This window comes from Tasmannia lanceolata, unplaced genomic scaffold (assembly GCF_043159265.1).
Source record: "Tasmannia lanceolata isolate RefF3 unplaced genomic scaffold, GAP_Taslan_0.1 ptg000016l, whole genome shotgun sequence".
NCBI lineage: Eukaryota > Viridiplantae > Streptophyta > Magnoliopsida > Canellales > Winteraceae > Tasmannia > Tasmannia lanceolata.
The window spans coordinates 5,574,902-5,708,513 of NW_027518693.1; the positions used below are offsets into that span (position 1 = coordinate 5,574,902).

The 133,612-nt window shown below is 38.6% G+C and overlaps 8 protein-coding genes, 1 long non-coding RNA gene and 2 pseudogenes across 24 annotated transcripts; 3 read left to right on the plus strand and 8 right to left on the minus strand.

Annotated features, from left to right (window-relative positions):
* Positions 1 to 2,605: 2,605 nt before the first annotated feature.
* On the minus strand, positions 2,606 to 3,998 carry LOC143848911 (cyclic dof factor 2-like; annotated as a pseudogene).
* Positions 3,999 to 17,355: 13,357 nt separating this feature from the next.
* LOC143848912 (cyclic dof factor 2-like) lies at positions 17,356 to 29,176 on the minus strand (annotated as a pseudogene).
* A 6,808-nt stretch (positions 29,177 to 35,984) lies between these two features.
* Positions 35,985 to 40,589, minus strand: LOC143847854 (cyclic dof factor 1-like). The gene is made up of 2 exons (XM_077356644.1): positions 40,242 to 40,589; positions 35,985 to 37,714 (listed from the first exon to the last, which is right to left on the minus strand). Exons 1-2 carry the CDS (start codon positions 40,383 to 40,385, stop codon positions 36,407 to 36,409), a joined length of 1,452 nt encoding a protein of 483 aa, XP_077212759.1. The 5' UTR covers positions 40,386 to 40,589; the 3' UTR covers positions 35,985 to 36,406.
* A 13,786-nt stretch (positions 40,590 to 54,375) lies between these two features.
* Positions 54,376 to 62,804, plus strand: LOC143848857 (Ribosomal protein L34e superfamily protein). Of its 3 annotated transcripts, none has more exons than XM_077357914.1 (3): positions 54,376 to 54,605; positions 55,096 to 55,879; positions 62,790 to 62,804. In XM_077357914.1, the coding sequence occupies exon 2, from the start codon at positions 55,168 to 55,170 to the stop codon at positions 55,864 to 55,866; it is 699 nt and encodes a 232-aa protein (XP_077214029.1). In that variant the 5' UTR covers positions 54,376 to 54,605; positions 55,096 to 55,167; the 3' UTR covers positions 55,867 to 55,879; positions 62,790 to 62,804. The 3 variants fall into 3 exon arrangements, with proteins under 3 accessions (XP_077214029.1, XP_077214028.1, XP_077214027.1); XM_077357913.1 differs by lacking the exon at positions 62,790 to 62,804 and adding an exon at positions 56,010 to 56,067; XM_077357912.1 differs by lacking the exon at positions 62,790 to 62,804 and having other exon boundaries at positions 54,377 to 54,605; positions 55,096 to 56,067.
* Positions 62,805 to 67,711: 4,907 nt separating this feature from the next.
* LOC143847999 (myb family transcription factor PHL8-like) lies at positions 67,712 to 69,905 on the plus strand. Of its 2 annotated transcripts, XM_077356766.1 has the most exons (7): positions 67,712 to 68,034; positions 68,128 to 68,287; positions 68,401 to 68,477; positions 68,566 to 68,623; positions 68,707 to 68,800; positions 68,877 to 68,943; positions 69,041 to 69,905. In XM_077356766.1, exons 2-7 carry the CDS (start codon positions 68,134 to 68,136, stop codon positions 69,707 to 69,709), a joined length of 1,119 nt encoding a protein of 372 aa, XP_077212881.1. In that variant the 5' UTR covers positions 67,712 to 68,034; positions 68,128 to 68,133; the 3' UTR covers positions 69,710 to 69,905. The 2 variants fall into 2 exon arrangements, with proteins under 2 accessions (XP_077212881.1, XP_077212880.1); XM_077356765.1 differs by lacking the exon at positions 67,712 to 68,034 and having other exon boundaries at positions 68,041 to 68,287.
* Positions 69,906 to 70,042: 137 nt separating this feature from the next.
* Positions 70,043 to 91,539, minus strand: LOC143848000 (defective in cullin neddylation protein AAR3-like). 12 transcript variants are annotated; one of them, XR_013235265.1, is made up of 8 exons: positions 91,372 to 91,538; positions 90,929 to 91,010; positions 90,555 to 90,612; positions 90,307 to 90,382; positions 90,108 to 90,190; positions 83,316 to 83,475; positions 70,768 to 70,951; positions 70,048 to 70,519 (listed from the first exon to the last, which is right to left on the minus strand). XR_013235265.1 is itself a non-coding variant. In XM_077356772.1 (7 exons), the coding sequence occupies exons 1-7, from the start codon at positions 91,427 to 91,429 to the stop codon at positions 70,899 to 70,901; spliced, it is 588 nt and encodes a 195-aa protein (XP_077212887.1). In that variant the 5' UTR covers positions 91,430 to 91,538; the 3' UTR covers positions 70,043 to 70,898. The 12 variants fall into 12 exon arrangements, 7 of the variants coding, with proteins under 7 accessions (XP_077212887.1, XP_077212888.1, XP_077212885.1 ...); XR_013235264.1 differs by having other exon boundaries at positions 83,298 to 83,475; XR_013235266.1 differs by lacking the exons at positions 70,048 to 70,519; positions 70,768 to 70,951; positions 83,316 to 83,475 and adding exons at positions 85,667 to 85,804; positions 85,918 to 86,075; positions 86,173 to 86,202.
* LOC143848987 (RING/U-box superfamily protein) lies at positions 75,704 to 76,615 on the minus strand. The gene has a single exon (XM_077358030.1). The coding sequence runs from the start codon at positions 76,501 to 76,503 to the stop codon at positions 75,910 to 75,912; it is 594 nt and encodes a 197-aa protein (XP_077214145.1). The 5' UTR covers positions 76,504 to 76,615; the 3' UTR covers positions 75,704 to 75,909.
* A 2,369-nt stretch (positions 91,540 to 93,908) lies between the features above and the next one.
* Positions 93,909 to 97,743, plus strand: LOC143849170 (uncharacterized). Of its 2 annotated transcripts, none has more exons than XR_013235583.1 (3): positions 93,909 to 94,214; positions 94,743 to 97,030; positions 97,606 to 97,743. It is a non-coding gene; the product is annotated as an uncharacterized LOC143849170 (long non-coding RNA). The 2 variants fall into 2 exon arrangements; XR_013235582.1 differs by having other exon boundaries at positions 93,911 to 94,174.
* A 518-nt stretch (positions 97,744 to 98,261) lies between these two features.
* On the minus strand, positions 98,262 to 114,127 carry SS2 (starch synthase 2). The gene is made up of 8 exons (XM_077358220.1): positions 113,487 to 114,127; positions 109,791 to 110,328; positions 109,599 to 109,663; positions 109,245 to 109,322; positions 109,034 to 109,144; positions 108,232 to 108,276; positions 103,658 to 103,831; positions 98,262 to 99,524 (listed from the first exon to the last, which is right to left on the minus strand). The coding sequence occupies exons 1-8, from the start codon at positions 113,835 to 113,837 to the stop codon at positions 98,568 to 98,570; spliced, it is 2,319 nt and encodes a 772-aa protein (XP_077214335.1). The 5' UTR covers positions 113,838 to 114,127; the 3' UTR covers positions 98,262 to 98,567.
* Positions 114,128 to 116,895: 2,768 nt separating this feature from the next.
* LOC143849052 (uncharacterized) lies at positions 116,896 to 119,429 on the minus strand. The gene is made up of 4 exons (XM_077358102.1): positions 118,790 to 119,429; positions 118,299 to 118,685; positions 117,736 to 117,956; positions 116,896 to 117,282 (listed from the first exon to the last, which is right to left on the minus strand). Exons 1-4 carry the CDS (start codon positions 119,364 to 119,366, stop codon positions 117,031 to 117,033), a joined length of 1,437 nt encoding a protein of 478 aa, XP_077214217.1. The 5' UTR covers positions 119,367 to 119,429; the 3' UTR covers positions 116,896 to 117,030.
* Positions 119,430 to 121,471: 2,042 nt separating this feature from the next.
* On the minus strand, positions 121,472 to 125,099 carry LOC143848502 (GDSL-like Lipase/Acylhydrolase superfamily protein). Its single transcript, XM_077357458.1, has 5 exons — positions 124,578 to 125,099; positions 123,882 to 124,012; positions 123,510 to 123,749; positions 122,542 to 122,791; positions 121,472 to 121,895 (listed from the first exon to the last, which is right to left on the minus strand). Exons 1-5 carry the CDS (start codon positions 124,816 to 124,818, stop codon positions 121,642 to 121,644), a joined length of 1,116 nt encoding a protein of 371 aa, XP_077213573.1. The 5' UTR covers positions 124,819 to 125,099; the 3' UTR covers positions 121,472 to 121,641.
* Between the last annotated feature and the right edge of the window lie 8,513 nt (positions 125,100 to 133,612).

Here is a 133,612-nt window from a genome sequence, read left to right on the forward strand (position 1 = left end):
GGTTGGATTGGGTTCAGATCTCACCGTCGGATCATCTTGGAGTTAGATTGCGTAAGTTGGCCAGATGAGGAGACTAGATAAATTAGGCGAGTGGATTAGAAGAGGCAAACAAGAAAGATTAGGAAAGTAGATTTATTTAGGTAGATCTTATTAGGATTCCTTCCCTTCCATAATTATCTTGATTTCCCTTCTATGCTTATCATGTAAGTGCTTTATATAAGCACCATTTGATTACTGTAATTGCATTCAAGATTAGTGAAATTCTCTAAATTTGACATAAAAAGAGTTACAGGGTGGCCCGAGGAAGAAAAGACGGCATATATATCACATCCCTTTTTATAATGGTAGTTGCATAGTTTTTGGTTGTCTGAGCTTAGATATTACAGGGAGGGGACAAGGGTGACACAACAACAAACATGCAATGATTAACCAAGAGACATCGCTGAGAGTCTACAGGGATTTCAATCATTCAATGGTATATTGGCAGCCAAACAAGGAGTTTTGCGGATGTGGAACCCATATTCCAAGCAAAACCCATAAACTATACTGGCTTTCGTGCAACCGAACACAAGAGTCCGAGGATTTGTGTACAGACTGTGACACTCTTTTTAAATATAAATGGGTACACATGACCATGTAAATAGAATGCCCAATATCCATAGAACTGAGGCCGATGCATGGCAGAAAATGCCCAATCTACTATCCAAAATTATAACCCGCAATGAAAGCTTATTCAAGATCATTAGGATGAAAATCATTGGCATGTTGAATCCGACAGCTAGGATTGTCTCTGTCCAACAACATTAGAGGGCGAGTACGGTAAGGTTGCTCCTGGTGGTGGTCACGGATTCGAATCACTTAAACAGCCTCTCTACAAAGCAGGGGTAAGGATAAGGCTGCGTACATCTAGCCCTCCCAAGACCCGCAATGGCGGGAGCCTCGGGCCGTGCTTTTTTTTTTTTAAATATTTAATTCCATCAATTCAGATTCAAATTCTCATCGCACTTCATTGAGTAATGAAAAGATTTTAACTAAAATGACTGCTACGTGGCAAGATTCCATTCGACCAAACCTAAAATTCTCCCATGAAAAAACCTCCTACCAACAAATTCCTTTATTGGGCACTTGAAAATCCTAGCTAACCAAATCCCTTTTCATTGGCCACATGACAACTAGCTTCTATCTTCAATAGATAACCCCTAGTCCTAAAGATTAGTATTGGGAAACACTCGAGGAGATTCGTTTTTTGGGCCTGGCACTTGTGGCCATTCTTTTGAGTTGGAGGTACATGTGAATTTTTAATAATGTTATTCAATCATTTACAGTTCAATACACTACAATAATCAGTTTTGGGCCCACAATTTGTCCTAGGAATCCAAAAGAAATAAAGACTTGAGATTGGGTTCGGTTGGATTAGCACGTGAACGGCAGGTCTCAGTTGAGTAGTAATAAAAGTTGTTGTTGGGAGAAGTATAGGTTTGGTTGAGTGGAGACATACCATGTGCCACAGTCATTGTACCGAAAATATTCCACTATTTAATGAACTGACATGAAGATTTGAAACTGAAATTTTACACAGTGAGCACTGGACTAGACATAAAAATTTGAATCTGACATAAACGTGACTCTATATTTTTTCTCTGCTGTATGTTTCCCAAATATGATATACTCTGCTTTTTTGGGATAGCTATCCTTGGATTCCTGAATCCTTGTGCTGAACCAGCCATGGGTTTTTTCAGTGTGAGATAGAGGAAGATAGAAGATGGATTGGGAGTTTGAGAGGTGCGAGTGTGATTTGGGAAGGAATGGTATGTTTAGGAGAGGTGGTAATAAACTAATAAAGGAAAAGAAGGGATATTAAAATCTTAGATGTGATATGAGATTAAGATATTCAGGTATATAGATCGGACAAAATGCCTGTTGTCTTCTTATGATAGGAAGAAAAATAAATAAATGATGTGTAGAAGCAACTTGGCATCTCCAAGCAAAAATATCTGGAGTTAGGTCCACCTAATTTAACCAGATGAACTGAGGCCACCAGTTTTTAATATAATGAATATAAACAGTAAATTTCGCTTTCAAAAGATCAAGCAGTAAATTTCTGCTGAATTTTGTTGATATTATTGGTCAGATTTCAGTATCTTGTACCCACCAAGTCATGTTGGAAACTTATTTTTCTGTTTCCACCATACAACACATGGTCTACTTGCTATGTTTCAGCACGATAATATAGATGAAGACAAAGAAGTAGGTAGTGAATTTCATTTCCGAAAAAGAAAAAGAAAAAGAAAAAAAGTAGGAGGGAGGTAAATTTTCCTTCTGGTGGTTCTGTTTTTGCTTTGTTATTATGAAAGAGGAGATATTTTCATGATGTTAATCTTTAAATACTCAGCTGTCCACTTGTTTGCCTGCCACATGAAAAAGAAAGATGCTTGGACTTTTGTTAAAGACTTAATTCTCATCCACACAAACGAGATGGCCCCACAAAAAGATCTTTTTTCTTTTGTCTGCCAAAATTTCCAATCTTTTTTTGGCTCTTTTATTATCTCATTCATAATATCAAGGAATGACTACTAAACCCTTGGCCTCATCCAGACCTATATAAAGGAAATCTTTGGTTATTTTCTAGGTATCCAAAGAATGGCGCTCTTCATTCATCTCACCAGGTATTTTGATCTTCATTCAGTTTTCAGTGTGCATAGGGACACTGGATATTAAGAATTTCATGAGGTAAGTGACCAATTTAAGATCTTGTTGCATCACTGCATCATCCTTCTACTTAGCTTTTTTTTTTTGATAGGTCCTTCTACTTAGCTATGATCATATTGAAAATCTGGTAAGTAGTTTATAAGGAAGGAGAAGGTAGATTGAAACCCATCGCTGAGTATTTTCAGTATCAGAGAAACATGTGATAGAATTCATGAGTTAGATTATAATTTTTAAGTAGATAAAAAATAGACCCTTTTCTGCAGACTCACCAAACCATTAGAACTATGTCATATAGATACATAGGTATACACAAACTCACCAAACCATTAGAACTAAGAAAATAGAGGATATGTTCATATTTCTATAGGGCAACTTAGACCATTGGCCATTTGAGCTACTCCGAAATTAGCTCTTCCACACCGAAACCAAGAGAAAATCCTCAAAAGTTTTTTCTCACAATCGAAAATTTCCATGCCAATACCTTCAGTTCAGCCTTTTGCATCTATAAAGCTTGGCGTGGTGTTGTGGTAATATTCATTAGTGCAACCTCATTCCATGAGCTGAAGTTTCCAAAATTTACAACAAAATTTTGCCAGCTTGCTGATCCACTATGAGCTCTGATGGAAGTTCAGTGACCTTGAAAGTTCCACACGGTGGGCGTGCAAGATCTGGGAGGTTTCAGCTGTATGATTCCTGTCGTAGATCTTTGATTGGAAGGCCTAGAAAACCTACTTGTTATTGATTGAACCCGCCTTGTCAATTCTTAGTCCCCAGCATTGCCCATATAGAGCTACTCGCAGCGTCACCGAGGTTTTCAATCTGCAACCACTTAGGAATCCACAGTCATCTTTCTGAGTTGTTTTGTTTGTGTTTCTTTCTTTCTATGAATCACCTTGTTTAAGCCTGTTTCCTTCTCTTGAATGCTTGCCTAAGGTTGGAGAGTTAGAACCAGGGGATCCAGTGTTTCAAAAAGAAGATGCGGATGATATCCAAGGAATACTCCAAGCGCATCGGAAGCTACAACCTCAATAACCTGGTGCAGGATAAAATGATATGGCAAAGCTCAAAGGATAGAAAGCATGTGGCTGTGCTAGCTGAAGGCTCTGTTGGGTTGAATTCCTTGTACAACTTGATGGAGTCCCCGGAAAACAAGGAACCTGAGGAGGTAAGACTTGACAGTTCTGCATTGCTGGCTTTTGCAAGTTTGCCAGATTACCTTCTTCGGTCGAATTCGAAGCCAATACAGAAGACCCACTTGAGTGCTCATCGCTGTTTTCTTCTTTGCCGGATTATGATCTTCGGTCGAATTCGAAGCCAAGATAGAACACTCAATTGAGTGCTCATCCCCATTTTCTCCTTTCCGGATTAGCTTCTTCTGTCAAGTTCAAACCCAAGACAGGAGACCCACTTGAGTGCTCACCTCCATTTTCTCTGCTACATGAAACTAGATTCTCTGTTCTTCAGCTCTATAAAATCCATTCCTCTGGCACTTATGTATTGTTTTCTCGAAAAGATTCAACACAGATGCAGTCGACTCACAGCGTGGTGCATCTGTGCCGAAACTGAGAATGGTGCCATTGGGTTTCATGTGTATTGATTCGTGCTGGCAGTTCTTACAGAAATGCCGAGGTTGGTTGATATTGTAATTGTTGTAGTAACAGAACTTTGTGTCGAGGCTGTTACTGCGAGGACATGGCAGTATCTTTTCTGGCTTCTTTAGTGTCTTCTCTTTTGAGCTAATTGTGTCATTCTGTTTTTCTTCTTGCTTCAAAGTTTCTATAGCTGCTGTTTCTTTGTCTACAGAAGGTGTTTTCGGGTTCTCATTGATGATTTAACCTTCTCTGTTAACTCTTTCTGAAATTTGGATGGACAGCTTATCTTTCGCTTCATCATAATATTGGCTTGATGGATCGTGGAAGTTACATTCGTTATTCGATAAGAAACACCAATCAAATTATTTGCCTACTTTTTGAAAATGATGACTGTTATACAGATTGAGAATACTGGTGCACGGCGAAGGGAAAAGAATCTCTCATTACCCCCGATTTGGAAAGCTGGCTAGTTCGATCATTAGCACTCCTGGGAATGTGAAAAAAGAAATGTGCCTATCACTTTGCATAGCACTATTCTCATCCAGAAATTTGGCTAATCTCCATGGGCCATAATTATTACATTTAGCCCATGAAATCACATCAGATGAATCACCTTCCACCTAAAGGTTACCATCCAAGCGGTCGCAATAATATAAATACAAATGCCTATATGGAGAGCACGATCCTCGGTCTCAGTTGAATTCGTTAAACCAATCAGGCCCAAAAAGAATGAATGATGTGGTCAATGTAATTCATAAAAACTCCTCCAATACCCGCCAAGGTTGCTGAGAGGAAAAATCGAGAGAGAGAGAGAGAGAGAGAGAAGAAGGAGATGTCCATTTAGATGTCTACTTCACTTGCAAATTATTTTCCTATGAACATAACCTAGAGTTTGAGGGAATTGGAGGAAGGAGATGTCCATTTAGATGTCTACTTCACTTGCAAATTATTTTCCTATGAACATAACCTAGAGTTTGAGGGAATTGGAAGAAGGAGATGTCCATTTAGATGTCTGCTTCACTTGCAAATTATTTTCCTATGAACATAACCTATAGTCATTTGCAAATTTTCATTAAGTTTTTTACAGCCTTCACCCCAGATGTGATCAGTTTAGCTGGATTATCACAATAAAAAATGGTAACTGGAGTAGAAAAAAGTTTATGAAGCAATTTGTGCACAATTCTCCCAACAGGTTCATATTAAATAAGATCAAAGAAAATTTAATTTATGCATAATGTCTACTATCAACAACAGAAATGACCTGAGTTAATGATTATAACGAAGGAGGATGAAAACTCTCTACTATGGAAAGGTAATAAGTAGTAATCTTCATCAGTTTTAGAAATCACAACAAGAACATTGCATGACCGAAACATGGTTCAGAAATAATGAATGGAGAAATGTCCTGCTTTCGTGGTCATATAGCAATAAAAGTGGAAATCCCAAGAAGGAAAAGGTAATCCATGATAATTTTATGCATAATTGTTCTACAATTATTATTACATGGGAACCATTCAGCCCTGAAAACTTCTTATGCAATCGAAGCACTGACGTGTAGGAGAAAAAATTTCGTTTAATTCCTACTAGCAAAAAATCCCGTGCGATGCACGGGCAGACGTACAGACAACATCATAGGTTGATCTAAACTGTTCATGCGATGGAACACAACATAAATAGGTTGTGCCCGTAAAATAATTTCCATAGGCTGATCCTAGCCCTCAAATCTTTAGAGGTTTCCATAATTGGTGTTCCCGTCATTACTTTTACGGTGTCCTGCATTCGTAATATCAAACTTTCTGTAATTTGACCCACACATAGTGAATAAGGAAAATTAGTTTTTTCGTCATCGTTAGGGGTGCAACTTGGGTCTCAACCCAACCCAACCCGATTTCCAATCCGACTGGGTTCAACCCGACCCAACCCGATTTACAATTTCCTCAACCCGACCCAACCCGATTTCCAATTCGGGTTGGGTTGGGTTGGGTCAGGTTGACCCGATTTGATATGGTTGTTTTGGATTTTAAGAACCAATACTGAGTCACCAATAATCAGTTTTTAACTCACAACCAGTTCTCAAAATCCAAACCAAACAGGGTCTAACAATTAACAAAGGAAAATGTTATCCGCACTACTATATTTTGATGATCACACTCCTCACTTTATTAAAGTACAGTATGGCCCGTACCATAAGATTATCCAAACCGTCCATTGTGGACTGTTGAGATTATTTCAATGTTGAAAAAGAAAAACAAATATATAGAACTTCTTCAGATGGAACCCAAATTCGGGTTTCGGGTCAGGTCGGGTTGCCAGACAGCCCAACCCGACTCGACTCGATTTTCAATTCGGGTTGATTTTTCCCAACCCAACCCAACCCGATTTGCGAAAAAGCTTAACCCGACCCAACCCAAATTAGGGTTGAACCTGACCTGTGTGGGAACATCCAAGTAACAACGATGGTTTCAAATTATATATAGTGCTAATGTTCTCACTACAATATTTTATAATGGCACCACTCACCGTATTTTGATGATCTCACTCTTCACTTTATTAAAATGTACAGTATGGCCCGTACCATAGGATGATCCAAACCGTCCATTAGATGGGCCACTGCTTACATAGGTTGTGCCCCAAAAATAATTTTCATAGGTTAATCCGAACCCTCCAATCTATAGAGGGTTATAGGTTGATCCAAACCGTCCATGTGATGGAACACAACATCAATCGGTTGTGCCCGTAAAATTATTTCCATCGGTTGATCCTAGCCCTCCAATCGATAGAGGTTTCCATAATTGTTGTTACTCTTCAGGTGCCCGGAATTCGTCAATATTTTGCAAGTGTCCTGCATGCGTAATATAAAGTAGTTCTTTCGTCATTACCATATGTCTTTACCTCTTCTTGATAGTTTTTTCCATAATTGTCATAAACAGATACCCTGTGTCAGTACTTTTCGTATGTAGATTACAATTTTACCCTCAAATAATTTCTCATAGAGATAGATGCTAGATATCAGCAAAGGGGTTAATGGTAAAAGAGTAATGATGACGTGTAAATCCCATATAAAAAGAAAAGAAATTTCTTTTTCCTCCTGCTATATTGTAGTAGACTAGTAGAAAACCCCATGCGATGCACGAGGACACAAAAAAAATTAAATGATAAATAAAAAGAATAAAAGCAAACTCATAAGAAAAAAAAAGAGCTAAAAAAGAACACATAATCTTAGTTTTAAATTAACCTATATTGCATAACCATATAAGCAAAAAAGAGACAGAAAGAAATAGTAGTAAAAGGGGCAAAGAGAATCATCTCCTTCATTAACCGGGAAGGAAAAAAATAATCCAGGGCACAATGTCTGGAAAATGGAAAGGAATTGTCATATAAAACTATATCTTACTGACATTTAAATGCAAAAAAATAGTCGGAGCTACCATTTTAGAAAATTTAAAAAAATCGTCGAGACGACTGCTTCAACGGATATGTAAGCAGTTATATAATAAATCATTTGTGAGTGAAGATATGGGCAAGACGCTATAGCGTACTCATCGTGCTAAACAGTCCAATGGATGGGACATTTTTCACTTCTCAAATGCATGATAGCCTACAACTCCTAGGAACCTTGGATGGGAAAAAACAAACCAAAATTGCAAAACCCATGACCCACTTTTCCAAATTATAAACATTGAATATACAAACAAACTGTAAAGCTTGTTGAAAAGATCAAGTTTACAGTTTTTTTTCTTTAAATACACATGGTAGAATAATCTGGTTTTAGTATGTGACTTCAGAAATTGTAAGAACATATCCACCAAAACTCAAAACCGAGTATAGATATATAAAAAAATAAAAAAAATTAAATCCAAGTGATTGACTTCAGCACTCTTAATGCAGGGATACAGAATTTCCATAAACACCAAAACAACCTTGTGTGAATTTAAATAACAGGTTTACCATCATCATTAACTCTTAATTTAGTCCTTCTGGATGTGCATGCATTGACTTACGAAGAAGGATACCAAAGTTCTCTATGGAGTTAGATATGAATTCAATGAATTGAAATTAACGACCATTTATTTCCAAATAACAAAGCAATGCCACTATGAAAAATTAGAAAATCATTGGCTAATGAATCTACATCTAATCATTAGAAGAAATTCAAATATATTATGGAAATGAAACTTAGAAGGGGATATTAGGCTCAGGGATATACTTGTCCCTTAATCATTGCAAGGGCGGGCAATCAGGTGGTGCGGACGGGAAAATGAGAGATCGGATGGGAAAGATTGAAGAGGGTTAGAGCAGAAAACCCTAGGAAAATATCTTGAAATAGAGGGCGGAATGGGAGAGTGACGTAGAGACGTGGGGAGAGGCACGTGGAAGACAGAGAGAGGGTGATGATGCGTCCAAGAGAGAGCCCTGAGGGGACGTCTAATAGAAATAAGGTCAATTGACGATTTTACCCTCGTATAATTTCACATAGATATAGATGTTAGAATAGCAGCAAAGGGGTTGATGGTAAAAGGGTAATGCTGACATGTAATTCTCTCTAGCTATATAGTAGTAGATAACAATCAAATGTGGTGATCAAACAAGAAAGGTCATTATTCCGGTCAAAAGGGATTAAAATAAGAAAGTGAGTCAGAAATTACATGTGAGCATTTACAGATAGTTACTCAACAGAAAATAGTTCAATTCCACATCAGTTGAATGAATATTTATAATGAGAAGAGCATTGAGAGCTGACAGCCTCCATGCTTCCTTCAGATGTTTAAAGATGACTAGGAGTTATTTTCAAAGGAGTAAACTCTCTCCCAGGCCTTTCGGACGACGAACTCAATGACTGCACCGGAGAGATGGGTAAGCTGAAATGCCTCATAAAAACTGCCAGCCCCTTGCATGGCATTAACTTCATGCTTGCACTAATGGATTTCTTCCCACTTTGGAAATATAAGTTATTGGCTAAACAGAAGAGAAGGCATCATCCTATATGATTCCCTGCTTAGGTTAGGGACTCAAAGCTGTTAGAGATTTTGCAAAATGATGGTGAGAAAATTAAAATAATTTTTTAAGTTTTATCAAAATTAGAAAAATAATTTTTAGACAGGGCAGGTCGACCGGGGTATCCTCGGCGACCGCGGATTGGTACTTGAAAGTATGAACAATTTTCAGAAAGGTGTGGGTGGGCGACCGCAGTTCTTTGGATCGTAAAAGAATAAAATGGACAGAAGCATGCTGGCGGGCGACCGCGACTGTTCGAAAAACTATCCGTTGGGAAGAAATGGACATGGCTTTTCACTACCGTTTTTCATCATTTCTTCATGTCTTTTGCTTCTCAACAGTCATGGATGTTTTTCAAACACAAGGGACACCTTGTGGACGATCCAAAACACTTAAATCACAAAAGGTTGTGATCGAATGGTCATTATTCAAACCAATCCAAGGGATGTTTTGAAGGGATGTTTCCCTTAAAGAACAGACATCTAATGCTCTATAAAAAGAGCAGAAATCTGTCTTTTTCAAATATAGAAAATCAGTTATTGTTGTACTTCTCTCTCTCTCTCTCTCTAAGCAATCTCCTACCCTCTTGTTTTCTAGATATTTTTGTTCATAAAACAGTGCACTATAAATTGTTTTTTCTGCAAAAATAGTTTTAGTGTTTTTTCTTTAAGGCTTGAAGTTCTTGAAAGGCGTTTTGGGTTTGATTCCACTTGTGCAAAGTGTCATCAAACATTTGTAGGACATTCTTGCAAAGCTTCATTGTATCTTGGAGGCAATTCGCGGATTCCCTTTGCACAGAACTGGTGGGGACGAAATTTATCTTAAGGAAAGCGATTACGCGCCTTGAAGCAACTCTACTAATTTCTATATTTTAGGAAATCTCACCAACAATCTTAAGACAAATTTCTTCTGTTGTTTCTAAGTAATTCAATGGCATTGTTTTCTGTTCGTCAAATGACTCAAGACTTCATCAAACTTGAGCGCTTTGACAAAGGGAACTTCAAGTGGTGGCAGTAGAAGTTGCACTTCATTCTCACTTCACTCAAGGTGGTTCGTGTTCTCACGACTCCAAGGCTGACGGCGGTTGAAAATGAGCAAGGCTGAAATGGGAGCAAGACGACTATATTTGCAAATGGCACATTTTCAACGCTATGTTGGATTCACTTTTTGACATATACCAAAGCATGGGATCGGCAAGTGAGATTTGGACTGCACTTGAAGCAAAGTACATGGCGGAAGATGCAAGTAGCAAAAAGTTTACTATAAGTCGGTTCTTGAATTTTCGTATGGTAGATGATAGTCCTGTAATTGATCAGTTGCATGAAATTCAACATATAGTAAGTCAAATACATTTACAAGGTATTCTTCTTGATGATTCTTTAATTGTTCCTTCGATAATTGACAAACTTCCACCAACTTGGAAAGACTTTAGTAAGTCTCAAGCATAAGAAAGAGGAAATGCCTCAGGATTGAGGATTTGGCTTAATGCCTCAGGATTGAGGAAGAATCATGGATAAGAGATAACAAAGAAGAGCATGAACCTCTATCCTCTAAAATTCATTTGGTGGAAAATGTCAAAGAATCGAACCAACAAGGGAAAGGCAATCGGAAGAGAAACAAGAATCCTGAAAAGAAGTTCAATAAGAACAACAAAAGGAAAGAGGCTTGTTTTAATTGTGGCAAACCAGGCCATTACAAGAGTGAGTGTTGACTTCTTAAGGATAAGAAGTCGGGTGCACCAATGGACAAAGAAAAGTTTGTGGCCATGATTTCAGAGGCAAATGTCCTTGATGATGGCAATGATTGGTGGATTGATTTGGGCGCGACGAGGCATGTCTGCAAAGACAAGAATCTATTTTCATCCTATGAATTGGTTGAAGATGGAAGTGTGCTCTACATGAGCAATTCGTTGACAGCAGAAATCAAAGGAAGAGGAAAGGTGGAATTAGAATTCACATCTGAAAAATGTCTCACTCTAACCGATGTCTATCATGTACCAGAAGTTAGAAATAATTTAGTGTCTGGTGTATTTGAATATGACAAATTTATTCTTGGAAAGGGATACATGTATGAGGGAATGTTCAAAATGAATATCAATAAAGTGAATGTGTTTGCTTATGTTGTTGATTCTTCTTTATATTTATGGCATAGTCGCTTAGGACACGTTAATACTAAAAAAATGGATAATATGGTTAAATTAGAATTAATTCCTAAGAATCAACATGATTTGGTAGACAAATGCAAAATATGCATGCAAACTAAAATCATTACAAGGTCATTTCCTAAAGTACATAGGAATAATAACTTGTTAGACCTTGTTCATAGTGACGTATGTGATATACATAGTGTCCCCACTAGAGGAGGCAAAAAGTACTTTGTCACGTTTATTGATGACTATTCAAAGTACTGTTATGTATATAGGGGGATCGATTCCTTGAAAGATGGGATCAGTAAATGGAAAACTACTGATATTTCATCTTTGTGAGATCGTCAATATTGTACCGAAGGTGTATTTAGAGACCATTTATTTCTTTTCTTTTTCAATTTATCAATTCCTATTATCCTTTTAGGTTCCACAGTCTGTCTTTCCATATCATGGAGTTCCATCCTTGTAGAAAAGTTTAAAGTTTATAAAACTGAAGTAGAAAACCAATGTGGATCAAAGATTAAGTGCCTTAGATCTAATAGGGGTGGTGAATACTATTTTTCTGATTTTTGTGAATCGGAAGGTATTATTCATGAGACTACTCCACAACAAATGGAGTGGCAGAAATAAAAAATAGGACCTTAACTGAAATGGTTAATCCTATGCTTGTAAATTCTGGTTTAAACAAAAGTTTTTAGGGAGAAGCCTTACTTACGGCTTGTCACATTTTGAATAGAGTCCAAGTAAGAAGTCTAGTGTAACCTCTTATGAGTTTTGGAAGAAAATAAAACCAAACTTAAGTTATCTTAAAGTTTGAGGTTGTAGGGCTATAATTAAAGTCCCTAAGCCTAAATTAAGAAAGTTAGGAGAGAAGGGTATTGAATGTATTTTTAGGATATGCCATTCATAGTAAGGCCTATAGGTTTCTAGTAATAGAATCCAATGACTTTCTTGAAGTAAATACTATAGTTGAGTCAAGAGACGCTACTTTCTATGAAAATAGATTTACTTCTATTCCAAAAGAAGAAGTGGGTCAAAATCATGGAACCCCATCTAGAACTTCAAAGAAAAGTAAGTGAAACTAGTGAAATACGAAGAAGTAAAAGACATCGAAAAGAAAAGAGTTTTGTTTCTGACTTTATTACCTATCTAGTAGAAGGAATAAGAGAAAAACTCAAAACTTCGATCATATTAAACTTGAACATAGAAAGTGATCATAAAACCTATGAAGAAGCCATAAAGTCACAAGCTGATGCCTTTTGGAAAGAAGCAATTAATGACGAAATGGATTCAATCATGGAAAATAAAACTTGGATTTTGGTCGACCTACCACCTGGGTCAAAACCAATAGGTTGTAAGTAGATCTTCAAGAAGAAAAAGAGAGTAGATGGAGCAATAGAGAAGTTTAAGGCAAGATTAATTGTCAAAGGGTTTACACAAAAACCTGGTACTGACTACTTTGACACTTATGCACCGGTTGCTAGGATTACAACCATTAGAGTCTTGATAGCTCTTGCTTCCATATACAAACTTCATATTTACCAAATGGATGTTAAAACTGCATTCTTGAATGGTGAATTAGAAGAAGAAGTATACAACCTAAAGGTTTCATATTATCAGGACAAGAGCATAAGGTTTGTAAACTAATCAAATATTTGTATGGCCTAAAACAATCTCCTAAGCAATGGCATGAAAGGTTTGATAAAGTTTTAGTGTCAAATGACTATAGAATACACGAGTCAGATAAATGTATTTATAGTAAGTTTGAAGGTAATATAGGTGTCATAATATGTCTATATGTAGATGACATGTTAATATTTAATACAGATATAGAGTATATTCAAAGTACTAAATCATTTTTGTCTAAAAACTTTGATATGAAAGACATGGGTGAAGCAGATGTAATCTTGGAAATAAGAATAATAAGGAATGACAATGGTTTGATTCTAACCCAATCTCATTACATAGAAAAGGTACTCAAAAGGTTTAATCATTTTGAGGGTTCACTTGTTTCAACACCTATTGATCCTAGGGGAAGGCTGTATCCTAATAATGGAAGGATCATTTCTCAACTAGAGTATGCTAGTGCTATTAGCAGTCTCATGTATGCTATGACATGTATTAGACCAGACATAGCATTTGCAGTAGGTAAACTTAGTAGGTTTACCAGTAGTCATGGTTTTGCAAATTGGAATGCAATATATAGAGTATTTAAATACTTGAAGAGGACTATAGATTATGGTTTATGTTATAGTGGGTATCCAACAATGATAGAAGGATACACTGATGCTAGTTGGATAACTGAGCGGATAGATCACACATCAACCAGTGGGTGGATTTTCACTCTTGGTAGGGGCGCTATCTCCTGGGCCTCTAAAAAGCAAACATGCATTACAACTTCTACTATGGAAGCAGAGTTTATAGCATTGGTTGCATGTTGTAAGGAGGCTGAATGGCCTAGGAATTCATTATTGGAGATTCCTTTATGGCCTAAACCAATTCCATTGATTTATGTTCATTGAGATAGTCAGGCCACACTACCAAGGGCATATAATCACTTTTATAATGGTAAGTCCAGACATATAGGACTTAGACATAGTACTATAAGAGAGTTACTAACCAACGGGATTGTAACTATTGATTATGTGAGATCGAACCAAAATTTGGCTGATCCTCTGACTAAAGCTCTTGCAAGAGATCTTGTGTGTAAAACATCAGTACGGATGGGGTTAAAGCCATTAACTAACAGTCATCAATGATGGAACCTTGACTCAACACTTGAATAAACATCAAGTCTTGAGTTCAATGAGTTCAAGTACATCGTATGGAGTGACTGCAAGCACTATAATATTCATTATATTCATCCCAAGGTAAAGTGCTTCGTACTTGTAATGTTTAAAAGGGTAAGAATGACCAAATGAGCTCTTAATAGGCTTACAACAGGGTGTTAGAGTGCTTTAGTTACAGGGACACTCTTAATAACTCTACCTATGTGAGTGTGGGAGTGGTGCCGCTTCCTATGAGACTTGGCTAGTCTCTTGAGCGCTCATGAAACCAAGATATAGACACAGGGCCAATACATGTGTCGGCTCTTAGAAACTGCCTATAGAGACAAAATCTTTTGTGTGTAGATGTGTTCGGTTAGTCAAATAGAATAGCTAGTTCAAAGATATGTCTACTATGCAATTCTGGCTAACTTTGATGTATTTACACTAAGTGAAGGTTCAAATCGAGAGATATCTTCGTTTATGCATAAGGTTTCCAAGCCTGATGAGAAATTTATTTTTATTTTGAAAATGGTGGGGGATTGTTAGAGATTTTGCAAAATGATGTTGAGAAAATTAAAAGAATTTTTTAAGTTTTATCTACATTAGAAAGATAATTTTCAGACGGGGCCGGTCGACCGGGGTATCCCAGGCGACCGCGGATTGGTACCTGGAAGTATGAACAATTTCCAGAAATGTGTGGGCGGGAGACCATGGGAAGCCGGTCGACCGCGGTTCTTTGGATCGTAAAAAAATAAAATGGGCAGAAGCATGCCGGCGGGCGACCGCGGTAGCCCGGTCGACCACAACTGTTCGAAAAATTATCCGTTGGGAAGAAATGGAAATGGTTTTTCACTACCGTTTTTCATCATTTCTTCATGTCTTTTGCTTCTCAACAGTCATTGATGTTTTTCAAACACAAGGGACACCTTGTAGATGATCTAAAACACTTAAATCACAAAAGGTGTTGATCGAATGGTCATTATTCAAACCAATCCAAGGGATGTTTTGAAGGAATGTTGAAGGGATGTTTCCCTTAATGAATAGACATCTAATGCTCTATAAAACAAGCAGAAATCTGTCTTTTCAAATATAGAAATTCAGTTATTGCTGTACTTTTTTTTCTGTCTCTCTCTCTCTCTAAGCAATCTCCAATCATCTTGTTTTCTAGATATTTTGTTCAAAAGACAATGCACTATAAACTGTTTTTTTGCAGAAACAGTTTTAGTATTTTTTCTTTAAGGCTTGAAGTTCTTGAAAGGCGTTTTGGGTTTGATTCCACTTATGCAAAGTGTCATCAAACATTTGTCGAACATTCTTACAAAGCGTCATTGTATCTTGGAGGCAATTCGCGGATCCCCTTTGCACACAACTGTGGGGGTGAAATTTGTCTTAAGGAAAGGGACTACACACGCCTTGAAGCAACTCTATTAATTTCTATATTTTAGGGAATTTCACCAACAATAGCTTGGGTAGTATTGGAGGGCCATATACTAATAATGTATTGAGGGGTTAAGTTCTTAAGAACAATATGAGCCTGTTCCTTTTATGATGGTGCAGTAGGACGATTGAAGGAAGGACTGATACTTCTCTCTATTACCAAATATGATCTGGTTATGGCCAAAATCCACCGCCGATAACACCAGTCAATCTTCTACCGGCGGACACACGGAAAAATCCAAGATCTTGCACAAACAAGATGGAGAATATACAAACCAACAAACCACACCACAAAAGGAAAACAAAACAGGCAACCACAAGAAAACTCCTTGATGACTTGCTCTCTAGTTCTTAATTCCAGATCAATGGGTTTCACTTAAGTAGTTCTTGGAACATAGGACAAAAGTGTAGGTGGCGGTTTACAATAAACTATTACAATAAACTATCTCATATGGAGTTTTCTTTGTTGATGTGTGAAGGCTGAGGTTGAAGCAATATTCGAGCAAGGAATCTAGAGCACCCATTCCTCTGGCCTATGACTAGTAAAACACCTGAGATGCATCTCAAAAGTCCTTTCCATCTGTTTTTAATTTGTTATTAGGAAAAATGGTATAGGGGAACACCAAAATACAAGAATTGTCAACGGGGGGACACAATTTTGAAAAATTGTTAAAGAGGGCTGATAACCCCTTTTGAGAATTTGATAACCCCATTTTAGAGACTTGGTAACCCTATTTCGTCCCTCTCTAACAATTTTTCGAAAGTGTGTCCCCCGTCGGCAATTCTCGTATTTTGATGCCCCTATTGGCAATTTTTCCTTGTTATTAAAGAGAAGGAGATATTTTCATGATGTTATCTTTCTTTATATCATCAGCTCTCCACTTGCTTCCCTGACATGGCCTCTGAAAAAGAAAGATGCTTGGACTTTTGTGACAGACAAATTCATTCTCATCCACACAAAAGAGATGGCGGTACAAAGAATATCTTTTGCCAAAATTTCCAATCTTTTTTTGGCTCTTTGTATTATTTCAATCATAATATCAAGGAATGAGTACAAAACCCTTGGCCTCATCCAGACCTATATAGAGGAAATCTTTGGTTATTTTCTAGGCATGCGCATGCAAAGAAGGGTGCTCTTCCTTCATCTTACCAGATATTCTGTCCTTCTTTCAGTTTTCAGTGTGCATAGGGACACTGGAACTTAAGAATTTCATGAAGTAAGTGACACCAACTTAATCTCTTGTTGCATCACTGCATCATCCTTGTAGTTAGCTATGATCATATTGAAAATTTGACAAGTAGTTTATCAGGATGGAGAAAGTAGACCGAAACCCATCACTCAGTATTTTCAGTTTCAGAGAAACATGTGATATAATTCGTGAGGTAGATTATCATTTTTAAGCATTTTTAAGGAGATATAAAGACGGACTTTTTCTGCAAGCTCACCAAACCATTAGAACCATGTCATATAGATATAAAAAGAGATTCTTTTCTGCAAACTCACCAAGCCATTAGAACTATGTAATATAGATACATAGGTATACACAAACTCACCAGACCACTTGAACTAAGAAAATAGAGGACATGTTCATATTTCTATAGGGAAGCTTAAACCATTGGCCATCTGGGCTATTCTGAAATAAGTTCTTCTATAAAGAAACCAGGAGAAAATCCGCAAAAAAATTTCCAACAATCGGTTTCCGTTCCAATTCCTTCAATTCAACCTTTTGCATCATTAAAGCTTAGTGTGGTGCTGTGCCAAAGTTCAGTGGTGCAACCTCATTCCATGAGCTGAACTTTTAAAAATTTACAAGAACAAATTTTCGCCAGCTTACTGATCCACTATGAGCTCTCATGGAAGTTCAGTGACCACAAAAGTGCCACATGGTGTGCGTGCAACATCTGGAAGGTTTCAGCTCTATGATTGGAAGGCCTTGAAAAGCTACCTGTTATTGATTAAATCTGCCTTGTCAATATAGACCTCCCCGCAGCTTCACCAGGATCATCAATCCACGACGCCTTAGGAATCCACAGTCATCTTTCTGAATTGTTTTGTTTGTGTTTCTTTCTTTCAATAGATCACCTTTTTTAAGCCTGTTTCCTTCTCCTGAATGCTTGCCTAAGGATGGAGAATTAGAACCAGAGCCGGGGAGATCCGGTGTTTCGAAAATAAGATGCTGGTGATATCCAAGGAACAGTCCACGTGCCGGGGATGCTACAACCTCAATAAGCTGGTGCAGGATAAAATGACATGGGAAATCTTGAAGGACATAAAGCAGGTGGCTGTGTTAGCTGAGGGCTCCGTTGAGTTGAGTTTGATGGACAACTCGATGGAGTCCCTGGTACGCATGGAATCTGAGAAGAGAAGACTTGACAGTTCCGCCTTCTTGGCTCTTGCAAGTTTGCCAGATTACCTTCTTCAGTCGAATTCGAAGCCAATACAGAAGACCCTCTAGAGTGCTCATCGTTGTTTTCACCTTTGCCGGATTATGATCTTCGGTTGAATTCGAAGCCAAGATAGAAGAGTCAATTGAGTGCTCAACACCTTTTTCTCCTTCTCCGGATTACCTTCTTCTCTCAAATTAGAAGCCAAGACAAGAGACCCACTTGAGTGCTCACCTCCATTTTCTCCACTACTCTCCGCTACATGACACTGGAATTCTTTGTTCTTCTGTTTTATGGAACCCATTCCACTGGCATTTATGCACTGTTTTCACGAAAAATTCAACACAGATGCAATCGACTCACCGCGTGGTGCATCTGAGCTAAAACTGAGAACGGTGCCATTGGGTTTCAACGGATCATGATGAAGTGGTTCATGTGTATTGACTCAGGCTGGCCGTTCTTACAGAAATGCCGAGGTTGGTTGACATTGTAATTGTTGTAGTAACAGAACTTTGTGTCGAGGCTGTTACTACGAGGACATGGCAGTATCTTTTCTGGCTTCTTTAGTGTCTTCTCTTTTGAGCTAATTGTGTCATTCTGTTCTTCTTCTGCCTTCAAAGCTTCCACAACTGCTGTTTATTGTGTACAGAAGGTGTTTTCGGGTTCTCATTTATCATTGATGATTTAGCTTGCTCAGTTAACTCTTTCTGAAATTTGGATGGATTGTCGTGGAAATTAAATTTGTCATTCAATAAGAAACAGCAATCAAATTATTTGCCTACTTTTTGAAAAAGATGACAATATAGATAGAGAATACAGGTGCACGTCAAAGGGAAAAGAATCACTCATTACCCCTGATTTGAAAACCGATTAGTTAGATTGTTAGCACTCATGGGAGTGTGAGAAAAGAAATGTGCCAATCACTTTGCATAGCACTAATCTCATCCAGAAATTTGGCTAATCTCCCTGGGCTATCATTAATACATTTAGCCAACGAAATAATTACCTTCCATCTCAAGGTTACCATCCACGTGGTGGCAAGCATTGGAAACTATGGTTCTACATGTTGTGCCAAAGACCATGAGACTCGAGCCGTCTTAACATCTGTTTCTTTTGTTATTACTTGATTTTAATCGTTTTATTTCGTGATCAATAAATTACACATGCCCATATGGAGGGCACGAACCTCGGTCTCAGTTGAACTAGTTAAACCAATCGGGCCCAAAAAGAATGATGTCGTCAATGTTATTCTTAAAAACTCCTCCGATACCTGCGAGGTTGCCAAGAGAGGAACCATGGACATTGGGTTTTGAGGGAGTTGGAGGAAGGAGATGTCCATTTAGCTGTATGCTTCTCCAGCAAACTATTTTCCTATGAACACAAGCTATAGTCATTTGCAGTTTTTCATTAAGTTTTTGACATTCTTCACACCAGAAGTGATCAGTTACCTGGATTATTATAATAAAAAATAGTAATTGGAGTATAAAAAGGTATATGAACTAATTTGTGCATAATTATCGATAAAGGTTCATATTAAATAAGATGAAAGAGAATTTAATTTATGCATAACTTCTACTTATCAACAACAGAAATGAACTGAGTTTATGATCATAACAAAGGAGGATGAAAACTCTCTACTATGGGAATGTAATAAACAGTAATCTTCATCTGTTTTAGAGATCACCACAAGAACGTTCCATGACCGAAACATGGTTCAGAAATAATGAAAGAAATGTTCAGCTTTCATGGTCATATAGCAATAAAAGATGAAATCCCAAGTAGCAAAAGGTAATCAATGATAATTTTATTCATAATTATTCTACGTTTATTATTACAAGGGAAACATTGAGCCACTGAAAAGTTCATATGCAATCGAAGTAGTAGGGTGTAGGGGAAAAACTTCCGTTTGATTCCTGTAACAATCAAATGTAGTGATCAAATAAGAAAGGTCATTATTGGAGTCAAAAGGGATTAAAATAAGAAAGTCGATCAAAAATCGCATGTGAGCATTTACAGATAGTTACTGAACATAAAATATACTAATGTATTGTTTGAACTCAACCTTCCTCGTATCTGATTCCCTGGTTGGATAAGGGCTTCAAAGCTTGGGTAGCATTAGAGGGCCATATACTAATGTATTGAGGGGTTAAGTTCTTAATTAAGAACAATCTGAATCTGTTCCTTTTCTGATGGCCTATCGATCATTTGGGGTAACTTCTTCCTCCATTTATTAACAAAAGCGGAGAATGACTCTCCTCCACACTGGCGGTTGTCCCTAGACCTCGCAGGGTAATATCCATTCCGGTGCCATAGGAAAATTTATTGACAGACTGTTCTCGAAGGTCCTTCAATTCCATATCTATATGTGAAATTTGTCCAATGTAAGCAATCACCTTCGAGTAGCCCTAGTGAGATACATTTGGAATAATTGAGTATTCTGCTCACTGCTAAGCCCTGGGGTGGAGAAATTCTACGACTAACTTGAGGTGCATGGTAGGGCACTCAGTACCATCAAACTTTTCAAATTCTGCCATCTTGAAACTTTTTGGGGGCTTGTTCTTGGGAAACAAAGATAGGTTATTGATGGTTAGACCTTTGTATCACTTTCTTTTATCTTTCACATATCTTCTTCTAATTTCTCAGTCTTTTTTAAGAGGAGCTTGTCCCTATATGATTCATTTTCACTGATATCTAAAAAAAAGAAGTTGAATGGTCGGAGTTCTTACATCTTGGTATTAGTAGACAAGTTATGAGAGGAGGCAGGACAAAACTTGTCACTCCACTATTTCTTCATTTGCTATTGGTTTTTTTTGTTTTTTTACAATTGTTCTACCTTCTCAACATGGCGGCCAACATTTCCTGTAACTTGTTGGTTGGTTGGGGAGCAGGATCCTAGGACTCGACCATTCTATGGGTACTAGAGATAACAGGGCCGGGGACTCATCTAAGGTGTGATGTCATAACAATTGGGACAATTTTCTTGTGTTGGAGTAGATTCTTCTTTGGCGCCATGTGTTGAGAAAATCGATAAATAAAATCCGATCCGATCGCGCCCAAAGAAGGAAAGTAGTAGAAATATACAAACCACAAGATGCACACTAAGTTTTCTTACAATGGATTAGGCCGAAACCCACAAACCACAGCCCTTCCCGATGTCTCTTAACCAAGACGTACACACACAGAAACAGAGAGAGAGAGAGAGAGAGAGAGAGAGAGAGAGAGAGAACAAACCCCTCTCAATTTCTCACCACATGAGAAACTCTCTCTCTCTCTCTCTCTCTCTCTCTCTCTCTCTCTCTCTCTCACCTCTCACCACCCCTTGGTCAGGGGTTTTTCTCCTTTTATAGATCGGGTGTCTCTTCCTCAAGTTGGCAAACGGGCCGGCACGGCCCACGAACCCTGTTCCAATTTAGAAAATGCATTTTTTTTTAGGAAAACCCGAAAATACCTCCCAAAAATTGTTTCAAACGGCTACTTTGTGGGGTATTTTCGTCCAAAACATATATTTTCATAAAATCCTGAAAATACCCACGCAACAACTCTTTTTTGGGGGATATTTTGGGATTTTCATTGTTTAAATCTTTTAGATTCCCTAAATACCCTCCCCAACAACTCTTTTTTGTGGATATTTAAGTCATTTAATGTCTTTTACCAAAGTAACCCCCCCAACAACTCTTTTTTGGGGGTATTTTGAGATTTTCATTGTTTAAATCTTTTACATTCCCTAAATACCCTCCCCAACAACTCTTTTTTTGGATATTTAAGTCATTTCATGTCTTTTACCAAATTAACCCTCCAACAATTTTTTTTTAGGAAATTTTGGGATTTTCATTGTTTAAATCTTTTACATTCCCTAAATACAATCCCCAACAACTCTTTTTGTGGATATTTAAGTCATTTCATGTCTTTTACCAAATTAACCCCCAAACAACTCTTTTTTATGGATATTTAAGTCATTTCATGTCTTTTACCAAAGTACCCCCAACAACTATTTATTGGGGGTATTTTGGGAAGTCAAAAAATAACCCACCCAATCCTATAAATACAACTTTCCACCCCCTTCATTTCTCACCAAAGCTCACTCTCTCTCTATTATCTAAACTCTCCAATTAACTTCTCTCTCTCCCTAATCAAGTTATCTCTCTCCCTAATAAGTTCACCCTCTCTCTATTCCAATCAACTTCTCCCTCGCTCTCTACTTAGTAGCACTAAGTACTCATCAAGAGGGCGACGATTGGCGATCAACAAGAGGGTGAGATTTTGCTCAAATAGGTTGAGGTTGGTACCCATTTAAATATTTAATTATAATTCTCCTTTCATTAATTTTTTTTTAAACCTCTCTTAATGGCTGATTCGGAAGAAGTTTTCTACCCCGACATTGGCCATGACAACAACCAAGTCATGGGCAATGATTAGTTAATGGAAGCTTGTTTTGGAGGTCAGTGGAGTGAAGACAAGGTTGGAATTGGAGTCGAAAATGAACCCAGCCTTAGTGCTAGTGGGAGCCAAGCTCATTCTCGCTCTAAAGTTAAAAGGGTTAGAACTTCAAATGTTTGATCTACCTTCACTCATGAAGAGATAACAAGTCCAGATGGGAAAGTAGAAGTTAGGGTAATTTGTAAACATTGTAAAAGGGATCTTAGTTGTAATGTTTTGGGTGGAACGGGCCACTTAAAAAGGCATGCTGACGCTTGTGGTAAAAAGCATGGCCCGTTAGACCCTAAGCAAACCCAACTAAGTCGCACGTCTAGTTCAATAGGAATATTTTCCTACTCTCATGATAATAATAGAAGAGAAATAGCCACATACGTTATACACTCTGAACAACCATTTGTTTTTGGAGAAGATAAACATTTTTGAAAAATATGCTAAACAAGCTTTAAATCCTGCTTTTAAAAGGGTACCTAGAAACACTTTAAAATCAGACAGTTGTAAAAAATTTAATGAAGTAAACAACAATTGATTTCATATTTTGAAGGATTTAATGAAAAAATTGCACTTACTTCCGATATTTGGAGTACCAAAAAGGGTTATTCATATATTTGTGTAACCGCACACTATATCAACTCTAATTGGCTTTTAGAAAAAATAATTATTAGCTTTAGTCTTATTGATTACCCACATACTGAAAATGTTATATCAACACATATTTTAAATGCTGCTCGTGAATATAATATTACAAAAAAAAAATTTCTATAACTCTAGATAATGCTAGTAATAATATTTCCCCAGTAGAATTATTAAAAACTGAATTGAAACCTATTTAAAGTGAAAAACTTTTTCATATTAGATGTGCATGCCATATTTTAAATTTGGCTGTGCAAGATGGTTTAGCTCTTATTGACCCACAAATAAAAAAATATTAAAACTTATATTACATTTATCAATTCTTCAATGTTTAGAAGACAAGAATTTGCAAAATTATGCAACACCTATGGGAAAGAATTTTCTAAATTCAAATTAGATGTTAGACATAGGTGGAATTCAACTTATTTAATGTTGAAACATTGCCTCCCATATAAAAATTTAATTCAATCATTTGGTAATGAAAATATACCTCAACCTCTCTGTTACACTGTAGGTCTCCCAGATTGGAACACTTGTGAGGGTTTCATGAGTTTTCTTGAAGTTTTTTATACTGCAACTAATGCTTTTTCTGATGTTTACAAACCAACCTCAAACATAATTATGAGTAACTTATATAACATCACGCTTACTTTAAAAAAAAAAAACTGAAAGACATGAAAAAATAATTGAAATCATGGAGGCTAAATTTAAAAAATAGTTTAATGAAATTCCACTTTTATATTCCTTCAATACAGTAATGAACCCTAGGTTTAAGTTACAAGGTTCAGAAGTCTTGTTAGAAGAGTGCAATAACAACCTCGGTAATGATCCTGAAGATTCAGGGAATAGTATAAATGAAATTAAATTATTATTAAGGTCTATGTATCATATATATGAGGTGGAATATGGACAAAGAAGACCCAGTTCTTCTACGAGCTAGAGACCTAAAAATAATCTAATTTTTACTTTAATAAGCCTAAAAAGAGCAAAACCTAGTAGTGTTGGTGAAACATCTTGCAATGAGTTATCATTGTATTTGGAAAATGAACATTATATCAATCCCGAAGAAGGGGAAATTTTTGAAATTTTACCGTGGTGGAAAGCAAATGAGAAAACATATCCAGTGCTATCCATCATGGCACGTGATATACTACCCCCCTCCCCCGGCATCTACAGTAGCATCGGAGTCCGCATTTAGTACATGTAACAGGATTTTAGAAGACAAAAGAACCAAAATGTCATAAAAAACATTGGAGGTATGTGTATGCTTGAAGGACTGGCTTGATGCAGATGCTAGAATACAAGGATTGGAAGGCTCAAGCTCATCATCTGAAGACTTTTAATTTAGAAGTTGTTGTAATTTCAAAGTTGTATTTATTTTTTCTCTTTTCTTTCCTTTAAAGGGTTAGAGGCAAGGTTCTATGTCCTCCTCAGCTCCTCTTTTCTTATTATAATATTTGATATTAATAAAATTTAAAGGTGTCGCCCGGGTTCCTGGATAAATATTCCGGGCACAATTGATCTTTGTTTCTAAATTACTATTGTAAAGTAATTGTAAATAAAATTGACAAAAGGAGACCAAGAAAATTATTCACAAAATATGAAAAAAAAAAGAATTTTTTTCTTAAAACAGAACATTTCTCGGAACTCTGTGGGAATTCACGGAATTCCGAGAACACTTCTCAGAACTCCGTGGGATACCCACGGAGTTCCGATAAATGTTCTGTTTCAAAAAAAAATTTCTCGGAACTCCGTGGGAAGAGAAATGTTCTGTTTCAAAAAAATAATTCTCGGAACTCCATTGATACCCATGGAGTTCCGAGAAAAAATTTAATTCAAAAAAAAAAAAAACACGGGCCGGCACGGCACGTCATGGCACAGCGGGGGCCGCGGGCCATGCCATGCCTAGCCTCTAGGATTTCGGCCCGGCACGGCCCGTGAACCCTTCCATGCAGTGCCGTGCCCGGCCTATCCGGACCTCATTTTGTCGGGCCGTGCCGGGCCGTTTGCCACCTTGATCTCTTCCTACGCTCTTAATCTAACTAGGATAGAAATAGGGACATGTCATGCGCAAGGGTAACATATCACGTATTGGGCCAATTAACCAGTATATAAATGTTTTTCTAGGGAGTTTTCTCCTTCCCCTTCCCTACTTTGAGTACGAAAAATATAAGGAAGAAAGAAAAAGAAACATCAGAAGAAAATAACCGTTCAAGGGAAACCAGCACCTCCAAATTAGACTAAGCTAACAAATTGATAGCGCATGAAAACTGTTGTCCTTATCTTTATTGTTCCCAGTTTATACAAAAGATTCAAAACTGAAATAAGGTAAAAACTAGTAAAGGGATAATACCAACTACCAAATATCTAGTGGGAAGACGTGGACTTCTACTAGGACTCACTACACAACTCAAGACTCCAATTTATTGAAAACTGGACTGGTGACATGGCATACTTTTCCATGTAGAAAGGCTGAGCATGTAACATTCCTTCTCCCAAGAAAAGACCCTTGTCCTCATGGGTTACATCTGAAAATCTCAACCGTAGATCTCCTAAACTCTCCTAATTTGCATCAGCCGGTGATAAGCCTTGCCAATGCACCGAAATTTCTTCTTTATTCTTCCTTGTGCGTCGATCCAGGATAGCTTGAGGCATGGAAACAATCGAGTTCTCCTTCATCAATTGAAAACATAATTGGGCGTCCCTCTTCAAATTGAATGATGCCAACATTATTCTGTCTTCCTCCAGAATTTCGTCAAATTAAAAAAATTGTTCGGCCCCGCAAATACAACTTGTAGGGTCTTCCAATCTATTAAAACGAGGGAAATCCAGCTTCACCACTCTAGGAAGGTAAGATCTGGTTGGGATGTCTCAGAGCCATCCCTACATTACCACTTGCTCAAACATTCCAAGTTTAGTTGTAGGAACTATCTTCTTGCTCATGGAGCTGGCCATTGGGCATTTGATCAAAGCGAGCACATAGCTGCAAACATCTTCTACATCTCCCTAGCTATTCAAAAGATTCAAAACTCCGTTTGGTTGCCAGTAAAATTTGGTCCCATCCCATGTTTGGTTGCCTTTTAGCACTAGAATTTTTTTAATCCGACTCTTGTAATGATTCCTTGTGTGGTGAATTTTTTTAATCCCACTATTGTAATGATTGCCTTTTCATCCCATCCCACAAAATAATCCCAGGAACCAAAAATAAGTTTGAGAAGAATTTTTTTTCTTCCCAACAGTTCAAGCAACCAAACAAAGTTTTTTTTTTCCACCATAGTCCGATCAACCAACAGTTCAAGCAACCAAACATAGCATGGGATTTTTATTTTACCTGGATACTTCAATGGTGTTTTTTTTCCCACCAATCTCTCAGGAAGTTTTTGTTCCACAAGAGTCCCAGGAACCAAAAAAATACCGGCAACCAAACGGAGCAGGACTTGTGACATGACATACTTTGCCATGCAGAAATGTTGAGCACGTAAAATGACACCTAACCAACCCCCTCTTTCTCTCCCCTAGTCAAACTTAGAAAGAAAAGGCATAAGGAAGTCTCCTATTTGCATAGGAAGCAAGACACCTGGGGTTAAGCCAAAGATTATGTTCTTCAATCCTGAGGTCAGAGGTTCGATCACAACTTACCTATAGGGCTGTAAACGTATTGAATTCGAAGCGGATATGGCTATATCCGAATCCGAATTCGATTCCATTATACACTATCAGAATTCGAATTCGACGGATATTTAATTTTTTCTTTCAAATTCGATTCCGAAGGATATTGTTCAAATTCGGATATTATCCGAATCCGTTTATAAGGTAAATTGGAATTCACATCCGAATGTCCAAACTCAAATCTGAATCCGTTTATCGGATGAATTCGAAATTCGAATTCACATCCGAATGTCCGAATTCATATCCGAATCCGTTTATCCGGAGAAGAGTCGCCAATGATCCTCAGATTTGTAGGGGTTGTAGATAATGCCAAATTCCAACAAAGATCACAAGAAGGAGGTGATCGGAGAGTAGATCTCGGTGCCGAAGAGAACACTGATAAAGGAAATGGCCCAGCTTCTGGTCCAAGGTGCTTAGATCTATGCTTAGGATAGACAGATCTAAGGCCAAATATCCTAGATCTGGAGGATTGGGGTCGATTTCAAGGGTTCAGAGATTAGAGAATAGGGCTTCAGAGGAACAAAAATGGAGGATTGGGGTTTAGATTTAGTGCTGGGGAGAAGGTAGAAGGAGATAAAGGTATAAGCTAAGGTAGCAATCGAGGTTGGGTTTGCAGGGGATCTTGGGTTTTAATGGGTGGAAATGGGGTTTAAGAAGAGGGTTTTGGTGATAGTAGTGGCTGTAAAGGAGGCAAGGCCAGAGGCATGGCCGGATTCCAGCGGAGATTTTGCCGGAGAAGATGATCTTGCCGAAGCTTGGAGGCTCGATCCCTTCTCTCCCTCCCTCTCTTTTGTCTGCAAAAGAAAAAAAAATCCCTCCCACGAACTCTGCTTAGAGTTTTATACCCAGGGCTCTTTACCACAACTAATCTCAGCCCTTCATTTGTTACATTTCCTCTCTTTTTATTTATCTTGATTATCCTCTACCACTGATAGTCATAAAATTAACGAGAATACCCTCTTTCATCCAAATTTCGTACAAGTCACATGGATAGTCATAAAATTAATGCGAAATTTCACCCAAATTTCTTACAAGTCACATGGATTGTAATTTTTTAGTTGGAGAATGTGAAAACCAACCCATAGTTTTAAAGAAACCATGTGGTTTTAGTCAAAACAAAGTTGTCAGAAGCTGCGAAAAGGAGTGCGTATGTGTACTGCAGGGGGGTGCGAATTTATCATTGCCCTTCTTAAATTGACTAAAAAACAATTGAGCATGGGAGCATGGGCCACAGGGAATAGATACATACAAACAAAAGAACCTATTGAATCTAGCAAAAGCCCTATATTGAGCATGGGTGTAGACACCCCATTTTGACCGGACCATTTTCGCCAAAATCGAATAAATTCTCGAAATCAAATAAAATCCCAATCCCGAAGTTGAGTCGAGGTCCCGAACCGAATCCCGAAATTCCTGAAGAGATGTGCCTGTACCAGTTGGGTAACCACCAAGGCCTCCTCTATTTGCCCTTCGTTTTCACCAGGGACCACCCTGTTGTGTGTAAGGATTGGTAATAAGTATACTAGGAGGGGTTGTCCATGGAAGAAAGAGAGGGCAAATATATGTTTCTCTTTATAAAAAAGGGGGTGGGATAGCCGAGCATGGGTGCCCATTAAAGCGAATAAAAAAGGGGGTAATGGGGATGTTGATAAAAGTGTAAAATCCTCCTCTAAGGAGGGCATTTTTGGAAGCTTGCATTTCTTTCTCTACAAGCCACAAACATAGGCCATTAGATTAAAGAGATGAGGTGTAGGGCTTGGATCAGCTAGGCACTCTAGGTGTTAGGGTTTCTAGGATAGAATTAGGGCAAGAGGGATAAGGAATCAAGGGTGGGGATGATCCAATTCATCAAAAAGGGGAATGGATGGTTGAGATTAGAAGAGGATTTCAACCCTAGCTATAAAAAAAAATCTTGTGGGTAGAGAGAGGAGGCTAATTTTCCAAAAAAAAAAAAAGGGCAGCAACAGAGAGAGGGAGAGGAAGAAAGGGATTGGCAGCCACCTCATTTTCTCCTCCTTCTACCACCACCCTCCAACCTCCGGCCACCACCATCTCCCCAAACCCAAACCCAAAACCTGCAAACCGCCACCACCCTCCAACCTCCGGCCACCACCGCACCTCCACCATCTCCCCAAACCCAAACCCAAAACCTGCAAACCGCCACCACCCTCCAACCTCCGGCCACCACCGCACCTCCACCATCTCCCCAAACCCAAACCCAAAACCTGCAAACCGCCACCAACCTCCAACCTCCGGCCACCACCGTACCTCCACCATCTCCCCAAACCCAAAACCTGCAAACCGCCACCACCCTCCAACCTTCTCCACCACCACCAACACCAACAGCAACCACCACCCTCAACCTTCTCTACCAACACCAACAGCAACCACCATCTCCTCCACCCCATCTCCCACTTCTTCTTCTTCATTTATTTTTAAAAGAAAAAAAAAAGCAGAACAACAAAGAGAAAATCCAGAGAGGGAGGGAAGAAGAAAGAAAGGGAGCTCGGTCTCGGATTCCATCGCCGCCGGCCGGAATCCGGAGCTAATCTCCACAGCAACCACCCAATCATCACCACCACCACCGGTTCCTACCACCCAACTCTTCCACCACCAAACCCTTTTCCCTCAGCCACCGCACTCCAACCTCCTTCACCACCGCGCCACCACCAGCCACCACCCTCAACCTCCAACCCGAAACCCAAAACCCATTTCCACCCTAACACCACCCTTCGAAAATCCCCTTCCATCCTCCACCTTCACCACCCTCAACCCCCAAAACCGAAACTCCTTTGTCTGTACCTCCAAAAATTGAAACCCATCTCTTCTTCCACTGTCAGCTACCTCTGCAAATCTCCACCATTAACACCATCACACCATCATAACCACCACCATCAGCCATCTCATCTACCCTTTTTCTCATCTTCTATCTTAATCTCCCCCATCAAACCCATCTCGATTTCCCCTCTCCATTCTCACCGGCCATCTCCACTTCCACGAACGTAGGTTTTCATTTTTTTTCTATCCCCAAACCCATAACCCTCAAACCCCTATTTCGTCCAAACCCTGGGTCACCATCATCCCTTTAAACCCATCATCTCCATCTTATTCCCATCAGCCACCATCGATCTCTACTCCCTGCGAACCCATCTCCTGTTCGTTCGTCTGCAAAAATAGAAGAAAAAGAAGAAGAAAAGAAAGCCCTCTTCATTTGCAACCCAAACCCACCTCATCCTCGCTTGAGAATCCAAACCGACCCCTCTTCTCTTCTCCCTCTCACCATATACTAACCCCAATTTGCAGATCCTACCGTCAGATACCTCCATCTATTTTGGTCTCATGCCCAAATTGGGTTTATGAGGTGGGGTTTGAAGGGAGATTAAGGTAGGTTTTATATTTGAAGGCCTTGGTGGCTTGATCTCAAGGAGTGAAGAAGAATTTCTAGAGAGCGCTATTTAGGAAGAAGAGAAGGCGAGTCCGCAGCTCCGGCTATTCGGAATCTTGTAAAACGAAGAAGATACAAGGACGATTCTAGCGCGAAATTCTCGTTCGACATCAAAGGTAATTTGTTCAGCTTTTTCTTTGGTTGCTTCATTTCTTACCTTATTAAATCTCCTTTCCGTTGGACCTTAATGTCTCTATCCTTCTCTTTCGAATTCTATTTTGACTCATGATTTCGATTTCGCGGACAAAAGGTTTTCTAGGCCCAATGCTTCTAATCCGCTAAGATTGTATAAAATCAATCAGCCCATTTCCTGAAGCAGATTGCAAAAATCTTTTGGGATAGGTAATGACGTTCGGGCAGATCCCTATGTGCATTACCATGTTATGGATGTTTATAATGTCACGCCTATCCAGTACATAAAGATGAGTTTGCCCTTCAGGTTTCTTTTCGTTCATATAAATCTTAGAGCCAAAATGCGCTTTTATTCAGGTTCTGTATTAATCCTCGGTTTTTGCATCGGTTTTCGGAATACCATAGACCTGGAAAACTTTTCCCCAGGTCCTGGCAATGACGGAATTTTTCTTGAGCCAACCCCTCGCCCTTCCCATCATTTTCCCTATCTTAGGGTCTTCACAGGGTTTGAGGGGTTTTCCTTTATTTTTCGGAACTACTCTCCTCATGTTCTTAGGGATCCCACTCGGGCTTCGGGATTCTTTCGGCTATAGGGCCATTTCCTAGGGTTTCTTCTCCATTCGGAGTCATTCTCCTCCTGTTCCCCGGGATCCTTTTCAAGCTTTAGGATTCCATCGATTTCAGGAACACTTCGTCGGGTTTAGGCGACGACGGACGGCAACCTCCTGAGCCAAAACCCCCTTTCGATCAAAAGGGATAAAAAACTCATAAAAATCAAATAACAAAAATACAAAAACAACAAAAAAGTATCAGAAAACAACAAAAGCGTTTTTCGAAAAGCTGTTTCGAACTACGTTGGCTTGATCCCTTTTCACAGGGTACGTAGGCAGCTTGGGATCGTCATCCCAAGTTCAGTCAAACTTTTCAATAAAATCATTTAAATCCCTCAAAAAAATCATTTCAGCATCTAAAAATATCTTTCAAGCTTTTTCTTAAAAATACAAAAAACCAAAATCGGCAAGGATGGTGATTGCCAGGTCACTCGGAGCCTTCTTTTCCTTTCATTTCCGATTTTGATCGTGGTTTGCCTGTGTTATCGGTTTTCCGACGTTTCATCGGGTTTTGGGACGGGCGATGACGTAGCGTGGCCCCTTCACAGGGACTGTCCTCGCTGAGCCCAACGATAGGCTATGACGATCGTGAGACTTATCCGATCTTTAGCGGATCAGGATCGCTGAGCTTGATTCATTAGAGTCGCTCCCTGAGCCTATCGTACGTTCCCTTTTATTTTCCCTGGCATTTTGGGGCCTGCGCGTACCGTCTATTTTCTATTTTCTGATTCCTTTATTTCGTCGCATCTTTTAGCTTATCGTGTGTTTGTCTTTGATTCCTTGTGTGTTTACTTTCAGCTTGCTTATTCCTTGTGCGTTTAGTTTCACATGCTTAGCTGTAGATGTTTACTGCTTTTCTGCTTACCATATCTGATATTGCTTGCTTAGCTGTAGCTGTGCATGCGGATGTTACTGCTTTCCTAGATGTGATGAGTTAGGACTAGATGCGATGAGTTAGAATTTCGATGTTTATCTTCTTTTGCCCATCCCCGGGTCATGCATGCTTAGATAGACGTTTTCTCGGGGATACTCGTTCCCATTTCACATGATTTTAGCCCAAAACTCTTCAAAATTAATTAAAAATGGCATAAGAGACCAGGTGCTGGCACTTGGGCGAATTGGGGGCGCTTAATACCTTCCCCATTCGTCATCAGGCACGGACTTTTGTATCTCTGGTTATCCGTTGCAACAGAGCATTTCATGGGATCCAGGGCCTACTTCCCTGGATGGCGACTCTTCTTTGTTATAGGTACATCTGGGTTCCGGGCCGGTCCTGGAATCGAGAGGTATCTCACTTATATCGCCACCCATGCTGTGAGTGGCACCATTTCAAGAGTTCCTTGGTAGAGCTCTCCTTCACATTGTGGAGATCTTAGAGGATCGACGGGGGACCTCGTGTCCCTCGCCACATTCGTCCTCGGGATCGGGGTCCACAATGGGCCCGGCTATTTTCACATGCAAATGCCAGCTACGAAATGGCTTTCCATGAAATTGGTTAGCAAATCCCTTTAATTAAGGATTTGCTAAGCAATTTCCCCAAACACAATTTCACGGCCGACTTTTGCATGTAAGTTCAGCCACAGAGGCTTTTTTACAAATTTTGTCTTATTCATTTAATTCAGCTGACTTGGCTGTTTTCTCATGCAAAAGTCAGACACAAATTTTTTTCTATAGGATGATCCTAGCCCTCTGATCTATAGGATCATCCTGTGGAAATGATTTTTGGAGAACAGCCTATTTAATATTTACGTTGTGTCCCAACACACGGACGGTTTGGATCATCCTATGTTGTGGTCCGTATAGTACTTATAGAAAAGTAGGGGACTATAAAGGCTTACACCATATAACACTAGCTGGAGAAACACCATCTTCCACTATTTTACGGGAAGGGCTCACTTTATTATGGAAATCTCCATATATCAAAGGGCTCACTCTATTACGTAATTCTTAAGGACTATTTACCAATTATTTTGCAAACTAGGGAGTTATATTATATATATATATATATATATATATATATATATATATATATATATATATATGAGGAAACTGTTGGTGCACTTAAGCTCACTAAGCTTATGGTGCGCTTAAGCGCGCAATCACATGTGGGCCCACTTTGTTAGGATGATCCAAAGCATTCATTTGAAAGGCCCTTACATAGATGGGGGGTGTACCAAAAATCAGCTCCATAGAATCATCCTAACCCATCCATTTGTGGAGGTCAAAATGGACAGACATCGTTTGTCCACAAATCTGCCCAGTTTTGTCCTCCACAAATGGAGGGGTTAGGATGATCCTATGGAGCTAATTTTTGGTACACCCCCTATCTACGATAGGACCTTGCAAATGAATGGTTTGGATCACCACAGAAAATGTGGGACCCATGTGATTGGGGCGCTTAAGCTCACCAAAAGTTTGGTGAGCTTAAGCGCCCCAATCACATGGGTCCCACATTTTCTGTGGTGATCCAAACCATTCATTTGCAAGGCCCTATCATAGATAGGGTGTGTACCAAAAATCAGCTCTATAGGATCATCCTAACCCCTCCATTTGTGGAGGACAAAAATGGGCAGATTTGTGGACAAATAATGTCTGTCCATTTTGACCTCCACAAATGGATGGGTTAGGATGATCCTATGGAGCTGATTTTTGGTACACACCCCATCTATGTAAGGGCCTTTCAAATGAATGCTTTGGATCATCCTAACAAAGTAGGCCCCAATGTGTTTGGGATTATGGTGAGCTTAAGCTCACCAACACTTTCCTCATATATATATATATATATATATATATATATATATATATATATATATATATATATATATATATATATATATATATATATATATATATATCGATGGCAAAAATGCAAATCTAATTATATTTGAGGTGTTTCTCCCTAAAAAATGTAAATCTTATCTGATGATATTATTAATAATAAATATTAATAAAAATAAAATGATTCTGGATACGGATTCGGATATACGGATCTAGATCCGGATATTCGGGATAAACGGATATACTTCTCGGATTCGGATGTTAAACGGATCGGATGTACCATTTACCAGATTCGTATCCGCTAAGAGCCGGATATCTCATAAACAGATTCGGATGCGGGCGGTAATCGGATTTTCGAATATCCATTTATAAGCCTACTTACCTATTATAAAAACAAGGAAACAAGACACATATCCCTAACACTATGGTGTTTCAGATTTCTATCCTAGGAATAAGAAAAGGCACGGGGAAAAACATAGGATCGAATAGACTTTTTTTTTTTTTTTTTGATGGGTAAGCTGGGGTTAGTCAAGACCCCCACCAGATATACTAAAAGAAAAGAGAGATACAACAGGGAAAACCAAAAACAGCCTCAAAACTCACAAACGAGAGGGGAACAAGCTCTAGAACAGCAGAGCTAAACACCAAAAATATGATAAGACTTGGAAGAGGGAAAAACATAGGATCGAATAGACTTGGAAGAGGGATGCCCTTGCATTTCATGGGTCTGTGGGACCTAGATATGATAAGCTTTGATTGGTAGATAACCTTAGATCTGCTAGAGGAGAGGGATTGATCTCAATCAGAATCAATGATCTGAAACCACTACAATAGCAAGGAGGATTTGTATGGCTGCAAGCTGTAATGTTAATTATCTGATGGAAAATAAGAAGTTATCTGCAGATTAGATCCAACGGCTTTTATTGTAAGAACCCTGTCTAGCACAAGTTCCGTCTCTTTTGCTAAATGTCAATTTCTAGTGTCTGACTAAAGACTGAACATGGGACTATTCGAACTACCCACATAACTAACCATAAACAATCAGAAAGATCGGGGCCACACAACAAGCGTACCCAAAATCATCAGGCCCCAAGAAAATCATAGACACGCTGAATGCCATGGCTACGATTGTCTGTCCCAAATCTTTCACAGTAACCTGAAAAGATCAAAATTGCTGTCCAAACTCCAAACCCTTGTAGTTGTAGAGACCAAGACAGACTAGAATCCAGGTATACAGATGGGGAAAAGCCCTTTTGTCTCCTTACAAAAGGAAGAAGAGGCAAGAAAATATGTGGAAGAGCTTCTTTGCAAGTCACATTCGATGGGTCCTATAAACAACTAAAGCTTATACGAATCATGTGGTCTACCATCCTTTCATTGCAAAAATATCTGCTTTTAGGACCACCCCATTTAAAGAGATGAACTGATGCCACTAGTTTTTAATGAAATGAATATCTGCTTTAAATTTCTCTTGAAAAAGAGAATTGTGAAAAGTGAGTTCTATAATCTCTAGTAAAAAGATGATCTCCTTGAGCAAATTTAGCAGTACTAGTGACCCATGTCATTCCACCAAGCTCATTTCTTTGTTCAATTGGGTCTTTAGATTTCTGAATGCTGTGTCAATCAGATAATTTTGAATAAAAAGATCGTGATTTTTCTTAAAAGGATGAATTTATTGGGAAGATTTCACTTCATTGGAGCCACCTAAGTCATATTGGAAATATATTTTCTTGATTCCACCATACTGCAAATGGTCTACTTGTTGAATTCAACAGCACAAGAAGACGAAAAAGAAGGTAGGGAATCAGGGAATATTACAGGGCAGTAAATTTTCCTTCTAGTGGGTCTGTTCTTGCTTTGTTATTTTGGAATAGAAAAGGATACCTTTTCATAATGTAATCTTCATCCACAACTTTCAACCTGTTTCCCTCAGTGGTCTTGCTTTTGGTCCCTGAACAAGAAAGATGTTTGGCCCTCTGAAAAAAAAAAAAAAAAAAAATTCAAGCTTATCTACACAAAAGAGATGGCCCTACAAAAAGAACATTTTTTCTTTTGTTTGCCATATATTACTTTTTTTTTGCCTATGTCTTCATTGTATTATTTCAAGGAATGAATTCTAAAACCTTGGCCTCATCCAGACCTATATAACTGAAATCTTAGGATATTTTCTAAGCAACAGGAGATACTAAAACAAAACCTTTTCTGCAATTAAAATGAGAGACCAAAGATCATAAGAAGAGCAAACACAGATGAGGAAAAAAGAAATAAGAACTCGAGTCGGACTCGTAAGTATATTTCAGTACATGTGAGAATCCTCTTTCTTTCTGTTCTTCTCTCTCTATCTCACTATCTCATATAGATACAGACACATGCACAAACTCAACAAAGCATAAGAAGTAAGAAAATAGAGGACATGTTCATATCACTACAGGGGAGCTTAAACCATTGTCCATTTGAGCTATTCAGAAATTAGCTCTTCTACGGCGAAACCTAGAAATTCCTCAGAAGTCGTTTCTCACAATCGGGCAGCCATGCCAATTCCTACAATGCAGCCTTTGGCATCTATAAAGCTTGGTGTGACCTTGTACCATAGCTCAGTGGTGCCAACTCATCTCCAAGAGCTGAAGCTCCCAAAATTTACAAGAAAAGATTTTCACCTGCTTGGTGATTCACTATGAGCTCTCATGGAAGTTGAGTGACCGCGAAAGTGCCGCAGGGTTGGCGTGCAAGACCTGGGAGGTTTCATCTGTATGATTACCGTCATTGACTTTTGATTGGAAGGCCTTGAAAAGCCCTCCGCCATTGACTGTATCCACCTTGTCATTCTTAATCCCCAGCGTTGCCCATATAGAGCTCCTCGCAGCTTCACCAGGGTCATCAATCCGCAACGTTTTAGGAACCCATAGACATCTTTCTGAGTTGCTTTGTTTGGGTGTGTCTTCTTTCTCAGAATCACCTTCTTTAAGCCCATCTCCTTCTCTTGAATGTTTGCCTAAGGTCGGAGAATTAGAACCAGAGCCGGGGGAGCTATTGTTTGGAGAAGAAGATGGGGGTGATAGCCAAGGGATAGTCCAAGCGCCTGGTATTGGACAGCCCCAATAAGGTGGTGCAGGGTAAAATGATATGGGGAAGGTGGGAGGACAGAAAGCAGGTGGTGGTGCTAGCTGAGGGCCCCAATGAGCTGAATTCCATGGATAAGTCCATGGAGCCCCAGGAAAAGATGGCATCTGAGGAGGGAACACTTGACAGTTCCGCATTGTTGGATCTTGCAAGTTGACCGGATTACCTTCTTCGATCGAATTTGAACCCATAACAGAAGACCCACTTGAGTGCTCATCACCATTCTCTCCTCCACATGACACTGGAATTCTCAGTTCTTCTGGTCTATGAAACCCATTCCTCTGGAAATTCTGCATTGTTTTCTCATTAAGATTCAACACAGATGCCATCGACTCACAGAGTGGTGCATCTGAGCCGAAACTGAGAACGGTACCATTGGGTTTCAACGGAGAACGCTGAATTGGTTCATGTGTATCTGATCTGGTTGTTTGAAGTGCTTCGGACACTGTTACGTGCCGGTAATGTGAGGCAGAATTCTTGTTCTTTCGACGCCCGGCTCCTACCGGCACATTCCTCATTGTCCCTCCAGCTGTCCAGTATCTCTGGCAATTCTTACAGAAATGGCGTGGTTGGTTGACATTGTAATTGTTGTAGTAACAGAACTTTGTGTCGAGGCTGTTACAACGTGGACATGGCAGTATCTTGTCTGGCTTCTTTAATGTCTTTTCTTTTGAGCTAATTGTGTCATTCTGTTCTTCTTCTGGCTTCAAAGCTTCCACAGCTGCTGTTTCTTCCTCTACAGACGGTGTTTTCCGGTTCTCATTCATCATTGGTGATTTAACCTGCTCAGTCGACTCTTCTGAAATTCGGGTGGGCTGGTCTTTTTCTTTTGTTTCATCATAATATTGGCTTGATGGATCCTGAAAATTAAATCCGTTATTCAATAATAAAAATAAATCAAATTATTTGCCTACCTTCTGGAAAAAAAAACTGATATATAGATAGAGAATAAGATTAAAGGTGCACATCAATGAGAAAAGATCACCCTGAATACAAAGAATCCCTTGTGACTCCCGAATGGGCAAACAGATTAGTTAGTTTGTTGACACTCCTGGGAATATGATCAGAAGAAATGTGCCTATCATTTTTTGCATAGCACTAATCTCATATAGAAATTTGGCTACTCTCCATAGGCCATCACTGTTACCTAATCTCATAAAGAAATTTGGCTAACCTCCATAGCCCATCACTTTTACCTTTGGCCCACAAAATGGCATTAGATGAATCACTTTACACCTCAAGGTTACCATTCATTTGATCTCAAAAAATACTCATACCCATATGGAGAACACAAACCTAGCTCCCAGTTGAACCTGTTAAACCATCAGGCCTGAAAAAGCATGGATGATGTCACCATTGCAATTTCTAAAGACTCCCTCCAATGCCCACTTTGCCAGGGTTGCCTAAGAGATCAACCATCAACATTGAGTTTTGAGGGAATTGGGGGAAGGATATCTCCATTTAGCTGTCACCTTCACTTTGCAAATTATTTGCCTATGAACAAAACCTATAGTCATTTGCAATTTCACATTAAGGTATAAGGTTACCAGATTCATCACGATACTAAGGCCCTGTTCGTTTGAGATTGTGGAAACCGATTGTCACCCCCCAATCCGATTTATTGGACCCAAAATTAATTTAATTTTGGGTCCAATAATAGGATTTGGGAGTGGCAATCGGTTGTCATATTCCCAAACGAACAGGGCATAAATCGTAATTGGATTATAATTTGTGCATAATTTCAACTTTTCAAAAAACAGAAATGATCTGAAATCATGATGATATCAAGGGAGGATGAAAACTCTCTTATGGAAAGGTAATACACAGTAATCTTGATCAGCTTTAGAGATCACAACAAGAACATTGCAGGACCAAAACGTGGTTCAGAAATAATGAATGGAGAGGAAAGATTGCAATTTCTACATAAGGATCCAATATAGTTCTACTTTCCATAGCTAGAAATATTCTGCTTTCATGGCCATATGGCAATAAAAAAGAAGAGCCCTAGGAAAAAGGTGTAGGAAACATTCAGCCACTAAAAAAAATCTTATGCAAAGGTGTAGGAAATAACAAATTTTATTTAACACTTGTAATAATCAGATGTAGTGATCAAATGAGAAAGATCATTATTCAAGTCAAAAGGGATTAAAACAAGAAAGTCGGTTAGAAATCACATATGAACAGTAAATAAAAAATAAAAAAAATAAAAAATCTTCAGTTTCATGTTCAGTCAGTTGAATGAATATTAATCATGACAAGGACATTGAAAAAAAAACCAGCCATTCAAAGAAAAAGAAAAGAGAAGGAATGGAAAATACCCCATAAAATAAAAGCAAGTCAAGATAAGAGAAAAGAAGAATAGATAAATTTTCAAAAATGATAATAATGAAAAAAAAAATCAGGATCTGAAACAATACAGTACAGAAGAATCTCTAGCAGCATATAATTAGAAACCTTGCAGATTTTGGCAAAAGATCATTCGATTTTATACTGTCTGATATTCATCAATTCCTGAGATTGTAAGATTGAAACTATAATTTTGCAGTAAAACTCACTGGAGAAGTTCTCCAGTGACAGTTATTCTTCACTTCTCCTTTGAGAAGGTACTTGAAAACCTTTTTATTGGTGAGAAAGCAAAGCATGAAATCAGAGTTCACTGTAACAACATAGCTAGCGAAGAACAGTAAGAAAACTAAACAAATTACAACAAGAACTGATAATAGTTCAGTTTTAAAGCAAAATAGAACTGTAAATTTTCAAGGAAACTCACCAAAAACTGAAAAATATAAAATTCTCGCTTATAATTCTGAAGAAACAAAAACATCCAAAGTACTGTAGAAAAAAGAGAAACAAATCCAATTTTGTGAAAAAACAAAACATTTACATTATGTCAATAAAAAAACCCTCCTTGAAGTCTTTGGATCTATCCAAAAACATCCACAGTTTTCCAAACAAAAATTTTTCAATCTGAACTCTTCAAAACAGTAAAGTTAATTACCGATCAGAACTGAAAATTATAGCTTTCAAAATGTAAATTTATCCATAATTCAGCATCAAACCCTCAAAAGAAATCCTCTGAAGTCCCTAAAAAACCCTAGAGCTCAAACCGAACTCTTACAAATCAAATTGACATAAAAAACAAAAACAAAATCCACTTTTTCGATTTCAAGCAACATCAAACCAAAGGAACTGCACCGAAACCCTAGATAAACTCACAAACCCTAATAATTCTTCCAGCAAGAACAGAAACCCTAACAGATCGCTGAAGTTCAAAAGGAGTCACAACAATTCAGTAAAAAAAAAGGTCATAAATCCTCCAAAGAGAAAATCAGATCAGCTAAGAAAGACTAAAACAGGCAAAAACCCTAAAAGAAATATCTCTATTACCTTCTCTTCTTCTTCTCCTTCATTTTTATCCGAGCAGAGTCCGATATCTTCTTCCGTATCGTCGGATACAGTCATCTCATCGTTTGACGGTAACGGAATCGTCTTTCCAAACAGCTTAATAGCGGGATCTCTGGCTTCTAACATTTTTTTTTCCCCCGAAACGATACGTTGTTGTATCCGACTCCCGATACGTGAAAGCTGAAAAAAGAGTGTCAGAGCTCTGTGTCGTTTCGTTTGGTTTCTCTCTCGCCGTGTCGTCGCTCCCCGCGTCGGCTCGTTCGGTTTCTTCGGGTTTTCCGCCGCGGGGGGTTTAACGAGCTCCAGATGCCACGTCAGCACGGAGGCAATTCTCAGCCACAAGTTTTTGTGGCCCTCGCTCTCTTGATTACAATGAAAGAAAGTGGAATGGGGCCTGTCCTAGTCAGCAACCAATAACTCGGATTGGTTTTCAAATAATCGCCACGTACCCCTCTGCCAAATTGGATAGGCGATGATCTCGTCCGTTGATCCGGTCGTGCATCATCATTCCAGACTTCCAGTACATTTCCCACCTGTCGAATCTTGACTGGATGATCCTACCACCTCTTTAATGAACTCGCCACTAAAATTTTGAAGGGTGGTTGAGTACGGCTTACGCCATCGGATGATCCAAACCGTCCATCACTTCCACAGGATGATCCCAACCCTCCCATCTATAGATATTTCCATAGGATATGATCTCAACCCTCCCATCTATAGATATTTCCACAGGATGATCCCAACCCTCCCATCTATAGACATTTCCATAGGATATGATTTCAACCCTCCCATCTATAGATATTTCCATAGGATGATCCCAACCCTCCCATCTATAGATATTTTCATAGGATATGATCCAACCCTCCCATCTATAGATATTTCCATAGGATGATCCCAACCCTCCCATCTAGGATCATCCTATGAAAATGATTTTTGGGGCATAACCTATTTACAATGTGGCCAATAAAATGGACGGTTTGGATCATCCTATGGTGTGTGCCGTACAGTATTTTCACAAGCATTCTAAAATTCAGGATTGGTAGGCTACTCCAAAGACATGTTTTTTGGGCCCCGTTCTGTGTCGTGTTAGAGTAGATCAGAGTAGGTCATATCGTGACTGTTGATTGTAAGGGGAAATCTGGAGTGTTGGATTGGGATGTGGTAGATTAGGCAATTTGAATAGAAATCATAAATAATAAATGGGAAATGATGTTTACGCCCCTTTCCACACAAGGGACACCCATTTGCCAGTGTACTTTGCAATCAAAGCCACTGGATTTTTTTGACATAAAGTAGTACATCATCTCTGGTGATCAAAAGGGGCGCTTCCCATAATAAATGTAGGAGCTTAGTTACTAATCTATCCAGATTATCTAATCTAACACACCTCAATCAAACGATCGAGATTTCTTTACATGCCAACGGTCGAGATCTGATCGTAATCGATCCAATATTTTGATCTGGACTGGAATTGGATGATCCTCAGCCCCTGATCTCCATCAAGTGTTGTTTAGGGTTCGGCCAAGGAAGATCAAGTGGATGGCGTGATATGATGTTCTTTGAGATCAACGGCCACGATTGCAAATATATGTGACCAAAAGTCCCACTCTTACGCCAATTTGTTCTCTTTTCCCCACCAAAAGATTAATTGTTTGACTTATGGATCCCTTTTGAATCTGTTTTTACGAAAAATGCTCAAAAAGAAAGAAAAGTCACTTTTATGCTGCACTCATTGGACGTTACTTTTGTCTCCATCTGTGACCCGACCATTCATCCGATGGGCATCCAAAATATCCGGTAAAGGGACTTGAATAATTTTGAATTCTGTACTACTTCATCTTGTGCGTGGGATGTCTCATGTCTGCATGTCTGCATGTCTGGTAGAGACCACGTCGGTTGCCTCGTGATGTTCTATAAGATCAACGGTTTGGATCACAATGTCGTCTTTTTGTCTTTTTTTTTTTTTGTATTTTTATTAATTTTGTTTTTTTCCTCTCACCAACTTGAACCCAATTGCTTCCAATCGGGTGAGGTTAGGATTGAGATATTTAAAGGCGGGTTAGGTAGTTGGGTTAGGGTTGATCTTGTAGAACAAGAACGACTATGCACTACAGTTAAGGTCAGAGATCAATGGTAACCGACAACTTCTTAGTCTCATGCGGGTGCATCCGTGTGCAATCTAGACCGTTGATCTTGTAGAACATCATGAGGAGATTCCACATATCCAATGGGTACTAAATGACTCTTAGATGGGATCAGGATCATCCGATAAAGGTGTTCTCTAAACACTTCCTAAACAGTAGTTAATAAGTGAGTGTTGGGAATAAGATTAAGACCCACTCTACTTTTAGCATTTTGATTTCAATAAGTACAAGGATTACTGTTGGGCCCGATACTAGTTCACCAAACAAGTCGACCCCACTTCTTCTTTTTTAGTTTTATTTCTTTTGTTTGCTTCCTCTTTTTTTTGTGGAGGAGGAGGATGTGAAGGGCCCCACCTTAAAAGCAATTAGATATTTGTTTCCTTTTTAATCACTCATTTCAGAGGAGAAAATCGACATAAATTGTAGGGCTAGGATCATTTTATAGGAAAGTTTTCTTGAACATGTAGACGGTTTCGATCAATCCCCACATATGCCGCTCACATGTGGCAACATATAAGTGGCTTTTCAAACCGATTGATTCGAATTATTTTTTTTAAATCGCGCGTAGTTGGACCCGATTTTTTTGGCCAACCGTACCCTCGCCACGCAGAAATCCAAAACCAGACAAAATTCATCAGCCCTGTAAAAGTCCACGTCAGACTGAATACCTGGCAGTGGGGCCCACTGTCATTTCCTTTCAAAAAGTAAACTGAAAAGGTTACGTGGATACATCCTAGTCGTTCATCTTGTCTGACTATCTGAAGCAATCTCCACCCCACACGCGTCAGAAATTCCTGCCACGGCACCTTCAAAAGAATCTTCTCTTTGTGGCTGTCCTTTGCCCTCAATCCACGTGGCGCACCCACTTGCATTAATATCTCCCTTCGTTGACACGTGGATTCTTACTATAGGAAAAGGAAGGCTGGCCAAGATGCATACTATCTGAACACGTGACAGAGAGTAGGACAAAAACAAGTGTACGAATTCATAAATTATCTCCAATTAAGAATGATATAATTAGGTGTTGGCGAAGTGATAATTTTTCCTCCTTTTCTTCCTTGGGACCGCCCCCTCTAGTGTATTTATGATTACTTCTTTACACTATAAGGGGCGGTCCCAATTAATTAAAAAGGGACCCACAACTAGACAGATGACTATTTTGCCTATCTAGTAGGTCACCACTAAAAATCTTTACAGCTTTTTTCTTAGCCGTCCATTTCCAAGCAAATGTGGATAAGAGTTACTAGATCTTTGTTAAGCTTTTGCTATGTGGTTAGTTAACAAGTGGCCCACTAATAATCAAACTCATGTACAGCATATGGAATTAAGAAGTATTAGAGTCAGGTTCTATCACATGGTTAGGATCATAAAAACTCGAAAACTCAAACTAGATTTGAAAGTTTTCGAGTTGAATCAACTCGAACTTGTGACTCTGACTCGGTAAAAATTGAGGACATTTCCACTGTTTGTTCCCATGTTAATGGCAAGTCAACTATAGTTTTGAGTTGACTCAATGAGTTTTAGTATTGTTAGGCCTCTCTCTCTCTCTCTCTCTCCTCGTCTTCTGGCCAAATCAAGGAAGTTCGTTTTGCTCTCTCTCTACACACACACACACACACACACATATATATATATATATATATATATATATATATATATATATATATATAATTATATACACACACACACACGGAAAAGTATTGCTACTCGGTTTTGTAGCTAAGCTTATCTACTCAGTCGGGTTAAATACAGTGGGGGCCCACATTGTTTGAGTGATCCAAACCATTCATTTGAAAGTCCCTTACCTAGATAGGGTGTCATCAAAAAATCAGACCCATAGGATAATCCTAACCCATCCAACAGTGGAGGGAAAAATGGGCAGATTTGTGGACAAAATGTGTCTGTCCATTTTTTACCATTTTTCGCTCCACTGCTGGATGGGTTAGGATCATCCTATGGGTCTGATTTTTTGTGGACACCCTATCTAGGTAAGGGAATTTCAAATGAATGGTTTGGATCACCAAACAATGTGGGCCCCCATCGTATTTAACCCTACCGAGTAGATAAGCTTAGCTACAAGACCGAGTACCAACACTTTTCTGATATATATATATATACACACACACTGGTTTTGATATTTCATCTAATCTTACAGAGGTTTTTGCCCTAAAAAAAGCTTAAATCCAAGAAGAGAGGAAAACAAAGAGGAAAGTAGTTCTCTTCTAGATATATTATATCATGTTTTCTGCTTATCCACACATGTCATCAACTATTGCATCATGAGCAATTTCTTCCCTATAAATTTGTTACATTTGAAAGGAAACTTGAATAGTTGAAGCTTTCTTATTATGTTCTTCATCTGTTCCAACTTTACTCAATCTAATACAAGGTGAAGAATCCAACAAATGCACCATACATTTAGAGAGTTGAGGATAGCCACATATAACCATGACCTTTTCATTGCTTGATTCCTCAACATCACTTTCAGAGGTACAAGGGTCTCCTCCTCTCTAGGATGGGCAGTCTAATTTGCACAAAATCTGTTAGAGCTCATGGAAAAAAAATATATACAGCGTCTCTGATGAGCAACTTCAAATGATTATTGAGAACAAGCTGAGTCAACCCAAGGCCTAAGGTGGATTTGGTATTCACAACTTCTCGAAGTTGAATAAGACCCACTTGTCCATGGATGTCCCTTCAAGCCTTACAGGTAGGGCTGCAACTCGAGCCGGGTTTTACCCGACCCGCATCGACCCGACCCGAAAATAGCCTGGGTTGGTTTCATGTTTCATGGGTTTCGGGTCGAGCCGGGTTGAGCATTCAAAAGCCCGCATGAATCTCGGGTCGAGCCGGGTTTGAAGGGGCCCAACCCGACCCGAGTTACATAAGTTATAGTATGTACATTTTTTTCTATTGTTAGTTAAAAGTTAAAAGTGAAAACCCACGCACCCACTGTTATTGTATGTGAGTGTAATTTCTACTTCTATGAGTTGAGTTGATTCAAGTGTTTGATTCAGCATTGTTTGATTGTAATTACAACATTGTTTGATTACAGCATTGTTTGATTCAAGTGTAATGTGAGTGTAATTTCTGCTTCTATGAGTTGAGTTGCCTTGCCAAACAAGAATTTTCCTTAAAAAATTGCGTCAACATGAAAAAACCTGACCCGACCCGAGATTTATCATGGGTAGGGCCGGGTTTGGGAATCGTGGGTTTTCCAAAAAAAAACCCGACCCGACCCGACCGGAGATATTTCTCGGGTAAGGTTGGGTTCTCCAAAACCCGACCCGAGTTGGAGCCCTACTTACAGGTTACAGATTCTTAAATGTGTTGGTTTTTCTCACAGCGAGGTTAAATATGAACAGTAGGATATTTAACGTTATAGAAAATTGGGAAAATGATAGGTAGGAGATGATACTGATAATCTGAGAGTTGATACAAGAAAAATAACTAAAAATACAACAAAGAAAATGGGACAGATTTGATATTTCCTTCCGACAAGAAAATCAGGGATTGGAAGGGGGTTTTCTCATGTGAAGGCTATCTGATTGTTAGGTACTTGACCAATATGCTAAAAGCTCTAGAGCGGATGGAACACGTTAGGCTATGCCCTTTAAACATGTCCCTTACCAGCTTCCCACCTAGACCATATCTAGGGGCCCCCACTTAGGACTGTAACATTCCACTACACATCGGCATTCGCCGTCCTCGGCGGCCCACAGAAGTCCTACTTTGTGATTTGACAGCTTTCACTTTGGTATTTTTTTGGTAGCCCTTTCCACCGGTCGCCCTTTCCATTACTTGAACATGTGACATAGTAGCTAGACTTGAACACCTGACGTGGTGGCTACTTTGATACCAAATTTGACGTACATAACCAATACGCCAAAAGCTCCAGAGCTAATTGGGACGTGTTTGTCTAGGCCTTTTAAACCTATCCAATACCATGTTGGGTCCTACCAAGTCCCATACCTAGGCAGGCTCCCACAGCCCCATTCAGTACCGTAACACTGATCTATGGTTTTTCTGTGTCTCAATTGAGAAGGGGCTTTTTCATGAAGATTTGGAGGAAAGAGGAAGCAAGAGACATGTTTAGAGATTTTGTGGAAACAAAGAGGAGATTCCATGGAGATGAGGTCTTTGGAAAAAAAGGAAATGGGAGAATGATGTAGATAGGTCAAACAGAGTGAATGAAAATATGATTTAGAGACGGGAGATGATGATGGTAGGAAAGAAAAAGGCTTGTTTCATGGAGGTAAAAGGGAATTGAAGAATGTCTGCAAAAACATTGCAAAAGAAAAAAAAAAAGAGGGGGTTAAAGAATATCTGGGGGTGAAACCGTGAAAGAATATCTGGGTTTTTTAGTGGTGGAATGGGGATTGAAGATCTGCTAAAGAACTGCAAAAAAATAAAAATAAAAATGATGCACTATATGTTGCAGCACAATGCAGTATACATGTGGTAGATGATGATGGGACTGAATAAGGTTGAATATGATCAAATGGATGACTCTGATACCATGATAGAACAGATGGAGGAGAAGAAAATGAGGAGAGAAGATAAATCATGTGAAGACCAACACCCTACCCACCCCCCAAAGGTTTATGAGGGCTTCTTTCATTGATGTGTAATATATATATAATTCACAGACTTTACATGGTTAGCCGCTATATTACGATATCAAGGGGATCTTACACTCTTCAAGAAGAGGAATTTGCGGTATGCCTATAAGATTTTATGCATTTTCTAACAGTAAACAAACAAATGCGATTAATAAAGTAATCTAACACCTCTGAGAGAGAGTACCTTATTTTTCCAATATTCCTAATCTAAGCAAATCATTGATTCTCTTCCAATATTAAGTTGGATGCTTCAATAGGAGTGTGTGTGTGTGTGTGTGTGTGTTGGCATTTTCACATCTCACAAATGCCTCCTCTTCACTTTCATTCCAAACAATAACCTTTAATGACTGATAAATTGGCTATGTGAATGAGGAATGTCAACATTTTCACATCTCAAGCTTGATTTGATGTCATTTCCTTCTCCACTCTCTGTTTTGCTTTCAATTCTTTCTTATTCCCCATTTGAAGTTCTAAAACTATAAAAATAAACAGGTTTTCTTAACAGTGTACTCAGTACTGGAAAAAACAAAGGCATTCCATTCTCATCTTTGAAAACTCATTCAACACATTCATCATTCCAATGTCTAAAATTTCTGAGTCCTCGTATCCCAGTACTACATTGACTTAAAAATTGGGTAGCAAGCCTATTGCTGAAAATCATTCCCATGTCATACTCCATTTTCCTGGTGGGTTTTTCTTTTTCATTCCCATTTGACTTAAAATTGGGTAGCAAGTCTATTGCAACAAATCATTCCCATACCACTTCACTTCCATGGTGGCTTCTTCTTTTTCATTCCCAATTGACTCTGGATTTGGTCAATAATCTATCCTCCAAGGCAACTTTCTGATATCACTCCCACCCAACTACTCAAATATCTCCCTGGTAGAAAATTCGACAAAACTAACATAGATTTTTTTTTAAGTACACTTATTAATCTAGTCATTAGTTATCTTCAATCAAGTCACAAGAGTGTTTTGGTCACTAAAAAAGAGAAGGGTGACACAATTTCTGTGTGATTCACATTATGAAGAAGACTTGAAGTTGGGTAGATCTCCACTTGCTTGAAAGATGGTGTGGGTGCATTTCTTTTTCCACCTTTACTTTGGTGTAATGTTATCTGTGCTCAACACCACATGCCACCAAAGAGAGTCTAGAATAAGAATGCACCAAAGGAGCCCTACCCTGAGTGACAGACAACACTAATGAAAGCTCCAATAACTTGAGTTCAACAGACATGGAAATGAACATGTTTCATCTACTAGCGATTCTATTGGTTTTTTCTCACCACATTTCCTTGAATGCTGTCCCTTTGTCACGTAAATCTCCATTAACCCAACTGTTATCATATAAGTAAATACTAATGTTCTCCTCATTTCTTCTTAAACTTGGGAGTATTGTGGTTACTGAATCACAAACTCTTTTGCTAGAACTTCAAAACCTTCTGGTTTCAGGCCCAGCAGGTATTTTACAAACTTTATGAAAATCATTTCAATGGAAATTTCTTCTAATTGTTTGGACATGCAGTAGGCAAACGCACTAGTTTTGATACATCTTCACTTGTAAAATTGATGTAAAAAAATGAGAGGGAGAGAGAGAGAGTGGCCTGTATTGCGATGGCCGTAGTCCAAAATGACACTGATCGAAAGATCCTATCCATGTGATGGACAGTCGTTTTGCTCGAATGTGGGACTCTCTCATTTTTGTTTTCTACTTGTTTGAAGAGTATCGATCAAATGATCAGAATTGTCTGATCAGTATGATTCACGGCTCGATCATTGAATCGTGGATCAATATGGGCCTACTATGGATGATTACGCAATTGATGACCAGCCTCACACTTACAATGGTTTCCTGTAACTATTTGGGCTTTCCAATTGTTTTGGCATCTAAAAATTCATTCTTTTGATACGTACACATTCCCAGAGGTGTCCTTTTTATGTAAAATTTTATCATGTTTTTCATCTCTACCAATAGGAGAGGGCACTGAACTGACTAGTGATTCCCTCTTTCCTTTTTTTTCCTTTTTTTTTACTGTTAAGAGAACACCAACTCCAAGTGAAGCAGTAAGAAAACTCTTCTTTGCGGTAGGGATAGTTTTTATTTCTTGAATCAGAAGTTCTTCGTAAAGTTCGATAAATAAAAAGTCTTCCTTACTGATCCAACTTTAGGGAGCTGACCCCTTCTTTCAATATTGGAAATCCTTTTTCTTTAGAATTATGCCCTGTTCATTTTGGACTTTGGGAATTGATTTTAGGCCAAAATTGATTATTGGACTCAAAATTAAATCCAATTTTGAGTTCAGTACTCAGTTTTAGACTCAAAATCAATTCTCAAAACCCAAAAGGAACAGGGTCTTATTTCATTGGTTGTTGAAAGCAGAAAGTGAAAGAACTTCCACTATTTTGAGCTTCTTCATCTAATATATTTTTTTCTCTCTCCCTACTACGTTCTCAAGCTATTGATACTCCTGATTGCATTAAGTTGGTCAACCAACTAAGAATACTAAGTCATCTTCTTTTTAAGTTAGAATTAGAGTCCTACTAAGAATACTTTCATTTCTTTAGTTTATTAGTTTCCTTTTGGAAGAGTTATATTCTATCTATTGTTAGGATTGTCCGGTGTTTGTTTTTGGGTCTAACAGCAAGTCTATGGAAACAAGGCTTCTTGCCTTTCTTATAGTTCCTATTCTCCATGTGATAGGAATTCTCTCCTATATACTAAACATGAATGTACACGAATGGTTTTATGCTTGTTTATTGAAATCAAGAAAAAATTTCTTCTTTCTTCTTTGAGAGGAAGTTGTTTATCCTGTTCTTCATGGATTCGAAGTAGAGCTCTTCGTGGATCCGACGAGCACCCTTAATGGATTCGAAAGTTTTTCCGATCAGAGGTCGACGACGATCAACCCCCGACTCGTTCTTCGCACTTCCGGCTACGCCAAAGGTACACAGGGGTTACCGAGATCTTCCTTGAGAGATTTTATCCATCCTCGAGGGTACCGGGGTTACTACGCCCCGGCTCTGATACCACTTGCAGGGACCTAGGAAGAACTTACCTTTAAAAGCTAGCCATTAAGAAGAGGGTGCCCAAATCCTTATAAGCCCACCCACATCATTCACTTTTAGGATGTGGGATCTTTGCTTTTGCGTGGAACCCCATCATCTCCAATGAGTTTTGGACAGCTGTGAGGGGACTTACCTAAGGGTTTCTGTCATGGCCTCGATTCTCCACAACAATGATTAATTTGTCTTATCACAACAGAGTGAAAAGGTTGGCCTCCCTTACAAACTACTGCTCGAGGAGGCATAGTGGGAACACAAGAAACTTGTTCACAGTAACTATCTAGTGTGGTATGGAAACAAGGTAAATGTGATGAAGCAAATGAAAGATGGTGGAAGCACACTGAGGGCTAGCTTGATCTATAAACAGAGTGGTCAAGCAAAGGCGAGTCATCCATTTGGCAACCAGCATTATGTGCAAAGGATGATGAACCCCTGACGATTCAGTATTGAACGTGTAATGGAGTTGATGGCCTGCTTTTATCTCCCTTATTTTACATTGTAAAATGGTGATTTACAACAAAATATGAATTACATTCCCTGCAAACTTGGTAGGGAGAAAAACACCATAAGGCTACAAAATTTCCTTAAAAAGTAAGAAAATATTAGAAAAATACAGGAACAATGGGTGTGCAGATCGTTTTTGGGGGTGAAAATGGAATAAGTTAGAAATGTAAGATGCCTAGATCAATTTTTAAGGTGACTGGATCAATGTTTAGCTGTGAATGTTGAATAGGAGGGGGATTCAAGGTGGCGAAATCAATTTCTGGGATTGTAAATCCAAGTTGTACCAAACAATGAGGGGTTTATTATGTACGTAGGATGGTGAATAAGTTAAGATCTTATTATGAATATTATGCTAGTTTTTAGAGTTAGTAGGAGTGTTTATGATAAGGGTTATGGATAAGTGTCAGTGGAGTTATAGGTCTTACGTGCCAAAAAAGAATTTATAGGTCTTAGGTCCTAGAGTTTTATAGGATCGGGTCTCTTCATTGCCAAGTGGTTTTATTTGGTATGCATCACTTGTAATCATCCATTTTTTTAAATCAATGAAGAATTTCAAGCCCAAAACTGTATCTCGGCACACAAAAGGGGACTGACCCTTCCCTTAAAGCGGGTCGAGAGGCTGATCTCCCCCCTAAGAAGATCAATCACGTTGCGAATTGATTTGAGTTTATAATATTTGGCATCAGAGCAACATGATCCAGCCTTGTGTAGAAGCAAGTCGGAAGAACAAATGGATCATTGGGAGGAAACTATGAGAGATCAAGAGGCATCTAGCTTTTATGAATGCTAAGTTCAACAATATGGTATTGTTGTTTGGCATGAGTAAGAAAAACATCTGTCTGAATAAGCCAGGTGAAGAGTTCAATGAGAGTACTGTTAAGAAGGCATGCACAATGAAATAGAAAAGACAAAACAGAAAAATGAGAGAAAAGTGGAAGAGAGATAAAACAAATAGAAGAAAAGAAAAGAAAAAAAAAAACAGAAAAGGAAGGCATAAATGATTTTAAGCATTGTCAATACCGACAATTTCATCGTCAGAAAATCTGTCATTCCTCTCAAATTGTTCAATGCCATTGTGAAGATCTGCACCCACAACCATCTGTGCATCAATATCTAAATGATTCCGAAAGAAGAAAAAAAACACAACGAAAGAGCTTTGATGAATGACACGATAAGATTAGTTTGAAAACATATCAGCCTCAACCCTTAATGACGACATATGGAATGCTGACTAACTCCAAGATGAAGAGAAGAAGAAAGAGAGTGAGAAAGTAAAAGAAAAGAAGAAGAGAAGAATTTTGGAAAGTCTTGTACAAAAAGATCTTAAGTTGAAGTCAAGAGGATTTTGGGATCACTATATGGGCATATGAATTGGGGTGTCAATTGCGACATTGAGAAAGATCTTAACTACGAAAAAGTCTAATGGAACTCCTTAACAACTGGCCATTGAGCTACAGGCCCAATGGCCATTTAACAACCATAAATAAAAAAAAGAAAAGAAAAAAAAAGCACTGTCCTTACTGAGATTGAACCTTCTACCTCTAAGTTTGAGATACAAAGCCTCGAAGATTGAGCTACAGGCCCAACCCCTCTGATTGAACAGACGTACTTGTTGACTAGTCGAATGCCAAATCAGAATTTCATTGCCTTTTCTCACCAACCCTGTCAAGCCTCTATAAAAAGAGTACTAACTTCCTTTGTTAAGAGGGAGACACTGGAAAGTGATGACCCCTTTAAAGAATAGTGTAAAATGAACAGTTCAAAAACGTTATACATTTACTCCATACAAAATGTGATCACTGGAACACTAAAAAACAACTACCTAAGTAGTTTACCCTGCATATTAGAACACCGAAAATTAATTAAAAGGCAGACCAATACAGGGTAAAGAAATTATTTCAAAATTGTTTACCCCCTCCTGTCTAACCCAACTAGAAGAGACCCGGAAAATCAAGTGGACAAATGAGTCTTTTTCTAAGAGGTAGACATTGGGTACCACTCACCTTTAGTCAACAGAAACCCTTTGACAAGTTAATCAAGATTCAATCAAGTTCTTAATCTTGAAATGCCAAATCAACATAAAAGTGAAGAAATTAGAGTTTTGGTCATGATTTCTCTCGGTGCCTCATCTTGAACGTTGGTCTTACTTTCTATAATGTTCTTATTGCACGTCATTAGTTGAAGGAATATTTTACTGGTAGACTTCTTGGGTATCTTTGGAAGATATGAAACAATTTCAAAGACCTTCAAAGCTCTTGTTGAAAAGAGAACAAAACCATGAGGAAAACGCTACACTTCCTCTAGTAATTTCAAATCTTCAACTAACTCATAGACCAATACAACCAAAAAGCACTTAACTGAACCTGTTATTTAAAAACGATTGCCGACGAATCACCATCTTCATGTGAGATGAATAGAATTTCTCCCTCTAAGAAAAAGACTTTTTGTAAAATATCACATGTAATTTGGCTTATTTATAAAAAACCTCCTCATGTTCTAAAATTTGTTTAACACCACCTAAAATTTGGACTCGTTGTGCAACTCACCACTGAAAGTCAGATTGCCCATTTTCCGTACAGGTGGGTTCATGGACTCAAGACAGTCCATGAAGGAAACAGTTTTTCTTAAGCCTCTATTTCTTTCAACGTAAAATGGGGCATAAAGCAAAATTTATATGGGTGTCAATGGACTCAGACAGCCTAATGGACCATCTGAATCCGAACTTTAACGGACATGACCTAGATACATTGATCTATGGACACATTCTAGATGCATTGATCTATGGACACATTTCGGATTGGTATCATAGGATCCAAAATTATTACCAATCGGATCTCGGCAACTAATAAAAACCCGTAGGGTACCCAGGAATTTTTTATATCTTTATGTATCATTCTGGGCGATGATTTTTTCGCCCTCCTGTAGGATAATGCGCCCCAGTTTTAATGTGATTTGACGGCAAAAAGCGTAAAAGTCTGCCCACAATTCAGGTTAAAAGGGGGTGCATTATCCTAAGTGGTGCGAAAAAATCATCTCCCATCATTTCAGGGGTATTTAAGTAAAAATAAGTTACATGAATTATTTTTTTTGAACAATTCCTATTTTTAGTATTTTGTCATTCATCTCTCTCAAGCATTGAGTCATCCTCATATCTTCTCTAACCATTGAATCTAAGTTCCTAACCTACTAACCTACTACGTTGACTCGCCCTGCCCTTGCTCTTGCCCTTGCCCTCTTTCTAAGAATTTTAATTGAGTAGTGTAAATAGGCCTACTAAGTCACTACTTACAAAGAACACTCCGAGTACTGATAAGGTATTCGAATGTATGGTGACTAAGATATAAGTGGATCCAATCAGAAGTGGAACTGTTGTCATTTCTAAAAAATTTGCTCATTTCTAGTGAAAAAGATGGGTGTAAAATTTGTTTTACACCCATTTTAGCCATAACCAAAAAAAAAATTACCTTTTTTATGCTTAACACTAATATCTACGCTTGGTGCAATTTATAGATGCATGAACTTTTTCTTGTTTCCTTCATAATTCAGCCACATTGAAATTCCTCAATCAGAATAAGTCTACATTCTCTAATTTTAGCGTGTCTCAGAATTCCTCTCCCCGGGTTAAGCCACATGTGTAAAACAAATTTTACATGCTTGTGTCTCCGATTCAACTCGCTAGAGTAAATTTTCTATCCGGACGAGTCGAGACCGAGTTGCGATATAGCCTTTTTACCTCGGCCACATTCACTGGTAAAAATGAAGTCTTTTGTCTACACGACCTTCCATTGTCCATTTTAGATAAAAAAAAAGCAGATTCTATGTTCTCAGCACTCACCCAATCTCTTGTCCTTTTACGAAGACTTTTCTCTAATTTTCTTTAGCCGGCTGAAAAATCCTCAACACTTCTACCTTAATAATCTCTAATTACAATAAGAATTTGAGTAGAGATTATTGGATTTCAACTCGACGAAGACCCCACAAAGATCTCAATTCCATAATTATCAGACCCTCAGGTTCATTCAAGCATCTCTTCCATGTCTTTTCCTTTTTGGGTTTGATTTGTTTTTGGTTTTGGTTTGTGGGTTTTTATATAAGATGGGTTTTAAGTTCTTGGTGATTTTGTAAGTGATTTGCTTCATATTTTGATTTTGTTAGGAGCAAATGATACTTTCCCCCTAACAGATTTCTTAATTTGATCCTATTTCGACTTAAAGGTCTCAGTTTTTTTTTATCAAAATCAGATCTTTAAGTGCAAGCAGATTCTTTCCCCAGGTATCTTTGATTGGTTTTTGGTTTTTGATTGGTGGGTTTTTTTGCAGTGATCGAATTTTAGGCTGTATTTTCTCCAATTGAGAGATTATCATTGATTTGCTATGTAAATGTATCAGTATCAGTTATTTTGTTTCTGCTCGAAAAAATTGAGAAAAGGGGTAATAAGTTTGATCAAATTAGACCTTCAGGCGCAGTCATTAACTAACTCTCCCTATACTTTCCCTTTGATAGGATTGATCGGTTTTCGGGTTCTTGATTGGTTGTATTTGTCAGAGCTCAATTTAATTTCTGCATTTTCTACAAATGGTCGAATACCGAAGCTTAATTTCATCTTGCAAGTCTGTCGATCATCGCACAAACATGGCAAATTCTGTTGCTTCAACTGATCAATCTGCTCACCCAAAGCAGACCCATCAATTACACAGGAACAAAAGACAACCTACTGTTTCGAATCCTTCGAAGAGTCCGCCTTGTGATAATTCTCGATCAGCTGCCGTTGATGTTGTTATCTTGATCGCAGTTCTTGGTGCTTGTGGGTTTTTGATATTCCCTTATGCTCAACTGTTTTGCCATGGAGTTGCCAAAATTGGTGGTATTAGTTTTTATGCGGTGAAATATGAGGTGGGTCGAGCTCCTATCGTCTATGCATTTATAGGACTTAGCTGTTTATTTACAGCAATAGCTGTTTGGGGAATTCTTCACTGTACGGATCGGAAATGCAGTAACCCGAATTGTCTTGGCCTTCGTAAGGCGGCGGAATTTGATATCCAGCTTGAGACTGAGGAGTGTTTGAAGAATTTGGGTTCTTCAGTGACAAAAGGGGATACAGGGAGAGGTTTTTTTGAATTGGCTGAAGGACATCATAGAGAATTAGAAGCTGAGCTTAAGAAAATGGCACCTCCTAATGGGAGAGCTGTTCTTGTGTTTCAGGCGAGGTGTGGATGTCCTGTTGGTAGAATGGAAGTTTGGGGGGCGAAGAAGCTTCGGAAGATAAAGAAGTAGGGGAAAATGATGGGTACCATGGGATGAATGTCAGTTATTAATAATTCTTAGTTAGATTCAATTCATTTCGAATACTGATACTTGTTTATTATCTATATCATGTTCAAATAAGTGAATGACAATGTGCTTGTATCTGTTGTCAGGGAAAGGAATACAAACATCTAATATCTATTGTGGGGATGACCCTGCAGCTTGAGTTTCTATTGTGGTCTCTGATATCCACATGAAAATTGGGTTTATTTTAATCATTTGAAAAATGGATTGAAAAAGTACTTCTTGATTAATTTGTAACTTGAAAAAAGATAAATGTGAGAGATATCTGCGTATAAAAACAACTTTATCCCTGATACATGCACTTACCTTGTTTGATCATTTTATTTAGATGTTTATTTTATTCCACCATAAGGTGTCTCTCCCATCAAGGTCCTATTCAAATCCTCAAAATGAAGCCTAATTAATTATGAATTGCATTGAGGGTTGTGTAGGTAAGTTTAAACATATGTCAGTTATGACTCACGTTATTTTGATATGTTACCGGGAAGCATTTACTTGTTTCTTGCTACCACCATGTCATTCAGTCATTGTGAAGCACTATTGCTTCTCTTGGCATTCTTGTCTGCTCTCAGTACCATATTTAAAAGATTTTTGCAGGATAGATAGTACAACTGGTGAACTTATTTTAGCTGATGGTGTGCTTATCCAAATTTTTTAAGTTGGAAGATTTTACGTGTCAATGCATGACTAACTGTTCCTTTTTTTGATTAACTTACTTGTATTTTGTTTCTTGGTTATATGATCTTCACATTTGATTGTTCTGTTATTTTCAAGGATATCATGACAGGAAGACATCACTTGATGAAGAAAACTAATGGGGTTGCTTCCTAGTAGCCTCACACTTTCATAGCTAACTTCCTTTGTTACTTCACGCTAGCTGTAGGCCTGTAGCAATCGGTAGGCTTATGTAAGTTTTTCTAAAGAAGTTATAGAGCTCCATATTTTTCATATGATCTTATGACATTGATGTTTATGTGAGAGGTCATGTGCACATTCTTTCTATTATTCGCCCTTGGACTAGCATTTTTTCTTTAATAAACACTGGAATCTAGGAAATTTATATGATTTCGGTATCCTCATGAAAAAAATAAAGCCATGTGATATATCAATGTTTGTTGTGACGAATTCAATTTTCCCAATTTAGTGGCTGAAACTGGTAACACAGATGATGGCATGAACTGTTAGGACTTTGATTGCTGAAGGAAAGCACCACCATATAACTCCTCAGGCATATCTTTCCTTATAGAGTTCTCTGAACCGACTGCGAAAGAGACCTTATGCATGCACACTCCATTCTGTTTCCAGCTACCATTGAGATCTTAGGAAAACTAGTCACCATGTCCCCAACCAGATGATATACTTTGCCACACTCTGTATCCATCATCTTCTCCGCCTTCCTATCATTTCCCTTCAGCGCCTTCTCCGGGCCCTGTCGAACAAGGATTTCCTCTCTCTCTCTCTCTCTCTCTCTCTCTCTCTCTCTCTCTCTCTCTCTCTCTCTCTCTCACACACACACACACACACACACACACACACACACACCCCTTCCACAACACCCTTTACGTTTTTCACTCCTTTTATAAGCCGAGGCCTATCTCTCCTAGTTATATTAGGGAACGAATGTAAAAGAAAACCCACTTGAATTGGGAAACAAGGCAACTTCCAAAGAAAACCCACTTGAATTGGCAGACTGACCTACATAGGAAAACTTGTAGGCCAACCTGCCTTGGCCAATCAGAGACCATATGGCCATCCTGAGTGACAGGATCTTCACTTTTTTCCATATTTATATAATAAGATCTGTTTGATTTTTATTTTATTTTTAATTATAAGATCTGTTTGATTTTTTATTTTATTTTTGAATTATAAGATCTGTTTGATTTTTATTTTTTTTTGAATTATAAGATCGGTTTGATATTATCATATAAACTGTTGAGATTCCACACACAAGCAAAAAGATCCCACATCGGAAATGTAAAGGGATGTGGATGGGTTAGGGGTGCAACTCGGGTCGGGTTGGGACCAACCCGAACCCGACCCGAACAACCATTTACTCAACAACCCGAACCCGACCTGACCCGAGGAACCCCTTTTTCCAACCCGAACCCGTCCCGACCCGACCCGAGATGTTAAGCTTAGAAAATAAAAAAATTATTAAAAATGTCGGGGTTCACTCAGGTCGGGTTGCCCAAGCCCTCAACCTGAACTCAATACAAGTTGAGAAATCTTAACCCAACCCCGAATTCGACCCGACTCGAATTCAACCCATCCCAGCTTTTTTTCGGGTTGAACGCGACCCGAGTTGCACCCCTAGATGGGGTTATAAGGGAATGAGAACCTCTCTTTAATGGCTAGCTAGCCTAGCTTTTAAGGATGAGTTCTACCCGGATCCCAACAAATGGTATCAGAGCTCAGGGCGTCGTAACCCTGGTTTACCTCCGAGGGCGGAAATGTCCCTTGGGGAAGATCTCGAAACCCCGGTGTAGTATCTCGTGGTTCCCACGTTGCCGCCGCATGGAGGGGCGAGATTGTTCAGATTGCTTCTGCGTGGAGGGGGAGATTATTGGGGATCCAAGCATAAGCAAAAAGATCCCACATCAGAAATGTAAAGGGATGTGGATGGGATTATAAGGGAATGGGCACCCTCCCTCTAATGGCTAGCTTTTAGGGGTGAGTTCTACCCGGTTAAATTCCCTACATAAACTGTAAAGTTGTGTACTTATGTTTGGTTTCCAAGGTTGATGGGCTGACACCTCAGCTATGTTGAAGTTACATAGGTAAATAGTTAATATGTGTGGATAATGACCGAAATTCTTCCATTTAATGTGGATGGAATTACCTCTCGTTTGAGAAAACTTGTATTGTTGTTCATGCTGTGCTGTACGCTGAGGGTGTGTATTGTAATTGTTTCAGTGAAGTACTTGTTTATGAATAGAGATGTAACCTCTTGTGTTATTTCACGAGTAATGATTTTTTTCAGTTCTTGTTGAGTTAATACTGTGTCATAATCATTTGAATTATTCATAGCCTTCTACGGAATTTGCATCTCTCCACAACTTGCCATTACAACTGTCAAGCTCCTATAGGTATCTGTGCCACTGCAGAAATGGTTGTTAGCCCTTTTCCATTTTCCCACTCCATGTTGATATTTTGTTTATTTTCCATTGGGTTCTGCATAATATATATATATATATATATATATATATATATGAGGAAAGTGTTGGTGAGCTTAAGCTCACCAAACTTATGGTGAGCTTAAGCGCCCCAATCACATGGGTATATATATATAGATTAAATTTCTGTGGATGATCCTAGTTGTCACTATTCTCCTGACTATACAAGAATTATCCATAAACTATAATTTCTTATGTAGTAGACCTATTCTTCTCTGTTTGTCTGTAACATTTTAGGCTGGTTTTCTTATCGGAAACTCCTCAGGGCTGATTCTTTAAGGGATGGGAGGTTTTCTATTGTGTCTTCAGAATTCTGTCTTTGTAAATGTTCGCTGAAGCAATTGTTATGAAACTGTCAGAATGGTACCAGTGACTAGTGAAGATAAAAGAATTTGGGCTGTTGGCCAAGCAGCCTGTGCTATTTGGCACTTTTCTATTTTTATAATTGATCTCTTATAGCTATTTCTTTCCTATCATGCATGAGTTTCGCATTTGAAGGTAGCGTTTAGTGATTATCTGTTGTTTGTTTCTTATGCACAAGAACAAAGGAGGTTACACGTGAAAAGAAATTTATCACAGGGAGATGGAGATTTTAAAAAGTTGGTTTTAGTGAAGTTCTCGGGTTCTAATATGTATGTTTACCATTATGTATGTTTATATCTACTTTTCTATTTAGTTGTGTGTAGCCTGATCTAGATTTTGTTGGTACCATAGAGGGGTTGAACATGGGAGCTAGGATTGTAGTACTTGAGATTACCTTTGTGAGGTCTGTGGGGTCTGAGAATCCTTATTATTTGTGGTGTAATAGGCTTTGTTGGTTTATTGTATGAGCTTAAATTGGTCATTTGTATGTTGTTAGTGTGGAGTTATTCTCTTATCCTGGTGGTTCTGCCAAAACCAAAAAGTTAGTCTCCTTGTGTCAGTAAAGAGTATGTTCTAATGAATTTTTGTTCTGTATTAGGTTTCTTCTTTAGCTAATCAACTGGGGTTGTTGGAATTAATCTAAAAAGAGAAAATTAGGTTTCTAATGAATTTTTGTTCTGTATTAGGTTTCTTCTTTAGCTAATCAACTGGGGTTGTTGGAATTAATCTAAAAAGAGAAAATTCTGTATCCTTAAAACCTGAGAGCAGAAACACCATTCCTAGGAGAGAGATTGAGGGAAAAAGCATCGAATCCTAGGATCATAATACTTCATCACAAGTATTCATTTTGTTTTATCTTCATTTTTCTTCTTATTCATGTTGCTGTGCAGACAAATGTGTCACAAGTATTCATTTTGTTTTATCTTCATTTTTCTTCTTATTCATGTTACTGTGCAAACAAATGTGAGTGCTGTTTGAAGTAGCATTCCGATCTGATTGATAACCCATGAATGCACCTGTGTTTTCAAGAGTGCTACCTTTCCATATCTCCACTAATGCGTGTAGTACAATTCACTTTCATGGCACTAATATTTACTTGTTGAAACAGTTGAGGCAATGGTCAAGCATGTAATACCTTCAAGCAGAACAAATAAACAAATAAAATTATGTGACTTGCTCCATGATGACGGGGTAACTAGATGCTGCTTGTGCATTTTTCTATCTTAGAATCAAACTAATAATACTATTGTCGATGGAATGTAACTACTTAACCCGACATGAGCGCTATGTAACATACACACAAGGTTTCAGGTTTTGGTTTCAATATGGGGTTCGATCATGTTGAAAATAAAACATGGTGGGTTCATATAAAAAATCGATGAAAATCCTTTAGAATTATGGAAATGTATAGATGAAACTTTAGGAAGTGCTAGAGTAAGTACTAATACATGTTCAAAAATCATCACATCAGCATGAGAAAAGCATTCATAATTGTTTAAAAACATCGAAAACTAGTGGCATTCACACATGTTTGTAATTCAGTAATATCACAATTTTTATGTAATTTATATAAATATTTATACATAATACATACTCTACATTTCACATGCAATTCATACAAATATAATTATACAATACATACCAATGTATTATACTGCTAATACACTCACAATTTTGGTTTTGTAATGCGTTTTGATGGGATAGAAACGAAAGCATTGTGGTCATTTCGTTTCGGTTTCGGTGAAATTTTAAAACTATGCAGACACGTGTAATACTAAACAGATACGAGCAGCAATCATAGTCCTCAATTTGAAGATCCTTTATGCTCTAATGATGTTTAATGTGTGGATAAGAGCCCATAAACGAACTTGTTTAGCAATTAAAGGTCCCTGAATAGCTCATGACAAGAGTACACTCGGGGCCAGTTGAGTAGCTCGATGGTTTATTTTGGGTTTTCGTTGTTGTACATACCCTGTGGGACGCCTCGACCCTGTTGTATGTAATGTAGTGTCTGTTTTTTTTTTTTTCTTAAATAAAATTTAGGGTACTATTCAAAAAAAGATCCCAATAAGGCTATCACTGATTTGAAAGTACTTGTATGGAGTAATTCTGCAGCTTGATTATGTGAGCAGCTCCGGAGAAATTACTAATATCGAGGTCAATGTCTAGTCTTAGCAAGGCTGTACTTATGAATGATTTGAAGCCTGAACTGAATTGCCAGGCAACTCATCTCAATCCCAAGCCTAGTCTTGGCTTCTGATCTTCCTGACCATGAGTCACCAACCGAGGCTTTCATTTTAAATTGAGATTAGTGCTATGATTAACGACAGGTTTCGTTCTTTTGTACCTGTCCTTTGGAGTGCTAATGATATGGCGTATCGGTTGCCCAAGTCCGGGATTTTGAGGGACTCAATTTACTGTGGGTCCTCTCTCGCCAATGATCCACTGAATCTGTAATTTTTCTTGTGTTTTGAATAAGTTATCTTTTCTAAAAACGAGCAGGTTTAGAGGCATTCTTGTATCTAACATATTGATTTCCTTAGCCATTTCCATTCCAAAGGAAAAATGAGGAGAGTAATTTCTTCTGAACACCATTGGCAAGACTTTTAATCGAGGTTGTGACTTCGACTCTCCCGATCACTCGGGTCTTGCCCACTTAAGAAGTAGCCCAATCTTGCTGGGTTCTAGTCTTCCGAATAAACTAACATATACCCGACTCAGTGAAGTCAACTCGATATGACTCACGTCCGATTTTTTTTAACTTTCAACAATAGACCCACATGCCAAACAGGTTCTGTATGCACTATAGTAAAATGATCCGCTAGAACTCCTAATTTGACTAGTGATCAGCCAAATCATTGGTGCTTTTAGGAATGGGAGAAAAGGAGCAAACACCAGACGAACACATCTTTTATTTCATCCGTAAGATTAGTTCGACTCCACGGACTGTCACTAATCCCTTTTGCCCACAACTCTGTTGTTCCATGTAGAGAGTCTCTTGGGCTGAGCTCCACATGAACACATGTTCCATATAGAAATCCCAGCATTTCAAGAAGTGGGACCATACAATCTCAGTCGTGTATCGATTTAAACGACAAGACGCCACCTCATATTGGTTTGTAGCTATATGCCATCGATGAACTTGCAATTATACGTTCGAAGTTCTGAACTTTTGTTTGGGATAATGACTAGTCTTTTTCTTTCTCTTTTCCTGATTCCTGAGAACATATGCGTTTCTTCTTTCCATGCTTTTGGAATTGGAAGATAGATTTTGATGGCTACTTTGAAGAAGAATTTTTGATGGGTATCTTTGCTGATGACTTTTTGATTCAGTGGACCTTCTCTTCCTACCCTACATACCAGGGGGGATAGTTCAGCATCATCCTCGAATCTCCTTTACTTGTTTTGGAATATATTAAAGCAACAAAGTAGTTGGAAGTACAGCAGCTTGTTAAAGGAAAAGGTACTTACATTATTCTCACCTTCTGTGACTTCAAGTTTTTTGGGTACATATGGTTGTCCTTTTGCATATAAAAAATGATTCAAATTCCTGTAATACTGATTGGAAAGTTGACCTACCATTCAAATTCCTCCTGAAGAGGACAAGAACTTGATAACCATTGGCTGAGAAGACTTGATCTTGACAGAATTTGCATATCCTACATACTGAATTCCCAGCTTAAAAATGAACATTCTCTTAGTATAATGCTGACATTCTTCACTATAAGGATCAAGGTAATTATAGTTATTCATGAACCCTTGAATTATTCCATTCAAATCAAATGGCAGAGACAGTAAGGTGTAGCTTTAGCCACAGGTGTTTGGGCATAACTGTCTAATCTGTTAACAGTAATCAAACTTTGCTTCTAATATTAGTTATTTGAAATGAATTTTATCTTTACTATAAAGAGATCATCTTCTTTGGTAAAACCAGGGCTTTTTTTTTTTCTTTTTCTTTTTAAACTTTTTAAGGGATGGGATGGGATGGGAGAACTTTGATGATCAATCATTAAATTCTGATTCGGGGCTATAAAATTCATGAACGCAACCCAAGAAATACAATCAACCGATCTTCTCATCTTTTGGGATTTGTTCCACCTTTGGAATATATTTCTTAAGCTTTTTTGGTGAATTTTAAAACTTTATATAAAGAGTAAGCCACATTTGTGGGACCATGCTAGCAGAAACTGCAATAAAAGGCAATGGGGCATTTTCTCATTCCTTTAATTTCAAGAAAACAAGGGAAGCAGCAGTGATGGGAATAAATACAAAAGAAACAAACATTAAGTGCAAAATATTTTAGGGAAATGATTTCAGCGCTCCAATGTTTTGATAAATAATGCGCTCCACATGTTTATCGTGTAGTATTTAAACGGCTTTAAGAACATTTTGAGAACCGTAATATTCTTCTGACAGCCCTTTAAATATTACACGACAAAAGTTAGACCGCATGTTTATCAAAACATTGGAGTGCAGAAATCATTTCCCATATTTTAATATATGGGAAATGATATTTATTTCCACCCTCTTTTCCAGCATTTCCAGCCACATTTGTTTGTCTTTTCCTAAAAGTGGCTGCAGTTCTACCTCAAATTGTTTTTTTTTTTTTTTTTGAAAATTAACGTTTTTTGTTTTTCTTTTTATAAAAAATCCATTTTCTGGAAAGACAAACAAAAGGGTCTTAAAATATCATCTCTTACAAAATAGTCAGGCCTTATCCAATATTCCAATCACATCACACACAAAAGAAATAACGAACAACACAAAGATAACAATACTGTTTTATCTCAATATGAGCAAGAACAAAATATTACAATGGTTTTCCTGCCTCTTATTTTTAAACAACAGAATAAAGAGAAACAACACTCAACTTGTAATAAAACTACACCTATAAGTCAAATCTCTTAAAATACATGATTCTTCTTCATCTGCCTAAGTTTCTAACTTGATACTCTTACCATTTTGTTCAAAAATTGATGGGCTTAATCCTATTCGATCACATGCATAAGTATTTGTATTTTACATGTGGAGTTGATGAGAAATCTCACCATGAGTGAGAATAAAAGATTATAATGATTTTCCATAAATCTAAAACCAGATCAAATACACACCTTTACCGTATCTCTCTGAACCCTCTTATTCCCATACACACCTTTACCGTAATCTCTCTGAACCCTCTTATTCCCTATCCGGCTATTCCCACAAGAGATCATCTGTCTCACGACCACACCCCTTAATAAGGTATACAACACCTTATTTATTAAGGTTTTCTAAATCTAACCCTCTCCTAGTTTAATTAGATGACAAAACAGACACTGTGATTTTTAGCAATCATCCTACCTCCTCTCACTCCTAATTCTATTGGGTGTGTTCGGTTGCACAAAAGCCAGGAGAGTTTAGGGGTTTCGCTTTGCATTTGGGTGCAAAGTCAGCAAAATCTCTTGTTTGGTGGCCAATATAGCATCGAAATCCTTGGAGATAACTGGGCAAGTTTCATAGGTAATTATTGCATGTCTGGTGACGTGGCACCTATGTCCCCTTCTTGTACCTTCCAAGTTAAATTTCTCAAAAAAATGGAATTTGGCTTGGAGAATGATGCCTTATCTTTCTCTCTTCCCTCTGGCTCTCTCTTCTCTTTCTATATTGGTAATGACTAAGGGTGTCAGTTTTGGCTCGGGCTCAGAAGCTCTCTCGAGTTCGGCTAGGTAAGGGCTCGGCTCGAGGTCGACTTGAATCCTTAGCGAGCCGAGCCAAGCCCGGCTCGTTAAGGCTTGATTTAATATATATATATATATATATATATATATATATATATATATATATAGAGAGAGAGAGAGAGAGAGAGAGGGCTATCCAAGGAGTGCAAGGGGAAGGCAAAATATATCACTTCTTTTTTGAAACCCCTTTTGTTGCTTGGACCACCCCATGTGGTGTAAAAATAGTAGTTGAATTACACTAGATAGGGCTGTCTAGAAAAGATGAGGGGGTGTGAATATAGGATTTTGGTGTCCATTAACAAGCTCATAAGGCTCCCGAGCCGCTCGCGAGCCTGGCCAAGCCAAGCCAAGCCAAGCCCAGCCCGAGCCCGAGCCCATGTAACGAGCTTAACGAGCCGAACTGGGCCAAGCTCGGCTCGGCTCATTTACACCCCTAGTAATGGCATCCCCTCCCACTACTCTACAAGATTGGCAACCAAACACTATTTATCACTATTCTACCAGGTAAATTCTAGGCGAATCAAATGTTTGTCTCCTCCCTATTGACTACTTATACCACTAATCTACAGGTAGGGGTGCGACTCTGGTTGGGTTCAACATGGAAAAATCACGAGTCGGGTTGTGTTTGAGTCGGGTCAGGTTCAGGTTGACCCAATCCACATGAAAACCCAACATTTAAAAAAAAAACACTTTTTTTACCATTTTTCTGTTTTGTTTCTTATAACATAAAAACCTAAAAGGGGAAAGATATCACCACCATAACTGGGTAGACCTGACCCGACCCAAATTGGGAAATTGGGTCTGATTCAGGTTGAGATATTAATTTTTTGGGTTGGTTTTGGTTAGTCTTTACCGGGTTGAGAGTCAAGTCGGGTCGGATCGACGGTTTAGAGTTTCGGGTTGGATTCAATCCGACCCAGCCCGACCTGACTTGCACCCCACACCCCTATCTATAAGGTAACTAACTACCTGCAGCCAAACAGATTGTACAAGGAAAAACCCAAGCAAGATGCAGATTCCATATTATATCCCTATGACCATGTTTGTTTGTTTTTTTTTTTTTAGGGTAAGCTGGGGTTTAACGGGGACTTTAATACTACTATGAAATATCCATATGACCATGTTTTGATAAATAGACGAGTCACTTTGTTTTAAGCTTCTCTGATTGGCTGCTAAGAGCATTTTGGGAAATGTATGATAGCCTTTGACATCTGGTTAAATAAAATGTCAAAAACAATGTGAGTTGGTCGAACTACCCAAAAATGGTTGTGCTAAAGCGTTTCTTTATAATAACCAATCCAAGTGACATGAAGATTAGGTCAGGATAATGTAAGCTTTATCTGCTGATTCTGCTCTATGTTCTGAGACCTTGGGTGGTTGGGTGTGTATATGTAATACCATTCTTGGACCATGCTATGCATGGTGTAAAAGAATGGGTCCCACCCTATCAATACATGAGGTGTAAAATGGTGGGCCTAACCTTTCATGGGCTTGGTGGAGTCGTGGGTCCCACCCGATAAAAGTTTGATATAAAATGTGGGCCCCAGCCGACGCAAGGGTAGTAGTTGAGTTGGTGAGATCCACCCAATCAAAACATTGAGAAAAAAATGTGGGCCCCACCCGAATCAAAGGCTTGGGTTGAGTATCAAAACATGGTGTAAAATGGTGCACCCCACCCTACACATGGATTTGGGTGGAGATGTTTGGCCCGCTCTTGGGTGTAAAATGGTGGAAGCCACCGTACGCATGGGTTTGGGTAAATATGGTGGGCCCTACAGCCCTACCCATGCTATATGCATGTGTAAAATGACGGGCATCAGGTTATCAAAAGATTCAAAACATGTGCTGTAAAATGATGGGGGCCACCCATGCCATGAGGTGTAAAAAATCCAACATAGAAAAAATTGCAGTAAAATTTTTCACGGAAAAAAAAAAAAGTTTTTTAATAAAAATTTTGCATGAAAACAAAAAGAATGACAATAGAAAGGGGGTGAAAATATCATCTCCCTATATTTAATCTGAAATGCTTCTCTCTTTTTTGGCTAAATATAAGAAAGGCTTAGTTCCAATATAAATTAGTTTTCTAAAGTTTTAAGTTCATCCATTAACATTAATCTTTTCAAGAATGAGAACATTAGCAGATATGGGTTGGTTATTTAATCTATTTGGATATTTTCTAAACATAGTTTTTCCTTGGCTCAGTTTCAGACAGATCTCAAACGTTTAGGTCCAATAAAAATCTGTCGTTTCTCTTAATTTCCAAGGAACTGGTAACCCCTTAATCTTTCCCACTAAGTGTTCTTGGGCTTACAAAGAGAATTAGTTTTTAGTCTCTGTTTTAATGAAAAATACTGGATTCTTTGGTTCCCCACCATGAGAAAACCAAAGAGAATATGCCAATAATGGAATCTTCTTTATACTGAAATTTTCTTTAGGACATATTTTTCTTTCTTCAGGCACTTGAGGAGAAAACCAAAAAAGCACCCCTCCATTAATTTCATTCAAAACCCCAAAGTTGCACCCATTATTCATCATGGTGGGGGCCATCCTAATGAAGCAGAGAATCAAGCAAAGAGGAGTGTGTAGTGGGAGAACAGCCAGAAAACAATCCTTACACCTTTCTCTTTTCTCTACTTTTGAGACTGAATTGAACAGTGCTACTTTCTCTGTTCCCAGCATCAAAGAATCTCTCCATTAAGTCATACAAGAAAATAAAAGACGATATGGAGTGGGAGATGTAGAAAGGAACAACCACAGCTCATCCATATATCAACACAACCTACTTATGTTTTCAGATAGTAAGGAACAAAGAACAAGCCAAAATATATAGATAAGTGCTACTTCCACACATTGAACCAAAGGTGAGAATAAAAAACCCATGATTCTTTTCCAGGTTTGAGGAGTTTCTGGATTGATTTTGCAAGCTTTTACACCTAACTGAAATGAGTCTGCAGAGAATAATGCAGGATCAAGTTGAAGACATGTTTTCTTTGGTACAAAGACAAAGGGGGATGGGATTGGTTCTGTCAGCAGAAGCTAAGCCCAGGCTCAAATGGACTCCTGAGCTTCACCAGCGCTTTGTTGATGCAGTGTCTCAGCTCGGAGGCGCAGAGAGTAAGCTTGGAGACTTGGTTTTCAAGTTCTAATGGAAGCTCTCTGTAACTCTTTCTAATCTTTCATGGATATTCGATTTGGATTGTTACTGTTTATTATGTTTTGAATAACAGAGGCAACACCAAAAGCTGTTATGAGTTTGATGGGAGTCTCTGGACTTACTTTGTATCACTTAAAGAGCCATTTGCAGGTATGTTCTGTTCAAGAATCTGGTTATCTATGTTAGCCCAAACATCCAGAAAGTAGTAAGTTCACATATATTTGTGTTTCTATTGCAGAAATACAGGCTTGGTAAGAATCAACAGTCCAAAACCTGTACTGACAACAAAGACGAAGGTGAGATTTGGTTTAGAGTAGAAAGTAAATAGTTATGATTGCTTTGATCTTTCCCTCAATTTGGTTTTGATGGGTTTCTATAGAAGAGTGTATAGTAACCAACTACAGACACGATCAGACAAAAGGTGCCCACTTCAATGGTGAGAATACGGGAGAAGCCCTTACACAGGCTAACAAGTAAGACACCAATCTTAGGGCCTTTTTCTGGTCTTTAGAAAAATTGTGTTACTGATTTAGGTTTTGTTTTCAAAAGCTTGCAGATTGATAAAGCTCTGCTGATACAAATGGAGGTTCAAAAGAAGCTACATGAACAGATTGAGGTGAGATCAAACGACCTCAATACATACGAAACATTTGATTGTGGCAGCTATGATCGATTTCGTAATTGCGGATTCTCTTGTTTTGCACTTAATTTAGGTGCAGAGACACTTGCAGCTTCGAATCGAAGCACAAGGGAAGTATTTACAGTCAGTGTTAAAGAAAGCGCAGGAAACTCTCGCAGGCTACAATTCTTCAAATGTGGAATTGGAAGCTACAAAAGTAGAACTCTCAGAATTGGTGTCAATGGTAGATGTCAAATATCCGAGCTCCTCGTTTTCTGAATTAACAGAATTGCCAAACATAAGCTTAGAAAAACAAGGGAAGAGATTGACAGGCGGTAACTCAGTTCCTCATCAAACCCAGCTCACAGATTGCTCCACAGACAGCTGCCTCACGTCTTCTGAAAAATCCGAACGAAAGGGCGAGATACTACAAACTTTACAGATGAACAACGCCAATCATGAAAGTGGAGACACCAATGAGCCTAACAGAACTCCTATGTTTCTATCAATGGATATCAGTCCAAATAACAGTGGCCTAAGCATAACCTCCATGAACAATCAAATCATGGGTGGGAAAATAAGTTGCAGGACCATGTTTAATGGCACAACTGTTGAGCAACCAGCTAATAAGAGACCACTCCAACAAAACTCTGATAATCTGTTGAAAAAATTCAGGCCATTAAAGGAGCTTGATCTGAATAACCAGTATCAATGCGAGATTGATTCGGGTCGGCGAGAACTGGACTTAAATTGTTGGAATTGAGGTAAATCAGTACTCTGCCAATCCCCTGTGTGCCTGCAATCTTCTTCACAGCACATATCTGTCTGAAGGTCATGGGCTTTATATATCATAAGACTACCAGTTATCAGAGATTGTTGTTTATATTGTAATATGGACCCATAGTGATTTGAAAGTTTATCAATATATCAATAGAGATGCTAATACTTTTATAGTTAAAGAGGAGCAGGTTTTGTAATTTTTTACTAGATTTAACCCAAACACGCTCTGATTTCTTAGTAATATTGCCAAGTTGACAATTAAAAAGTACATCTCAATGCCATTTCAAAAACAGGTACATCTCAATTGCTCATCTTCATGGACTAAAATAGGAAAAAGATTACAATATTATCCTTTATAAATGGAGTCGTCGGTGATGACAAAGACCCTATGACACCTTGGGATGATAATTAGTTAATTACAGTACAAAGCACATGCATGGGCAAGCGATTCATATTAGTTTTTTGATGAAACCAAAGAAGAGCTAACATATGTTATTTAAGTGCTTAAGAAACATGTCAGGGGATTCATTCAACATGGATTGAACCATCTGGTCTGTCTTGGAATCTGAAGTCTAGTGTCAATCCTTGTATATCAAGATGGATCCATGCGAGAAAGGTAACCTTGCTCATAACAAGTAATCAGCAGGTCAAAAGGAAACCATTGAGAAGCAGATGTATGTGAATAGGCGGCATGGCAGACAGGCGTGCCCATGTTAAACACTGACATGAGATGACAAACATGGTGATTCCCCGCAAACCAATACACTTGCATGTGACATACTGTGACAGTTAACTGTTGACATTGGAAAATTTATTAACTGTTGACATTGGAAAATTTATTATTATGTAACTGTACCATAAATATGAAATCCATGTATCCAGGTACAGAAGCATATATGACGGCAGTTCGAACATTAGCACTAAGGATTTGAATGATCCAACGTTGCTAAATGCATGAATTAATGGTGCAACAACAAAAGAGATAAACCAAGCCTTTTATGTTAGTTTAATTGTCAAAACAAATGGAGAAATTGATCATACCTCCGGCCATGACGATCAGATTGTTGATGCTTGGCGATCCTCGCAATCCAACCTTCTAAGATGCTCTAATTGAATACCATATGTTGATGACTAGAAGGATCTTCCAACCTAGGCAAGTCTGGATTCTCAGATCAATAGAATCTTGAGCTTTGAATTGGTAGATCAAGGACCAACCAGAGAAGCCCTAAATATTGTCTCTCTTTAGTTTGTTGCTCCCATTAAGCAAAGGCATATATTTATAAACATAGGATTAGAGTTAGGTTTTCATTTCATGTACTATTATATGCAAACAATGATTATGATAGTTCATATCATATTTAATGGCTTCCGAATTGGACTTAATGTCTCATTCACATAAGATTTAACTAAAAACAAATAATCTTATTTGCAAATAACAACACTTGTTTATCCCTTAATGAGAAAATAGCCATAGCGCTGCCAATGGACGGATTAGGCCAGGCTGGGTCTTCCTAAGCCTGGCTTGTTGTGAAAAGGTTGCTTCTGCTCAAGCCCGATCTAGTCCCACAATGAAAAGAACATCCAAAGCTTGGCCTGGCCCAAAGCCATGAATTGAGAGAGGCTTCTCTTTTCTTATGTTGGGACTTGGATATAAAATTAAACAGCGGAATGAGATTAAGAGAAGAGCATTAGGTGGTCTAATCTTGGACTAGCGACATGACATTAGTGAGAACAGGAAAGACTCTCGGTGTGTAGATGTGTAAGGATTTGGAAAGCGAAGGCACCACCTAAAGTGGTGGCTTTTGCTTGTGTAGTAGCAAGGAAAAGAATCAATACGTGTGACCGGATGAAAATGAGGAATGTGCAAATGGCGGCCTGGTGTTTCTTCTACTCAAGTAATGAAGAATCTTTTTTTTTTTAAGTAATGAATAATCTTTGTATCATCTTCTTGTACATTGTATGCACACCCATCAATTATGGATGACAATGATGAGATCCTTTGGGCAAGAAATGCCGCTTCAGAGATTGAGATCGATCAAGACAATAGTATTGGTCCGGTAGTGTGGGGATTGGTACCATATATTACAATTTGGCGTCTTTGGAGGGAGAGGAACAACCAACTCTTCAAAGACAAAAGGCGTAGCTAGGGAAGATTTGCACTTGATACCAAAGCCGATCTAATAGCATGGACTAATTTCGGCAAGGAGGTACCAAGCTACTACAGTGTGGGGGAGTCCTTAAGGAATTGGAAGACTATCTCTGGAAAAAAAAAAAGCAAAAGGAAATGCCAAGAGGGAGCCCGCTTTCAAGTGGGTGGAATAAACTGTTGACAGAAGTTCAAAAGGAATACGGGCCTAGCGGGCATCGGTGGACTGTTTCGGGATTCAAATAGGCGCCTCCTATTGTTCTCAGGCCCGATAGGTGTTTGTGATGTAAATGAGGCGGAAGCGAGAGAACTTTTATGGGGGATTAAGATGGTTCACAGCACATGGATCAAGTAATTTGTATCATTGAAGGGGATTCAACAAATGTGATATCTTGGGCAAGCAATAAGACGGTAGGCCCGTGGGTGTTAGAGAATATCTTGTCGGAAATTAGAGACCTTGTAGCAATAATTGTCGGAAATTACACCAAAATTCAAGCACATATGCAAATATGCGAACGAAGAGGCCAATAAAGTAGCAAAGAATAGGGCAGAAAGGGAAGATATAAACATCCGAATGGCTGAGCAGGTAAACATAGTGATGAGCAGAAGGGGTGCGCTGCAATTAGGGGTGATAACATCCTCCTGACGCAACAGGCGTTAATGAGGGGCAAAGGAGAAAGATGTCACTAGTCAATCAGGAAGAGCAGTTCATCAGTATTGGCTTTTGTTTTTGAAAGATAACAAAAATATATTAATAAAAAATGGGTACAAGATGTCCCAGTACAGAATCTGATACAGTACTACAGCACCGAATCATACAAATGAGCCAAATCATTACAGTAATTCACCATTGCTTCAGAGGCATAGACACCTCTTTAGCCGGTGCATCTGCCGAAGAGTTAGCCGTTCATCAGTATTGGCTTGGATGCAGTAATGTTGCTTGGATTCTAGCAGGGGCTGAAATTATCCACAACAGACCCTATGGTTTCGTTACGGTGGATGCAGCGGTATTTAGGGACTAGTCAGATGAGGTTTTCAGTCATTGCTGTTTACAAATTACTGTCCAGCAGTTTCTGCTCCTTGATGTGGGTATCTAATGCTTTATATCCCTCAGGAGGGGCAAGAAAAAGGAGGGTTTAAAGAGGAGAGTTTCGCTGTAAAAGTGTTACACAGGTGGAACGCCTTGTCCCATGCTTGTAATATGCTTGCTTATCAATAAAATCGCTACGTTTCCCAAAAAAAAAAAAAATTCAAAGCCTTTTAATTGGAGGACACAATTGAGGAGGTGGACATGAACATTAAGTGCAAGTGATGGAAATAAGCTCAGGTTAAGCAGTATAAACTTCATGAGGAGACATGGGGCATTTGCATGCAGTGTACGAAGCTTCCTTTAACCAAATGTAGCAGTCGGATATTGGAGTGATGGTACATATCTGCGGGCACAACTGGAAATCCTCAGTTCTTCATGTAAAGTTGCATTGGACCTCAAGAACACGTCAAACAATTCTATATCTCACCTCAGGATGCAGAAATGGGCAAAGTTATCAAAGCAAACCTCAGCATCTCCTCTGTCATAAAAGTTTCACAATCTGTCCAATAATCAGTACCATATATTGCTCAAGATGTGTGACTTGCCATTAGTTTCCAAATCACAACCAGTTCACAGATTAACCCCATCCACTCCAATTCCACGGCAATGCTCATCAAAGTGAAATTGCAAAACTTGTACACTCATTACCAAGGGGAAGTTATCATATGTCTAGAGAAGGAAACTGAACTGCTGACTAGTTTGCCAACAAGGGAGTTTCTTCTATTGGATTATGTTTATCACTTTTATCTCCACGGGGGGTGGTAGGTAGCATGCTTCGTTGAAGGTGCCTCTGTTTATGGTTAATTCAGATTCAGCTAATGCTTGGTGATCTTCCCCCCTCCTCATGGAGGGAAATTGTACAGCCGACTGCTTCTCAATCATGGGAGTTGGCGAGTTGCTGCGAACTCTCTGTATTCGATTTTTGGGTCTTGGTCGAGGAGAGAGAATTTGACGAGCGCATAAAAAATGGGTCATCTGATTAAGTTGAAGAAAGGACAGGATTGTTCAGGAAGTGGTGAATATAGAGAAATTGAGAGATTTTTGCAAGATGATTTCAGTACTTGCTCGCCATTATTGTGAAGGGTGAAGGGTGTAAATTGACTCACAAGTTGACGATTGGATGAATCCATTAATCTCGACGATTGAACATAGAATGGGCTATTATTATTTCAACCAAGCCGCAATGGTGAATTCAGTAGACACACTGCTCTTAGGAAGCAGTGCTAGAGCATGCAAAGAGCCAATACAATAACAAAAAAAAGGGCAGCTCAATGCACGAGGCTCCCACCATTGCGGGGTCTGAGGAGGGCTAGATGTGTGCAGCCTTACCCCTGCTTCGCAAAGGGCCAATACAATTAAAAAAAAAAAAACTTTGGCATCAGTGTTTTAAAACAAGGATGTGACGTGAAACGAGGCCAAGAAAAATCCTTGTCGGCTCGGCGTGGACGCGGCCAAGAACGCAGTTAATGCGGTCATAAATCGGGAGAGTCAAAGGAGTTTTTATTGACTCTATAGGGCAAAACACGGAATGTAGATGCGGTGCAACGTGAAACACGGGCAAGGTAAAAAAGAGTCGACTCGGGCTCACCCGAGTCGAGTCAAAGAGGTTTTAAACACTGTTGGCATTCCAATGAGAAGCAGAGGAAGATACAAGACAAAGAAGCATTGACATTCCCATGTTTTCTTAAAACGTGTCACTACGATCCATAGATTAGTTGAAGTTACCAAGTTTCAAAGTCAAGGGTGTTTTCCCTGGTTTGGGTCGAAGAACATATTACCAGGTACAGTTTTTTTTTTTTTTTTTTGAATGATTATGCAAAATTAGAAACCACATAATAGAATATCATAGGCTAACACGATAAATTATTTCGGAAAATTAAAGCTGGAGTTGATCTGTTTGTAACATCCTAGACTTCATACAATGAATATGGAAAACCTCAAGAAGGATCACTGGTTTTAGTAGTAGTTTACTACTCACAATGGTATGATGTTTAAACTAAAATGAACATAAGATTCAACAGAACAGAACTAATTAGTTCCACTTACACATAACCAGTCCACAATCCAAAGATTAGTGAAGAAATTGTAACCAAGATCATTACCATGTGAACAATTGATCACAAATTCCATTACATATTACTGAAGATAAACCTGTTTCCATCAAGTTCATACAATGATAAGATCACTACATAGAAACCAAGTGATGATTTTTTATTTACACAAACAAATGAAGAACTTCGCAGTTCGTTGATCTTTGTACAAAATACCAACGTCAAAAATCAACTAATTCTTGCACTTGGTTGATCTTTGTACTAAAAACCCATGTCAAAATTCAACTAATCTATGTCAATGAACTTCAAGAATTATCTGAAAAATATAATTGCTAATGAAAGATCACACCACAAGAGAATGGCACTTTGGAGACTGGATCTAAAACATGTTTTCTTTTGTCTATCCTTTTCTTACTTATTTTTAGCAGGCAAATCCATTCTAGAAAGATAGAAACCAAATCGATTTTTATCATCCCACTTGAACCACATGCCAAGAGACCATGGATCTAAACCACACGTTTTTTTTTTCTTAAGACAAATCAAATCAAGGAACAGACCACAGATGGATAGAAACCTACCCAGTATTTATCTTTCCTATCTCACCAAAACCATTCCCACCAAACCACCATGAAAATGCTAAAGAGTTGAACTTCTACATAAAACAAAGGAAAAAAAATGCAAGAAAAGAAGAAGCAAAAAACAAATCAGAGTTTTTATTTCCCATTAACATTGATACTCTGCCTTTACAATTAACAAGAAGGCTAAAAATTCCTAAAAACAGATCAAATATAAGATAAACAAAAAAAAAAATCATTTCTCCTTATCATATATGAAAACAACCAACTGTAACATCCCCTGTAGAAAACAAAAAAGAATCCCCAATTTACCCTTCTTTTTTATTGCTCATCTGATCTCTCACTACCTGATGAATCTCTCCTATCCAAAGAAAAACTAACCCAAATCCCCCTCTCTTCATCTCTCTCACCACTTTGTTTTTTCTCCTCTTCATCAACAGGCATCTTAAACCTACAAACAGGACAAGACCCATGAAGCCCTAACCATTTCTCAATACAATTAGAATGAAACCTATGCTTACATGGCATCTCCCTACCCTTTTCTCCAACAACAAAACCGTCCAAACAGATGGTACAATCTAAACCCTCATCTTCAATCTCGACTGTTGGCATCGCCTCGATCGAGGCCTTAGATGCTGGAGGGGGGCCACTTTTACCAGATTCCATGGCTGACATCTCTCTTACTAGGGTTTCTAAGGTTCTACCACCTTGAAGGATGATCATACCTTGGGTAAATGGGTTTATTAGAATAACCCTTTCTTGGGTTTGTTGGGTTTCTTGATCTGGGTCTAGGGTTTCTGATCTTGGGGAGCCCATGATGCCTAGGATTAGAGGGAAGAAGTAGGAAATGTCTCTGTTTCTTGATCTGATCAGTTGCTCAAGAAATGAAGTTTCAGAATCTGATTCTGAAGCCATTGATTCAGAAAAAAAATGAAGAGAGAGAGGGGCGGGGGATTGATAGAGAGAGAAAAAAAGTGGGTTTAGATAAGAGGGAGAAGGTGACCATGGATGAGAAGATATAATGCAGGGGGGCGCCCACAGGAAGGTTGTGGAAACATCTAGAAGTTTTGTATTTATTAGGCCTCATGCTTATCTTTGGCCGGTGAATATTTATTTATTTTTTTTATGGTGCTGATATGGGGCACTAACAAGTTTTGATAATTGTGCTAACTCATCTTGTCTTTATTATTTAAACACCTGTCAAAGGTTATTATAGCTCTTATTGGCTAGTTAAAAGAGACAAGCTGAATTTGTGTAATTATTAAAACATTGTAGTGCCAATATCAGTTGTCTCTATTTATTTATTTATTTTAATTTTGCCACGTGGGCTCATATAGAACTGACAGCAGAGAAAAGAGAATAGGAATTTGGGGACTCATCTGTTTTTTTCTTTTTAACTAGTGGGACAATCCGTGCGATGCACGGGGCGACAATGAAATGTTTTGAAAATGTTACTTTTAAATGAAAATTGGAAATTTTGGTTTGTGCTTAAAAATAAATGAAGAAAATACTGTTAATTCTTTTAAATTAAAATATAAACAAAAATGGAAATTTTATTTCCACCTCTCTTGTTTGTGTTTCCTATAAAGAGGGAAAAAATGTCTCAAAATCTAAGTTTTGAAGCAACCATATAGAGGAAAATGATTTCCAAAATATAAATCTGCTTGAGACAGAGAAAAGAAATCAACCAAATTACATAAAAACCACTTGTAACATGAATGAGGAAGGGAATATAGTTAGTGGGCATTGATAAGACACTCAAGTTCAGATGCAGAACCCAGACCTGGAAAGATTTACATTGTAGCATGATAAAGAATGGGCAGTGATAAATCGACTCCCCATGGTGCACTATTCTCCCAAGCAACATTGTCACTAAGGCTGCAACTCGGGTCGGGTTTTGGAGAACCCAACCCTACCCGAGAAATATCTCGGGTCGGGTTGGGTCGGGTTTTTTTTCGGAAAACCCACGATTCCCAAACCCGGCCCTACCCATGATAAATCTCGGGTCGGGTCGGATTTTTTCATGTTGACGCAAATTTTTAAGGAAAATTCTTGTTTGGCAAGGCAACTCAACTCATAGAAGCAGAAATTACACTCACATTACACTTGAATCAAACAATGATGTAATTACACTCACATCACACTTGAATCAAACAATGCTGTAATCAAACAATGTTGTAATTACACTCACATCACACTTGAATCAAACAATGCTGTAATCAAACAATGTTGTAATTACAATCAAACAATGCTGAATCAAACACTTGAATCAACTCAACTCATAGAAGCAGAAATTACACTCACATACAGTAACAGTGGGTGCGTGGGTTTTCACTTTTAACTTTGGGATAATTACATTTACACCCCCTCTAGTTTCTGACACATCCACTTCCACCCCTATAGTTTAAAACGTGACAAATACACCCCTGTAGTTTCAATTTGTTTAAGGTTTGCCCTATCAGCTGAAGGTTCGTCCATAGATTGAAGGGTTAGGATGATCCGATGGAGCTGATTTTTTGGGCACACCATATCTATGTCAGGACCCATCAAATGAACGCTTTGGATCATCCAAATAATGTGGGCCCCTACCCGAATCCAAAAACTACCAAAAAATCATCCAAATAATGTGGGCCCACATTGTTTGGATGATCCAAAGCGTTCATTTGATGGGTCCTGACAGAGTTAGGGTGTGCCAAAAAAATCAGCTCCATCGGATCATCCTAACCCTTCAATCTATGGACGAACCTTCAGCTGAGGGGGCCTACCTTAAACAAATTGAAACTACAAGGGTGTATTTGTCACGTTTTAAACTATAGGGGTGGAAGTGGATGTGTCAGAAACTAGAGGGGGGTGTAAATGTAATTATCCCTTTAACTTTTAACTAACAATAGAAAAAAATGTACATACTATAACTTATATAACTCGGTTCGGGTAGGGTCGGGCCCCTTCAAACCCGGCTCGACCCGAGATTCATGCGGACTTTTGAATGCTGAACCCGGCTCGACCCGAAACCCATGAAACCTGAACCCTACCCAGGCTATTTTCGGGTCGGGTCGATGCGGGTCGGGTTTTACCCGGCTCGAGTTGCAGCCCTAATTGTCACCTTAGTAAAAAAAAATAACCAATGAACTTAACATAACTAAAAGGATGTTGCGAGAATTCATCACAATTAAAAAAAGAGAGAACATTTCCTACACACTTGTGTAGGTAAGTTACCTACACACTAGCTTAAAATACAGTGGGGGCCCACATTGTTTGGGTGATCCAAACCATTCATTTGAATGATCCTCACATAGATAGGGTGTCCACAAAAAATCAGATCCATAGGATCATCCTAACCATTCAAACTATGGAGGCAAAAAATGGACTAATTTGTGAAGGTTTATACACGTCCATTTTACCTCCACAAATCGTAGGGTTGGGATGATCCTATGGATCTGATTTTTTGTGGACACCCTATCTATGTGAGGACCATTCAAATGAATTGTTTGGATCACCAAAACAATGTGAGCCCCCACTGTATTTTAAGGTAGTGTGTAGGTAACTTACCTAAATGTTCTCTAAAAAAAAAAACCCAATATACTACTAAAACCAGGAAGGGTAAATGAAACTAACGCCAAATAAACGGCGATTTTCCCAATGTCAAATCAATGGCCCAATCCCAATGTCAAATCAATGGAAGTTAGAAGTAGTAATGATTCACAGAAAGAAAAACCTTAATTACCATTTCTTTAGGGCGATGATATTGTCACCCCCCCTGCGTACGCATTCGCCCCCCTTATTAATGCTTTTTGACGTCAAATCAAGCCAAAAGGGGAGCGAATGCGTAATTTAGGGGGGTGACAATATCATCGCCCTTTCTTTACGCTTTATGTGCTCAGAAGATCTTACTTTTTCTCTGCTTTGGAAGTTGGAACAGAGATTAGAGGAAGAGGGACGGTCAAGATGTCGAGGATTTGATTTGAGAAAAAGGTAAGAGTTGTCCTCTCCGACACTACTAACCTGTTGGCTGAGAGAGAGAAGACCATGGTTAGGTTGAGTAGGATTGGGATCAGGTTTGCCCTAGGAACTTAAATCATGTCGGGCTCAGTAGGATTGGTTTCAGGTTAGCCCTACGCAAAAGCAGAAAAAGTACGGAAAAAATAAAACAAAATCCAAAGATTTTGAAAATAAGATAAAATTAGAAGACCATGGTTAGGTTGCCCAGTTCCTCAGCTCTAACCCAACGGGTGGCTTTTCTCAACCCTAAAACAACCCAACCCGAGGAAATTGCAACCAACTGGTTTTAAACCAGTCCTAGGGTTCGGTTTTGAGACCTGCCCAAGTTGCAACCCTTATTGAATGGTTTGGATCATCGAACATACTAAAGAGAGTGCCAGTTCATTTATTCACAGAAAACACCTCAACAACATCTTCCTATATCCTTGTCCAAAGAAATCCATAATCAAGGCCAAATTACGAAAACTACCATTACTCTTAGAAAATTACAATCATAATCCCATGCTTCCTTCTTTAACTTTCTAATTGAATGGCTCTTAGAACCTTTATAAAAAAATTGACTAAACCATTATCTCCTTGAGGTTGGAGGTTCAAACCCTGCTTAAGAACCTAAAAATAAAATAAATAAATCCAATAAAATTGACTAAATTATAGCTTAATGGGATTTGCAAGGCAATTCGCCGAGCGGCTGCTGCCATGCAAAAATGTTTTTTGCAACCCGGTTTCATTAAAATTAAAGCCTGAATTAAGGGGTTTGGAGAGATTTTCAGTGGCTGGGTTTTCAAGTTTTGATAGGAAACTCATATTGTTTCCAAAATCCGAGTTTTTTGGTGGCTGGGTTTCCAAGTTTTGTTAGGAAACTCATATTGTTTCCAAAATCCCTCTAAACTCAGTTAATAGATGAGGAGGCTGTCCAGGTGGGCGTGAACAGTGAAACCCCCATCCAGCTATTTGGGACTTTTGAATTATTGAGAGCAAAATAAAATAGGTTCTAGAACAATCTTTTTGCTAGAAAATAGAGATTTTTCTTGTTTATTGGCCTATAGGACTCAATTTGGATGGTAAATGCCCAAAATTCTTTGCACTATAAAACCACCATAAACCCTTACTTTTTTAGAAGTTTATTGGGAGGATTTTTTTTGTTTCTACATGTAATAGTGTCTTTAGATCCTTACATACGTAGAGTTATCAGAATCCTTTATCCGCGCCATGTTTCATTCAAGAAAAAATAATCAATTGATGGCAATTAACGTTATTGAAACCACACTGTTTTGACACGGTTTGAGTTTTTAAAATTCTTGTTCAAGTCGGCATGTTACTACATGTGTGAAAAACTAAGACTCACTCAAGTTCCCAAAGCATGCTTCAATTATTCCTCCCAACTTGTCATTGCCAACCTCGATGGATCAAACATCCTTCAACCGACAGGTCTAACTCTCATCATGTGCAGGCAGAAAATTGTGGACGCCTCAATGGATCACCATTTCTAGCTCCCACTGATTGAATTGCTAAGGATTTCACCAAAGACAAAATAAATAAATGAATACTCCACTAGTCCCAACTCATGGAAGGTTAAAGACCAGCTCATGTAGGTATAGTTATATTCCATTTCTTGTAAAATCAGCTCAATATGATCATCCAAACCCTTCGAATTGTGGAGGTAAAAATGGACGGATATAGACCTTCACAAATCTGTCCATTTTTGCCTCCACAGTTCGAAGCGTAAGGATGATCCTATCGAGCTGATTTTTTGGGCACACCCTATCTATGGAGGGCTCATCAAATGAATGCTTTGGATCACCCAAACAATGTAGCCCCATGTATTTTAAGCCTAAGCCTAGAGAGTAGATAAGTTATCTATGAAGTAGGAACTCTTTTCTCATATATAAATTGCAATAGTTTATCGACGAACAGTCATCCACTTGATGTGATGGAACCCCTGGTATAGTAAAGCATAAGAATGCATATCTGGTTTCCATTTAATCCATAATGCTGCCTGGTTAAACATTTTCCTTTCGAAGTTTTTATTATTTATTATATTGTTGAATATAAAAATGATTTCATTATATACTCTCCACTAGCTCCAAGTCTTATGCTAAGTGATTGATTTCATTATATTATCAAATTTCCTTTTTTTTTTTCTTTATATAAACAGAAGAAATTTATTGATGAAGTGCAGTAATCAACTTTCATGCGATGGTACTCCTTATATACTAAATTCTAAGAAATTTGTACTCCTTATATACTAAATCCTAAGAAAGTTAATCAGTTACCCATTCAATCCTTGATGCCAGTTTGGTCATATTTTGCCTTCTGAAAATTGCATTATATCTTCGAACATAAAAATGATTTCATTACATTCTCCACTAGCTCCAAGTTCTGCACCAAGTGATTGATATCCAGCCCCTGCTCTTTAGTCAGCATTACACGTGTCAATCTCATTCTTAACCATAAGCAAAGCAGCCTTACAGGGAATTTTATGTTGGAAAGATTGGAAGTTCTTTTATTAGTGTTTAATGTACAAGATTTAAATAATTATCGATCAAATTCAAGTGATCAACAGCCAATGTTGAATTGATGATGTGATGGCATATCTCATGGTAATAATATATGCCAATTTTTTTGAATGATAATATATGCATATACCAATTTTACGCTGTTGATTATATAAGATATTTGGTTAGGTTATGAAACCAAGCTCATTTCGACTTCTCTTTCATTTGGGCTTCTAATGGTGACAAACTTAGGCCAAATTATTATAAAATGTGTACCTTGTACATGGATGTGTTAAGAAAAATGCCCATACTAAGAAGCCTCCTAGAATCAAGGCTAGGAAGCTTCTTATGAAACTACTGGAAGAAATATACTAGATGATGTGAGAACTAAAGCTAATTTATAAGAATCAAATTGTAATGTCTTCAATCTCGAAGAGGGGAAATCATAGTTTCTCCCTCGATGTCAATACCATGAAGAAATCGAATTTGAATTGGAGGATGGGGTTGAGAAATTGTTATCTATGCCTAATTCAGCACAATATTCTTCAAATTAATGATTTTCAAACTCTGTGTTCCATGATCACTTCTTATTTGTTTAATGTGACATCCTCTATCTCTTTGTAGCTTGTTGCACAATTTGTAAAATTCTCTAAATGTTTCATCCTTGGAAGCAAGGAATAAAACCCAAGTGAACCTATAATAATCATCTACTACTGCAAATACATATCTTTTTCCACCAAAGCTACATGTCTTTACGGGACCAAATAGGTCCATGTGAAGTACTTGCAATAGTCTAGAGGTAGAGATGATGTTCTTAGGTTGAAATGAGTCTTTTACTTGTTTACTAAGTTGACATGCTCTACACATATGATTTTTAAGATAGTTAAGTTTAGGTAGACCATTTACAATGTTCTTCCTAGAGATTCTCACAATGATTTCCATATTAGAATGTCCTAGTCTTCTATGCCATGTTCATGTATTATTTTCAAAAGATGCAAGACAAGTAACATTTTGACATGTGAGTTCTTCAAGCATAAAAGTATTAGACATTTCCATCTCTAGTGGCTACAAATTCAATTTTGTTATCACTTGAAGTCCTAACAATGCATTTATCATTTTTGAATAATACTTCATTATCATTGTCACATAGTTGACTTATACTAAGCAAATTATGTCTAAGTCCGTCAACAAGTAATACATTTCTAAATGTAATACCTTTAAACTTAATTGTACCTTCACCGATGATTTTTCCTTTGGCATTGTCTCCGAATGTGACAGTTCCTTGATCTTCCATGTTGAGTGTGGAAATGTTTGAGGGGTCAAAAGTCATGTGCCTTGAGTATCCACTGTCGAGGTACCATTTATCCAATCTAGAGTTACTACTCAAACATACCTCCAAAATAGAGAATCAAGTCTTGGACTTAGGTACCAAAATTTCTTTGGGTCTTTTAGGATTAGTTCCATAGGAGTTACCTTTTGCTACCCACATATTTGTTTGATGTTCTAATCTTGCAAAAGTATTTTACATGCCCAAGTTTACCACAATAATAGCAAGTGGGGATAACTCTAGAACTAGCATGATAATTTGACTGAGAGTGTGATGTGCTAGCTTTTACAAATGAAATGTATGGCTTGTGGGTATCATTCTTATATGAGGGTTTCTTTTGATAAGGTTGGTAACCAAGACCACACTTATCATAAGAGACTTTCATATCAAGTATCTCATCTAGTTTTGTCTTCCCACACTTAAACTTTAGTGAGAGTTTTTCATTTTCCCATTTCAATTCTTTGTTTTCCAAATATAATCTTTCAATATTTAAATATATTTCTTGATTTTCTTTTAGAAAATCTTGATTCAACACTTCAAGATTTTTGACTTTATCTATCAAGACGTTGTTTTCATTAACTATGCAAGTTAGTGCATTACATTCATTTTTAAATTTTTAAGTTCAAGATTTAATTTTTCTATTTTCTTCATAAGTTTGATGTTTTTGGAAACTTCAAGAATGTGTGCTTCTTGAAATTTATCACAGGCATCATACAGATCATCATAAGTAAAGGAAATATTTTCATCTTCATCATTATTTTCAACATTAAGAGCGGATAGAGAATTTACCTCTTTAGGTGAATGGTCCTCTTGAACTCCCATGACCGGGAGATCTTGGTCACCGGCCCAGTTTTGAAAACTTGATTTAATACATTGAAGTTTTGGGGCTCTAGGCTATGGTCTTTGAGCTTTTGTCCTAAGTTTTCAAATACCTTTTTGAGTTTGTTGAAACATGTTTGAAAAGGCTTGGAAAACATAAAATAACCTCATTTTTCAAACGATCTCTCTCCTAGATACAGGTTACATCCGAACATTGTAGAAGCCTAGCACTTGCCAAGTTGATAACAGCTGACTTGGCAACACATCCAACTGTCAAATATTGCTGAGGTAGCAGTCCCTTGGCATTTTATTCAAGGTTGTTCCATGGTACATTCACACCACCAGTTCCCCTCCCTTTTTTTCATGTAACTCACTGCCCCTTCTTGATTTCTTTCTCACAAATACACACTCACGCCAAAAGGCTTGCCCCTACACCAATTTGACCACATACTCACCCCAATCCACCTACCCAACTGTATGTCATACACACTACTATTATTCCCCTTCATAGGGGTTTTCATATGCCTCGTTATAAGAAAATGGAAGATAGAAACAACTACCCTACTAGGTGATGCCCAATTGCTCCTTGGCCAAGATCTATATTATTTTCTAATTGAAGATTCTCAGCCATTTGATTAGAGAGTGATTTTTTTTTTTTTAATGGTGTTTGATTAGAGTGTTGAATGAGGATTCTTGTCCATTTCTTCTCATCATCCATTTACAAGCCAAAGACCGATTAGTTGAGATCATCCAACAAATATGATTTTAAGGTAATTCGATCTCCATAATTGAGCCCACCAAATAAAAGAGATTAAATCATGCAAATTATCTCACTAAAGAAGATATCAAGCTCTCAAGTCTCATAAAATGGAAAGAAAATCCTCTGCATAAATTCAACCATCCACACTGCAAAATTGTAATGGATATTGATAAAATCCATAAAATGGCATGCCCTCCTAGCTGATAATAGGCATTATTGTCTGCTAATTCACAGTTTACACACTAAAACATTAAAGGTTAACGACATCTCCTCCGCTTTTCAGAAATTTTCACTCCTATTCGTTTGTCTTTCCCGGTAAATGACTTTTTTTCAGGGAAAAACACAAAAGGGGAGTAGAAATGCTGGAAAAGGGTGTGGAAATATCATTACACAAGATGGAAAACCACCACAGCTTGCAACAAGTTAAACTGTATAGTGAGCTTTAAGATGAGTTGGGCATACACTATTATCATCTTCCTGATTTTCACATAGGACTATCTGAGCATTGCGTGATGCCTTCGGTAAGAGCAGTAACTCCTCGTGGAGAAGCTTTAAGAACGTCTCGAGAGATCCTGACTGGGATGCAGAAGAATAATCCTTATTTACATCGCCGATACCGTTCTCAGGAAGTACTAATACCAAAGATTCCAGTACAATTGCTTTCTTCAGCAAGAATTTCACCAACATCATTTCATTCTTTTGTCCTCGAAAGCTACTCATCTTAATTGTCTTGAGATTATGGAAAACACATTTCACTGGGTCCTTTGGGGCTCCCTCGTCTTCTTCCATTGGAGAATTTTCAGGACGGTTTAGGAGCTGTGGGTTCAAAGTTTCATAACAAAATCAGCCATGAATGACCAAATTGAAAGAGAAAATAATCAAGAAAAGAATGGGAGTGAAATTACTAATGGGTTTTTAACTAAACCAACCTCTATGAAAAGTTTCTCGAGACTAGGAAAAAAACAATGTCGAAAGAAGTAGTCTATCTGAGTGAGATCTTCATTTAACATTGACTTATCAGAAGCTGTAACTCTTGAAGATTGTGGAATGTTATGGGAATATTTTCAGGTGCCACATGCTCTGATTCCTACAACGAGACAGAAAAGCTTACTGTATAAAACCCATATCGCCTTAAAAGCCAAAAAAAAAAGATTCATTTCTGAAAGATGGGGGTGATCACATACCCAAACAACCTCGCTGGAGAGCGTCAAAATCTTGATATGAGAGAGATCAGGTAATAGCCGGGTCCGATTAAAGTCGAGATCAGCGTATATGTTAGTAGGGCTTATAATAACATCGACCAAAGACTCGATGTCCTTAAATGAATATTCAAGAAATTCGCCATTGAAATGAAATGATTGGAGATTTGGAGCGAAAAGCTCGAGCTTCATGATTGTATAACAATTGACCAGTGTCAAACTCTTAAGCCGTAGATACGGAGCAGAAGCCTTAATTGATTCGAGACAATCATCACCAAGAGATTCGATATTATCATGACAAGTATTTAGAGTGAGTCTCTCAAGTAGTGGGCAATTGAGAAACACTCTCTCAAGCATATTACTGGTAACGATAACCTCTTTGAGAAAGAGTGATTGGAGTGTACTTAAACCAACGAAATTCGAAGGAAGATTGAAAGCACAGTAACTCAAATGTAGAAGTGTTAGAGACTCACAAGCAAAGAGAAACTGGGGCAATTCAAATGTTTTCCTGAATTCTATTTCCCCGTTTGAAATATAAAAGGAATCGAGTTCAAGCTCAAGCTCCTTGACTCCCCTCTCTGTTGCTAATCTGATCCATTTCTCAACATGGGTTGGATACTGATGACCAGGATAGAAGAAGAGCCGAAATCTCTCAACATAATTGTCATTGTAGAGCTGTAAATATTGAAATCTCTCGACATAATTGTCATTGTAGACCTGTAGATATTGATCAACAGCGCGAACAAATTCTTCTGGGGTTTTGCCGGTGGCAAATTCCTCCCCGAAATCTAGAGTAGTGGTGGACTCCATGGGAGTCAAACAAGTTATCTAACAGTGGAGAAGATAATGTCATGAGTTCTCTCTTACATGGGTTTTTATAACTGATGTCTCTCCAGCTTGCAGGGGAAGGATTCTTCATCCACACATCCAATGGAAAGCTGTGGGAAGGTGCAGATTTCTTTTCCCCAATTTATTTTGGGTGGAAGGAAATTATCAATGGGAGGCCTAAAGAGGTCCCATGTATGATAAATGGGAGGCCCAAGTGGGCCTACATGATGTTTTGTCTTCTCTTATCAAAGAAAATTAGAAGAAAATAGACATCTTATATGTCCATAGTTCGTTGGAAAGATTGCAGAAGAAGCTAATTACAATTCTAGAATTGCTCTACTTCTAATTTTTATAAGAAGCTAGGATTCCAAGATTTTCAGGAAAAGTTTGGAATGGAAAAATATTTCTAGAAGGTCCTACTTTTTTTTATACTCTAGAAAGTGTAAATTGAACCAGCCCTATTCAATTTTTACTTAGAGAGACCTTCAATTTATGATAATATCTCTTGACATTAACCACAGTCGTATCATTCGACTCTAAATTTTGGGAAGAAAAACTTTTCCCAGAAATGTTTTTCTTGCAATCCAAACGTAAGTGAAATATCTGGATTTGGTGGCCTTTGAAAACTCATGTTCCTCCAATTTAACAGAACTTTTTGGCTGTGTTTGGATTGCCGAATCCTGGCATCCTATTTCAATTCCTACTCCGATTCCTCTGTAAATGGAAAGAAAAACAATAATTCAAAAATTCGGCACCCTCATTTTAATACCCTATTTGGGAATTGATGTCGGCACCCATTTAAAATCTCATTGCCAAATATGCAAAAAAGTACTGTGTTAATGACTAAGATCATATCTTAACAATGATATTAACAGTTCTTAATCAAAATTTATAGGGAAATGATATCGGCGCTCCAATGTTTTGATAAACATGCGCTCCATTTTTTGTCGCAACCCTAGTGATCCCACCCAGTCCCAACCCTAGTGCATTTTTGGCAACCACGGTCGCGGGCTCCACCACCAAATCCCCCCCCAAGAACCGTAACACCATCAGGCTAACTCCGTCATGCTCTGTCATTCGCTACGCGTACGAAAGAGCCTCTCGATCATCATCGGGCCCACCAATAAAAAGCACCACCACATGATGCAACACGTGGCTTGTCACAACCCTAGTGGTCCCACCCAGTCCCGATCAATCAAAATTGTCACGGAACACGGAGCGTTGGTTAAGAGATTTTGATTAACGCTTCTAAAAGCAGGGTTTGTGGCCTCTAAGGCTCCATCCACCGTCTGTTCTTTGTGAAACGGTACGATGATCAACGATGCTCGTCTCTCCTTGGCTAGTGTACAAATATCCTCGTGCATGGATGAATACTTTCTTCAAGGATTAAATCCGCTAGTAGTTCATAATCAATAAGAGACAACTATAAAACATAGTACCTAATAGTCATATAAGACATCAACTGTTGACTAAAGCAGCTCCAAAGAGCCTCAAAAAATCAATCTACAAAATAGAATTTACATAAGAGCATATCATATTCTAAAAATGTGCACGTTCTACATGTAAGTCTAGAGACTATATAGGTTGGATATCCTTCAAGATTTCCATCGACACATCTGCCAAAGACTAGAAGCTGCTGCCAAGTATCCTCAGAAACATTATGTGGAAACCTTCAGGATCATATCCTCTAAGATCTTTATCGACAATTCTACTAAAGACTAGAAGCTGTTGCCAAGTATCCTCAGAAATATTATGCGGTTGATGTTTCAGAGCATAATTCAATAGATTAGCTAGTGATTATAAATAGGAGAAATAATAAATGAAAGATTAATTATACGCACGCACGCACACGAGATATGAGCCATTTGGCCAAAACTATCATGAAAAACATTTAATTTCATGCAATCAACACAACAAAAGCAAGGATAAACTCAGTTGACAGGTGGATTACCTGTTGCCCCTACTCGACGCTATGGAAGAAATGTTTCAAACAACTTTTTTAGTTTTCTCTTTAGCAAATATAAAATTATTTATTAGATTTCCAATATGTAAATGAATCAATTTTGTCCAAGACCACAAATAACATGTAATGTGCAATATGAACCTAAAACCACAGTCCCTGATACCAAAGTTCTGAGAGACACTCTATTTACAAACACATAATAGGTAATAACCTTATCCACTTGACTAAGATAGTCTAAGTCTAGGGAAGAAAAGACAACATTTATTTGGAAATGAAACAGGTTTATAGATAAGAAAGAATGGGGAACAAAGGGAGCAAATAAAAGTCAACAGTTACAACACAACTGCCTACTGAATCAGGACAGAAGTCCCAATACTGAGAGAAAATCTAAAGTCTAGAGTCCAGACACTCCCAAGGAATCTTTGTCAAAAACAAAAAAAGACACTCCCAAGGAATTCTCCATTTCATTGGGAGGCCGAAAATATACGAGCAATTCTCTAACATAACCACCTCAAACTTGACTAGCCAATAGCCCTCCTTACAACTTCAAAACAATCTTCTCTAATGAAAGCAGTTGCAAAACATTGCCCTTTTTAAATTCTCACTAATTCTCCAAAACATAGAAAGAGGTCGAGTATCATGTGCCCGCAGATGCTCCCTGCCCCTGGGTGGTTCCAAGCCACGCACATCAAGATAACTGAGAAGGTCAGTAGTAATAGATCAGAGTAATGATAAGTGACAAGTTAGATTTCTGTTTATTTATTTGTATTTTTTTACAATGCATTAACCCATTTCATGATAGTTCTTTATTATTCGTAGACATGATTACTTTTATGATTTCGTGAAGATTTAGTACACATTAATGAAAAATTGGAATAGTCATTCCTTGTGAGGGGACTCTCAAATCTTGTCATAGTATCTAAGCAGCCCAAGAAATATAGTCCAAATACCCTTGTGCAATTGTTAGAGTTTTATCTTCATCATTGTTTATTCTCCTTTCTTCCTCCATACCACCCCCCCCCCCCCCAAATAATAGGTTATTTATATTTCGGTCAGGAAGCCAAAGAAGAGAAGCATACACAGAATTTACAAGCATACAAAGCCAAGGTTCAGGTCCAATAAATTGTACCTCAACAAAATCACACCATTGGTTAAGCATTCGAAACCTGCCTTTGAAGACTAATCTCCAAGCAGCTATAGCCCTGCTTACAGCTGAAAATAATTAGAAAAAGAAAACTATGAAGACGCAAGAAGAACAATGGATGAAAACTGTGATTTGGATCTGCAGGAGATACAATGGAGATTTTAAAAAAGTTTAAGTGAATTACTGATTCTCTTTTGCCCATTTTCGCAGCAAATGAAAAAGACAAACTTATAGAACATTGTGAACTGACTAGGGTGTACCTGCAAACAATTGCCAACAATGAAAAGTTTGTCAATAATAAGGACACAAAGAGCACATAAGACTGGCATAGCTTCCTTAAAAAGCCTGAAAAAAATAATATAAGAAAACATATTGCAGACAAAAACCATGAGCACTTAAAAAACCCCTAATTAGAAAGAAACAATAACTCACATCCAGGTCTAGGATTGCCATGAGCTTAGAAAGGTCATCAAAAACCAAATTCCTGTCACTAGAAAATCAACCATCTTAACATGATCAGCAAACATTAGAAAACAATCTTGATGACCAAGTGCTGTTATCAATTTCTATGGTAAACTTTTAGCTAGTTATCTGAAATGGGCATAGGCCATAAGGTACAGATATGTTATATTTCTTTTCTTTTTTTATATATAGCAGACAATTAGCATCAAGAAGAAACATGTACACAATCAATATCCCCTAACAATGTCTTGGCCTACACTTTCGATGAAAAATTGCCAAAGAAATGTATTGTTGGGTAAATCTTGCATGGTATGTATAAAATGGCATTTGTCAAAATTGTATACATTGTCTGTCTTGACTCCACCAACTTTGAAAGCGGAGGTAGTGCCTCATTTGAGCTTGCATGTTCATATCTTGATATAATACCTGGAAATGAAAAATCATGAAGGTTAATACTTTAATTAACATCAATAAGGGTGCGATACAGACTCTTGAGGACTTCTCAAAACACGGCAAACCATGCATCACACAGACTCAATACTCGTGACAGACTCGTTTTCCAACAGAAAAACAAACTGCCCTCTATTTTTCACCAACAGAGAAACCATTGATCATTTGTTGTTTAATTGCTCATACCCCCCAGCTTACCCACCAAAAAAAAAAAAAAATTTTTTTTTGATCGAACCCTAACAAAGACAGAGCTACATTTCACAACTCATTTCGAAATCATTTCACAGTAGAGATTAAAAATAAATAAATTCAAAAAGATAGTGAGAAATCTATGTACCACAATAGTCTTCGCAAATATCCCAGAGTTCGAACAGATTCGAACGAGAGGAGTCCATCAGAAATCAAGTTAAGAGAAACAAAATTCGATGGATTTTCCAAGGTTGGAGAGTCACAGAGAGAGTTACCTTATTTTTTATTCAAGGGCATTAGGGCAGTGGGAGGAATGTCTTAAAAAAAGCGGGCTAGACCGGTCTCCTATGTCTAGGCCGAAAGATAGGCTACCGTCAATCAGGAGGCGGCACATGGATAGGTATAGACTACCGTCCATCAGGTGGGTCCCATCATAGACCAGTAATTATACAAGAAATCTCTTCGATCAGACGATCTTAACCACCCGATCAATGGTCTGCAAATAGATGGTTGAAGGAAAAATTGATTCTGTTCTTGACCGTTCATTTGCTTGCCACTAATTGGATTATAATTGCTTTTCGGCCAATGAACGGTCAAGATCTAAGGCCCCACCCACCATCAACGTGTTGTGCGCATATCCACACCCTTGATCAATCCTTCTTTCTTTCGGGTATAAATGAAATAAAAATTATTGATCAAGGGCATGGGACCAACCGACCAAGGCCATATGGATAGGCTAATAATGTCCTACAAGATCAACGGTCTCAATTACATATACATTGCCCACGTGTGACCTTGGAATTAGTACTCACCGTTGATCTCTCTATTCTACTGTCTAGTTGTTATCAATTTGTTTCATTTTTGGCACACAACGAGACATTAGTTGACTAAGAAATACTTCAACGAGGAACGACCTCCATGTAATTCAATGTGGCGCCCCACAACAGCACACTGAGCATACTGGGTCCCACCTTTGATTGATCCAAACCGTTCATTTCTCAGCCCTTGCTTTGGATCTCCTATGGCCTAAAAATCACTCTGATCAAGCGATTATAACATTCAACAATATGTACAATTTTTTATTGAATCTGAATCATTTTATAAATTACATACTATTAGATGATCTGATTAGATTATTCATCTGATTTTTTTGTCCATTGGAGATCCAAAGCCTACCATGTGGACGGTTCAGATCAATCAAAGCTGGACCCACCATGTCATAGTAGGAGCACCATATGTAGCACTGGTCTCATGCTGTCAAGGGATCCCTCGATACTTTAATCTGAGCTTCCTCTAATGAGATTTGAAGGGAAATCTCTATTTTTTTAAGAGATTAGACTTTAACTAATAGGTTCAATGGCTTTCTTATGGGAAATCCTTCTTTTTTTAAAGTGTTTTCACACACTGACAAAAGTTGAAAGCACCTCACAATAACTGGAAGCCATAATAGAAAATACCAAAAAACGCACGTAGTAGAAAAGTCTCCACATCCTCCTTCACCACCTCAGCTTACAAAAGAATGAAATGGAAAATACCTTCCCAAGATTGGATTTTAGAATCCAGAGTTCCTTTTCTTAGGGACAGAGAGTTGCTCTTATTACAGATTGCTAAAACAGAGTTTATGTTTTTGTGTTTTTGGGTCTTTTTTCATGACGTCTGCTTCAAGAAATGGACATAAAATTTTGCTCCTGTGGGGAAAAGAGAAACTAATCCACATTCTTTAAGAGGAAAAGAAAAAAAACATGGAAAGACAAATTAAGAGACAAGTTGAACCTTTTCAGCTGAGATGCTGCCCCTCTCTCAGTTCCCACAATCTGTTCTTGATTTGTTTTTGTTTTTTTTTTTTTTTTTTTCCCCCTGAATGGTAAAGAAAGTTTTATTAAATTAAAAAAGAAAAAAAAAAAGGAAGGGAAGCCACGACCCAGGTGGTCGGAACATGAATAAAGCAAAAGACAAAAGAAGTGGGAAAAATAATGCAAGAGGCCCTAAAGTGGGAAGGAATTAAAAAAAAATCTCTAGAGTCCACACCCGCCCGGGCTAATCTGTCTGTATAACTATTCAGTTTATGTTCAAATGGAACATGAAAGTCTGATACATGCTCCTGATATCATCTAGGATAGCATCAAACCTCCAAGGGGAAGGACCTAGCCTAATGCATTCCATCAGCCCTGAGGTTTTGAAGTATTGCTTTAGTACCTGACATTTGGTTTTAGAGCCAACACCATGTCTTATCTTCAAGTCATGAAAGGAGCGACCTGTGCTGTGAAAAGGGCACTACCTAGAGCAACTAGAGAGAAAGCCACCATAGAGTATGCCGCCAAACAGAAGAAACGACCTAGGACAACCAGAGTTGTAGTCATCATGGAGTGGGCCGCTGGGGACATCAGCTGCAGAGCATGGTGGAATGTCACGATTATAAGTGGTTTAAGGGCCTGACCTAATGTGTTCTTCAGGTCCCGCGGCTTTTTGGTGTATTGGTAAGCACCTAACATGAGGGTGGAAATAACTCCGCCATATTATTTTATCAATAAATTTCAATTAAAGTATCCCTAGCTCCACTTTCTTTTCTATTAAAGAAGCACATGCAGTTGCCTTATCCTTTAAGCATATCTTACAAGATCTTGTCATTTCTATCTGATAGTGGATTAACATCCATTACTTATCAAGAATAATGACTGTTGAACACAATAGCAAAAAGCAATCTAATGCATCACCAACAACAGTGCTTTCAAGTGTGGGAATCCTAATAACTCCACCCCCGCCTCCCCTTTCCATTTCTATAAAATGACAAGTCTAAGAAGCATATCTATTACTAGTAACGCTTGCTCTCCCTTGAAGCAAGAAGATGAAGACCTTACTGATCCTGATGTCAGTTATGGCCATAGTTCTCTCTTCATTTCCTTCTAAAACCATGTCTCATATGAGACATGACTATGACTATCCACCTGAAGGTATCTATCTTCGCTCAGGAGTCTATTTATGAAAGTCTAGGTAAAATGCATCTGATCTTGATTTCATCATTTGTTCTTGATTTTCTGTTATTCGATTTATTGTCTTGGATCAAAGTAGCAGCTATCTAAGACTAAAACTTGGGCCAGGCTCAACACAAACCGGATGGATTCAACCCGATTCCGGCTCAGGTTGGGTTGGCATTTCCCCGGATCAGGTCGTGTTAGGGTTGAGAAAAGCCAGCCCAATTAATTCTGGATTAGGTTAGGGTTGAGGCCTTGGGCGACCAGCCCCGAACCCAACCCGATTTAGAATAAACAGGTTAGACAGGTTAGGTTAGGGTCAAGAGATTTAGAAGCGGGTTTGAGCTAGTGTTGACCCTTTTCAACCCAAGGCTTGGGTTGGGTCGGGTTAAGATTGAGGGAATGTAACCTCGGGCTGGGCTAAGATTGGTCTCAACCCGACCTGACCCGGCCCAAGTTGCACCCTTACGGCTACAACCCATATGGGGAAATTTACCAATTGAACTTGGTCAACTTGTTTTAATGAAATGCTGTTGTCTTTCCGTAGGTTCTGATGGAGACATAAAGTCCTACTGTGATAAATCCTGCACATCTTGCCATTGCACAAGGTCAATTCCTCCCGAATGTTTCTGCTTTAAAAGTAAAGGACCATTGCAGACGGCTTTGCCGGAAAATGGGTTTTGATCCATTCATTCCTCATTCCTAGGGAACTTACTTCATCATTTTGTTTTCATGTTTCAAAGGAAAGTTGATGTTGATGCTCTGGAGAAATTTGCAGACTTAGCTTGTGAATTACCACTCTTTTGCATTTTAATTATGCAGTATATTTCATTTGGCTTTCAAAGGAAAGGAGGCGGCAATCTTTCAATGAAAAATTTACAAAGCAGCATTACTTTACCAGCACAGCAACATATAATACTGGCAAGTGATTATAATGAGAGAAAAAAGGACAGCAACCATAGACAATAGGAACAATACTAACTCGGAAAGGAGAATAACGGAAAAGGAAAAAAAAACAAAGAAAGCCAAAATATAAACATCTGAACAGAATAATAACAACTTGAGCAAACCCATTTGGATTGATACAGTTGAGAAACAAATTATTGAAAGAAGAATCGCACCAAATGATTCCGTAAAATTTGGCAATGGAAATTTTATTTCCTTTTTATCACAGCAATATTTACTAATGATTAAAAGCTCCATGGTCTGCAAGTTTGGTTGGTAATGGAGATGCATTTCCTTATGCACAAAAGACCAGGAATAAAAAGAAGAAGAAGAAGACACAATGAGCTCAACGATGTTACCCAGCAAACTGGCTTTGTAATCTCTTCTTCAAACAGCTAAATGTTACAAAAACCTTGAAACCAATGTGCTGAAAGCACTCTATGTGATTATTTCCTTCCTTTGAATAACCATACAGCATGTACACTATATAGAAATGGAGAAGGGCAAAACGGGAAAAGAAATCAGCAAAATAGGTAACATAAATATGGAAACCTATTGAAATATAGAAACATATTCATAAGGGAAATAATCTAAATAAAGAAAACTAGTTGTAACATTTGTGACCCCAATGAAGCAAGAGAAAGCCCACCTAGTCATCCCGTGATCGCCCCTAAGAACTCCTTTTGCACCTGCAAGCCCTAGGTTGCCTAAACTCGATCTGTCGAAATTTAGCTTCATAAAACCTTGATCAGGAGGGGACCACAACGGCTTCCTTATTTCCTCTGAGGCGCAAATCTTTCTCCAGCATCTCCACAAGTCAGACCTATATATAAACCCAAAAGCAAGGAGTAACTTTCCCCCAAGGTGCAAATCTCTCTACAACATCTGTTCTTGGTTTGTGGGAAGAAACCTGACTACGAGCTGCATTGCCCACTCCATACTGTGACGTTAGTGAGAAATGAGGTGTTACGATCCCAAGTGGTCTAAGCCTTGGGCCTAGCCTAATGCATTCCATCAGCCTTGGGGTTGCTGGTGTATGGCTTTGGTACCTATCATGGAATCCGAGCAAACACCACATCTTATGTTCGAGTCACGGAAGGGGCGACCTCTGAAAAGGGTGCTGCCTAGAGCAACTAGAGCGAAAGTCATCATAGAGGGTCCGCCAGACGGAAGGGATGACCTGTGAAAAGGACTGCTTGGAGCAACTAGAGCAAAAGCCGTCATAGAGTGAGCCGTCGACAAGAAGGGGCGGCCTATGAAAAAGGCTACTTGGAGAACAACCAGAGTTAAGTCATCATAGAGTGGGCAGCCAGGGATGTCGCCTGTGGAACATGGTGGAATGTTTCAATCCTACGTGGTTTAAGGGCGTAGCCTAATGTGTTCTTTCGGTCCCAAGGCTTTTTTTGGCGTATTGGTAAGGTACCTACCATAAGGGTGGGAATATCATTCCACTATATAGTATGCCTAGCTCCACTTTCTTTTCTATTAAAAATGCAGCACCAAAGAAGCACATGCAGTTGCTTTATACTTCTAGCATATCCTACAAGATCTCGTCATTTCTATCAGATAGTGGATAAACATCCATTATTTTTCAATAGAATAATGACAATGTGGAACACAATAGCAAGTTCTCAGAAGCAATCTAGTGCATCTCCAACGTGAGTGCATTCAAGTGTGGATCCTAGTAACTCCACCCACACTTCCCCTTTCCATTTCTATAAAATGACAGGTCTAAGAAACATATCAATTCGTAGTAAGGCTTGGCTCTCCCTTGAAGCAAGAAGATGAAGACCTTACTGATCCTGATGTCAGTTATGGCCATAATTATCTCTTCATTTCCTTCTAAAACGTTGTCTCGTACTACACATGACTATGACTATCCACCTGAAGGTATCTATCTTAGCTCAGGGGTCTATTGATGAAAGTCTAGGCCACAAATGCATCTGATCTTGATTTCAGCATATGTTCTTGATTTTTTGTTATTCGATTTATTGTCTCAGATCAAAGTAGCAGCTAACTAAGACTACAAACTTGGGCCAGGATCAACCCAAACTCGACTGATTCAACTCGATTTTAGGATGGGTTTGGTTGGCATTTCCCCGGGATGGGATGGGTTGGGTTAGGTTTGGGAGAAGCCAACCTGATTTAATTTCGGGTTAGGTTAGGGTTGAGGCCTTGGGCAACCCTGCCCGAACCCAACCTGATTTGGAAAAAATCGGGTTAGATGGGTTGGGTTTGGGTTAAGATATTTAGAAGCAGGCTGGGCTTGGGTTGACCCTTCTCGACGCGAGGCTCCAGTTGGGTCTGGTTATGGTTGCGGGAATGCTACCTCGGATTGGGCCAGGGTTGGTCACAACCTGACCCAACCCGGCCCGAGTTGCACCCCTACAGCTAACCTATATGGGAAAATTTACTAATTGAACTTGGACATCTAGTTTTAATGAAATTCTGTTCTCTTTCTGTAGGTTCTGATGGTGATACGCCATGTTGTAACAAATGCCCTTGCGCATTATCTTACCCTCCTCAATGCCGATGTACCGACATAAAGTCTTACTGTGATAAATCCTGCAAAGCTTGCCTCTGCACAAGGTCAATTCCTCCCCAATGCCGCTGCGCCGACATAAAGGACCACTGTGAACCGCCTTGCCAGAAAACGGGTTTCGAGCCATTCAATCCTTAGGAACTTACTTGATCATTAAGTCTGTGCTTTCACGTTTCAAATGAGAAATAATGTTGATGCTCAATATGTTCATAATGTTTCAGGAGAAATTTGCACACTTAGCGTGTGATTTGCCTCTTTTCTACATTTGTATGCAACATATTTTATTTGGCTTTCAAAGGAAAAGAAGAAGACATTCTTTCTACGAAAAAATTACAAAGCTGCCTTACCTTACCAGCAAAACAACATAATAACAGCAAAGTGATTATAATGAGAACAAAGGGACAGCAACCATAGACAGAGGAATAGTACTAACTTGGAAAGGAGAATAATGGAAAAGAAAAGAAAAACAAATAAAGCCAAAATATAAACATCTGAACAGAATAATGACAACTTGAGCAAACCCATTTGGACTGATACAGTAGGGAAAAAAATTATAGAAAGAAGAACCACACCACAAAATGATTCGGTAAAATTTGGCAACAGAGATTTATTTCCTTTCTCACAACACTATACACTAATGTTTAAAAGTTCAATGGTTCTGAAAGTTGGGTTGGTAATGGAGATCCATTTCATTATGCACCAAAGACGAGAAATTTAAAAAAGAAAAAAACAATGAGCTCAACGATATTACCCAGGAAACTGGCTTTGTAATCTCTTCTCCCAACAGCTGAATGTTACCAAAGCCTTGACAGAGGATCGCCCAATGTGACGCTGAGAATGGAAGGCCCTAAAAGTCAAAACGACCCATCACTCATGCACCGAGAGTCACCACTGGTATTTGGCGGCAACGAGGACTTCTTCATAATGCTTAGCGGCATTGTCCCAACTCAGGTCTTGCATCATCCCCCGTGTTTTTATCCCTTCCCAACTGCTCTTAAAATCCCTATATGTATATAAACAGTTCCCAAGGGCATGTATCAACCTATTTGACTCTGCCCTATCGAAAGTCCATCCAAGCCCCGACTCTTTAAACGGATCAAACGGTTGCACAGTGTCTTTCAATCCACCGACAGCATGAACAACAGGAACAGTCCCATAACTCATTGCATAAAGTTGATTCAATCCACAAGGCTCGAACCTCGACGGCATTAAAAGAATGTCTGCACCGGCAGTTATCCGATGCGCCATTTTCACAGAGAAACCAACCCATCCCCTGACTTTGTCATGGTGGTGGCTCTCAAATCTCCTGAGCATTTCTTCAAGGTCTGGTCTTCCAGTTCCCAACATAACCAGTTGCACATCCTGACCCACCATCCATGGAATGGCCTCCGCGATAAGGTCTACACCTTTCTGACCGTCCAGCCTCCCGATGAAACCAATCAGAGGAACATTTTCTCGGATAGGCAAACCAAGCTCTTTCTGAAGAGCTGCCTTGCATTGGGGTTTGCCCGTCTTTAGAGTCTCCAACGAGTAATTGGTGTAGCCATCAGATGTCAAGTGGACATCTAGTTTTGGGTTCCATTCTTTTGTATCGATACCATTCACAATTCCCTTGAATTTCCAGTCATTCTCATTTATGATTCCATGCAATCCCCAACCGCCTTCTGATGTTTTCAGCTCCCAAGCATAACCGTGGCTAACAGTAACTACTCGGTCAGCAGTTTTCAGGCCAGCCGCAAAGATGTTAAAGTGCTCACCCCCTACCGGATCATATAACCTGCAAATGTCAACGTAATGATCTGGCAAATCCGTGTAACGGAAATCTTCTACTGGACCACGACCCTGTTTGAGAAACTGGATTAAAGTCTTACTGGAAAAAGGATTAGCAGATTACAGCTTTAGGTCAAATGATTAACAATCTATAAAGCAAGAATATGTAATCTATTTAACAAGAAAACTCCATATTCCAAAGAAGGGGTGGGTCAGACACAGGTAATTACAAAAACAAAACTATAGTACATTATACTATTGGTATTTTATATAGTTCTTATGTATTCTTTTATCCAGATGCATTTCCTATATCAAACGCTTCCTCAAACTATTAGCTACATAGAAAAAGATATATATTTCAATTCTAGAAGTGTCGATTGTCGAGTTTTCCAGAATATGAGAATCTGATAATGGCATACATGGCCATGTCCATATCCAAGTTGTATAGCTTGATATTCATTTTCCCAAAGCAATGAAGGATATAAAAAGAGATACAATTTGCACTGCAAAATAAGTTTAAGTGGAAAAGAAGCAATATATAAATAATGGTCCCATCTTATACGTTTGAAAAAAAATTGGACTTGTTGAGACTTGAGACATGTGACAGGAAACAGATCATAAACCAAACTGCAAAACTCACTCATTTTTATATGATCAAGGTTCGAAGTTCAAAAATCATCTCAGAATCTACGTGAGTCAAAGACTGAGCTGACTTGGAACATGACCAAGTACCGACTAAGCATTTAAAGATAAAAAATATATTTTCCATTTTTTCAAGTTTTTTCATGTTTTGAACCAGTTGATCGAGCATTTCAAGTGCCCCTAACAAGTCTTCCCAGGTTCTCAGAAACAGAGTTATCTATTTTAACTAAAAGTCATTTTCATAATGTCCAATCGATTGGCAAGTTTCTCATGCAGAGTTTTCAAAACCTTGGCTGAGATACAAGTCTTAGTGATTAATTTTATGGCCTTTTATGTAACCACAAAATTTTTAAAAAATAAATAGAAAATCTCATGCTCTTTTTCTACAAGTAGCGGTCCAATTGCAACACTCTTGAATTAGTTCAATCCTACCACAAATATGTCTAACTGTACAAAGGATTACACCTGAAATAGTCAACGTAAATAACAACAATATAAAACTGAATGTCTCGGTTTATCTTCAGCGCAGAACACATTAACTCGTGCATAACATAAATGCAATTAAAAACATGATCAAGTACGAGAAAACCTTGCTGAGTTGACTTAATCATTTAGTGCGGTCAAAGAGTCAAGCTAAGGAGAAACTTAAATCATGCAATAAGAAGAGCTTGACCGGGTACCACACCTGGTTTCCAGCCAATTTGACTTGAATTGCATTGAGCATATTCAATTTTATATTATACAAATATTGGGTGTGAGTTCTCTATCTGAAGGTTGTAGAGTTCATTTAGAATGAATCGATGACTGTTTAGAAATTGGATTCATTCCATGAAACATGACATAATTCTAATGTGTAGAAAAGTAGGAATATATGATGTATAATTTGGAAGATAGTTTGGGACAAAGGCTTAGTTGAGTTGAGTTGAGTATTTTGGAAGATCGTAGGATCATAGACAATGTGGACTAGGATTTGCCGTTCATCGGCACCCCCTAGGGCAATAGCTTTTCCTTGGATAGTGGTAGCCAGAAAGATAAATTCATGCAAGAGACTTGAGAAAACAAATCTGGCTAGAGAGTAGATGTATCCTTTGCAAAAGGGCAAAGGAATGCTTAGATAACCTAATGATTCATTGCCACTTCACATTTTGAATTCAGGGAGCCATACTATTGCACTTCGGTAGGGTGTAGCTGTTCCCAAAATCTATCATATCCACCATTTTCAGATGGATTTTCGGTCCCTTTGGAAATGTTGGAAGACCAAATATTGTACCTTATGCAATAACATGGCACATTTGGAATGAGCGCAATCTATGGATTCATAGGTAAGATAATAATGGAAATTAAACAAGACATACTAGCAAGGTATCAAGCTGTGTTCCATGGAATCATGGCCATCAAGCATTTTTTTAATAGGAAAATGATTGTATAGGAAAGAAAACCACGATAAGTTGTATATTTAGTTACGTTTCATCCATTTCGGATGAAATGGTTTGAACCTATGTTGCATGGATTCTTTGCCCCCCTATGCTGAATCCGTGTCGACAAGTCTCCACATCCGAATCGGACATGGATTCACGTGGGTGGGACACACCCAGATTCTTGTCATAGCCGTGTCAATGTGTCATGCACGAATCTTGTTTTTTCGGGCGAATCTGATTCATCGTCGTCTCTTTTGAAAGGCGAATCCTGTATATTTTCCCTTTAAATGTATTTTCTTCTCAAATTTTTTTTACATGAAAGCACAACCCATACTCTTTAAATAAAACCCTCGCGCCTCGACCCTCGAACATCGACCCCCTTCCTTCTTCAACTCTCTTAATACAAAACTCGCCTCAACCCTCTACCCTCAAAATTTTCATGAATAAATACGCGCGCGCGCGCGCACACACACACACACACACACACACACACACATATATATATATATAAATTTTAAATTTTGAAAATTTTATTTTATCTAAAAATTACCGAATCTGAATCCTACTTTTAGGGGTTTGCCGAATCCGACACGCGAATCTGAATCCATGCAACACTGGTTCGAACCAGTACCAAAACTAGTATGTAACTTGGTATGTAACAGGTTAATAATTTCTTTGTGTCGTATGTGTCCGTCCATTTCGTCTCAAATGAAATAGTTGTTCGAAATCTTCTTTTTTTTTAATTTCCAGAATTCTAGAGTAAATTTTTTTAGTTACTTCCTATCTTAACCTTGTTTTGGCCCATTTTATTGTTGTTCTAAGGGCATTCTATGCCTTTTTACCCCCTCAAAGATATAGGAGCTAAAAATACATGAAATGTCCACTACATCAAGAATTAGAGAAGCAATCCGAAATTAGTCTTATTGGGTGTTTAATCCCAGTTAGAATACAAGACATCCACACAACAATTTTCTAAAAAATTTCAATGTTTCTTCTACATCCAAAGCATTCTACACTAAAGGAAGGAGTCTTTACCTCAGTAAAAGTGGTGTATTTGAAAGAGGTACAATATTTTAGGCTTCATTTGTCTTTTTAGGGTTTATTCTGTTGTATTTTCATTTTCTTTACAACATTTATAGATAGCATTTGGTATCATCAATGTTGTGTTTCATTGATGTTTTGCACTAGATTTAATATTAATTAGGCCCATCAAGAGCCAATATCGTGCCTTAGAAATATGTTTTAAATAGTAAAATGTTTCTTTTTGTTAAATATAGTTGATATAATGAGTTCTTAAATTTTTTAACAATTATTTTTTTATTTTCTTAAATTTCACAATTTAAAAAAAATCTCGGGTCATAGCATTTTTTCCGAAATGAAACACTGGAACGGACGAAGCACTGAAACGTCGCATCCCACTGACCAAAACCAAATGCCGAATGAAACAAAATTGACAACTATGAAACCAAGGCAATCTCAGGGGTAGCCGGCATTAGGGGACTATTTAGAATCACATATTCTTGGAGTCTATATGTGAGAACCTAATGATAGAAGGTGATTCTAATAATGTTATTTCTATGGACCTTGGCATCATGCACTGATCATATTGGGGATCATTGATTGTTGTTTCGTTATTAACCCCCATATAGTGCTTTGTCCAAGATATGTAAATGAATCAAAGGATCATTTGGCAAGAGGAGCAGATAGGAGTGAATTAGTAATTAGCGATATGTTTCCAATCGGCTAACTCTATTTGAAGCCATTTTCTATTTTTGGACATCCCATCCTCACCTTCCTTACTTTTACTTTCGGCTTTTAATAAAAGTTACTGGTCTCATAAAAAGATAGTAGAACCATAAGACAATGAAATAATATATTGAACATAGTGGCTAAAATTAAGTACCAAAATAGTAGACTCAATTTTCAAAAACACAGGCTCAACTCAGGAATTTCTCTTGCTGTCTTGCATCGTCCAAGTACAACTAACCCAGTAAAATGAACAGTGAATGGAACTCAATAAGTTTGATCGAGTCAGTCAACTCAGCCAATAGTTTATAAAATCAGGGAACTGAAAGACTTGGCATAAAATCAGGGAACATTGGCACAAATTTTCAGTATAAACCTTTAGAAGCTTAGAGAACAAACCTGGTGTGCTATGTTGTGGATGACAAGAACAGACCGGGTAAATTCCATCAATCCATTGTCACGATAATATGCCTTGAGATAAACTGGTAACAATGCGGTGTGCCAATCGTTTGCAATGAAAACCAAATTCCCATCTCCATAGAGAACACCACCACATGGAACATGCCAAGGAACCTGAGGATAACTAGCTTGACTGGTTTAGACGGCAGTGAAGAGATAGAATGAAAAGTTATTGAATTACTATAAGCATATTTCCTACGCTAGAACAAATCAAATCCTGGTTTAGAGCTACCAAACATATTAAATAACAGCATGGCTTGCTTATCAAAGAATAGATATGTATAATGGATATCAAAGTGTAAAACAACTAAGCACAGGTTACTTCTGTGATGATGTAGTAGACCATGCAAAAGATGGTAATGATAATGAATGTGATCAGTACATGAAAAAAGCATCAGATAGAATCAAAATTCCTATTAAGAGATAACACATGATTGAAACAATAAATAAAAAGGACAATGCACAAGTAAAACTTTTTCGAAATAAATCCAACTGATGAAGAGAGTTGACAAAGTTGATCAGGATTAAGAAAAACTCGATCAACTCAAAATTTGAGCGGGTGGGCTTGGTTGACCATGGTCCAGATACCGAGTCCAAACTGAAAACTCCAGTTTCATCATTTAAGAAAACTACCAAGTTTCTCGTAGAGTCGACTGATCCCTTTATAAAATGAGCAAGTACTTGCTTAATCAGTTATGTATTGAGTCACAAACTCGGGAACTGAAAGAATTCGACGTCGAGTTCGAATTTCTTGAACATTTGACTACACGTCTACTCAAGATACTTTCAGTAGGCGTGTAGTCAGCTGTAAGCACAGAGGTGTTCTCAATGGAGATGGGAATTGTCTGAAACTGGGCATTTCTACATGCTTCGTCCGGTACAAACAAAACAGGACGAAACACACTAGAACATGACAAAACAAAACCAAATTCTAGTCGATATATTTCATTCTGTTCCTTTGTAAGGTTTGCGAAATGGTACGAAATGTTTCGCCCGTCCCAGACGAAACGGAACAAAATTGATAAGTATGTTCCTGAAAAAATACCTTGGCCTTTGCCTCAAAGAAGGCAAATTATGCCCACAGGGTTGAGAGCACATGTTCGAGCAAATTAAGTCTAAGCTTGAGTATTTCCATGACAAACACCTATAATTACCCAAAAGGACCATCATATGGAATCCAAAACTTTCTAATAAACCTACTTTTATTACTCCGCATTCCAGTATTTGTGGCTCATAAGAATGAGGAATAAAAGAATCTATGGAATGCTGACCCTCCCTCAGGAAAGATAATTTAACATAAAAGAAAATCTGTGATCAGACTCCATGCCCTTCATGTGGATACTTACGTAAAAATCCAACTCACATTCTTATATTATAAATTGTCGATCGTCATTTCAAATATCACATTTTTGCCAACTTCTTTAGCATCCAAAATCTTAATGATAATCGGCAAACAGTAATTGAGCTTTGAAAGTGGTAAATGATTCATCCCCCAGATAACAGAAAATTTAAAATGTATTTGGACCATACTCTAGCCATCAACAGTTTGGTTCATCTGGAAAGAAATAAATTATCGAATTTTCAAAGGAATAAATTTTTTTTTGGAATGAGCATCTAAAACAGATGAATTTTCAAAAGCATAAATAAACAGATGAATTTGTAAAAAGAATAATAGTTGAGGTGTCTGAAAGAGCATCTAAAACCTCCCCTCCTTGCTGGCTATACTATAACTAATATTATTAGTCATAACAGTTTGGAACGATTATTCCTGACCCAAAGAACCCAAGACTCTAGGGTTGTTCCCCTTGCTGGCTGGCTTAAATTAAATTTTGAAGGGAGCTACAAGGTCTCTTTGTTAACAACGTGGGGATCCACGAGGCAGGCGTTGGGGGTATATAATGGGATGTTATGTTGGGATATGCAGGTCCGTGTGGTGATAGTCAAGCAATTGAGGCTCATATAAGAAGCTTGGACTGGGATAAAAATTTTAATTAAGTTCACAAATATCAAAGTGTGGTTAGAAGGAGATCCCTTAAATACTACATTGCGGCACAAGAAAGAATGGGTCCCCCTACTTGAAGATATATATACTTATTTATCAATATGAAAAGTTAGCTGTCGTTATACAACCGGTGTTCTATCACTCATATTCATGAGAAAGGAAATTCTAGGGCAGATTCCATGGCTAACTATGAGACTAATTGTAGCGAGTTAAGAGTTTCGCGTGTTAAGAGTTTTGGATGGATTCCCAATCATTAGTGAGTATATTTTTGTTCTTTTCTGGGCTGTTTCACCCGCATTTGTTTTCTTTTTTCTGTCAATGATAATTATTGCGTGTTCAATATATATGCATGTTTATCTTGTAATCTTGGGGGACATCTTGTCCCACCTAGGGGTGTGCATTATTCGGGTATAACCGAATAACCGAACCGAACCGGATTGGTTCGGTTATTTCGGTTCGGGTTTTGGCCAATTCGGTTCGGTTTCGGTTTCGGTTTCTGTCAAAACCAAAATCGGTTTACCCGAAAATCAAATTGTGTTTAATATATAAAAAAGTTCGGTTTTCAGTGTCGGTTTTCATTTTCACTTTGAGAAACTGATTAACTTTTTTGCACAGATGGTCCCACACCAAGTCGGTGGTGGTATCATATATAATAATCAAACATATGAAAAGACAGTAGATATTTTGTATTTTCCCTTATCCATGAATGGCTATGGTCCTATGGATGTACTTTGACATGAATGGCTATGGTCCTATGGATTTACTTTTCTACAAATAGAATCCAATGCCCATGATTTAATATCTTTAATCTAGAGGGCTCACAAATTCACAATCACGATTCACAAAGACAAACTTTTCTCTCTGTTGTGAAGAGTTATTTCATTTGAGTTTAGGGTTATGAGCAGAGAAGAAATAGTAGACGGCGACGGCGCGACCCACCTCGTTCTCATCTCCGGCTAGATCTCGGGCCACCTCTCATCTCCGACTAGATCTCCGCCCAACTCATCACCGGGCTGGCTATTTATGAATCAGAGGAGGAATCTCGCGGTATGCCAACGATTTGATTTTACTATTTTAGGGTTTGTTCATTTTTATTTTCAATGGTTTAGGGTCTAATGACTCTGATTTGTTTTTGAATGGCTTTAGGTTTTTACTTTTTACTTTAGGGTTTGATACTTTGATTTATTTTGACTGTTTTAGGGTTCAATTTTAGGTTTTGTTTTCTTTTTTATGTTTATATGAGAACGGTTTGATTTTAGGGTTTGTTTGTTTGTTTTTTTAATGGTGGTCTGATTTATTTTTGAATGGTTTAGGTTTTTACCTTGGGGTTTGAATGTTTCGGTTTTAACCGAAAAAACCGAACAACCGAAATAAAATTTCATTTTCAGTTCGGTTCGGTTTTTAACTTTTCGGTTGGAATATTTAGGTAACCGAAATAATTTCGGTTCATCCAATTCGGTTTTTTCGGTTCGGTTAAAACCGAATAAGCACCCCTAGTCTCACCCCGATTATAATAAATTGTCATCTTTCAAATATATATATATATATATATATATATATATATATATATATATATATATATATATGAGAAAGTGTTCCTGCGCATCTGCTCAGATAGCTTATCTGAGCAGCTGCTTCAAAAACTCATGTGGCCCCACATTTTTGGGGTGATCCAAAGCATTCATTTGGAAGGCCCTTCCATGGATAGGGTGCGTACCAAAAATCAGCCCTTTAGGATCATCCTAACCCTGCCATTTGTGGAGGGAAAAAATGGTCAGAAACAGTGTCTGTCCATTTTCCCCTCCTCCTTTGATTGGGTTGGATGATCCTATAGGGCTGATTTTTGGTACACACCCTATCCATGGAAGGGCCTTTCAATTGAATGCTTTGGATCGCCCCAAAAATGTGGGCCACATGAGTCTTTGAAGCAGCTCTGAGCAGCTGCGCAGGAACACTACTCTCTCTCTCTCTCTCTCTCTCTCTCTCTCTCTCTCTCTCTCTCTCTCTCTATATATATATATATATATATATATATATGCATGTGTGTGTGTGTTGATTTAGAGATTGGCTATGACAGTGTACTGGCTGTATCCCATGCATACATTATATCCAAAACACCTGCAACAATTCTTATCTTGTTCAACATTCCATGTACGAACTATTTTCTCAATCCAACATGTACGGTTATAAGCTAAATTCAATAAAATAAGCATGGCCCAAACCCTAGGGCATCTGGACACAAAGTTCAGTTCTAGATCTAGACCCTAGGGCATCTGGACACAAAGTTCAGTTGTAGATCTAGATACATCTCATACTAATGATATTTCACCATTGAACCAACTACCTAGGATCTTAGATGTTTCAAGGCATATAGAAATCAACAACGGCTTAGGCCTATTCCATTCAGATATCCTAACAAGTAGTTACATATAGGCTATTTGTCATAATCATGCTTTTAGTATGAATTTACCATTTCTAGTCATTTTCCTGAACAAGTGGTTTGAGAGCATACCTCAACAGCTGCCTTGCAAAACAATATCATCCGTTTTAAAATGTCCTACATTCAATGAAAACCAATGATGTATGAAATTGAGAAGGCAACAAAAAAAAATAGTTGAATGCTTAATTGGTACAGTTCATGCTAACTACAACAGTGAACAGGAAAGAGGCAAGGCTGGATCAATCCTTCTATGTTTTCTCTTTTTTTTTGGTTAGGTAATCTGGAATGAACTCACAACTGTGTGGTTACATAAAGCACTTTCCAACCAGGAGGGCCCTAGACCTCTCCCTCTACCATTTTAAACATAAGGCCATTCTCTATCAGGCACAATGGATAGAAGTTACACATTGCACCATCTACAATGTACCCATTGCCACTTGTATAGTGAGTCAGACCATTCATCAATTGGAGCCCACCATGGATTGGTCACGGTCCAAAAAATCATACAATCGTAATCCAATCACTGACCTACGATTGGACTAAAACAAAGAAGAGAATTGATCAACACTCAAGACATTGAAGTCCTTTGATCGGACAGTTAAAAATGTCTATGGGATAGAGGCCCAAAATCTGACCGATTGGCTGGTCTAGATCAAGGCACAGGTGACCACATGTACAGTGTAGATGGCATAATGAAACCACTGGGCGAAAACATCTACTTTATTAAATATTTAAGAACTAACTCAACTTCAAATTGAATTTTAAGTTTCTCCCCATTGTAGATGCTTCTCTTCTTTTTAATAAATCTCCTATATCATCTCAAAAATAAAAATAAAAGAACACATCATGTACAAAATAGCTGATGAGAACTTACCAATCTTGCCCCACCATATATATTATTCCCATGGTGCCGAAACATATGACCACCAATGAAAACAAAATCCACACCATCAATGTAGGCTTGGTAATAAGTTACCTCCATGTCCTACATGCGAAAATGCCACATAACGACAATGAACTAGAAATACTTTCACAATAATATCATAAAAAATCAAATTGTAGCCGCATGTAATACAGATGCAGACCTGGCCATCCACCTTATATGTCTTCCTTATTCCTATATCTTGAGGTTCACTGTAGTCACCATACCGTGGTGACACAACCTAAAAGGCAGAAAACATTTGTTAGTTAAATTACTCCAAGGAATCATGTCATATAAATGAGTTAGTTATGTATCAATGATGTAATATCAAACTGGACCAGACCCGCAGGTCCGACCCAAGTCAGTTGGGCTCAATCTCCAAAGCTGTGGACGCAGAGTCGGGCTTTGCACCAGATGTTCAGGTGGCTTTGTTGAAGTGGACAACTTGGGGAAGAATGAGCATTTGTTTAAATGTTTCTAAGACCCATTTTAATTCATAGCATGAAAGAGAAGTTACCATAACCCTATGTCCGCGCCTAGCCAGAGCCTTTGGTAAAGACCCAGCAACATCTCCAAGCCCACCTACGAGTACTCACCAACAACAAAGGTTGCACCCCAATCAGATTGTACAACTATCGTATAATGGCTAACAGAAGAAGGGCTACATCAGGGATATCAATTAAAGGGGTCAGGATAAAATGTTGAACACCTGTTTTGGACCAAGGAGCACATTCGGCAGAAACAACTATAACGTTCATGACATTCGCCCCAGCCAAAGGAGGGGGTTTTGTCCCTTCTTCCTCAGGAGCCACATCAAGATGACCACTCACACTCTCTACATTTGCTTCTGTCAAATCTTCAATCTTTTCATCTTTTGAACCCCAAGTTTCAGAGGCTTTTGGACGCAATGACGAGATGCTCGTAGACTGTATAATTTCTGTAAACTTTTTGAGAGCATTTGCAGCCGGGGAAACATTTTCACGTGGGTAGCTGTTATCAGGTTCCTCCTCATCATCTTCCAAATCTCCACTGAAGCCAACAGTTGGAGTTTCTGAAGTAGCAACTGCAGCTGAAAGGCCATTATTTTCGGAAAGAATCCCAACTCTATCAAGGTCTCTGCCAGTTGAAGTTAGATCCAGATTTGAGAAAGAATTCTCACTCTCACTGTAAGAAACTTCCTCATATTCCGCATCTATGTTGACACTACTATTATTTATAGATGAAACAAGTTTCCGCCTTTCCGCAATCTGCCAAAAGGAGGAAAATGAAGCAAAGCGATTTACTGTTAGACAAGTACAATTGATAAAGAAACAAAAAATAAAAGTAGAATTTAGAGATTGAAGAAAAAGAATCAATATACCTATGGAACCAATCAGCATAAAAAAGAAGACAAGTAATATCAACTTGAATATGCTGCTCCTCGACATGAAGGAAGCAGTATCCAATTGAAGGAAGAATGTCATGAACTAGGTAAAAGATAAAAAAAATACGCTAGTCACCACAAAAAATGGAGACCTATTGACAATTTATATTAATAACCTCTTTATTGTTGTTTAACACTTTTAATAATCCATCCACCAGCACTTCGTAAGGAAGAAGATGGAGGAAGACGAGAAGAAAGAACGAGTAGAGATTTTGTGGAAGTTTGTAGAGTTGTAACTCCAACCCCGTGATCACTTGTATATGTAGATATGAAGTTCACTCGTATAAAATGCCACTAAGGAGCCACTTAATCATCCAAATAATGTCAATAAACATAAAGTTGAGTGACAATTACACCAAAAAATAAATATCAGGATCAGCTACCAAGTTGCCAAGTAACATTGGAGAAAATACCAAGCAGCCAAGCTTTAAGAAAAACTGCTAACTCACCACTTTTGTTCTTATTTATGCTGCTAGAACAAATCTCACACTAACATCTCCGTAAATCCGTACTAGAGATAAATCTGAAGGCAGGAGTAATTTTTACCCATGCTAGTGAAAGGGAAATGATTTTTATAAACAAATAATACTAGCTTTTGGTCAATCCTCGGAAAACTTTGCCATTTCTTTCCTTCCAAATCATCCGTAACAAAGCCAACATAAAAGTAAGCCTTTGACTATCTTGACTCTTCCACCCGGTCAAGCCAACTTTCCGACTTGATTAGTTCCAGTCTTTGCTGTCCAATCCGGATGTGAAGTCCTTACTTGCAGCCCTAGGTAAGGCGCGGGTTTAGTCTTCCAAGTAAAGGAATGCATAATGGAATGGACTTCTTTTGATGGACTTGCTTTCTCGCCTTTCCCTGTCTTTAGTAACCTCTGTCTCACTTATTGACCTATAATCTGAGGTTAGCCCAACAATAATTTATCTTGCACTCCCATCCCTTCCTGCTCTGCCTGTGCTTTCTAAGTCCATCTCCATCGCTCATAGGCAGTCAAAGCCCATCCAGCTGCTAGTTTCATTTTGAAAGGCCTCTTTTCATGCCTATACGCGAGTTACAGGATCTCATAGGGTTCTCCCCCTACTCCTCCAATGAGAATGTCAAATAGCTCAAGAATGCAACTCCAGATCTCACACACAAACCTACAATGGATGAAACTGTGGTCAACGGTCAATGATAAGCATTTCACGCTTCCGAAGGAGGTCTACTGTCTGGATCTTGTTTTGGAGAGTTGTCCAACCAAATGCACAAACTCTTGGAGGACCTTCTATGCCATATTTTGGCCAGATGAGGAGAGGAGATATTAGGAAGAAGATTTTGGTAAAAGGATTTAACAGAAAAAGCCCCTGACGAACTCCAAATCCAAACCCCCTTATCTTTGCCAAACCACTTGAAGTAGCATAAATCCAGAAGATTCAACAACCGCACCATGCTATCAATCTCTCAATCAAATAAGTTTTTTTCTAAACTTTATTTTCCAAGATACCCTGCCCTCCTCCGAGAGGTACGGGTACTACTTTCATCACTTTGATCCCCAAGAAAATGACGTGATTCAACTTTCAGACTTTCGGCCAATAAGCCTGGTGGGAAGTGTCTACAAAATGTTGGCTAAAGTGCTCACGGATAGACTTCGCAGATTTTTAGGAGGCATTATCTCTAAAGAGCAAAGTGCTTTCATCAATGGTAGAGAAGTCATTGATGGAGCTTTGATACCTAATGAATGTGTGAATTTCTATCATTGGCATGCGAGAAGGGTGAATTTCTATCATTGGAAAAGGCCTATGATATGGTAGAGTGGGGTTATTTTGTGTATCGTATGGGCAGAATGCAGTTTAGACTTAGAGAAAGATGGTGCGGCTGGATGAACTATCAGTCATCGGCCTGGATCTCTTGGTCAATGGATCTGCTAGGGTTTTTTTCAAAGCCACTAGAGGTCTGCAACAAGGAGATCCGTCGGTGTACTACGAATGGAAAAATAAGGGGTACAACATGAGGACTTTGTAGGAGGTCATTAACCCTAATCCTAGTACAATTCTTGTCCAAGCACGCTTTTCCTTTGGATGTCTTACGGATCACACTCATTTTGTCATGTCAAAAAAAAAATGTTTGTATAAGCGTCCAATCATCTCCCAGAGTTTTATGAAAATCAGCATTACGCATCAATTCCCCACTTGATTCATTTGCAGTGAAAGACTATTAAGTCATCATGTTGTTCTTTCCAACTGTTGAGTTCCAACAATTTGCAAGAGGTCTTAACCCAGTGACTCCTTCAAACATCATAACACTACCCCAGTGAATAATATTAACTGACTTACTATTATACTTTCATGGTCTCTCTGTAATGACATCTCAGTTTCAAAATAATCCAACAATCTAAATTTCTAACTTGCATGTAAAAGCTCTAATACTTGGAAAAAAAATGCTCTCATGAGCAAAACTCCTAAACAGTGTTTCAAATCGCGGATTCAGATAAAAAAAGCCGCCAAAGTAAATCCTAGTTGACTCAGTGCAACGCGGCTGAGTACTCCAGTTGATTAATTGTTTAGTGCGGCAGAGTACTTGATTGACGCGATTGACTTCGTAGGGCAGATGTGAGTACTTTGGAGAGTCAAAGGAGTTTTGATTGACTATGTAGGGCAAAATGCTGAGTACTAAGAGAGTCAAAGGAGTTTTGATCGACTTTGTAGGGCAAAATGCGAGTAATAAGAGAGTAAAGGAGTTTTGATTGACTTTGTAGGGCAAAATGCAAGTACTAAGAGAGTCAAAAGGAGTTTTGATTGACTTTCTAGCGCAAAATGCGGAGTGGGACAAGAAGAGGCAAAGGTAAAAAGGAGTCGACTCGGGTGAGTCAACAATGACGCGGGGAGTTTTGAAACCATGCTCCTAGCAGCACACACCCCAACAAGTCACAAAAACATAAAACATTTTCTATCTCAAAGAATAGATGGAGATCAAGAATGGCAAAAAAAGAAGAAAAAAAAAACCTGTTGAAGTAGGTCCTTTTGCATAGCCAAAACCCTCTTGCTCTTCTCAATAGTTGCCTGAAGCTCATTATCTCGATCATCACCATCATCATCCTCTCCCTTCACACCAGTCTTGCGCGTCGCTCTCAGACTCTTACCCCTCCAAACCCTCCCTCTACAAACTTTTTCCATCGTTTTCCCTTCATTTCCTAAAACCCCACCAAAACTTCCACCATTTAAACCAGAATCAAGATTATTTCTTCTGTAAAAAGTACTGAAAGTGAACGTACGAGGAAAACTGGTTCTGCTCTGAAGAACGGACTTATCCATTGCCGGGTCAAAGATGAGAGAAAAAGACCCAAGAGTAGCCATCCTCTTGTCTATCTACAAATTTCAGAAAAATAAAAGGACTTTATAGGTTGAAAAAATAGATGGGAGAAAACCCAGTTGGGGAATGGAGATTGAAGGAAACCCAGATGAGAAAATGGAGTAAAGAAAAGAAAACCATGGACTGAAGATAACTGTTTCCCTGTTTTGTTGGATCCGTTGAAATGGGTCCCACTGAAAGGCAAGTGAAATTTTGGTTTGAGGTTGAGACTTGAAACTCGCTAAGACGACCGAGACTGAGATTGGAAGGAGAGATTTGGTTGATGGAAGAACGTGAGGCTCAGAAAGAATCCTGCAAAGGAAAAATAATTATAAACTTGGAAAACGTGTGCGGATAGAGACTTAGAGAGAGCTTGAATTGGGCTAGGGGTGGCAAAATTGGCCGAACTGAACTGGAACCGAGCCGAAACAAAACCGAAAATTCGGTTTCGGTTTGGCTCACCGATTCAAATTTCGCTTTAGTTCGATTTGGGGATCAAATTTCCAATGATTATGAGTAAGGGGTGGCAAAATTGGCGGAACCGAATCAAAACCGAAAATTCGGTTTCAGTTTGGTTAATGATTATGAGGAAGGGGTGGCAAAATTGGAGGAACCGAATCAAAACCGAAAATTCGGTTTCAGTTTGGTAAAACCAAACCTATTCAAATTTCGGTTCGGTTTGGGGGTCAAACTGAACCGAAACCGAACCATTGCCACCCCTAATTGTGGCATGTAAATGTAATGGTTCTTTTAAGGTCACAATAAAATCAGCAATCCTAATTATGACCCCAAATCAGACTACCAAAATTTCTAAACCACATATAGTAGAATTGGTATTTGTAGGCCTTCTTTGGAGGAGAAATGGTATCATCAATTGGCATGGGCCGGGAAATTGGTATGCATAATTGAGAATTGAGGTGGCTGACAAGATCAATGGTTGAGATCATCACTCACATTCTATGGTCTTTGTGGGTTGGTAGCTACTAACTTGGATTTTTATGATAATTCTCCCAACTACTGTTAGTGTTTTTCCTAAGGAGACATTCGAGATTTTTGCCTTCTTAGATAATAGATTGAAATTGATCCATGTCTTGGATATTCACACCTTTTTCTCCCTCGGGCCAGCCCCCTCAGTGCTTTTATGATTACCCTTTTACACTACAAGTGGGTGTTCCGGTAAAGAAAAAGGGGGCGAAAAAATCATTTCCTCTTGTTTAAAGGTTATTTTAGATAATGAGGCAATCATCTTCCAATAAAATTTCCTTTCAATGTGACTTTTGATTCAATGTTATGTTCACGGACATCTCTCTCTCTCCCTCACGGAGGAAGAATGTAAAATGTCTCGCGTCCAAGTCTATCTACCCCAGGGAAGGCGAGCCGATCACCATCACTAATCATCGAGTGTAAAACATGCTGAAAATTTATGGGATGTCCCTTGATACGAACCAAGGTTTCTTAGATTACATCGGTAAATCTCCACAGATGGAATGCCTCAAAGCAGGGGCGGAGCCACGAATTTACACTTGGGAGAGCCGGACTAATTTACACTGCCTGCATTGGTCATGGTTGGAATCCCCACACCCAACCACGCTAAATGTCCATCCGCCCCTGCATCAAGGTGTATCCAACAAATAACATTAAGCTAGTCGCCCTCCACAATCAGGTTGTTAAGGTCCATATAAGCTTCAAAGCAGATCAAAATCTGTAGGGCTTGCACTTTAGCCTCATTAGCATCATTCTAACCAAGTGCCCTAGAGAAGGCCCACTTAGTAACCCCTTCCTCAGTGTGGACAAGACCTCCCATGCCAGCCATCTTGAGTTCCAGATATTGGATCCATCAAAATTCATTTGCTCTGTTTGGATGCCGGGTTTTTTTTTTTTCCTGGGATTTATGTGGGTAAAGGTAGGAGACAAAAGAGGGGACAAGCATTAATTAGAGAAACATATTATGATGAGTGGAGAGAGAGGGTAGAGAGAGAAAGAGAGAACACCATTTTCAAGACAAGATTTTGCTGATGTCAGCAAGAAAAAGCTGATGTGACCACTAAACCTTTACCCACATAAATCCTGGGAACAAAAAAAACCCGGCATCCAAACAGAGCATAGGGACCAATAAGGGTTGGGGTTTTGGTCACGATCTTGCTCACACACACACCTTAGCCCGAGATTTTCATATAGAAAATTCATGGATATGCCTAATATTCGGGAGAACTCCAACCCAATCCATTGTCAATGATAAAACTTGTTACCGAATAGAGTAAATATTCCCTGTTGAATCTTTGACGACTTGCACACTCTTTTCTTTTCAAATCACCATTCTCCACAAAATTTGACCCTGCCAGGCATAAAGTTTCACTCCTTTAAAAGATTAGTGACATTATTTGTGGATGTTGAATTAAGGCCATTGAAAAAATGATTTGTGGATGTTGAAGCAGCACTGAATAGATTCAGAATAAAGGATCAAATATCTTTGGCCACCTTGCAATGAATAAAGATATGGTTCTTGACCTTTGATGAAGCATCTTGAAAAGATGCCCCTTAATATATCTTTAAGCCATTATTGATTTTTGCTTACCTCAACCTTGTGAATGAGATCTCCATTCAACAGTAGGCCTTGTCAACTAGGTCTCAATATGATGGCCCATCAGATCAAACATACCCCTATTTTGGTTCATATGAAGAGAGCTGTTTGGGACAACCTTCACATAAGCGCGTCTTGATGCCATTTTCCTTATTATTTTATCAGGAGTTATCTTCAATTTTAAGTAGATTATTATTTTATTGATATTCTATTGATTTTATAGATATAAAAAGAGGAGAGAGATAGACACAAGGGGAGTCGATTTATCCATTTGGGGAGTCGATTTATCACTACCCTATATATAATATATTATGCATCATGTCCCCTCCTACTTTTTAGGGAAGCTGATTAAAATCAGTTTCCTAATTTTGGGGCGAAGGGGTGGATGGACTGACCCTTTCACCCTAATAATGTCCTAAACTCTCTCCCCCTCTCATCAATCTCTCTCATAGTAAAGCAATTATCAAATTATAGAACAGGGATGAGAAATGAAAATTATACATTTTCCACACTAAAATGGGTTATGAGAGAAAGAAATGACACCAATATGTACATATTGATTGAATAGAAATCCACAACTTAATTCTCATCACCTAGGCTTTTTCTTTCAAATGTAGCTATGAAGGTGGGAATAAGCAACTATTGCAAGCCCTCTCAACCTTTCCTTCCACAATTTCTATGTCACTGAGCTTCTCACGGCACCATTTGAGTTGAAGTGTGGAAATCACAGACATTCTAAGAACCCTTGCCACAAGCTTCAGGTCTATCATACTAAATAAGATCTCCCTTCTGTGGTACTCTTCATGTGGATTTGGTCTCTTCAACAAACATCTCTTCCTCCTTTGCAAATCCTTCAACCTTAGCTCCTTCTTCAAAATTCAAACAAACACATGAGTCAATGAGTCCATTAAATTTATCAGTACCTTCTTAGAGGGGGAAATGTTGTAACACCGGCATGTTAAGAAACCATAAAAAAAATATTCCATGGAATAAATTTTCATGGTTGCCAAACATGCCCTGAAGTAAAAAAAAATACATAATCCTATTTTTCTTGTCAAAGGCAGTTTTTCAGTCCATCAAAACCATAAAAAAGGAAGTAGTAATTATTGATGTTGAAGAAGGAAAAGTTCAATATAAATTGTTGGTATCAGAGAATAAACAATTTGGTGAATCCATTGGTCAACTTGACAAAATAGTTCAATAATTAATATTAAATATTATCTGCCAATACCCTAGTCTCTTTTATGACCACTGTCTTTGATTAATTAAATCTAAAAGAAAAAAAGGTTTATATGTGAGAGAAGAAAGGTTTAGAGACAAACCTTTTGGAGTGCCTTTTTGAGGTCAGCTAATAGTTGCAAGTCCTTTGGGTCTTCCACTTTTGGGTAAGCCCATAAGAGCTCTTTAAATTTCCATGAAGACTTCTTACTGTCTGTCTTTAGAAAAACCCAAAAAGTTCTGATGGATTTCTCTATGACCTTCAGCACTTCTTTTGAAAATGTAGCTTGGCTTTTCATTCCCTCTTTTTCTTCCTCCACATAGCCTTTCATGACCAAAGAACTTCACTGTGTAAGAAAAGCAGCAGACATTCCTTTCTACAAAATGGAAAGATTAAAATATCCTAATCCCTTTTCCAGATTGCTATCATAGGCAAGCCAATAGTATCTTTTAATACTTTAATGTGGTAATAGTCAGATCACATATGTAAATTTTATATTAAGCCTCAATGTCCTAAGAGGAAAGTGCATGTTCCAAGCTTAAGATTGATTTAGTAAGTTGACCAAAATCTGAATTAGACATAGATTAATTTAAAGGGTATTTTAGTAATTTCAACACATGATTTTACAGTCAATATTGAAAGACAATGGAGGAAAAGGCTCAACACCTGAAACCTCTGGAACTTGTAAAAGATTCTTGTGAGAAAATCTTCCATGAACATAATTCCAATACCTTTTCCCCTCGAACCTTTCATTCTCCATAAATCTTTCTAGCAACACTTGAAATTGTTGGAATTTTCCGCACACATTGTTATAGAAAGCACCCCTTGTAGAATTAGAGCATGCAAGTCCCTCAACTTTCCGGTATTGATGATAAAGGGCCTCCCAACATAAGCATGACTGACCCACATAAACCATTTCAAAATCACTTTGCAAGCTTCTTATAAGCTTTCTTTTATCAACTTCGCTCCAGGTGATGTGAGAAACAGGTACACTCATTGGCTCTATGTTTTCTAATAAACTTGAACTCCTCAATTGCTTGTTCAAAATGGAACCTGCTTTGTTACCAAGACATCAAAAATAATGTTAAGTAGAAATCAAAACATAATCAAAGTAAGACTGAATTTAGTAAAGGTTTCATTGACAAAGGAATGCACACTTATTCCGCATGTTCGCTCGTAATTGAGTAGATCAAACCACCTCATTCTTTCTGTGTACTTCATGTAGAACTCATCAATTTCATCTTCTCTTTCATTTTCTACTCCCCTTTCAATGACGGGCGATTCAGAGCTATAAAGAAGCGAAGAAGATTCGTCCATGTCTAAATCCCCATTCACATAAACGTCCGATTGTTTCTTGTTATTTTCTTCCTCTTCAAAACCTCTCTCGTCTGACCTTTTTGATACATATTCGATCCGTAGATTTCTATCACAGTCATATAACACAGTGTCTCGAATCTCGACCACTTTGCACCTTCCACACTCCTGTTGAACTTCATAATCGACCGAACGACTTCTTACAAATCCGAAGACCCACAAAATTGAATGCCAAACATTTCTGAAAGGAAGTAAAGCTAAAATTGTTATCCAAGTTCCTAGCCATTTGACCCATAAGAAAATCTGGCAAATGACAAGGAGAAGAGGATGGACAAAGAAACTCAGGCCACACCATTTCACAAATCCTTGTGGGATAAGGACATTTTCAACTATAAACCAACCCAATAAAAGAGAATCCATCTCAAAGCGCCATGATCTCCCTGTACTTGTAGATGAAGTCTTTCAGGCAGTTAAGAGTTTATGAATTTCTCAACAATATATAGAGTTGTAGGCTATTAGTCTAGTGAAGTATCAAGGTAGGAGATTGGTTGACCCATCACAAATTTATTTTGGTTGTTAATGGGTCATGAAGGGTTTTAATTAGTATTTATAGCTTTGTTGCCAAGATAGTTAAGACTTGACTTGTAATACACTTAGTGAACCTCCTAACAAGTTTCTTTCTACATTTCAACAAATTTTGGTGTTCCGTTTAACTTCAGTCCCATCTAACACTAACCCATTGAAGCCAAGGTTTAAAATGTTGGTTTCGGTGTCGGCCACCATGGAAATTTCGGCCGAAATCATGTAAAAATTTGATAAAAATTTCGATCTTCTTAAAATTTCCACTGAAAAGTACAAAATTTTGGTAATTTCGGTGGAAATCTTTTACATTTCAATAGAAATTTTGAAAATAAGGGTGGAAAACGAAATTTCAAGGCCGAAATTTAAAACTATGATTGAAGCTTCCTCTGTTTTTAACAATTAGATTAGAGAATTCTTGACCCAAATGTTACTTTCTCTATATGGGCTTTGTCTAATTTCAACTTATAAGAGATAAATACTAAGTGCTCACAAGAGGTTCACTTAGTACTCACAAGATAAATACTAAGTACCATTCGGGAAAAAATAATAATAATAATACTAAGTGCTCACAAGATTACACCACTGGGAGCTAGGTTCATGTTTGCTTAGGTGTGTTTGATTGCACAAAAGCCGAGGAGACTTAGGGATTTTGCTTGGCATTTGGATGCCTTATAAGCAAAATTCCTTGTTTGGTTGCTAATATAGCATTGAAATCCTTGCATGTTTGCTGACGTGTCACCCTTGTCCCTTATTAAATTCAAGACAAATTCCACAAAATACGTTGGATTTTTGCTTGAATTTCTTGGGAATGGTGTTTTTTCTCTCTTTCTCTCTCTTCCGTCTCTCTCCTCTCTCCATATTGGTAATGACACCCCCCACCACTATTCTCAGAGGTTGACAACCAAACACTAACCACAATTCTCCCTGATAAGTTCCTTGGTAAATTCACATTTTTGCATTAATTTTCCTTTTTCATATATGGGTTGAGTCTCACATCAACCTACAAGATGATGGGAGCTCAATCCAAACCATTAGGTGAATGACTAAACCTAATGTTAACTAATTGGGTGACAGGTCATCGACTTCATTGCATCTTACTTGATGGAGGATAGCAAGTCAATGACATGTGTCCGCTCTCTCTCTCATATGCATATATAATATTTGTAGGGATTTGCTAGCGTCCATCGCAGAAGACATTTCGCGGATGGTCCATTGCATCTGACAGAAGCCACAGAGTGAATGAAGACAAAATTTGCTGAAAAGTGAGCCTCAGTGGCTGCTGTCAGATGCAACAGACCATCCGCGAAAAGCCTTCTGCAATGGACGCTAGCAAATCCCATATTTGTATTAATTTTTTTTTGAATGATAAGAAATATATTTAAATATCTTAAAGGATTAAGTTGGAACAATGATTAAAAAAAAAAATCTATACTGAGGAAATTTGGAAATATCTTAAAGGATTTAGGCCCTGTTCATTTTGGATTTTGAGAATTGAGTTTGAGTCTAAAATTGAGTATTGGACTCGAAATTAAACACAATTTTGGTTACAATAATCAGTTTTTCACTAAAAATCAATTCTCAAAATCCAAAACTAACAAGGCCTTAGTATATCTCCAATTGAGATACTATGCTTGATCCTGATAAAATTCATATTTAACTCCTGCATTGGTCAAACTCTGTCCTGTCTCACAGAAGCAAAGGGATGAAAAATGTGAAACCCACATGATGCAAGTGTAACGCCAATCTGAACCACTCCTCAGATGGGCCCATCTGGAGATGACATAGCTTCTAATCAGATTTTTGGGATCGTCCCGTGTACAATCGGTGTCCATGGTTGGACCCACAGAGATTGCACACATGGGACGATCCCAAGTATCTAATTAGAAGCTATGTCTTCTCCACGGTTGGTCCTAGATTCAGACAAATAAAAACTGCAAGATGCATAACCCAATATATGAACATTCATTTCTTTCAAAAGCAGAGAACCATTGGAAGTGACTGCTCATACAATCATTCAATACATCTATTTATAATTTTATAGATTGTAGAGTCAAACTATTTGTAACTTTCTAGATTGTAGTACTTATAATAGCTACAACCCAATCATTCGTTGTTAAACTGGAGAGGGAGCAAGGGCTGGAGCTCCTACAGGACCATGTGTAGGACCTTGTGTTGCATTGGAAGACAGAAATCCAATCTTTTTTATAATCTCATCGGCAATAATCTCATTAGCTCTATCACTAGGATGATACTCATCCCAAAACACATAAAGAGCTCTGTCTTTGCACAGTGACGAAGCCGGAATACAAGTCAGGGAAGGTCTAATACGGCCAAAAGAACAACATGGGGAGTCTGAGTTGTTGAAACCTGCAAGGATTAAGCCAAAGTGAATAGAGATGAAGATATAGCTTGTGATATGAAATTTAATAGTGCATTTAGGCATTGGAGGGATCTTCCTACTAAAGCTAGAGGTGCTTTAAGATGTGACACCTTAGGTCTTCCAAGTATTGGATGCAAGTAATTCCAGTATAGTTATGGGTTTCGAGGTTAGGCGGGATGCCCCCTTCTGATATTTTTTTGCCTAATTAATAAAATTTAACGTTCGGGCCCAGTTCCCTAGATCTGTGTAAAGAGAAAGAGACAATAGTTGTTAGGCGGGATGCCCCCTTCTGATATTGTTTTGCCTAATTAATAAAATTTAAGGTTCGGGCCCAGTTCCCTAGATCTTTTTAAAGAGAAAGAGACAATAGTTATGGGTTTTGAGGTTAGGCGGGATGCCCCCATCTGATATTTTTTTGCCTAATTAATAAAATTTAAGGTTCTGGCCAGTTCTCTAGATCTTTTTAAAGAGAAAGAGACCGAGGACTTCGAAGGACGTCACCCATCCTAGTATTACTCTCATCCAAGCACGCTCAACTATGGAATTCTAATGGAATCAAGGCAGCCCTGGGTCTACCTCATCCAATGCATGTGTTTAGGCAATGGTATATAGTGATTGATTGTTTAAACTCACCATGTTTTTTAGGATTGTTAATTACATCTGCAACGACGTCATAAGCATCCCCGAATTTGAAGCTCGCGTTAGGAAGGCTACTTGATAGACTATCTAAGAGCTGACTTGCAGCTTGGTTGAAGCTGAGTGCTAGTTGGTTCGTTTTCTCTTGGCAAGCGCCAGAGGAGCCCAGGACGCGTTGCAACGGAATGCAACCCATTGGACCTAGCCCGAAGAACACCAAATCTCGAGCCCCCATGCTGTGAAGTAGCTGCACATGAACAAATCAAAACACTCTCTAATTAATCCACATATAAAACCACATCATCCTATATCAAACTGTAATTGCTCATGATTCACAATAATAAATTGGAGAAGATTAATCTTAAAACTCATACTCGGTTTATGATTTGAATTTTAAACAAAAAATGTTTCTTGGTTGAGAGAGTTGAGTATTGTTTTCACTTCATAAAAGTAGAGGTTTAAATTCATATATGGCATAAATTTTTAAGTATTTTCTTTTGAAAATTACTGACTGAGTTGTATCGACTTCTCAACTCAATTTTCATTCAAGTCAGTCGAATTGACTGAGTTTTGAGTTAACTCAGTGAGCTTCATTACTATACTTGATAGTAATGGCCTCCCCTTAGGCCCTGTTTGGATTGCTGGAAATATATTTCTTGGGGAATTTTTATTTTATTTTTCCTCAATGTAGAAGGAAATGATTTCTTTATGGCTTATTTAGAGGGATGCAATTATAAATTGATGGTCCCCATGAATAAAACTTTAACTTCCATGGTTCAAGTTACTTTTTCCATGTGTAATCAACTAGTGGAAAAGTAGGCAATTCTGAAAAAAAAAAAATTCCATTCCATACTTTTCCAGAAAATTTCTGCAATCCAAACAGGGCCTAAGGGCCAAACTCTGTCCAAACCCTTTTGGTGGGCTTTTAACCTAGCCATTTGAGCACTTGTTATGTGTTTCCTCACCCTTAACTGCTGATCTAATGTTGTCCTCAGATAGTTAATGAACCCAGTTGAAGAGTAGGTCCATGAATCAGCATAAACAGGCATTAGGAAGTTGTTAATGAAGTCATTAGCACCCAAGGCAACCACATAGCGAGATTCTAGGAAGAATTTATCAGCTGCCTGAGGACCAATTTTCGTCTTTATCAGTTCTTGTGTCCCCTGAAACAGCTCAATTTGCTTGTAAAGAGAGAATTTCTGAATCTGTAACAAGGAAAAAAAACTTAAAATTTACAAGATTGCATTTCCTCATTGAATTCTAACCTATGGAAATAAAGCAAAGTTTCTGCATGCTGTATGAGATTGATATAAAAAGGGATTGTAGATCCAACTTACAAACAGATTTCCAGTCTCATTCAAGATCCCAGCACCACCAGAAGCATAACTCAATCCATTTTCCAATATGACATTCTCATCTACAGATGGGTCGAGAAATGCTGGTGGCCTTGGGAGACCCGTCTTGTCACCTACAAACATGTTAGGCTACAATTTTAGTCATGGATCAATTAAAGAAAAATGTGTTTTAGTAGATCATATCAGCTATGAAGCATAGATAGCAATGTTTCAAAACGCAGCCAAAGCAATTCCTAGTTGACTCGGCACCACTCGTCCGAATACTCGGTTGACTCGTTCTAGTAATCGGTTAACACATCCGGGTACTTGGTTGACATGGTCAAGTACTCGAGCAAGCCATAGGAGTTTTGATTGATTTTGTATGTCAAAATGCGGACTTGGCGAAGAACGCCAGCCAAGGTAAAAAGGAGTCGACGGGCGAGTCAACAATGATGCGGGGGAGTTTTTAAATTATGGTAAATAGCATGGCTTATTGTACTAATGACTGACTCAGTGAATCATGTTTTTCTCACTCAATCAAGTTTCTCTATGAGCCCTGGGGTCTTCACTAGGACATATCACTAGGGTCCAGGACCATACGTGCTTTACATTGACACAAAGGTCACGAGGCTAGAGAACCTTATGGGAAAAATGAAAGAGCTAATGAAGGATTAAAAAGAATTGAGTTAAAAGAGTTACCGATTATATCAGCCACGGTCCGACCATTTGTAAACCTTCCATTTGGCATTCCATTTCCGAAGTCGATTCCGTACCATGGGAGAGCGGCTTGAGCGAGGCTTCGAGGGAGACGGTTGTTGTTTCCGACGTCTGAGAGGGAGTCGCCGAAGATGAACTGCACAATTTTACAAGAACATTGATCAATGACGAGTCCTAAGATCACCACAATCAACATTGTCATGTTTGCCTTTGAGAGCCCCATTTCTATCACACAATTCAGGGAGCCCAACTGACTAAACAAAAGTTGTGGGTTCTTGTGGATGAACTTAGTGAAATTTAAACATAACAGCAGTGTTAAGGAGGGTAAATAGAAATTTGTGAACGGAAGGGTGTTTTTAGAGTAGAAAACAAGGAACTGATGTAAGGTTTGCTTGGGTTTGTGGAGGGAAGGTTGGAATTATAGAGCATGATGAGGAAGAGAGAGAAAGGTAGATAGAGTTGGATGCCTAGCTTTACAAATTCAAACCTACTAAGATTCATAATCAAATACAAACGTTGGAGTCAATGGCGTTTCGTTTCGAAGTATTTCATGAGTCTTTTGTTGAGGCGCTGGCCTAATGTCCTATTACTTACACGCCATCTTTAGAACTTTCATCCCTCCATGGCCGTCGATTGGCTTATGGCTATAGCTAAAGTGCTTCAATCTCGAGTTTATGGGACTGACCCTTGGTTTGTATCTAGGGGTTTCACTAGCTGATATCATCATATAAATTATAGGTCACCAAGATATAGAGTATTGAGTTTATCTAGCTGAACTTTCCTTCCAATAACTAAAAATAAGTAAATAATAAATAGGGAAATGCTATCCGCACTACTGTATTTTTATGAGGGCACTCCTCACTTTATTAAAAGTACGGTATGGCTCGCACCATAGAATGATCCAAACCGTCCATTAGATGGGCCACAGCCTAAATAGGTTGTGCCCCAAAAATTATTTTCATAGGTTCGTCCTAACCCTCTGATCTATAGAGGGTTTGGATCAACCATCTAACATTCAGATCGGAGGGTTAGGATCAACCTATGGAAATGATTTTTGGGGCACAACCTATTTAGGTTGTGGTCCATCTAATGGACGGTTTGGATCATCCTATGGTGCAGTTCATACGGTACATTTAATAAAGTGTGGAGTGCCCTCATAAAAATACAGCAGTGCTGATAACATTTCCCTAATAAATAAACAACTGATTTCTCAGCTGATATAAATCAATATACCAGATTTATCAGCATCAGCCAAGGTACGACCACTTAAAATAAGGGTTAAAATATAGAGATCTACTAGCAAGACTTTCTCATTTTGATGAACAAAAACTAACATGACTTAGTGCACATGTGACATATGTGCTTGGTGGTCGGGACCGTTGATCTAATGGGCTATCACATGGCGACCCACAGGGTCCAGGTCCAATGTCGAACAGAGACCACATTCACAAGATTGAGGCATTAAAAAATCAACAGCTTAAAGACATCATTCTCATCACACTTGATCAAAGGCCTAGAATCATCCAACGAGGGTGGGAAAAGGGCAATAGGGAAGGACTTAACAATATCCATGGACCCCAATCACAGGATATTTGATAGTGGGTCCATGTGGTACATAAGATGATTATTTTCCATCGGGTTCGTTTCTTTTGATGTAGAATGGGTGTAAAACAAATTTTACTCACAGTTTTTCACTTCAAAATGGGTGTAAAGGTTTTTTACACCCATTTTACACCGAAAGAAATAAAGCCTTAACAAAAGCAACTTTGTTTTGAAAGGTTTCTCTTACGATTTTGGGGTCTATCAATATTTTTTTCCAGCACAAGTTTGGCCTATTGTTCTTGATTCCACTATAATGAGAAATGATATCCATACTCCCTGTTTTGATAATGGCACTCCAAAAAACTATTTTCCCAATGGCTATTGAGGACATTTAATGAAAGTAACGATTACTCGATTAGGGTGAAACTCATCACTTTTCAAAGCTTATCTATGAAAGATAAATTAGGAAGAATCTTTACTATTAAAATAGTTATTCTCTGTTTGAAATGCTCCTGTTTTCTAGGTTTCATAGACCAAGGTTAGGAACTTGGGATGTTCTGGTTCAACTACACAAAGAATAAAGGGGAATGATATTGTGAGACGCTTGTAAACGAGACACTGGTGAGATATTGGTGCTTACGCCCACTCATGTGACGTTGGTAATCTCTACAGTATTCTATCAAGTAAGGTTTGGCCTCCCTATTGATTGTCTGTTATTGTCATCCAAATATCTATGTCAGGACCCATGAAATGAACGCTTTGGATCATCCAAATAATGTGGGCCCATACCCGAATCCAAACACTACAAAAAAATCATCCAAATAATGTGGGCCCACATTGTTTGGATGATCCAAAGCGTTCATTTGATGGGTCCTGCCACAGATAAGGTGTGCCCAAAAAATCAGCTCCATCGGATCATCCTAACCCTTCAATCTATGGAGGAACCTTCATCTGAGGGGGCCAACCTTAAACAAATTGAAACTACAGGGGTGTATTTGTCACGTTTTAAACTATAGAGGTGGAAGTGGATGTGTCAGAAACTAGAGAGGTTGTAAATGTAATTATCCCTATTTTTAACAGAAAATTTTTAGTTTGATAGATCAGATACATAGGCCAAAAAGAAATGCTTCCACTGGGCATGTGGGTCCCATAATTGATCCAAACAATTCATTTGATAGTCCTTGCTCTGGGTCTCCTATAGGCTATAGCCGAAGGCCCAAAAATTGTGCTGATTAGTCAATCATAATGCATTAATGCGCATTGTTCTTCCTTTGAATGTGATTAGTTGCTTACATTTATTTAGTTGGTTTAATGTAACATCAGCCATCCCACAACCACAAGCAAAAACAGAACTACGTGGTACAATAACAGACAATCAATAGGGAGGCCAATAAATAATATTTTCACCCCCTCCGCAGTACGCATTCGCCCACCTTGTAACGTGAACAGGGGCAACTTTAACGCTTTTTGAATTTTGACAACAAATCACGTTAAAAGGAGGCGAATGCGTACTGTAGGGGGCTGAAAAATATCATAAATTAATCCAACGCTAAACAGCCCAAAATCTCCTACACCATCTCCACAGTACACACTATAAAAATAAAACCCTCTCCAAACCCTAAATACCCTCAAAAAATGGCATCCCTCGCCTCCGTAACCCCCCATTTCTCCACCACCGGCGACCGAAAAACCACCACTTTCCATCCCCAAACGCACCAAACCTTCATCGGCCTCCGCAAAACCACCCCAGAAAACCACCCATCCCTCTCCCAAACCCTAACCCTCTCAAACCCACCCAAACCCCACAAATTCAAAATCTCCGCCTCAAAATCCAGCCCCAAACTCACCGGCCGGAATCTCCGAGTCGCCGTAGGAGGCGGCCCCGCCGGTGGCGCGGCCGCCGAAATCCTAGCTAAAGGCGGGATCGAAACGTATCTAATTGAACGAAAACTCGATAATTGTAAACCCTGTGGTGGGGCAATCCCTCTTTGTATGATAGGAGAATTTGATCTCCCATTAGACATTATTGACCGTAAAGTCACCAAGATGAAGATGATCTCACCGTCCAATGTAGCCGTTGTTGTAGGACGTACATTAAAACCCCACGAATATATAGGAATGGTCCGTCGCGAAGTACTAGACTCATACCTTCGCGATCGAGCCTCCGCGTCTGGAGCAACGGTCATAAACGGTTTATTTTTAAAACTCGATCTCCCACAAAACCCTAACGAACCGTACGTTTTACACTACAACGGATATAATAACGGAAATACGGGGAAAGTAGGGGAGTGTAGACACCCCATTTTGACAGGGCCCTAAACCCGCGTATTCGAATAAAATCCCGAGGTCAGGCAGAAAATGAATGGAATTAATCCGAGCAAAAGAGAATGTGGGGCCCGCTTGTGTGGGACCCGGTTGTGTGGGACCCGCTTTTGTGGGACCCGCTTGTGTGGGACCCGCTTGTGTGGGGCCCGCTGATGTGGGACCCGTTTGTGTGGGGCCCGCTAATGTGGGATCCGCTTGTATTCAAAGAGAGAATAAGGACATCATCATTTTCTTTTGATTTTTAAAACGGGCGTAATGAGTATGTTTTTTGTTTTCTTTTGGTATCCGATGCATGTAATGATTTTTATTTTTATTTTTTTTGAAAAATTAAGAAAATGGGGGGGGGGGACATGAGGGGGACAACCACTCTCATTTTTCTCTCCCCCTCATGATGAGTCTCCCTCTGATCTCTCTCTCTCGCGAAGAAAAACCAGAGGAGAGGAGAAAACCAGGGGGAAGGAAAAACCAGAGAGAAAAAAAAAAGAAAAAACCGGGAGAAAAAAAATTAAAAAAAAAAGTGAGAGAGGGAGGCAGAGAAAGAAGAAACCCCCATCACCACCTCCCTTCTTCTACCTCCGATCATCCACCGGCCGGAATCTGGCAGCACGATTTCTACCATTCCCACCGGAATCCGAGCCTCCATAACCCCCCCATTTTCTTCTTCATTTTCACCACCCCTCACCATTTTTCTCTCCACAGCCACCTCCTCTGTCACCCAAAAAAAAAAAAAAAACCATAAAGAGAGAGAGAGAGAGAGAAGCAGAGAAGGGAGAAAGCCCACCCTCATCACCATCTTCTCCGGTTGCCTTCACCGGAATCCGGCGAACCAGTTTTTAAACCCCCATCCGAACCCATTTCACCCCACTTGAAAACCCATCCTCCCCAAACCCAAAAAACCACCACCAACCACCCTCTTCTTCACATCCACCGGAATCCGAACCAAAACCCATTTCAATACCCAAACCGTTCATCTTCTCCGGCGGTTATCGCCGGAGTCCAGCCGGCCTTCTCACATTCCACCGTCTTCTCCCCCTTCTGGATTCTTCATTTCTGTTTTTAACACACACACACACACACACACACACAAAAAAGAAAAAAAAAAGAAATAAGAAAAGGGGTCCTTCTCCGGCGGCTTTGCCGGATTCCGGCCAAACCTCCACCGTCTCTCATCTCTTCCCCTCCTCCCATCTTCCACCTCCACCACCTTCTTCTATCCCCATCTCACCTTTACCCCATCTCTGCCGTCATTTATACCCTCAAAACCCACTTGCAAAAAAACCAGTTTTCAAAAAACAGAGAGAGAGAGAGAGAGAGAGGAGAGCCCGGCCCTACCTTGTCTTCTCTAGTGTCTCGCCGTAGCTCCGGTCTCCCAAGCTACTGCCCATACCACCATCTCCGGCCTCCCAAGCTATCGTCTCCACTACCTTGCCGCCAGCCATACCCTTTCCACCATTTTTGTAAATATTTCTCACATTTCCGTCCGAACTACGAATGGCTTGATCCCTAGCTGAGGGGTACGTAGGCAGCTCAGGCGTGCTGCTGGCATCCTGAGTGCAGTCACCATTTTTGTAAATATTTCTCACCCTTCCGTCCGAACTACGGATGGCTTGATCCCTAGCTGAGGGGTATGTAGGCAGCTCAGGCGTGCTGCTGGCATCCTGAGTGCAGTCACCATTTTTGTAAATATTTACACACCTTTCCTTCCGAACTACGGATGGCTTGATCCCTAGCTGAGGGGTACGTAGGCAGTTCAGGCGTGCTGCTGGCATCCTGAGCCCAGTCACCATTTTTGTAAATATTTACACACCTTTCCGTCCGAACTACGGATGGCTTGATCCCTAGCTGAGGGGTACGTAGGCAGCTCAGGCGTGCTGCTAGCATCCTAAGTGCAGTCACCATTTTCACTTTCACCCTTTTTACACCACTTTTTCATCACCATTCTTTCTTTTTTTTTACACTATTTTCACCACTTTTACATCACCATTTTTGGACCATTTCACCATTTCTTTTTTACACTATTTTCACCATCTTTTTGCACCATTTTTACATCATTTTTTTTAATCACCATTTTACAAATATTTCTCACCTTTTCGTCCACCCAAGTTCAGTCAAACCCTTTTAATAAATATTTTCAAACATTTCAAAACAAAAGCAAAAAAATGGGCAAGGACGGTGATTGCCAGGTGTAATAACCGGTAAAAATATATATTAAAAATATATATTAAAAATAGTCACTATGCAAGATTACTATTTAGAATTACTATTTAAAATACTGTTCATAATTACTATTTAAAATACTATGCAAGATTATTATGCAGAATTACTATTTAAAATACTATTCAAAACTACTATTCACAGTAGGACCCACCGAGTACTATTTACAAGTGGGACCCACATCAGCGGGCCCCATACAGCGGGTCCCACACAAGCGGGTCCCACATCAGCGGATCCAACGCCAGCGGGTCCCACACGAGCGGGCCCCACGACCAGCGGGTCCTACCACCAGCGGGACCCATCCCTAGTGGAAACGAAAATATCATCGCACCGACGAAAATAATAATAAAAAAAATGCAAAAATACTATTGACCGACAAAATTAATAATAAAAAAATATTATTAACTATGCAAAATACTGTTAACCGACGAAAATAATAATTTAAAATAGTAAATAGTTTTTACTATGCAAAAGTACTATGCAAAAATACTATTGACCGACAGAAATAATAATTTAAAATAGTAAATAGTCTTTACTATGCAAAAAGTACTATGCAAAAAAATGTCTATAAATAGAGGGAGGAGGAGGAGAAGAAAAGGAGAAGAGAAGAGAAGAGAAGAGAAGAGAGAGAGAGAGAGGAAGAGAAGAGAAGAAAGAGAAAGAGGAAGAGAGAGAGAGAAGAAGGAAAAAGAAAATCCACTACCAAGTAAGTCTTTTATAATAGTCTCTCTTTCATGGTTGGTTCTACCACCTAAAATTATTTGAAAGCAATGATCTCTTTCAATGGTTGGTTCTACCACCTAAATTATTTAATGATCTCTTTCATGGTTGGTTCTACCACCTACCTATATTTTATTTGAAGTAATGGTTGGTTTTACCACCTATATGGATAAAGTAATGGTTGGTTCTACCACCTATATACTTAACGGTGAAATACTAGCATAGTAACCGTAAAGTAAACTTTATCAACTTATGGTGAAATGAATAGTGACATGATGGGGCCCACATAAATAGTGACATGATGGGGCCCACATAAATAGTGACATGCAGGGCCCACATAAATAGTGACATGATGGGGCCCACATGAATAGTGACATGCGGGGCCCACATAAATAGTGACATGATGGGGCCCACATGAATAGTAGCATGTGGGGCCCACATGAATAGTGAACACAGGGAACCTTATTTTAGGACATAAATGGACACAGAAAGGACAAGTGTTATCTGTGTGATATTAAAAGGACCTAGACTAAAATAAGTTGACCTATTTCACTTATTTGCCTACAGGAGCCATCTCGTCCTACTGCGACTATAAGAAAAGGCAGGTGACAGCTAGACCTTGTCTTGTAATGGTGTTCAATATAATTGTCTATGCAATGTATGCAGGTGACAGCTAGACCTTGTCTTGTAATGGTGTTCAATATAATTGTCTATGCAATGTAGCTCTGCTTATAAATTGCCTGATAAATACCTGCTTAGTGAATTTATACTCGCTTGCCTGGAATCAAATGAATTGAAATGAATGCTGGAATCAAATGAATTGAAATGAATGCAGGAAGAAAGGCAAAGGTAAGTAATTGCATACATGTTGCATACATGGGGGAGAGTGAAGGGGAACATAAGGGTGTGGTGGAATCATCCTGGGACCTAAGGTCCAAAGGCCAACGCGAGAAGCGTGTACTGCCTTTCGTTGGCAAACCAACCAAAAAGGGAAAGTATCCCCGAGGGATAGTATCCCCGGCTCGGCAAATGCGAGACCGTAATCCAAGTCCATAACGTCACTACCTTCAGACAGGGGTAGTGGTTAGCCGTGCGGCAAGGACACCGGCAGAAAAAAATAAAATAAAATGAAAAAGTCAGAAAAGAACTGACAGAAAAATAATTGGGGGAAAAGCCGGATGTACCTGGGGAATGTGCTGTCTCATAATTATTGCATGCATAGCATACATTGAAATTATTGTCATTCCTTTTATTTATATTGCCATGGGCATTGTAATCTTTATTATATTGTTTCTAGACATTATTGAGGATGTGGATTATATTGTATGCACTGTTATTATTGTCTCTTTTACTTTGCTCGGTCTTTGGATGACCCTGCTTTGACGTTGATTCCTCCACCACAGGGGTTGAGGCATTAGATGGCGGAGCATTTGCAAATGAAGGAACCATGGGATAAGGGACTGTGTGATCAGAGAGTTCGTTCCTGGAGTCCTTGCATTTTGACGTCTTACGTCATGTATCATTTTTAAGTTGTAATAAGATTCTATCGGGATCGTCGTTGATGCTTGTATAAAAAAAAAAAAAAAAAAAATATTTCCATGATTTTTACTTTCTTTTGCTCGTAGCGACACGACGGAAATCGGGTCGTTACAGTTATGGTATCAAAGCCGTACCTCCTCTAGTACGATCTGCCAACAAGGACGTTGGGCCCTTTAAGGGGGGTGGATTGTAATAGTCCCACATCGGAAGCGGAGAGAGAAAGTTCCTGGATTATATGTTGTAGACCCCATTCCCGGGTTTACGGAAAATCTGGTGCTTGAGGGTTGAGTCGTTAATTTGGGTTAGATAGGTGACATATGATGTGTCACATTTCATGGGTCAACCGAAAAATTCGAACGAGATAGGAGAACTATCCTAAAAACTTTAGTAAGTAAACAATTGCTTAGAGACTTCATGGTACCTCAAGATTTTAGTTGAAAAATAAAAAGATTTCCTTCTAACCATGGCAGTTTGTTTTAACTGCGGAGACCCTAATCACAGGAAGAGGGACTGCCCTAAGGCAGCAACTTATATTCAGAATCGTCCGACACTGAGGTACAGGATGGAGCGACTGAAGGTCAGAAATTTATATTATAAAATTATTACCCTGTTACAATTTACAGCTATATTTAGTTGGAAATTTCATTAAAAGCCTGGATTTTGGGAAAAATGATCGT

What these genes read in the sequence shown, in the direction of transcription:
- LOC143848987 (XM_077358030.1), bottom strand. Translation starts at nt 76,503, where the DNA reads ATGGCTTCAGAATCAGATTCTGAAACTTCATTTCTTGAGCAACTGATC.
- LOC143847999 (XM_077356765.1), top strand. Translation starts at nt 68,116, where the DNA reads ATGAGTCTGCAGAGAATAATGCAGGATCAAGTTGAAGACATGTTTTCT. An exon ending in TCAGCTCGGAGGCGCAGAGA is followed by an intron (nt 68,288 to 68,400) that starts GTAAGCTTGGAG and finishes TTTGAATAACAG; the next exon opens with AGGCAACACCAAAAGCTGTT. An exon ending in TACTGACAACAAAGACGAAG is followed by an intron (nt 68,624 to 68,706) that starts GTGAGATTTGGT and finishes GGGTTTCTATAG; the next exon opens with AAGAGTGTATAGTAACCAAC.
- LOC143848857 (XM_077357914.1), top strand. Translation starts at nt 55,168, where the DNA reads ATGGTCGAATACCGAAGCTTAATTTCATCTTGCAAGTCTGTCGATCAT.
- LOC143847854 (XM_077356644.1), bottom strand. Translation starts at nt 40,385, where the DNA reads ATGTTAGAAGCCAGAGATCCCGCTATTAAGCTGTTTGGAAAGACGATT. An exon ending in AAGGAGAAGAAGAAGAGAAG is followed by an intron (nt 37,715 to 40,241) that starts GTAATAGAGATA and finishes TTTAATTTTCAG; the next exon opens with GATCCATCAAGCCAATATTA.
- LOC143848502 (XM_077357458.1), bottom strand. Translation starts at nt 124,818, where the DNA reads ATGGGGCTCTCAAAGGCAAACATGACAATGTTGATTGTGGTGATCTTA. An exon ending in ATGAGACTGGAAATCTGTTT is followed by an intron (nt 123,750 to 123,881) that starts GTAAGTTGGATC and finishes TCCTTGTTACAG; the next exon opens with ATTCAGAAATTCTCTCTTTA. An exon ending in TAACAATCCTAAAAAACATG is followed by an intron (nt 121,896 to 122,541) that starts GTGAGTTTAAAC and finishes TAATCCTTGCAG; the next exon opens with GTTTCAACAACTCAGACTCC.
- LOC143848000 (XM_077356767.1), bottom strand. Translation starts at nt 91,429, where the DNA reads ATGGACTCCTCTCGTTCGAATCTGTTCGAACTCTGGGATATTTGCGAA. An exon ending in TGGCAATCCTAGACCTGGAT is followed by an intron (nt 90,383 to 90,554) that starts GTGAGTTATTGT and finishes AATTGTTTGCAG; the next exon opens with GTACACCCTAGTCAGTTCAC. An exon ending in AATGGTGTGATTTTGTTGAG is followed by an intron (nt 85,805 to 90,107) that starts GTACAATTTATT and finishes TTGAACCCACAG; the next exon opens with CTCCTAAACCGTCCTGAAAA.
- LOC143849052 (XM_077358102.1), bottom strand. Translation starts at nt 119,366, where the DNA reads ATGGATTCTCTTTTATTGGGTTGGTTTATAGTTGAAAATGTCCTTATC. An exon ending in CGAGCGAACATGCGGAATAA is followed by an intron (nt 118,686 to 118,789) that starts GTGTGCATTCCT and finishes GTAACAAAGCAG; the next exon opens with GTTCCATTTTGAACAAGCAA. An exon ending in ACAAGTTCCAGAGGTTTCAG is followed by an intron (nt 117,957 to 118,298) that starts GTGTTGAGCCTT and finishes TGGTCATGAAAG; the next exon opens with GCTATGTGGAGGAAGAAAAA.
- SS2 (XM_077358220.1), bottom strand. Translation starts at nt 113,837, where the DNA reads ATGGCTACTCTTGGGTCTTTTTCTCTCATCTTTGACCCGGCAATGGAT. An exon ending in TGCTCCTTGGTCCAAAACAG is followed by an intron (nt 109,664 to 109,790) that starts GTGTTCAACATT and finishes GAGTACTCGTAG; the next exon opens with GTGGGCTTGGAGATGTTGCT. An exon ending in TATATGGTGGGGCAAGATTG is followed by an intron (nt 108,277 to 109,033) that starts GTAAGTTCTCAT and finishes CATTGAATGTAG; the next exon opens with GACATTTTAAAACGGATGAT.